The sequence below is a fragment of the Numenius arquata genome, chromosome 6 (assembly GCF_964106895.1).
Source record: "Numenius arquata chromosome 6, bNumArq3.hap1.1, whole genome shotgun sequence".
In the NCBI taxonomy this organism is placed as follows: Eukaryota; Metazoa; Chordata; class Aves; order Charadriiformes; family Scolopacidae; genus Numenius; species Numenius arquata.
The window spans coordinates 1,237,973-1,343,650 of record NC_133581.1 but is presented as its reverse complement, the minus strand read 5'-3'; the positions used below and the strand labels follow the sequence as shown (position 1 = coordinate 1,343,650).

Below are 105,678 nucleotides of genomic sequence, written 5' to 3'. Positions count from 1 at the left end.
CACAGGGCCTTGAAAATTCCCAGCTCATTCCACTAACCACGGTAATTAGCCGATACCCACAGCCTGCAAGAGGTGTGACAGATCACACCCCCTGGCTTTCCAAACGCACGGGTTCAGCTCCAACATGTTGGACCAACACCTTACTCTTGTTCCCGTTTCTCTTTCAGCTGCTCCCAGCTTGAAATTCACCCTCCCATTCTTTTTCCATGTCTCCTGACGCAAAGCCCCAGCGCAACGCACCAAAAGTAAAGTTCCAGGTTCTCTCTGTCTGTGCCCGACGATGCTACAGAACCAAAACCCCCAGCGGGAAGAGAGGAATCTTTAATCCCCTTTGCAACAGTAAAGACCTGCATCGTATCCTTGGTTTTTGCCACAGCAGCTTCAAGCAGTCAAGTTTCCAGGGCAATTTGACAAGAACGAGGGTGCCATATAATTTTGTCACCTTAAAAAACAAACCAACAAGCGAATAATTTGGCTTTACTAAGTTTTGAGCAGCCCTTCTTCAGCCTGGTGCCTTTTCCCAAGTTACTGGTTAGGACCCTTTCGATCGAAATCTTCAAAAGGTGCAATCTCAACTTTCCAGCAAAAAACCAACTCTCTCTAGTGGTAGGTGCAGGTTGTTTACAAACTTGTGGAGAAACTCAAATTGTAGAAAGGGAACTCGAAGGTCAGATTACAGGGGATTTTTTTTTTCTTTTTTTCTTTCAATTTGCTCAGATTTTGTTACTTTTCCAGTGACTGATCCAAAGCCCTCGGAAGTCAGTCGGGAAATGCCTGCTGCTCCCTTGGAAGTCCCAGGCATTTTCCCAAGGACGTCGGTGGGTTTTGAGTCAGCCCCTGAACGTGTTTTCCAAATGATGGTAATTTTCAGAGTGACACCTTGATTTTTTTTTTCCCTGTACAAACAGACCTGCTTGTCACTTACACACATTTACCTGTGTTCAAACATACAGGTTTGGTTTGGGTTTTGTTTTTTTTGGTTTTTTTTTGCTTTCAGAAACAATATGCTGCCAGACACATTTCCTGGAGGGAAATGGACACCTACCTACACACAAAGCTATACAGCTAATTTATACCTTGTTGAATTTATAATCTTGTCTATGCTTCTATGGACACTTTGTATGGGCTGCAGCTCAAATCCTAAAATAGTCAAGAATTTTTCCTTTCCCATATAGTATTCTATTTACTTTGACTTAAAAAAAAAAAAGCGTATAAATGCAATAATGCAGGTAGACTAGAAATACTAGATTGAAAATTAAAGTAGTTTAGCTTGTCCCATTGTGACTGACAGTGTTGTACGACACCCAACGCTGTACCCTAACATTTTCCAGGCTTTCTATGTAGCTGAATCTAGTATTAGCTTTGAAAACCCATTGTATGAGTGGTGGGTGGATGGGTTGGAAACGTGTGCTCTCTACACACTGTATGTTACTCACATCAGAAGCTGTATGGCCACTCCATATGCTGTGAAACTGTAAATGATTCCCAATACACCTGTAACTCTTACCAGGATTGTGAGAAATAAACTATATATAGAGATATATATACACACATAGAGATATTGTATACTTCCTCATGTCAGCATCTTTGTGTATGTGGGTGCGTGAGTGAAAATGGCTATTCTCCCTCTCACTCCTTACTCGTGGCCGTGTTTCCTGCAGGCTGATTATTTGCTAGCATTAACGAGCCCAGGGAGACCTGTACAAAAAGGCAGCCCCTGCCCCAAATAAAGGCCAGCCTGGCCAAGGAAAGCAGGCGAAGGAAAAATATTGTTATTCCCACATAGGAAATAAAGCGTAGAACAATTAAATGATTTACCCAGAGCCACAGAGGAAACTCTGCAGTGATCCCCTGTCCTGCAGGCTGGTCTCCAGGCTTTGCTGCACAAAACTCTCACCTCTCCCGTGTCAAATTAGAGTGTGCTCCCATTTCCCTGGTTTCGGTTTAAAGTTGGCCCGGGAGCATCTGTCCTCACAAGGAGCAAACCACCCCCTGAGCACCATAAGGGTCCCCGCACATCAGCCTGAGCCAGGGATTGATTCCTGCCAGAGGGGAGGAGGGTTTCGGCAGCACACATCACTGCTGTCACGTCACACCAGCTCCGAGCAGGGTCTCTGCTGAAGTCCGCAGCCTTTTGGAAAGGAATCTCTTGAGAACTGGGAAGACAAATATTGTAAACTCCTTGGGGTCAGGAGAAAGGGGCAGCCTTTAGTTGTAAAAGCTTTAATTATCTGACATTTTTGAGCTGAGGACTCACATTTTAGCTTGTCTTTGATATTCCTAAGAGCAGGAGAGCAAATAAATTCTTTTCTGAGTCTGAATCCTGACTCGGAGAAGCTGGGGTGGGTGGATGCCTGGCCCTCCCCACTGTTCCCAGTCAAGGTGTGGGAAATAGGGCATTCATTGGGCCAGTGCGGTGTGGATGAGGTGTCTGGGCAGAGATGGCAGCTCTGCCCGGGCTGTGGGACAGCACAGCTTCAGGGGAACTGAGGTTCTTCTTCCGTTCCTCATCCCTCTTCCAGCGAAAGCCTGGCCCATCTCTTGACAGAAGAAGGTGGGGAGGTGGCAAGGACGGACGGCAGCGGGTGACGCTCCAACTGAGAAGGTTCCCCGGTGATTTGTAATCAGTGGAGGCACCTGCACAAAGTGTCCTCCTCGGCTGCCGTTGGCTGGAGAGAAGGAGGATCGGGCTGGGGAATCTTCCTGTCCTGTCCCCTTCAAACAAAAAAAACGTGTTTCCTTCAAACAAAAAAATAATGTGGCTCCGCTCTCACTGCCAAGGATGGCAGCAGCACAGGCATGTCGGTGCGGTTGTGGTGCCAACTGGGAGAGCCAAGCTCAGGGCTTTCAGACACTGGTTTGGGTATCTTCCACCCACCCCTTCCCTGTTTCGTCTATTTCCCTCCAGATATTTACAGAAATCTAAAAAGTAGGAATAGCAGAGGCTGTGTTTACAATTATCTTAAACTATGCATTGCTTTTCCCTGCTCCCTTCTACTCCAGCCATCATTTAACCACAGAAAACGAGGCAGTGCCAAATCCCCATGCTTTAAACAAGAAAGGCCAGGGTTACGTTTTACCAGGCTGGGTTGGCAGAGAAAGCTCTCAGCTGGTTTAACGTAACCCTAACGCCCAGGCGCTATCAAAACCAGCAGCAGCCAATAATTTATATCATCCTCGTGATCCTGCCCCGGTGCTAATTACTGCTCGCGCTTGCTAACCTCCCCAATTAAGCAGAGAAGGGGCTGCGAAGCGTATCTGGCACTTGCTGGGAGAGAATTCAGCAGAAGAGCATTTGCAAAGGGTGCTCTGGTGACGCAGAGGCGCTGGCACCTACTGAGCAGTGGAGATCAATTATTAAGACATCAATGTATAATTTAATCTCCCAGCAGCTGGGGATGCTCTCACACGCATTGGTTTTTTTTTTTTCTTTTTCTACGTCTTCACTTTAAATCTGAAGGAGCAGGATTTGAGAAAGCAGTTTTCCTTCTGCTCTTGGAGACGGAAAATTAACCACTGGATTCACAAGCGAGGAATAAGGAGCATAAACGTGATGCTCTGTGCCATAAGGGCTCAGGGGGGGCACGACGTCCCTCACGCGGTAGCTAAACTGAATAGCGAAAGATACACTTTGGGTTTGTTTTTTATCTAAAAAATCATTTTCTGGTAGCTAAGCCGGCGCAAAGAGAGAGGAACATCCAGGTATCTCTGCAGTAAACCAGCCTCCGGTGTCAGAACACACTTTTGGAGAGGAAAGGAGACAGACGGACAAATGACTGAAGCGACGGACAAGCAGAGAGCCTGGCGGCATAAGCCCCATTTCCTCTGGGAAACCAGGCTGGAAATAAGTAAATAAATAAATAAACAAAAATAATGGCAGAATTGTACTGTCTTCATTTTATATCTATCATTTTATAATGGCATTTTCTCTTTGTCATACACTAGCCACCATCAAGAGATAAGTCTACTAAATTAACACAGAGACAAAAAAATGCAAAGGCAGAAACTGAACAAGGTTTACAAAAATTAACTTTTCCCCCGGTTGAGCCACAGAGCCAAAAGCAGTGACACCTGCAATAAACGCACATTTTTCTTGAAGAATAATGGCTCATTAAAGAAGAGGCACCCACACAAAGAAGGCGATCTGGGACCAGAGGGATGGGAAGGATAGTTTCAGGAAGGTTTGGATGACTTTATTTAGTCTGCAATTCTGATGCTCATTCCAGCAGCTCCAGGAAATGGCCCAGTTCTTCATCCATGTTTTTCACCCATCTTTTTTTTTTTTTTTTTCCAGCAAACTGCTCTGACAGATCCCGTGTTCATCTTGTACCATCCTGTATAACATAATTTAGTTGTGGCTTCTTCAGGGATGTGAAAGAGTACAACGTCCCTCTGATCCTCCTGCAGCATCTTTGGGGTTATTCATCCCGAGAGGGAGAGGTTTCAAGAGCAAAACCTGAGGGATAACTTAAAAAAACCCTTAAAAACAGCTTAGGCCAGCAATGGCTAAGCCAGTAACTTAAAACCAGCTTGGTCTTATCAACTGAGTTTTATTCCTCCTTATTTCATGTCACAAACACATCACTAGCGCAGTAACACATGATCCATGGTGGCCTGGGCTTCTTGGGAAGGCTCCCGGTGTTTTGTCGGCTGAGGAAGGATGTTGTGTCATTGGAGCAGAGAGGTTTGAAACCCAGCACTGCAGCTGGATGCGGCCTCTCAGCTGGGCATCGAAAATTAGCTGACATTTTGACATTAAGGCCTGCTTTTTCATTTCCAACTCACAACGTGGTGTCAGACTTCCCCTTCTCTGAGGTGGGGTGGTCCCTACTCAGTGTTTCACTCCTATTGGCTAGCAGTATTAATTCGACGAGGAAAAAAATACGAAAAATTAAAAAAAAAAAATAAAATCAAACCCCAGTGTAAAACCTGACAAGGAAAACTGCCATACTGCTGGAGCAGAGCTTGAGGAGAGCCACTAAGGACACCACCACGCTGCCTATGAAGGGGAAATAAAGCAGGGCGGTTGGTGCACGGTGGCGGAGCGGAGGCAGCTGGGACGTGCCACCAGGTGGCCGGCATGACCCGCCGCGGTGCCCCGGAGGGGTTAAAAGGCACGGCGGCCCGTGACGGCCGCTCCCCTCAGCGTTCCCGCCTCAGGCGCCGCCGCGCGCCTCACCCAACGCCCGCCGCCGCCGCCCACTGCGCATGCGCGGCCTCATGCGGAGACGGCCGCCCCCCCCGCCGCCGGGCCCCGCCGCCATGTCGGACCGGCTCGGCAAACCCACCTGCCTCATCGTCGCCAGCGCCGCCGCCGCGGGTGAGACGCTCTCGGGGGATTAAACCCCCCTCCCGTAGGGGAAACCCTCCCCCGTCCTGCCGGGCCCCGGCGCTCCCTTCGTGCGACCTTCTCCGGCCTGCGGGATCCCTGCGGTCCCCGGCTGGGGTGCGGGCGGCCGCGCTGTGAGGCCGGTCCCCGGCCCGCGGGGCCCTTTGAGGGCCGCTGCGGTTCTCTGCTGGGCCCTGCTCCGCACCGGCGGGCAGACGGGCTGCTCCTGCACCTGTGCGGTGCACAGATGTGCTCGCTTCCCGTAATCGCTCATCTGCCCTGCACATGCACATGTGCCCGCCCCTCTGCACAGCTGTGCTTCAAGGGGAAACCGCTGCCCGAGCATCCGCACAGCGGGTGTGGTGTCACACACGCTGTCGGGCACGCTTCCTCCTTCCTCAGGCTCGACCTGAGGTTTCCTGCAGCAGAGTTTCAGGCGTCGGGTTCTATAAAATAATTAATTTAATTGAAAAGTACGGTAGCAAGGACAGCCTGGGCTGGGGTGCATCCAAAGATGGTTTAGTGATGGTTTTTGTCAGTGTTAGGTTGATGATTGGACTCGATCTGGAAGGTCCCTTTCAATTTAGGCAACTCTGTGGAAGAGAGGGACCCCAAACAAATCCCTGGGCAATTATACCCTTGTGATATCTACACCTGCCCCTCATGTGCTGTCTCTGCATCTTTTAGTCCAATGGTGATTTTTAGACTGGGGTCTTTTAACGTCTTACTGGATTCTTCTTCTGTGTCCAGGCATGCTCTTGTTGATTTGCAGTTTCAGATCAGGGTTGCCGCCTCCTAATCTTCTGGTTCATGTTCCTTGTGCACCAGCACTCACTGGCAGAACATGGAGAACTGAAGAGTCCCAGACTTGTGTGGGATACCAACATCTTTTCCATACTAAAAGGCTAAACGCAGTACTGTATCAGCTGCTAGGAAAATTGTTGAGAAAAATAACTTGTGGCCTAAAGGCTTCAGCAAATCTAGCTACTCAACCTAAGTAAAGCTAGGCAAACAACACAAATCATACCGTATTATAATCCTAAATTATTTATCCTAATATTAATGCTTATTTATGCTAAACAGCTAATATCCCTCAACAGTGCTGTTGAATGCCTGCTGGTTTTCCCCTCTGCGCATACCTGCTGCTGAGCACACGCAGCCGAGCTGCGTTTGCATGTATACCTGGAGGAAACTGAGTTCCACCAAATTCCCTTCACTTCTGCTTTCCTTCCTTCTTTTTTCCCCCTGTAACCCTTCAGCCTGGGCAAACAGAATACCTTCATCATGTATTTCTCAATACATAGCTCACCTATAAGGAAGGCTGTGCATTTCTTACATCTTAAAATAACCCTGTGAAATGACTGAGAGATGTAGCACTCAGGGATGTGTTTTAGTGGTAACTTGGCAGTGCTGGGTTAGTGGTTGGACCTGTTGATCTTAAAGGTCTCTTCCAACCAAAATGATTCTATGATTCTAATCTATATGATGAACAAAAATACCAAGCTCCTGTACTTTATTTAATAAAACTAGTGTGGATGGGATTAAAAATATTTCCTTAAATTGTTGGAATCTGTTTTTCAGGTGTGTCAGCCCAGTCCTTCCTTCACTGCTTTACGCTGGCTAGCTCTGCTTTTAATCTGCAAATTGCAACTCCTGGGGTAAGTAAAAGTAGGCAGTTACTGTGATTTCAGTCCGAAACCAATTGATACCTCAATTGATGAGACAGAATTATACTAAACTTTTTTGAGAGGTGTTTTATTGGCTTTACAGATTTTTTTTTTTACAGTTTCTTTAAATTTTGTTTTCTTAATATTAGGTGAATGCATGCTTCTTATAGTATGGTTTTGAACCTTTCTGTTTAGTTCCTGTTATCCACAAAGAGTGGAGGGAGAACTATTAGATGAACTACTTCAGTGGGGAAAATGGAAAACTGCAGGTTTTTGAGAGCTAAAGTCTCTCAAAATACCACATGGTCATCCTTCAAGAAAAGTGGTGGGTGCCTGTGCAGGGATACTAACGACAGTCTTTGAACCCTGGTTTCCCTAGGGAAAGTCCATTGATTTTGTGGATGTGAACGAGAGCAACATGCGCTGGATACAGGACTTTCGTATGAAATCGTACGCGAACCCTGCCAAGTTGGAGTCCATCGATGGTACGGGCTTTGCTGTTGGTCAGTGTGTCATCTCCATTTATCAGGGAAACAAATGCTTCATAGTGTTAGGTCTTTAGGGAAGAACGACACAAAAAAGGCATAAAACTTAGGTTTTAAGGGGAAGCCCTGTCAGCTACAGTTGCTAGTTTTTGTTATTAAGAGGAAGCCCTGGCAACTACAGTTGTTATCTTCTTATCTTGAATGGGTAATTATCTTATTTTTTATATATATATATATATACCTGCTATATATATATTGTTTTTTTCTTAAAATAAATATTTTGCTAAAGTAGAAGCTAGCAGACATAATGGGATTAAGCTTTGTATGTGTAAGAATGTCTCATTAAAAATGGATGTTCTTTGTCCTTAAAAGGAACTTTTTCTCTACTCCACATAGATCTATTAGTTTCTGTAGTTCATTCAGTTGATACAGATTTTGACTGATATTGTCTTAATTTTGTCCAATCTGAAATGGGTTTATGATGAAGCTTTCTGGATGTTACTTGTGTTGCGATTAGTTTATCCTTTCCTCCTCACTAGGCGCTAGATACCACGCGCTGCTGATCCCAAACTGTCCCGGGGCTATGACGGACCTTGCAAACAGCGGGTACCTGGCTAAGATATTGCAGCACTTCAGCGCTGAGAACAGTAGGTGAACATCATTAGATGTTTTCTTAAATAATATAGTACTACCCGACTGTTCGTGTGAGACTGTTACCTTCCAATGACTTAGAAATGTTTACATCATTGAAGAGCATTCAGAACTTGAAAGAGCTGCTTTAGAGAAATGTGTCTTCTCTTAAATGTATCCTCTTTATGTAAATGTATATTAAAAAATATCAGTAGCTTTTCAGTGCTTGTGTCAGAAGAGGGTTCTCTGCCTTACAGGGTACGGAAATGGAATCCCACTGACTTGGAGAGAATAAGGGTCAGAGCCAAACGTGGGATGTACCAGCATCTTCGTTAAGGCTGTAGATACTTAAGACTCACGTGTGCTTCTCATTTACCATTTGACTATGTGTTTTTCTCTTTGACTGGTGCTGTCACTGGACCTGGAGTTAACAGCTGGTAAATCTTTGCAAGACTGGAACAATTCTTATTGTAGTGTGCAGGAAAAACCTTGCAGCGTAAGAGAGTATAAACAGTGCAGTATAACTTAATTGCAGGGGGCAGGCATCATGCTGTAACATGAAGAATCTCATGAACACTCGTGTGTTTTGGCTATTTGAAGATGCTCACAGCGTCTCAAAGATGCTTTGCTTTTTCTGTAGAGCCTATCTGTGCGGTTGGACATGGCGTTGCAGCTTTGTGTTGTGCCACCAATGAGGATAAATCCTGGGTATTTCAGGGATACAGCCTCACGGGGGTAGGTTGAGCTTTTCACCTGACTTCTGCTGTGTGGGTGCCTGTGATTTCAGGTGCTGGGTCTTATCCTAGAACTTTCTACAAACGTAAATCATCAGTTTGGTGCCCTTGGTTTATGTGCAAGATACAGAGAGTTGTCGTTGGCAAGGGGGCCCAACACCAAGTGTGTGAAGGGATTGTCTCACTTAGCTGTCCCGTGGAGAGTGTTTTCCTTCCGATTGCTCAGTAAACTTTAAACTGAATCAATGAAATGCTGGAAATGACTGCTGCAGCTCCTTGGATTCATAGTTGAGGGGCTTTTAAGAATTACTTTTTTTGGTTTAATGAATACTGGAGATATATTTCTCAAGGGGCTTTTTCATTTTAAAAGGTAGAGGAAGTTTTAGGAAAAAAAGCTGTTTGTACAGACTGACTTGTAATTCAAAAAGTAGCTGGATACTGTTGATGTTTCATTTAATGTCCAGTCTCTCACCTCACACACCATTCCTACAGCAGTTGTACCTTTATGCCAAGAGGATACAAACCTCTACAGTACAACTCTGAGGGTTGAAAATTAACATACAAAGTTAAGAAATTAAGTTTATGGGACTCACAAAAGCTATCAATGTCCCGATGTGCTTGTATTTGGCATTACAATCCATGATAAAATATTTAAAGTAAATGGCATGATATGGCCCAGATATAGTCGCTATGGAAACCATGAAATTAAAGTTCTTCCTGTGCCTACAAAAACCAAACTAAGTACTCTTAATTTTTCTCTCTTCATTTAAGCTGTTGCCTGTACTCATTCCAAAGCTGAGTACTGTTATTTGGGCTCTGCAAGTGGCTCGGCATTTGTGTCCAAATGTTTGTGTCCAACAGCCAAACAGGTCTGCGTTTCCGTGAAGTTAATTGTGTTCACTGTTTGGTTGATGTGCAGAAATTGCTTGTTTCGTTCTTTCTCTTTATATATCACATAAGAATTTTCAGTTTGCTCCCTACAGGAAATCCACAGAAGCTGCCTGTGGTCAATTGGTTTTATGCTTTGCTCCTGTTCATTTCCTGTATACAGTTCAGAGAATTGTAGGGGGAACAGAAAAAATAAATTGCAGGTGGAAGTATATGTTGGTTTTGCTTGGCTCTTTTTATAAAAAGCAAGACAGACTAATTTTCTTTTGATCTTTTTCAGCCCTCTGTGTACGAACTAGTAAGGCAGCCTAATTTTGCCAGTTTATCCATTATTGTGGAAGATTTCGTGAAGGATTCTGGAGCTACATTTAGTGGTATGTCGCTTTCTTATTGTCCAGCACTTCACCTTTGGTGGCTGCATTTTGCAAATGACTGTTTGCGTGCCAATTTTACACCAGCTGAACAGGATTCTGACAGGATATCTCATCTTGCATTTCCATTTCGTGGATATAAACAAATACCCTAGTGGATTAGAAACGATGAGCGTTCTAAGAATAAATGCTGCAAAATGCTGTGTGTGGAGAAGTAGGGCAGTACGGCACAGCACACTGATCGCCGTGCTTTTACCCCACGGTAAATGTGGGGTCGTGTGTCCTGCTGTGAAAGCAGAACATGGGGTGTGCATTAATCTGCAGATGCACAGTCCACCCCTGCAGGAGAATGATGTCTGTACGTAGGTGCCGTGCTGCAGCCTCTTCCTCACTGCATGGTGGGGAGCACGTGCTCTGCCAGGAGAGGTTAAGTTCTGGATTTTGGGATTGTCTTCTGTTTGACCAAATGCTGTGTTATTTAAAGCTGGAGGCTCTCTACTGAGTGATTCTGGTTCCTCTGGTAAGTTGTCTTTTACCATCAAGTGTTTCACTCAGATCTGATTTGTAGTATTTTTCTTGTTTTGTTACTAGTAATTTGATTAATTACTATTAGGCAAAATGTAGAAGTTTGACTTTTGAACTGCAAAATCTGAAGTTCTGGCCTGTGTGGGAAACTAAATCCATTAAAGCACAAGAATGTCACTCTTTTTTTCCCTAGGTTATTTCTGGATGTGGAGGGAAAAGTGTCATTTTCCTTTACACACTGCTTTCTTGCAATACTGAAGAGCGACAGGGAGAATTAAATAATAAGCTATAAATGTCTCTCTTCAATTGCAGCTGTCGTTCAGTTTATTTTTTTTTTTTAGGTAATTTTTTAGAATCTGTCCTTAAAGAGAACAATGAGATGCCTGTGATATTTAAGTCACCCTTTTTTCAACAGATTAGTTGCCATCCGTTGAACTGGTACAATTTGAAGTGACCAGATTAGAGATTACACACATGGCATGGACAGGAAACAGAACCGGGATCCTAATGCCATGCATCTATTTTTCGCTAAGAAGAAATGCCACTGTCTTATCAAATTGCTGTCTATTTGCTTAATCCTCTTCCATCCATGCTGCTGTCAGCCTGTTTCTGTGGTTAAATGGGATCTTGATGCTTTTGGAGTGAGCTGCTGCCGCCACCTTCTGTAGAATGGGTTTAGTACTGACAGTTTGAAAGCTGGTGTTGCCGTGGTACCTGTTTTGTCACATGTGCTTGGTTGCAGTGGTACTGACAAAGGAAGCAGGAAGAAGAAAAGCCTGTGGGGTTTGAAGGCACTTAGCCTGTATTTAGACAGTGGCTGGGAGAGGGAGAAGGAAATATGAGTTGTTTGTTACTGACAGAATAATGGTTCTATCTGGAATGATACTGAACCGTTGCTGGTAGATATTAACACATCAGGGTATTATAATTGGCCAGAAAGTATCTCCCCTCAGGCTGTTTGTAGCTTGGTGATTGCAGCTTTGATGTCTTACATAAAGAGTTTATATTGTATTGCAGGGTAATTACAACTTTTAAAATATATACTTTGAGGCTTTTGTTATGAAAATGTCTTGATATATGCACTTTACCCATCTGATGTTCATTGATTCAAGGGACCAGCCCTGCTGTCCTTTCAGAGAGGACTTTCAAGTGACATCGTTTCAGGATCAGGGGCTCAAGATTGTTCATATCTGTGGGAGTTATAGATCAACATAGCAGTCACCCAGCTAATCTGTCTGATCAAAATAGTTACCTTCTGTGTTAGCTCTACCAGAGATGTGATACTGAAACTGAAGTGGTGCCCACTAACACGATGGGTGTTGCTTTTTCTCCTGGGTTTAGCCAGCAGTCCGGATGCTGTGCACGTCGTGCTGGACAGGCACCTGGTGACAGGACAGAATGAGAATTCCACTCTTCCTGCCGTCCAGAATCTTCTTATTCTTTGCAATGTCAGGTGAGGCAATATGGGAGATAAGAACGAGGAACAGACAGTGGGGAGCATCTTCTAGTTCCAGGAGTATTGTCCCCCGAAAGAATCTTTTTTTCCCTTGGTTGACAGCTGAAGTGTGTATCCTCTTTTATCTAGCAATTCAGTCAGTTATGTCTTGCTTGGTAAAAAGCATTTGTGATTATTAAAAAAAAAAAAAAATTAATAGGGTAAAATGGGTTGGGAAATGCATAGCTATCTAAGATTGGTGAAGTAAAATGCAGAATAGGCTCCACGAAACATTTCTGTTAAGAGAAACATCTCTTGTGTGTTGTTCTTTGTGCTTTGGCAAGTTAGCATTTAGTCAGCTGTAGTTTAGAATACTGGGAATGAATGGATTTAATTTCTTTGGTAATGGCTTGGCTGTTTGACTGTCTGTCATCTTATCACGTAGAAGAACACATCTAAATAACCACAAAAAATTTTCTTTTGTTCAGGTGAATGTGTGTTAGAAGTCCTGTCCCGGCTGTGGACTAACAGGTCGTGTCATGTTTGGATGTGTTTCATTCAGCAGGAAATGAAGGAGCGGGTCTCTTTGCAAATGGGATGGATGAAGAGCCAGCAGGGCTAAGGATTTGCTTGGCTGTCAACTGGATAAAACAGTCCTCTCAAATTCATTCTGGACTCTGAAGTGGCTGTGATAGTGAAGCGGCAATGTCAGGTTTTGCATATATAGAGTGGATGAAGGTTATGAATAAGGAAACTTTGAAGTGCATCACGCTTCAGAAGCAACCTTGCCTTTTTGTTGCTACATCTTTTTTCACCGCTTCTCTCTAGACCCTTAATTTACAGATGTGGGAACTGTGGCTTGTTAAAAAAAAATACATATTTGGTGCTATGAATACAAATTGCTGAAGCCGAAGACCCTGCTCGAGGCTGATCATTAGTAACTCTGCCCCAAAGAGGACCTGGAACTCTGTGAACCATCTGGCACTTGTGTTTCAAATATCAAAATCTACACCCAGAACTTCATTGAAATGCAAGATGCGTTCTCACCTTGCTTTTGGTAGGTCACAAAGTTACCGTCTGAACTCTGAAATGTGTCTGGGACACTTGGATGTACTTGGAATAGGATGGAAAATGCTTATCTGAACTCTGAATAAAGCAGAACCAGTTGTTTGAAGGCAGCTCCCTGCGGTGATACTGGCAGCATAATGTGCCCTTGTTTTCTTCCATGTCTGTTCACGTTATTGGACTTGTGTTTAAAAAGTTTGCTCAGCTGTTTTTAAATGGTCTTCTAACTGGTTATCTGTCCTTCTTTGTGGTGCTTATGTTACGGGTTTTGTTCTCTTTGGAATGTTTGAAATATTTCTCTCTGGCAAGTACATTGCGGTTGTCTCTTGCTGGAATTCTGTGGACAAAGGAAGAAAAAAATGGAGGCAGCTACTGTGGATCACGTCTTCTGAGGAACCAGCTGTAAGATGGAATCTGGCCTTTTCTTTCCTTTTGAGCAGCAGATGTGGCTTGCAGTTGAGCATGAAAAGGAATAATGTGACCAAAAATATTTTCTGCTGTTTCAGGCTCAAACATAATAAATCTCTGGGAAAGCAGATTGACATTTTTCCTTCCCACTTGGAACTGAGGGCAACATTTCTGCAGTGCTCTGAGGGAAAGGACCTTTGTGGTTGCATTTTTTTTTCTCTTAACAGGATAATATGATATATTGGTTATAACCAGTCATCAAGCAGGGTAGTCCTGTGTTTTTTCTGTACAAATTCAATTTTTTAGTTCTATCTGAAGAATTTGGTGTGATTTTTAAAAGATAATCTCCTATGGGATTTGTTGGGTCTTCTACTGTTATATTCTGGAGCCCAGCTTACAGATTTTTTGGCTTTGATAGAAATTAAAATTAGGATTTGAAATGAAAATTGGGCTTTGATAGAAATTGAACTATCAAATAGCTTTGATGGCTTAAATCCTCGTTCCTGACAAGTCTTCTTGGGGATTTGTTGACCTCTGTCACCATCAGGGCATACGCTAGTGGGCTGTCTGCTGAAAGGATGTGGCAAGTTTTTGTTTGTGCTGCAGTATTGTGTGGAATTAGGGTCGTTTAGTGTTGAACACTGTATATGTACAGCAAGGAGACACTCTCTCCCACCAAAAGCTTTATTTAAATAGAGGAGGTGAAGCTTCACGCCCTGAACTCCAGTTTTTGCCTGAGCAGGGAATTTAGTGGGGCTGAGGTCAGGAATTTGGGGTCCTGGTGGAGGTGGGTACAATTTATGTGGCTTCTGAGGCGAGGGAGCTCTGCCACCCCTGGCTGCAGCTGCACAACGAAGTCTCCTTCCTGATGTGGGAGGCTGAGAGGCTACAAGTCCATATTACCTTTGAGACTCTGCTTCCATTTGACTTTGTCAAAAATCACTCAACCTTTCATTGCCTGCCTGTAAAAACAGAATATCGCTGTCTACCCTGTGTCCTGTTTTCATTCCTTAATTGTGAAGCTCTCTCTGGGCTCATCCATAAGCTGCCAGGTGAAGAAACATTATTCAGACCATTACAGGCTTTCATCAATTCTCTGTTGTACTATTTTTCCTTAGTTTGGGGCATCCAGGACCTGTTGGAACGGCTCTGTTTGTGCCTGCATCGGGAAATACACCGATGTACAAAGGAGACCGCCTTCAGAGTTTTCTTAAACTTGTTCTTCCCACGTGGGAGCAGGTAAAGAAGAGTAACAGTGTGTACCTTAATTTTTTTCACGTCATGTGTCCATTCCTATCTCCTCAGTAATCAAAACTGTCCCCGGTGTTGGAGCCGCTCTTGTGGAATGGAGTGGGAATTGCGTGATCCAGCAGAGAGGGGCCGGAGAGGTGATGGGTGCAAGTGCGTGTGCCTGCAGTTTGCTGCCGGGGTTGGCGAGAAGGATGGTGGCTGCGTGGATGTGGCCCAGCTTCCAGCGAGGAGGCAAAATGATTTTGGTAAAACATCCCCCTCTCTCACGGGGCTGGCGAGCCAGCACTGTGTCGTCTTTAGAAATCACACTGGCAAATTGTGAGCAATTAGTGATGATAGCTCTTCTAATTTCTCATATGGCATGGACAATTTTAGCCAGGGATTGAAAAAAATTATTCTGAAACTGTGGGAAAAGAAGATTGAATTAAAGTAGAAAACGTGAGGCAGTTTAATGTCTCACCAGTCACCTTCAGGGAAGTTTTATTCTGTTTATTTTGAGGGGGTGTTATGTCAGTGGATTAAAATGTGAAGGCAGTATCCATCATTTTTGCTCGTTACCGTTTGATGTCTTTTCCTTACCATCCGCACACAGAACTAATTAAACTCTTCGTTGAGAAGGATACCTGGAGAGTTTATGACCTTTTGTAGATTTTCATCTAGTTCTTCGTATTGGAAGAGCTTTCAGTGCAGCAGCAAACCTCTTGACTCCACAAAATTTTCAACAGCACATGGAGCTATTTCTGTTACTCCTATTCATTTTGAAACTAAAAGCGCTGGGGTTGAAGTACAGGCTTCAAAGGCAACAGCGTGTGTATAGTTTGGGATGTTGTAGCGTTACTTCCCTGCTTCGGTTCCATGTCAGTTCTGTTCTACAGATGTAACGATGGGTTTGGATTTTTCTTTCAATTTTTTTTTTTTTTTTTTGCTTAGAAGGTATTTACATCAAGTAAAAAAAAAAATGAAGTGACATGATGGAAAGAATAACTTTTAAACTTCCTGTGCGAAGAACTCGAATACCTGGGTCTGTATCCTCTGTACCTCGTGTGCTGTGCTTCCCTCCCGGTCAGACCCAGCAGCAGCTCAGTGAGGTGTCGTATCCCAGGCCTCCCAGCAGCAGCGTTTATCCCGAGTTTGTTTTCCACTACTTGATCTCAAAATGTCATGTTTTAAAATGGCAGGTATTCTCCTCTCCCTGGTTGTAAGGCTAGAGCACACTGAGACTGCTCAGCAGCCCAATTTTAAATACTTTTTTAAACCCAATTATGCGTAACAAGACTGTGACAAGTAGCAGCAGCTGGGTTTTGGGGGAGTATTGGCATAGATGAGAAATGTTGCTGCTTATTGCCCTCTGCCTGTTGAGCTTTATCGCTGTCCTGCCTTGTAGTATAGTTAGTGTGTTCTCTCCTTTGCCACCGTGCGTGCTGAGCTTTAGCTTAAAGTTCATTTAAAAGCTCGATGTTAATGATTCAGCGAGTGATGTGGGTTAGAAATGGCGTGGAACTGACTCGAACTGGTGAGAAATCAGCCAGAGGCGATGTCCCGGGTCCTCCAAGCGCACCAGCTCTCTACGTACTCATTGAGCACGTGTTCTGCAGCGTGATGCTTTTCCCCCTCTACCTGGCTTGAGCGCAGCGATTCCCACGCCGCAGAGAGGACCGGCTTTTGGCAACGCTTGCAAATACTTGGTGTTTCACTGTCTTTGTGATGGGTTGTTTGTAGAGGATTCTGGCATTTAAACCACGTGATGGGCCCTTTTGTCCCGAAGCCAGAAACTGCTTCTCAAACACATCGAAAGCGTCAAATCCCGGAGATTTTTCAACCCACACAAATCCCGATGGTTTCGGTGTTGGACTCTGGAGTGCGGGATGGTCCTAGGGATGTTATCAGCCAGGCTTATTTCCTAGAAATCTCTCTGTTCCTAGTAATGTCCAGTTGCTGAGTTTGTTTATTTGTTTGTTTATTTATTTATTTTATTAGGGACCCCCCCACATGAAGAGTGTTAGATCTTGTCTGGGCTTAATGCATAGGAGCATATTCTGTATTTTCCTCCAATTTTCTTATGGGCAGACATTGGAGTAGCTGCTGGAAGCCTCAGAGTGCCCCTGCAATATGTGGCACAGAAACACTTGCGGAATGAATCCAACGGGACGAGGGCCTTTCTCAGATGATTTATCCCTAGGATAATCTTTACAGCTGTAAAGAAGCATTCCTTTATTGCATCCCCGCAAAGGATTTTTTTTCACCAACAAGAAGACAACCCATGTCACTGCATCCCAGCACCACACCCCCCCACACTAAAGCTGTGTGGTCGGTCCCTGCAGGAAAGAATGTCTCTCTAAGGACTAGTTTTAAAGTGAAATTCTGCGTTGGGAGGCTGAAAATAAATGATTTTACTTCCTGGGTGAGATGTGTGGATCCTAGTGCCTCTTTTCCCAGCAGCTCTGCTCTCCTGCACCCTTGTTTCAAGAGTAGAGGGGGCGCTGGGAGCAGCACCCCCTCTCCCTCTGCACATTGGGTTGTGGAATGCAAGAGGGAGCTGAAAGAGGAAAGAAAAGCGTTTGGGTTGTGGTTTTTTTTTTTTTTCCTTTCCTTTTCCCAAAGCCTTGTATATTTGCATGGAGTTGGAGGATGAAACTGGAGACCTGCCACCAGAGGGGAAGGCTGATAACCCGGCGTTGATTGCTTCCCTGTGAGTCTTGGGATGGTGCCGCCTCCCCACAAGGTGGTGGTAGAGCTCCAGGCAGACCTTCACCTTCCTCCTCAGCCACCAGCGAACTCCATCCCCAAACTCCGAGTGCAAAGCCGTTACTTTCTTCCAAAGGACCTGTTGCTCCTGCAGCTGAAGGAGGGAAAACCTGGGCCGCCACCACCACCCAGGGCTACGGCAGCACAAACGGTGTATTAACAGAGGGTTATATACAGGCAGCCCTGCTGTAAGCAGCAAGCTGCTCCTGTGGCTTCCCAGTAATCTGTGACCAGAGTTTAGAGAACAAATCACATGAGGAGAGGCTGAGGGAACTGGGCATGTTTAGTTTGGAGAAGAGGAGGCTGAGGGGGGACCTCATTGCCCTCTACAACTCCCTGAAAGGAGGTTGTAGAGGGGTGGGTGTTGGCCTCTTCTCCCAAGGGAATAATGACAGGAGCAGAGGAAATGGTCTGAAGTTGGGGCAGGGGAGGTTTAGATTAGATATTAGGAAGAATTGCTTTACTGAGAGGGTGGTCGGGCACTGGAACAGCCTGCCCAGGGAGGTGGTGGAGTCGCCGTCCCTGGAGGTATTTAAGAAACTTGTAGACATGGCACTTCAGGGCATGCTCTAGTGCCCGAGATTGTGGGGTTGTGGGTTTGTTTTCTTTTTTGTGTGTGTGTGTGTGTGTGTGGTTGGACTTGATGATCTCAAAGGTCCCTTCCAACCATGAAGATTCTGTGATCCTGTGAGTGTCTGCTCCCCCATGCTCCTTTTCTCAGGAGGATGAGGACAGCATAGTTAGAAATCACGTCCTGAAAGCCTCAATCCTTTGTCATCTCCTAAAACACCGTGTGTAATGGTTGGATAATGGTTTTAAATTGGAAGAGGGGAGATTGAGATTAGATATGAGGAGGAAATTCTTTCCTGTGAGGGTGGTGAGGCACTGGAACAGGTTGCCCAGGGAAGTTGTGGATGCCCCATCCCTGGAAGTGTTTAAGGCCAGGCTGGATGGGGCTTTGAGTGACCTTCTCTAGTGGAGGTGTCCCTGCCCAGGGCAGGGGGGTTGGAACTGGATGATCTTTAAGGTCCCTTCCAACTCTGACCATTCTATGATTCTGTGTGTTAATGCCACCCTGCGTGATTTCCTTAGAAATCATCCCTCCTCAGCATCACCAAACCCTCTTTCTCCCCAGAGGTCTCCGCTTTGCAGTTTTTCGTTGTGCAAAGCCAAGGGCCAACCCTGAATTGTAGCAGGTTCTTTTTTAATTGTGCATTTTGAATCTCGAACAACCGAGTGAAATTGAAATGGGTGTGCTGGTGCTGACGGGGAGTTGGAGCCTGGGGGGTTGCTCTGGTCGCTTCATCTCCGGCATCAAACACCAGCAATATTCACTGATATTCACCGGAGTCACGTATCCCTGGGAGAAAGAGGCAGGACTTGCACTGCTCGGGTGCTGCAGAGGTGAAGCCGAATTCCTAGTTTCCTAGAAGGAATTTTAGAAGAAATTTCCACCTTGTCTGGGTGGTGGAGGGGTTTTACTTCTTTTCCCAGCAGCAGAGAAATTTTCTCTTCAAAAATAAATGCTGTACAGATAAGGCAAATTCGTGAGCGATGGGAAATGCAATTTGTGCAAAACGTACAAACAGGGAGTGAAAAGAGAAACAAAAGGAAAAAGGAGAGCACTAGTGTTCCCTCAGACAGTCGTTAGCGTTGATCTAAGGAGAAATTATGTAGGAGAAAACCTGGCTGGTTTGGGTGTCCTTGGGGGAAGCCTCTACATCTACGTTGGTTCGAGGAGAGAGAGGAATGGCTGTGCTGCCAAATTGCTCTTATTTTCCAGTACAAAAGTAGTTAAATCCATACAAAATAATTGGGCGGAATCACATAAGGTAAAAAATATATTCCACGGCTCCTCAGAGCTCAGCAGTTTCTTCACGCCTTTTCCCCTGGAACTGGCTGCTTTGCCTGAACTTCCCCATCCTTTTACTTCCCCATCAGCTACGCTAAAGCTAAGTTGATCTGAGCTGCCGGTGAATTAATAATTACTTGTATTGACTTAAACTACTAATTGTACCTATTCCTATTCTAGCAGTTATCACGTGCTATTTCCTATATTACCTCATACTAAATATTATTTCTAGGTCTATTCAGGGTGCCCGGTAGATCTGAAACTCAGCCGTGTGCTTTGATTTTCATCCCCAGTGCCTCAAAGACCTTACAGCGAGGCTCTTCTCTTACTTACGGACCCTTAGGAATGAGTAATAAAACGTGCCGTAGGGAGACCGGAGCTGAGCTTGGGATTCTCTATCTTTTATTTTTCTTAATTAATTTGTGTTGAACCATTTTCTACAACTTTGTACTGAATATGACAAACTTTTTTTAGCCAAGCAGCAGCAAAATCACTGAAATTGGATATTTCATATTTTCTCTTTGAAATATACCTAGTATTTAATTTTAAAGCCTGCATGGAAAACCTAGGAGACAAAATTTGATCCCAAATAAAAGGTATTTCAGCTTTTAACTTCCATTTATTCTTCTCCTTCTAAGTCCCAAATTTATGTTTCATCATTTGCATGTTTTGTGGGTGGGTTTTTTCAGTTCTGTGAGCAAACCAGCAACGCTGTACTCGCCGGCTGTATTCCGTGCTCCTGAGCTACACTGGCTGCCCACTCTGTTAAACACAGTTTGCTTTCTCCGGTGGGTTTGTTTTCTTAATTATATTTCTGCCACTTCCCTGCCTGAGAATTACAGTGAAAAGAAGAGTTTGAAATGTCCACTCACTCGCTTGCTGAGCTCTGAGCACAGTCCGCTGCTGCTGGAGCCTCTAATATTTTCCTGAAAGTTTTTCTCTTGCAGGAATATTCCGGGACTCTGATTTGTGCCAAGATCTCTGCAGGCAGGCACTAATTGCACAGAAATTTGCGGGGTCCTGGTAAGTAGGGAAAGACCCAGAGGTTCGGGGAGATACAGCCTCGGTGCTGGCTCTTCTCCTGGCGTGGGGCCGGGGGAGCCCAGGTGAAGCCCCTCTCCTGGGGAGGGCCTGGAAGTTGGGCTCAGGTGAAGGTGGCGAAGGGAGGCTTTTTACCCCAAGGGGCTGGAAAGATTTAGTTTTTGTGGCTGGGAAGTAGTACTGCCTCTGGTGTTTAATAAAGGGTAAGGGCATTTTAAAATCAAGTTTTAAAGGGTTCTTTGGGATTTTCACCCCCCCTCCCCACATTTTCTTTGCCGCTGCTTGCTGACTCTAAGCTTCTCCTTGCGGCTGTGATAGCTAAAATCCTTTCTGGGGGACAAAAGACACCACCTGCTCCTAATTTCTTAACCTGAGGAGGTGTGGGGGTCTGGGAAACCACTAGGAGGAGATCGTAAACTGGGTTCAGACAGGATCCTGGGAGAGATCTCCTCATCCCCTGAAGAGGGATGGAGTTGAGGAAGCGATGGGGTAAAGGTGCTTTGTGTGACTGGATAAACAGATGTAAGGGCTGAAGGTTTATGTTGGTTGGTTTTCACTCCGTTTCAGAATGGATGTGGACTCCATACATCGGTCACCTCACAGCACCCAGCCTGGACTGAAGAGAAGAAGCCCCTGTGCCGAAGTGGGGAAACTGCAGCTGCCACCAGAGCAGGTAAGGGACGCCCCGACAGTGACCGTTTTATGTGTAACTGGTTCATCTCCTGCCCCCTCAGCTCCAAAGGGGACCATGTGTCTGCAGGCAAGCGGAGTAAGGTTTGACTGTTCCTGAGGCACCTTTTGCTCCTCCTTCCTCTTTCACTGTAGTATTTTGTTGTCTCTTGAGCAACCTTTGGAATGCTTCAGAGTTATGTTTGAACCCCATGGTGTTACTGACGCTGGCCAGCTGTGTCCCAGCTACGTGAGGTGACAGATCCCGTGGCTCTGCTGGTGCAGTGAGGGTGCAGGGCCCTTGCCTTATCCAGGAGGAAGAAGGGGTATTTCTCGCAGAGGCTCAAAGCCTCCGACAGCCCAGCTTCACGGCAGCAAGCCCCAAATTCTGTGCGCCTGAATTCCCACCCTGCCATGGTGCGAGGCTGGTTGCTCACAGAGAGGTGTTGGGTTACCAGCTCAGCAGGGTAATAAAGCTTTTACTGGGATCATAGAATCACAGAATGGTTAGAGTTGGAAGGGACCTTAAAGATCATCGAGTTCCAACCCCCCTGCCCTGGGCAGGGACACCTCCACTAGAGCAGGTTGCTCAAAGCCCCATCCAGCCTGGCCTTAAACACTTCCAGGGATGGGGCAGCCACAACTTCCCTGGGCAACCTGTTCCAGTGCCTCACCACCCTCACAGGAAAGAATTTCCTCCTAAAATCTAATCTAAATCTCCCCTCTTCGTTCCCCAAGTGACCAACTTTGATCTATAAGTATTTTAGGGCTGACTGGGAAATATTTTTAGAAAAATTGTCGGTTTCTTTCTGATTGAGAAAGCTCCAGAACAAAGAGGCTTCGGGGAAAGGGAAAGAGCAGCGATTTGTCAGCCAGACCTTGCCCGGGCACAGATCTTTGGGCTCCGATTGCCACACCTCTGAGAAGCTCGGTGGGGGAAGGAAGGCTCACGGTTTGTCAGGCTTCTGGTGTGAGTGCGCAAAAAGCAAATTTGCTGGTAATGGGGGAAAAAAACCCCCAAGGTTTTCCAGGCAGTCTGAAAGCTACTTGTGGACTGACCCTTTGCCAGTAGCAGCTAAAGCCTAGGGCAGATGCAGGAAGTGATGGTACCTCAGAGGCACAGCCAAGGTGTTTCAATAGACTGGTGTGTAGCTCTCCACGTTCTTCTGGAGAAAAGATGTGTTGGTGCCCCAGGGCTCTCTGACAACACCACATCGCCTTGGAATTAGTGGTTTTTAATGGGAAATAGGTACGAATCTCTGGAGAATGCCTCAGCTAAAGGAATGGACAAAAAGATGCCCGTTGATACCAGCGGGCTGGTAAACGCAAAGCTCAGACAGATGGACCTTCTGTGTTGCTTCTGGAATGAAGCTGGTCTGGGGATGGACCAGCCGGGGTCAGCGCTACCTCGGGCAGCGCAGCTTCTCCGCCGTGTAATCGTGCCTGAACACTTCCACCTGTAAGAATGCAGCAGCAGCCTAAAACACCTCCTACTTCTTTTGCTAAGAAGTCAGGCATTAGGGTGTGCTTGCCTTGGCGTAAGACAAGTCGTGGCAGGCTGAGAATCATCCCGCTGTCCAGGGGGAGTTAAAGCCCCTAGAGAGGCTTATCACCTGCCAGCGAACGGGAGGAAGAAAGAGAGGGAGACCAGCAACAGCCCCAGACCTTCCCCTTCAGAATATGGGAAATGCTTGAGCTCTTTGTCACCGACGTTGTGTTTAAAGTTCACAGTTTGCTAAATTAAGCGGGGTTGTTGCTGTGGGGAAATACTCTTATCTGGCTGAGGATCCCCATCCTACCCCGTCATCTGTTCTGATTATTGTAACAGCAGTTTTGAGAAAACATGCTGAAATGCCTGGTTGTGAGTTGTGTTGTCTTTCCGAAGTCATCTCTGGTTGCTCTGGCTTGTCGTGGCTGTCGCTGCTCTGTCCTCTCTGCAGCTGTGAGTGTCACAGTGGTGCTGTGCAGCGTGATTAAAGCTGTCCCAGGGAAGTGTAGCTCCGGACTGGCCCAAAGCCTCATCCTCTTACCTGAGGAAGTCATGGCTTCACACTTTTGTAACGGCTAACAGTCGGAGCCAAACTTGCCTGTTTGGGAAACTGTGGTCTGCTAAGAACCTCGTATCATATTCTGGAGCAGAAAACATGTTGAGAAAGCTGGATCCAAGGCCCTGCAGCCTCATCCTTGGAATTCAGTTTCCTTTTCAGCAGGATACAAATACTCTGTTAAGGGTTTGTAAGGACTGCAGTCATCTAAATCACAGCACACTCCGACTTGCAGTGGCAGCTCAGATGGCTGCGTGGGACAGCGTGGGTATCATTCGAGCTGGATACAGCGTGTGTGGATAAATATTGTAGCCTTAGTGCTGCCTTTCTTTTATTTTTTTTAATTAGGAGGTTAATTTTGGGCAACTCTATCAGGAAACAGTTAACTGTGTCTAGGTATAAACAGGAACCTCTTGTCTACTCTTGATGGAACTGGACCTATATAAACTAATAAGAGATATTTAATTAGTCTTAATGAAATACAGCATGAAATGTAATCAGATGCATCCCAACTTAATAGAACAGCCCTGTAATTGGCAAGTGCTGCATTAGGATTAGGTCATTCCTGAGGAAGGCTGGAAGCAGCAGCTTCAGAACAATGAGGAGAGGAGGGGGTGACAGAACTTTAAAAAAAAAACCAAACAAAACACCCCCACAAAAACCCCAAAGACAAAACCCCTTCGTTTGCGAGGTAGGGTTGGCAGCAATTCCATGACTGTTGCATAGAGAGAAGCAGTGACGCCTCCAAAGACAATATACCAAGCTCTGAGCAGCTGCCGGGGAGCTGTATCCACACGCTGGCTCTGTAAACTCAGATTAACCAATTGTCGAGTTATTTATTAACTGCTGGAGAGACTTAGTTACTTAATTTTGAAAGCGTAGCCTTCAGTAATATCAGGCGTAGTTGTAGCTTAGGCCTGTGTTGTAATCCCAGGGACATTTTTAGCTTCAATCAATTCCATGTTCTTGCCGTTACCTTGCTTTGGGTACACAAAACCGGTATTTGATAAAATTCCTAAAAATTGCTTATGATACAGCTTTCCCCCCTGTTAAAAAGCCTTGACACACTAATTATGATGACATTCAGCAGGTTTGCCAACCACCAAGTCCCTACTGCTGCCACCTTGGCTGCAGAACGAGGCCAGGAAGAGACTGGAGCCTAGTTGGTTTAATGTATATAATATATATATATATTATATATATGCATCTCAGATAAGAGTATTTGTGGGTTTGTACCAAGGAGGGCTTTTGAAGCCTGCGTCTTCTCTTTAATGACAATAAGACAGTATGAAAGACAAACCTCCTTTCTTAATGTGTTAGGAATGTAAACTTAATTAGGAATTTAATAAAAAAATTAAAATACTACATCAGGTGTCCCCTGCAGCAGGGAAATGAGCACGTTACAAGGAAAGTCTGTGTTAATTTTGCATGTATTGACAAAAGTGCCACAAAAATTTGAAATTCTATTTGTCCCTTTGCAAATTGATAAAAAAGCATCATACAGGAATCTATCCATACACAGCATGAGACTTTGACAGGTACGACATTTGTACATCCACTGAACCTCAGCTGATCCACTCAGCCTGGAGCACTCAGGGGCAGCCTGATTTTTCTACTTTCCATTTTCAGCGCTGAACATTCGCTCCTAGAAAGAGAGAAGTGAACAAAGAGCAGCTGAGTAAAGAGTTTGGGAACTGCGCGGCAGTTCTAGAGCTGCAGTAGAAGAAGCAGAGCTACAGCAAAGCAGGTTTAAGTCACTGTAAAGTAGTTGTCAGTCAGCAAGAACAAGTGCCTCGATCAGGTACACTCCATGTGTATTTTTTCCCCTCCCAAATTCAATTAATCATTTGAAAGACCCTCTAGAAACGAACAGAGGAGTTTCACAGGGCCTGGCTGTACTCAGCACATCTCTCCTTGGTGCCTCCTCGTGCCAAGTACAAGCATGATTTATTTCCATCTCACTCTGAAGATTATTTACGTGTCTTGCACCACTACTGACAGCGAACGAGTTCAGAATTAGACTTAAGGGACCGTTCGCTTTGCCAGTAGCCTTATCTTGATCAGCTGCCAGTCTAAACACTGCCTTGGGCCTCGCACAGCAGGTGTGGCTGTACATCTGGCATGAATTCTTTCTTGAGATGCAGTGAAGTTTACCAAATTCCCTTAATTTATGTGGGCAGTTTGCTACAGCCTCTCCTAGATAAGGCCTGTATAAAAACCTGATGGGACTTGCTCACAGGTTCCTAATCCTCAGCCGTGCCATGAGGAACTGTGCCATAGCTGCGGGACGTGGGGGAACGCGAGGGGTGGCAGGATGATATAACATCTACCTTTAACATCCTCTCCAGCTTAATTGCATCTGCAGCAAACTTTCGGATCCCATCGGACAGTTTCTCCACAGCCATTTGGTCTTCGTTATGGTGCCAGCGGAATGCCTTCTCATCCAGGTGGATCTTCTCAAGCGGACAGGCCTGAGCTGTGCAGGGGGAATTGAAAAAGAATCAAAGCCATATTAATCAGATTATTATCAAACACCACAGGCTTTCCTAAAACAGTCTCAGGGTTCTGACCATTTCCAGCTGTTGAAAAATTTCAACCACCGCTTTTAACACGACTTATTACAGGAGCACACTTCGGGGTGCAAGACTGAAAATGCTCCTGGTCTGGCTTTTTGGGGGGGAAAGTAGCCTGGATGATCAGTTTCTCTGAAAACACGATGTTTTTGTGTCTGCCATTATCTTGTATCTGCTTCCCAATGGCACGGTACTTTCAGGCCTATTCTCAAGACTTATGCAACAGTCCTACTGCAGCGAGACATTCTAAGCAAATATGCCGAACAATTAGGTCTTTGATGATTTGGCAGTACCTAACAAAAGCTCGATTGAGAACAAGCCTCCAAGCAGCAGCCCATGGCTACAGCTGTGCACAAATCTCATTTTCTGAGTTGTAAAGTAGCATTTTAATAAGGCAACAGAAAAGCAAGAGTAGTGCAATGGGAACAGATGTTTAAAACTACGGTGGCACGGGATCACTTAGATCAAGTCACTTAATTTGTGATTGATTTCTAGAGTTTTTGGAGGAAAACACTCCTTTTAGCATGTCTGGAGCTAACTGCATCACTGATACAATATTAACAGAAGATTAAACTAGGATTGGCGTCTTTGCTAATATTCAGTAAAACTTCATTCCAATCATACGAAGTGTAAAGTTCCTCCTTCTGCTCTCCCTCTCCTCTCAGGAGAGGGGGCACCGTATTTATGCACGCTCAAAGCCCATCGTAATTGCAATTAGTGACCTCAGTGAGACCCCAAACACTAACAAAGTGACTGTGTGTGTCAGCAGCTGTAGCTGTACCGTTGTAACGGGGCTCCAGTATTTCCTGTAGAGAGGGGCGAGGAATTCCCCTTAGAGCAGCACGGAAGCAAGAACCCCTGAGCTGAGGGGAACCACACCGTTGAAGAATGGGAGGCTGAGGAAGCCTGTGTCACATGGAAGGAGACTTACCCTCCTTTATACTGAGCGTGGGAGTTAACTTGACGTACTCTTTGCTGAGCTCTGCCAAAAGCTTGGGTGAAATGGTGAGATAGTCACAGCCTGTGAGCGCTTTTATTTCTCCCGTATTTCGAAACGAAGCACCCATCACGATGGTTTTGTAGCCAAACTTTTTGTAATAGTTATAGATCTTAGTGACACTCTTCACTCCTAAAAAGGAGAGATCAGCAGCTTTCAGAAGAATTTGTTTGAAGTACAAATGATTATTTAGAACATGCTCAAAATGAACATTTTTTTCATGAGAGGATTTATTTGAGTAAATGGCAGTTTGAATGAGAGGCTATTGTATTTTTAACAATATGTTAAAAGGAGAGTCTACCTGGATCCTCCGAAGGCTCATAGGTTTTCTTATCTCCATTTGCAACGTACCAATCCAGGATACGTCCTACGAACGGGGAAATCAGAGTGACTCCGGCTTCAGCGCAGGCAACTGCCTGGGCGAAGGAGAACAGCAGGGTCATGTTGCAGTGAATCCCGTACTCCGCTTCCAGCACCCTGCAGACACAGCCTGGCTTGAAACAGCACTTTGCTCACCTACTCAATTCATAGCCTAGTTACGAGCTAGTAAGTTAAAACTACCGCATTTCTTGAGTTAAATTAGGAACGTGGTACAGTTTATAAGCTTTTGCATTTTAAGCTAACAGCGAATGTTTTGCGCTGCCAGACTTTGCTTTATTTAACGCTGTTCCCTGAACAAAACGCAGACAGTTTCGCGTGATATTTCAGGAAACTCTTGTTTGTGGCCTGGCCCTTGTATGAACAAACTTTTCCTGTTTCATCAGAAAGCTGTAGCAGAGCACCCAGCTTGGTAGCTGGAGCCCGAGGAACAGGTCTCCTGGTGCCGTGTTTTCAAAACAGTTCTTTACTGCAAGTGCAGAATGCGTTTGTCAGGTGCCTGCAAACAGGCAGAAGCGTGCTATGAATCAGCAAATCACAAACCAGGGACACAAATACTTACTTGCCAGCCTGGATTCCTTCCCACGTTGACGAGAGCTTTATGAGAATACGGTCTTTACCAATTCCTGCTTCCTTATAAAGGTCGATGAGGCGCCTGGCCCTTTGAATCATCCCTTCCTTATCAAAGGACAACCTTTGAAACAAGAGCAGAACTGCTTAGAACTGACTGGGTTGGTTTTTTTGTTTTGCTTTGTTTTGGGTTTTTTTTGTTTGTTTATTTAAATACTCTATCCCCCCAAACCACATTGAAAAACACTGTTTTATCAGCATTTATATGCCAATGGCAGGTTTTTGTTCTCAGAGATACTTCCTGGATTGCGAGCCCATCAAGCGGGTGTGTGACTGACTCACAGGATCCAGAGCTCAAGACAGCTTTCCTTGAAAAAGTCAGAGATTAAAGTTGTCCTCGAGTTTTTCATAACGAATGCAGAAGCTGAGCACGAGAAGTGAATTGGCAAGGAGCAGATTAACAGCTGACTCCTATGCAGGTCTTGAAATAAACTGCTAAACCAGATTTCTTGGTAAATGGAGAACACAGAAGATTCTCAAACAGAAGAGAACGAGCAAAACTCTTAAGTCTGCTGGAAACGTGAGGTTTCTCTTGCTTAAGGACAAAGAGGAAGATGACAAAAATCCAAGCTCGGTATTACTTGTTTTTATAAAGTTTTGTCACCAAGTTAAGTTATAATCAAGCAAAGTGAAATCCATGCTCTAATTAAACATTAACTCCTGATAGCCCTAAAGCAGTGAGCTGTCTAGTCAAGAGCATCTTCCTCCAACTCCCATCATGTCTCTTTTTGTATGTACAAATATCCAGGGTAACCCAGAAGAAGAGGAGCCAACCTTGCATCTACTTCTGTGGACACGCGGCCAGGTATCCTCTTCAGGATTTCAGCTCCAAATAATACAAAAAGTTTGTCACAAGCGTTTTTGATCTGTTCCTCTTCTGACCTGAAAAACATACAGACCAAAATAGTTTCTATGGGAGGGGAAAAAAAAAAAAAAAAAAAAAGTGCCTTCACACCTTGGCATGGATTTGAAGATCAAATTTCACAGCTCATTTAACATTAAATTCCAGAGTTCAAGTAGCCACTTCTGCTCTGCTCCATGTTTACGTTCTGCCCTCGGTGTTCCACCAGCACTATTAGCCTTTGGATACTGTTTCCTAAAATGCTGTTGACTCACGAGTGTTTTCCTGAGCAGGAAACCAGCAGCAGATGTTTTTCTTTAAGGGTTGAGGCTTTTGGGGGCAGGAGATACACCCACGGATACATGCGGGGAAAACCTCAGTACATTGCTAGTAGTACTAAATGCTATTTATATAAATAAGGCATCTTAAATATAGATCTACCGAGATTAAAAAACCCTCTTTACTTACCCGCCAAGTTTTTTCCCATAGGCAACAGCATCATCCACCAGTTCCTGGTAGGCTGGCATCTGGGCAGCAGCCAGGATCAGAGACGGGTTGGTGGTGGCATCCAGGGGCTTGTACTCATCAATTGCTGGGGAAAGAAAACCAGCCTGTGTAAAACAGCCAGCAGGCCCGAGCGATTGCAAGGATTTTGCTCAAAGAGGCGAGAATGGGAAGGCTTACGGCTGTAGGGTAGCGGTGTTGGTGACAGAGCCGATTGTGCACAGAGATGTTTAAATACCGCCGCCAGAAATACAGAACAAGGGGAACAGAGCTGCTTTTCTTACTGCTTTTTAAAACTTTTTCACACAGTTGCAGACCATTTCTCAGTATCTGTTGTTGTAATTTCCTTGTACAACCAGGCTTCCTTCCCTGCAGGAGGTATTTGACCCTTTGGCTTACCTTAGGCCCTGGACTACACCTATTTGGGGTGATACCGGCTGTTTACAGGCGCAGGCTGTGGCCCTGGCATGCAGAGCCTGACTCAGCACAGGCAGGGGGGGGAGCCTCCGCGGGCCCTCCAGCGATCTCTGCTTCCAGAACACAGCTACACGGCAAAAATGCCAATATTTATTACCAGCTCCGTTTCCTCCGTGTTCTTCTGACAGGGATGGAAACCCAAGATAAAGAGTGCAAGTGTCTTTTCTCCGTAGCTCCCTGCTTGGTGATGATCGTGATGCCGGAGCGAGGCCACTCCAGACAGGCAGCTCCTTCAAAACACACTTTAATTCACGTGGATATCACTTAAAATAAAGCAGTACCCGCTGGAACTCAGTTCTGAAGCAGGCGCACAATTTTAGAGAAGTGTATTTTGACAGAGCTTATTACTCCTCTCCAGCCTTGCAGCATTTGAAGACTCTTACGGGTCTCTGGCAACATGCGTTAATTAATCTCGTTAAGTCTGTCACTGATGTTCCTCCCCCCGTCTTCCTTTAGGCCTGGCAGAGAGCAGAGCAGACCGGGTTCTAGCTGTGCAGCACAAGCTTTCGGTGGGGTCCGTGACCCCTGTGCCACCTTTCCACATGTGAGCACAAAAAGAGCCAGGCAAGAGAGCGAGCGTGTCCTGGTCCGGCTCCGGGAAGAGCCAAACTAGAGCAGCTCCTGGAGAAGCCACCGCTTACTGCAGGAACTCATGTCAGGAGCAATTCAAACCTGAATCTTTCCTGCACAGCACCGTGTGACACGTCTAGTGATAATCACAACTGGGAAGCGGCATTACCAACGCCGACACCGGGGTTTAGCCTGAAGAGGAAGGTGGATGGCGACTGTAGCCCCGTTTGGGCTGTGAGAAGGATCCAGAGGGGACACAAACAGCCAGAGAGCAACTGCAAACTGTTTCAGGAAGCTTGTTAGAACTTCCCAGTGAGCAGCGCTCAGCCTTGTTACTGTCACCCGTACGCAAACACCCTCTGCCTAAAGGGGCTCCAGGAAAGCTGGGGAGGGACCCTTGATGAGGGAGGGGAGCCATAGGATGAGGGGGAAGGGTTTGACACTGAAAGAGGGGAGATTGAGATGAGATCTGGGGAAGAACTTCTTTGCTGTGAGGGTGGTGAGAGCCTGGCCCAGGTTGCCCAGAGAAGCTGTGGCTGCCCCATCCCTGGAGGGATTCAAGGCCAGGTTGGAGGGGGCTTGGAGCAACCTGGTGTGGTGGGAGGTGTCCCTGCCCAGGGCAGGGGGTGGCACTGGGGGGGCTTCAAGGTCTTTTCCAACCCAAACCATTCTGTGATCTATGAAATCCTACAAGGCTAATTACCTGATCGCTTGGTGTTTCCAGCTCTCGATGCAGTGCTGCATCGCTGCTCCCTACCATGGCGGTTGTCACATCAGGCTCTTACAGCCCCAGGAGCAGTTTCTCCCTGACGTTCCGCGCATCCCGACCCTCGGAACCGGACAACCCAAAGCTTTCACAGACACGCGTTACCTCCAGCCAGTGCAAGGACATAAACACAGGCAGCGTCACCAGGGACGTGTCTGAGCTGCTGTCACCTCCCTGCGTTCTTAACCTTAAAAATATTCATTTAGGATATTTGACAGGTGCCGTTTAGGGTCGTTTGCTCATCACCTACGGGGCTGGGCGGGCGGGAGAGGGATCGCTGCGGGCTCGGTGATTAAGAAGCCTTCACCGCTCTGCCACAGGCGGGAGACGGGCCGGGAGAGCCGTCGGTGGGCCAGCGAGGGCTTGGGGACGAGGGACGCCCCTTGGGGACACCCGAAGGGCCCCTCCCGCCTCGGCGGGAGAACAGAAGCGCTCTGGCGTTATGCTCTTTGCTCCCCGGCCGCTTTCCTTCCGCCGTTTAGGAATAAAACCCCCGCAAAACGACAACAAACCGGGAGAGGCTCGACGCCTCCCGCCGGGATCGCGGATCCCGGGGAAGGCACCGGGAAACGGCCTAGACCTCCGGTGTCGTGTCCCCCCCACCACCACCACCCCGGGTCCCTCGTTAGGTAACGGCGCCTTGCCCAACGCCGGCCTTGCGCAACGCACCGGCACCGACCGGCGGCTCTCCGCTCCACACACACCCCCACGCACACCCCACACCCCCCCCGCCGCCGGGGTGGTTCGCTCCCCCCGGACGCTCGTTCCGCCGAACCGGGCGCGCCCACTCTCCACGAAGCGGGGGGGGGGGGGGGGGGAAGTGCGGTAACCAAAGGCCCCCTCCCGCCGCCCCTCACCGTTGAAGTCGCCGGTATCGGCCACCACGGTGGTGTGGTGCTTGAGCTGGTCCAGCGCCGACTCCATCTTCTGCCGTTTAACGGGAGACACCGACATAATCCCTTCTGGGGGGGAGAGGGGGGGGGCCCTCGCGCCGCCTATAAGGAACCCTGCGTGCCCTGAGGGGAGCCGGCCTGCGCGCGCACCCGCCGCTCCCTCGCTCGCGCCCGACACCCGCCGACCGCGGGGAGGGGAGGGGCGCGCACCCGCCCGCCCGCCCGCCGCCAATCCCAGCCCAGCGAGGGGAGGCGGCCAGCCAATCAGAAGCGCGAGAGGGGCAAGACGGACGCGGCCGGGAGGAGCCGGGGCGGGGCCTGGAGGGGAAGAAAGTTTCTGATTGGGTGGTTCGGCGGCTCGTGAGGGTCGGGAGGGGGTGGTCACCATGGCGACGGGGGATGCGGCTGCCCCTGGCCGCCATTGTCCCCGAGGAGGGAGAGCGCAGCGCGGCGCTCGGGGGAGCCGCTCTCCGGGTGGGTTGGGGCCGAGGGGTCCCTCCTGTCTCCGGGAGCTCCCGTGGGGCTTCCCCGCGGCCGGGCACGGCGCCGCCGCTCGGACGTCCCTCCCGCTGGGCCTCGCCGGTGACATAAGATGGCGGTGGGAGGGCTGGTGAGGGTGAGAGGCCTTCGCCCCGTTCGGCAGCCTTGGGGCGAGACTCCAGCCGCGCCGCGCCCGTGTTAACCCGTTGCAGGAGCCGGGCGGCGCGTTTCCTCCCTCGCCCTGCCGTGGCTGCAGCCTGCCCTACCCTGCCCGAGGGAGCCCCGAGGGGCCTGCGGCTGGTCATTCGCCTGCACTTCACTTCAGCTCTGGAGAAGGCGATCCCATTAACGTGGTTGTGCTTCTGGAGTAGGGAATGGGACTTGGCTGGAGATGCTGGAGAATCTGCTGCTTGGCTCTTTGGCTTGTGCTGGTTTTGTTTCATGTTGTTTCAACTGTGGAAGCTGCCACAGTAATTCCCCCTCCTGATATACAGGGATATGCTTTTGTACAACCTTCTCAACCCAAAGAGAAGATAATGGGAAGAGGCGTTACGTTAAAGCCCTGTTTGGATTCCATGAGGGTGTAGGAAACATGTTCTCATTGTCTCCGGAGCCCTTTGCCAAGGAGCAGGGGAGCCTCCCGTGTGTCTCCCTTCCCTTCCCTTTGTTCTCAGCCCTGCGTTAGCTGGCGGTGACCAGCCTTGGGCGGTTCTGGTTTGCCAGTGCATGATGTGGCCTTGGACAGTATCTGTGGAAATGCTGGTGTGTTGCCTGAATTGCATGTTCCAGAGGTAGGAGAGGTTTGTTCTCCAGGCTGATGAGAAAGGGGATGTTTTGGCTTCAGCTGGTAGCTTTCCCGGCATTTGATTACTCTCACATGTGGTATTTGTCACCTACCCCTGTTTTCACACGTGAATGATTACCAAGGCATTAACATCCTTCCTTTTGAACGGCAGCCCCCAGAAACCAAAGGAAATGTGGTTTCAGATGCTCCTGTGTGTCTTAGACTCAGAGCGACCAGTCGTTATGAAAAACAGCCTTTACCCACTGGTTTTGTGCCCTGTTGCTTTCATTTATATCCAAGTGCAAGAGACAGGGATGGAGTTATAAGTATAACTTAACTATTTTAATAAATCTTATACAGTGCATGGTTATATCATTTTATCCTTCGTTCAATTACATGAATGTACAGTACATTATAGCGTTATCTGCAGGCAGTACAAATATAACAGATGCACAGCTCAGTCATATGGAAATTTTTAAAAGTGACTTCTGCAGTAAGGTCTGCTGATACATTTATTTTACGAAATGCTCCCATGGCTCCCGGCTTTACAGAGCTGTCATGTAGGCTTCTATTATGATCCCAAGTAACTGTAATTCTGTGCAATTTGTTTTCCTTTATACCCAAAGACAAGAATGGTGGTGTGTTTCCTACCTCACCACTTGTTTCTATTTGCATTTTAGAAATCATTCAGCCTCCTGTGCTTCTAACACCAACGGTTTGCCAGCGTTCCCACCCTGCTTCCCATCCCCACCCTAATCCAGAGCCAGGGCTTCTCAGGAGGATTGTCCTCTTCATCCCTCCCTGACGAGGTGAGTGCCCTTTGCAAACTCCAGCCGCTGTGACTGAAAACAAGATCCTCCTCTGGAAGTTCCCTGCCAGCACCCTAATGCTGCTGCTGCTGCTAACAGTGTCCTATTTCAAGATTAAGGAAATATATCATCCCTTGGAAATTTTTTTTGGAAGAATAAAGCCAGAGTTGAGAGGTGCATCGGTATTCTCAGATGTAGACACGTGTTCCCCAGCTGCTGCTTCACAGCTTTTGCCATTAAATGTGCAAGGACAGGCCCAAATTGTGCAAAGACTTAGGCACGCGCTTAACATTGCCAGGAGGTGGGACCGGGCGGCACGTAAAGGAAAGCACATGTGTAAGTTTTTGTGGAGTCTGGGCTTGAATTCTCATCTGACCGAGGTGAATAAGAGAAAAAGACAAATTCTTCCCGCTCTGCGAGCAGTTCCTGTAGGTGTGTTTGCTTTACTGCATTCTTATCAAGTTGGTCTGTAAGTAAAATGTAGATCTAAAGCAAAGTTTGGCATGTGCCAAACTTGCTGTGGACAGGAAATCTACTACAGGCTTGCTTGAGCTTTTAAAACTTTCAGTAAATTATCGATGCATAATCAATTATGTCTCTAGGGGTGAGGAAAAAAAAATCCCTTTCCCTATGTGTAGATTGTAAGAGCGAGGGGGTATTTCACTAGATAGATATAAACATATGCACATAACGTTATTAAGAAAAAACAGGAAGTGAAGAACAACCGCCTCTACTAAACTAGATGACTTTTTTTTTTTTCTTGCGGCCATTTATTTTGTATTAAACCAGCCTTTCCAAGTGTGCTTTTGCTTCTCGGATATTTAGGAAGCATTTCAGCTTACTCTTTGCAAGGAAAATGTGAAGGTGGGGACGAGCGGTGAACACCCAGGAAGGGCTTTGGGTGTGACTGGGTTGGGAACAAACGGGCAGGGGTTTATCTTCCCCTTGTTTGAGGCCGGGCTTTGTTAATCCTGCGACTTTCCGAGAGAGGATCAGTGGCCAAGGTGAAGGGCTGCCCTGAGCCCCGGCCTCTGCGTAAGCGGGGATGATCAGGCTGAGCTCACCTATTTGCGGCTTCAAATCACTTGTCACTCGGCTCCTGCTCGTTATTACGCAAGGAAAGCCCCGTTTCCAGCGTTCAATGACAGCACTAACTGGTACATGTGTTTAGCAGCCAGCCTTAGGTAATGTCTGTTGCAATTCAAGCCTCGTCCAACGAGGGGGCACAGGGGGACAGAAGAAGGACAGTGAATTGTCACAAGGCTAGTGGGCTGCGGGCGGTATCTGCCACAGAGAAGGAAGTGAAAAATGGGGGGAAAGACATATTTCTGTGGTCCAGACTCTCTAAACGTTCAGGCCGGCTTGTTCTGGGCCATGTGCCGTGTCCTCTCTTCCCGAGCCCCCCTTGGCCAGGGGGTGGGAGCAGGTACAGCCCTTTGAGAAAAGCTTTGTGGGGTCTTTGTTTTTTTTTTTTTTTTTTTTTGCTTGAATCCAGCCATTGTCATACGTTCAGACACGTGAGACCTCTGATCTGCTCTGATGGCGTGCACATAAAATTTCAGTATAAAATATATAGTTATAAAAACAAAAAAAAAATACTTCATGCAATATTAAAACACCTTTCCCAATGGGACATGGTCTTATTGTCTACCCTTATCAGCAGTGCTCAAGAAATTGTCACTTTGATGGCAATTAGACTGCCAAGTGTGGAGCACTGCTGTCTCTTGCCTGGCCTGGGGATCATCGCTTTCATTCCCTTTTTCTGTACTACTATGACTAATAGCTGAAATAAAGCAGATAGATTTTAATTAGCGGAATCAATCCTTTCCTGGCGACGCTTCATGATTTCTTGGAGCTCCGACTCCCCTCTGCTTTTCTAGAATGGAAACAAAAGAGGAAGTTGGAATTTTAACTTCAAGCTGTAGTTAAATTACAATATTTAACTCATGCTGTAAAAGTAGAGGTAGTTTCACAGGGCTGAGCGATACCGGTAAGCAGGCAGATCTGTTAGAGGAGACGGGGTGATCTGCCTTACAGATTGGGGGCCTTTTACCTTAAAAGGCTTCTCAGCATTTTTAGGTGGTGTGTTTTTTTGGTTGTGTGGGTTTTGGGTGTTCTGTTTTTTAAATTGTATTTCTTAAAATGTCTGTTTAATGGGATATCTGGCCCATTAAGGGCACCCAGTCAGGTAGTTGTGCAGAAAGCTACTTACCTCCAGTTGGTTTTTCTCCACTGTGATTTTACTGTACACTCTGTTCCCCTCATCGCCGCACACTTTCTTCAGCTCCTCTCTGTTGAGGGAGAAGAGCTGAGCTCCAGTGAGGATGCCGAGGTGTTCCACTGTCCTGGGAAGACACAAGGCGAGGAGATGATAATCGTGCTACGCGTGGCCTCTTGCCAGGGGTGAGGAGTCAGGGATAAAAGGGCTGGGAGCAGCTGGAATGCAGGACCGGGACTGTATCGCATGTGCCAAGGTGGCTGCCATTGGGTAACCCAAGCTCTGGGAGGAGTAGGTGAAGCCGGTGTCACCCTGGCATCCCCGGTGTCCCCAGCCCCGTGGGTACTGCAGCGGTTTCACTCCAGTTGCATGGGATTTGGGGGAGCAATGCTCTAACTCCTCTCAGCTCGCTGTGCAGAGGGGGAGCTGTAACTCCTCACCCTCCACCACCTGCAGCTTCTTGCTCCTTCCCTGGTGGCTGGGAAGATTTGCTAGTCCCAGCTCAGCATCTGGCTCTTCCTCAGAGATACTTCAGGAGAGCGTCTCCAGAGACAGGCAGTCACCTGGAGTTTGCCTTTCAGGCCATGGGTTAATTAGTTAATCGGTTATTTTTCTCTAAGTTCAGCACTCTGACCTGGCTCACCGAGGCCGGGGGTAGGACTTTGTGCAGCGTTTGGCTGTGACTTGTATGGATAAGCAAGACCAATCCTTTATACCTACTCCTAGGACTTGTTGCACCATAAGACAAGGTTTATTTGAGTGTATAAGAAAGGGATTAAGTTTGGGCTCTGAACGTACTGGTTATATAGCCTGGGTTTAATATGATTGAAATCTAATTTGCAACACAGGCTCTCTAAGTAAATATGAGTGACTCGTAATCCGGTGGAAATGTTAAGCTGCCTCCCCCACTCCTTTTTAAAGGAAGGGCCAGCATTTCATACGGTGGTAAAGCAGATCTTACTCTTTGCTGAACGACTTTGCCTCCAGCCAAGCTTTGACTTCTTCGGTGCTGGATTCGAAGGTGAGGGGCACGAAAACTTCCTGAGGCTTTTCCACTTTGAAATTCCTCTGGGGAGGCTGGATTTTATTGTTTGTGATCTTCTTTAGCAACTCATCGTTCAGCTCGTCCATTTGGTGAATAAGTTCTGGGGAAACAAGGCAGAAGGTAGAGAGCAGGGAATGAAATCCAGTCTACAGTCACAAATCCGATTAAATTAATGTGTTTGCCGGGAAATTGTAAGGAAGATGAGAATGTGGCTCGGTATTTTTATTAACTCTGAAAATACACCGAAGGAAAGTGCTTACTTTTGTGTTTTAGTTCTAAAGAACAAGCTTAAGTGCTTTGTTAGAGCAATAGGTTGAGCAATGATGTTTTGACTTTCAAACTTCCATCGGGAACAGATGTGTAAAGGGAGATCCCCATGGTTTTGGAGGCTTTGCTGGAGCAGGGTGAGGGACTCTCCCCTTCCCTCCCAGGCCAATACTCTCAATTTCCTTCAGTTTTGGAAACCTCTCTTTCTCTTTGGGAGAAACCCAAAGATTTCTGCAGTTCTCCAGAATGATGGAGAGGAGGAATCACACAATAACAGCCAAATGCTTGCTGTCCACACAGCGATGGCTGGACCTAAAAAGCCGCTTAAGGGTTTCTCGCAGCGTGACTGTCCCCTTGGTACAAGCAACTGCGTCTCTGAGAGTCTGGCCTCATTGCTTCATCAGCGTCCATTAGGCTAATTGGGGAGTCAAAACAACTGCTGCTGTTCCTGGGAGAAAGGAAACCTCTGGTTCTGCTGTTGACCAGCATCAATACAGCTGTTTAATTTCTATAGGGAAGTGTATTCTCTGCCATGGTACGTACCAGCAGCCCAGCCATCTCATTTAACAAGCACACACTCCCCAGTCCCCGTTTAACCCAGTAGAGACTGGTCTGGGGTGGAAGAGGAGAGCTCACATCTCCAGAGGGATTTGCTTTTGGCCAACAGGAGCTAGGCTACCCGTCAGTCTGCCTGGAGCATTCGTGGTCAAAAGCATTTCTTGGGGAAAAAAGGGGGTCATATTTGGCAAAATAATAGGAGAGCACTTAGATAAGAACACATTCCTTTTGTGTGACTGGTGCCTACGGAGGGGGGGGTCACTGGTAAGGACCTCTATTTTCACCTATTTCAGGTACAAATTTATATTGGGATGGATCTTGTTTCTATGTTGCTAACCTATTCTGTTCATCACACCTCATTCAAAGGACATAAAACCCTGCAACACCAACCAGCAGGAGTCTGCTGAAGGGTGTAAAACCTGATCTGGCCGTGTCTTTGCTCCCACCTCTGCTAAGTGGTGACAAGGGACAGGTCCCTTTTCCTTGATGTCTGCTGTTGCTGTTGTGTTTTTCCTTTAGTTTGTCATCTTCCTGTTTTTGAGTTACTTAGTTCCCTTCAGGCTATTGAAATAAGGAAATTGCCCAGCAAACTTAGCAGCAGGGAGGGATGAAAACCCCCAAGCGCATGAGACGGCAGAGGTCAGGGAGGCCTGACCGTTTCTGAGACGAGGTTCCCGTTTTTCTGTGCCTCTGTGTTGCCCTTTATTTTCTTCCCATTGCCCCTTCGCTGTCGCCTGATGTGGGAGGCCAATTCTGTGAGTACCTACAATTTGAGTCCTGGTTTTGAGCTGTAGCCCCTCTCCCTCTGCCTTTCAGCCCTTTCTGCTACTTCTAGTAAGTGATTTGCTGATTCAAGCCCTCGGAGCTCCAGCTTTTGCTGTGCAGCTAAATGGAAGCGGCTAAAAGGAAGCACGAACCGGGGGTGAGCAGCTCACTCACAAAACTCCACTGACACGTCCTCTAGTATCACTTTTTCCATGAAACTCCTGAAGACTGCGGAGAACAACTCAGTGTTATTAATAGATACGTGTCCATGATGGTCGTACTACAGGCCTTCAGCCTTCTGGGGAAGAGAAGACTGAGGGGGGATCTGATCAACACCTATAAATGTTTAAAGGGTGGGTGTCAAGAAGATAGGGCCAGTCTTTTTCCAGTGGTGCCCAGTGACAGGACAAGAAGTAATGGGCACAAACTTGACCATAAGAAGTTCCATCTAAACATGAGGAGGAACTTCTTCCCTTTGAGGGTGGCAGAGCCCTGGAAGAGGTTGCCCAGAGAGGTGGTGGAGTCTCCTTCTCTGGAGACATTCCAAACCCTCCTGGACACGTTCCTGTGGGACCTGGTCTAGGAGGACCTGCTTTGGCAAGGGGTTGGACTAGACGATCTCCAGAGGTCCCTTCCAGCCCCATAGCATTCTGTGACTTTCCATTGTCCCTAAAGGGCTCCTACTCCTTGGAGTCTCCAGTAGCCAAACAGGGGGTGAACCTTGGCTGTGGTCTTGGGGACACAACTTGTTACAGGCATATGCGGGGTGTGATAAGGGGGTGAGGTCTTTCTCATGCTCTGTGACCCCGTGTATCATGCACAGGGCGAGGGAGCGATGTGAATCTCATGTTTGGCAGATCTGCTGACTGGGATTTCTCTGACACCATGGGGAGAAGGAGGCCTGGTGGGCACTGCCTGGGTGGCAGGAGACAAGGGCAAAGGAAGCGAGAGAAAGGGATTGATCTGAACGTGGGTGGTTGCTCAGACCCACTTAAACGTGTTGGTGGGGAAAGGAAACTCTCTCCTTGGGAGGAGGAGGAAGGTCAAGGAGATGAGGAGGGACTCTTTATGAGGGCTTGTAGCAATAGGATGAGGGGTAATGGTTTTAAACTGGTTTTAAACTTTGGGCTCAGTTCAGCTTCCTGCCCACAACTCCATTCAAAATATCCAGGCTGCTGCCAAAAAACACCCCAACCAAGCCCTCTCCTTCCCTACTCCACCAGTGTCCATCGCACACGGTCCCAAAGGGGTGACTCGTCACCCAAACTGGGCACTGCTCTCACTGATGTCCATAGGGGTGGGCGCTGAGTTACACCCAGCGTGGACCTGACATCTCCTACAGTGGAGCCCCTCTGCTGGGAGGACAGGCTGGGAGGGTTGGGGGGCTTCAGCCTGGAGAAGAGAAGGCTCCAGGGAGACCTTGGAGCCCCTTCCAGTCCCTAAAGGAGCTCCAGGAAAGCTGGGGAGGGACTCTGGATCAGGGAGGGGAGCCATAGGAGGAGGGGGAAGGGTTTGACACTGACAGAGGGGAGATTGAGATGAGATGTGGGGAAGAACTTCTTTGCTGTGAGGGTGGTGAGAGCCTGGCCCAGGTTGCCCAGAGAAGCTGTGGCTGAGGCCAGGAACAACCTGGTCTGGTGGGAGGTGTCCCTGCCCAGGGCAGGGGGTTGGAACTGGGTGGTCTTTAATGTCCCTTCTCACCCAAACCATTCTATGAATCTACAAGCTGGAAGGAGGGTTAAGGTGATCGCCTTTTTGCCCTGCTTGTCCCAGGCTGCCTGAGAGCTCCTCGGAGCTGCCCTGTTGACTGTTGTACTATCTGGAATCTCCTCTAGATCTCCTCCAAAGCCACCACTGGTCTAGTGCTTATCGCTACAAGGTGGAGTCACTCCTCGTACAGAGCCTTTTGAGGGGGAACACGCTTGGGCAGGTCTGGTTACGTGCACACACCGACCAAAAACAGTGGTTAGACCATTCCGGTAACAGGAAAGAAAGAAAGAAAACCTCACAGAAGCCTCTCAGTCAAGTCCTGAGATGCAAAGCCGCGGCGCCGAGCTCTCTGGCTGCCCGAGGCTGCTGTGTGTGGTGCAGAAGGTGGGCGGACGTGGGGAGCACGGGGTGGGACACCTACGTTCTTTGGCATCCTGGGGAGAGTTCCGCGATAACATCTCGCTTCCCCATTTATCCCCAGCGTAGCTGGCAGGGAGCTTGTGAGTTGGGCTGGATGGTCCGTATCCCCTGGGGCTCAGGTCTCCTTTGTACCTCTGGTTAGACTAGGTGATAAGAAAGAGAGGAAAAAAAAAAAAAAAAGTGTATAAGGATTATTTTGCCATTTTTCATTTTCTTAAACTTTTTGCCTCCCACCCACAATGGCAAATTGAGGGACAAATTTGCTGATCTGGGGCTGCTCAGCTGAGGCTGGTGAGCCCTCAGGTGGAGCTGCACGGAAGAAGTTCTTTTCTGGGGTCTCAAGAGAACGAGCAGAACCCCAACCAAAGGCCAGAGGTGCCGTGAAGGCGTTTACACCCCTGGAAAACGTGTCACACCACGCAGAGAGGAGGGGTGTTTCACGCTTGCTTACTGCTGCCGTGGGTCACCGCTCTCACCCGCGTGAGGCCCTTTAGCCTTTTTTACTACGCAGAAATTCCTGCTTATAGGGCTTCCTTGGGGATGGAGGGTGAGGGAAGCAAGAGGATTTTTATATGAAAACAACCAGAAATCCCATTTGAAGCTGCTCTGGTAACTGGATGTTAAGGGGGATCACTGCCAAGCGCCTGGAGCAGTCTGGAAAGAGGTTTTTTCCACATTTTGATTAAACTAACAGGGTTTTTATCCAGGGGCCTGCTGGGGCACCTTATGCTTTGCCCAAGCTGTGAAATACCGAAGTGGGGAAGCAGTTCCGCGCTTCCTCGGGGCGTTGAAAGCTCTCCAGCTCCACATTTTCTGCAACGCAAGGTGCTTGAGAGCAATATTCACTTCATACTCCCCGAGATGGTATTTCCATCTGCCCCCGCTCTTGTTCCTGCTGCTGAACTGAACCGCGTGAGGGACCTCTCTGTCTTTAATTTAACCCCCAACAAAAATCTCAGCGTTTTCCTGGCAAAATTTGCCTTTTATGGCTGCGTTAGCTCTTTCAGCCTGTTCCTGGCACGGTCCTGAAAGCGGCAGGGTTTCTCAGCAGCGGAGATGATAAACCGCAGCCCGAGTTTGTCTGCTTGGGAGGCTTCATCCCGACTTGTGCGCAGCATCCTAACAAATCCGGGGAGCTCTAGCAACAAGACTATTCTCAGAGGCTGGTTGTGCCCCGCAGCCGGCTACCGGTTAAATAGCAGACTATAGACAGACCTGTTCGAGCTCTTCCAGTTTCACCACATCCAGGATGTTATAAGGGACGTAACCAGCCTGCCCGCTCCGGTTGAGCAGCTTCCACCACTGCTTATTATCCTCCAACACCTGAGAGAGATGGTGGGGGGGGGGGAAATAAATTTGCTAGTGAGAAGATCGGATTTCTGGTGAGTGGAAATAAAGCACACAGTAATGGGAAGTTGTCAGAATAACACCACCGAGGCCAGGAGCTGACAAACAGATCTATCGTGCTCATTTACAATTCAGGACTGAAGCCTTTCCTGAAAAGCATCGGAATTTATCCTACTGATGAGCAGGAGAGCATCTCGAGGGGGGGAAACAGCGCTGGGGTGCTGAAGAACTCATAGTTCCTACTTAATTTGTCTGTTTCTCCATATTTTTTTAATTTTTTTTTTTTCCAGTGATTGAGTTTGTGTGGTCTTTGTGCAATTAAAAAAGTAATAAATCAGGAGCGCCTCCTGCCAAAGGTGCCGGAGTGTTATCGTACAACTCGACCGCGTCACATCACGACACACACCGTAATCACATCGTGCCCACGACGTGGCAAGAAGATCGCCTGGTGCTGAGATACCTCCCATTGCTCCTTCACAGAATCACAGAATCTTTATGGTTGGAAGGGACCTTTGAGATCATCGAGTCCAACCACCAAAACAGGCTTGTTCAACAGGCTTGGTTTTACCCAGAACTGGGATTTTTTTAATTTAGTTTGAGGTTTGTTTTTTTTAAGTAATCTTCCCAGAATGGATGAGTTTTGCTGGCAAGACCCACACGTTTTTCTCATTTTAGCTACTTTTTTTGAAGAGAAGTCTTTTTCTGGAGTCAGAGACCTGTTACAGTCAGTGCATGGACCAAGTTGTGTCCTTTCTCCAGCTGCCAACAGCGTTGTGCTAGAGAAAGGTTATGAAAAAAGATGTTTTCATAGAAAATAATTCCCTCGGCAGGGGTGGGTGAGTGGTAATAATGACCATAAGACCCAGCAAGTGGGTGAGCAGTGGGCTCCAGTGACTTGTTTTCCTTCCTCCTCATTGCTAATTAAGATGTGACTGATGAGTTTCAGCTGAGCAGATGACCCCATGCATTACAGCCCGCTCCGGCTCACACATCAAGCTTTAGATTTGAGCAAAGCTTCGCGTTACTGCTCAGAAAACACCAAACAAAAATGAGCTGGCACTTGGTGGCACCTCGGGATCTCTCCCGTTCCCGGGAAGGGGAGCAGGGCCCACCTTTTCCCCCAAGCATGGTCACCCACCTCCAGGATTTCGTCCTTAAGCACTGAGAGTTCGTTGGCATTTCGCGCGGTGAAATCGTAGCGGATTTTGGCATATCTCTTGGGCAGAGCCATTCCCTGTGCCTCAAAATTCCTGCAGGAAAAAAAAAAAAAAATAAAAAATGGAGTTTTAATGGAGGCTCGTTCAATAATTAGGGACCTCCTGTGAAAAATAGGTGTGAAACCCTCATGTCCTGATAAGTGGAAACAACTGCCCTGTATGGCAGAGCAGGGGAGAAACAAGAACCAGCAACCAGTGCTGGGGGAAAAGGCTGTGGAAAAATGAGTGTAGGTACAAGTGAGTGGAAACCTGGGGGGTTTCATCAGGCAACGACTGCTGAGCTGCCGAAATGGAAATCTGCGGGCTCTCAGGAAAAGTGAGTTTGAGTGTTTCTATTCTAATATATGTTTTGGAGGGAAAGGGAATGCGTTTAAGTATTTTGCTTGGGAATTTCTGAATATATGGCTTTCAATGTTGAACTGGCTTTTCGGTGTGAGACGAAGCAATTAAGGTAGATCGTCAAAAATGGAAAATTGTGAAAAAGTGGAATGAAAGAAAGATTCCCTTTGACCAAACTGAAATGATTTATTTTTTCATAATTTTTTTTTTGCCTGGCGTAGGAGAATTTTGCAGATCTCATCTTTTTCTTCTCCAGTTAAGATGGGTATAGCGTTATCTATTTTTTTTTAAACTCCAAAAATGTTTGCAGTGTGGAAAAACTGTCCTGCCTTGTTGTGTAGGGGCAGGGAGGAACTATTTTAATGCACCTTCTATGGATCTTTCTGCTTATGACTTGCAACCTGCCCAGCTACACGGTGGGGAAGGCTTCCAGGAGCTGTATTCACAGTGGGGACATCAGCGGGGGTCAGGTTCTCCTCCAGTTCATGCCCAGTTCTGTGTAACTCGGTGAAGCCAGAGCTTCCAGCCACTATGGTTTTTAGCCCCATGTTTTTATGTTGCCGAGTTCTTGGGTTTGGTCAGTGATTTTAAATGTGTGATCTGTGGAAACTCGACTCTTTGTGGGCATTTGTGGACGTCTGGGCTTCTGAGGCATCTGTAAAACTTGACTTTGAAAAGCGAGTTCGTTATGTTTAGTTGCAGTGCATTTTGCCGTCTTCGTTAGATGGCTTTTGGTGGCCTGAGAAATAAAACCACAGTGGTTCAGTGGTTTCGACCTGTCGTACCTATGGCTGTAGTGTTGACTTTAGTTGGCTTGATTTGGGACAACTCTTGGTCTAGTTGCAGCCATGTGCAATATATAAGTTTTATATTATATATTTATATATGTTACATAATATATATTAAAAAATATAAATCTGTAGTGGGGGAAAGCTCAGAGCAGACTCTCAGACAGATTGAATCCACCAGCCCAGAAAGGGAGTGGTGGCCTTACCCGGCAGTGCCCTGAAGGCAGGGAGTGGGGGGAAAGCCAAGTTAGGTAGAAATTACTTCTTTTCTAGCATTCCAGAAGGTAAATGAGTCATGAGGGAAGAGATGAGGGCTGGAGGAGTTCGAAGCTAATGTGTACTTTCCATGCACCTGGATTTTACACAAGTGACCTTTGCTGATAATTGTAATATTGCTTGGGGGGCTTTCGTGATGCTTCTCTGCAGCCCAAAGCCCTGGTGTAAATAACAAAACTGACTCATGAGTGTTTGTGTTAATAAAGCCTCTCTTGGTTAGAAAACTAGGTCGAACTACTCTGAAAAAAGCATGGAAATGTGTCTGTCCTGGGACTGTGATCTTGGCAAACATCTGGGCAGGCTTGGCCGAGGTCTGCTCTGGACTGAGGAAGGCGGCTGAAGCACATTCTCTATTTTAGCATCTGCTTCGGTGCCGTTAACGTCGACGGTTTGTTTATTTTTTTCTTAAATGTTATCCATAAGGCAAACTTCCTGTTGACAGACTGAGAGGTGGGTAAAAAGGTACAACCCCTATCCCAGGAGAAAAGAGATCCTGGTCTACCCTTCCCTGAGCTCATGCTCTAGTTAGACGGGGTGGTCTTTCAGGGAAACGGTCACCTGGGTAAAAAGGCACACTCTTAATTTGTATTCCAGAACTCAATACTATTATTTATAGTTTGCCTGTGCTGAGACTAACGGGTGAAAATATTTTCTTACGTGTGATATCTACCGGTCACTAAAGATGGACTTAAATGTTCTCGTGTAAAAGAAGTTCTCCTTATTTTTCACAACTTCGCTGAGAAAAATGGAATCGGAGAAGAGAATTTGTTATTGTAATTCTTTCCCTACTCAACACCGCGTCTGTACCATCTTATGCCTCCCACCAGGACCTTTGATGGGGTGAATGGGAAGAATAAGTTATTTTGCTGATATAACTGATATTAAGGTATTTTGCTGTGAATTTGAACCTTTTCGTAGTAGTAGTAGAGCTATTACCTCTAATAGTAGAGCTATTTTAGATTAGAACATAAAACCATGAAAAACCAGTCTGGCTTGAAGGGTTTTTTTCCCCAGTCCAGAATTGGCTCCAGCAAAGTGAATGGTTTAGTGCTTTGCTGGGTCTGGACTTCCAGTCTTTAAAGATTTAAAGTTGATAACTTGATGTCAAATCACTGCAAAGCTGAGTATGGCAGAGAATTCATTTGCGATTTGGGGAGAGTTTGTTGAAACTCGGAGATCTCAGGGAAAATTTCAAAGGCGTAAGCCCATGTAAAGAAGCAAGGAGGTGAAAAGCCTCCAAACTCTGAACTTTACTTTCATAAAGATTTTATAGCACTGAGTAACTGGTGATAGAAAACTAGCAGCGGGGCAGAGCGGTTGGTTAAACCGTGAAAGAGCCATCTTTCCCTTGGCGAAAAGCCTGAGGCAAAGGGGTGGCTGGTTCTGGGTCGGGAACTGAACTTTCCAAGACTCCTGAAGAAAGGGGAGGTTTTTCCCCCCCATTTTCTGGATTTATCTCATTAAGAAGAGTTGTGTGAAATCAGCGCCCTGTCTGCTTCCCAATGGAGAGATGGGCCAGACCAGAAACACCATCCTCCTTTTATTCAGCCTTTAATAAATGCTTTTTCCCTTTGGTTGTGCCTAAAAGCCGAAGGAGGAGCTGCTGCCTCCAGAGAAGCAAAGCGTCGCTGCCTCAGTTGAAGAGTTTTCGTGCAGCGCTGCCAAGCTCAGGCTGCTCTTTCCCAGCGTTTTTCCCAGCATTTTTCAGCAGCAGAAAGCTCGCGTGTCCTCATGCCTTAGTTTATATTCCTCCTCTAAGGTCATTTCCATGCCGGCTGTTGGGGTTTTAGAACGAATGGAGAGATGCTAACTTCTCTAAACATATGGAGAACAGAAGTGCAGCGCAGCATCTCTGGCACACGGTCCTCAATATCACCTTGGTGGGCTGATGTTCTGGAACAAGACCTACTGAGTGACTCTATTTTCATCTCTTGTGGTGGAAAACACCTGTAACCCCTTTCCTTGTAGACCTGCTGGTGATTAAAAAGCAGCCAGTGTTTACATGAATAATCCCTCCTCTGATCTTTGAGTTCCCTTGATCTCGTTAACGAGCCTGAATTAATAATGGCAGGGAGTTATCTACCAGGATGCCAAAACATGAGGTGTCGCGGTGGGTGTTTCTCGGGTGACAAGGTGGGAGTTGAGGCGCCGTTGGCCTGGGTGGTGCCGATACGTTACCTATTTACATGCTGAGTTACGTTCTGTTTGAAGGCATCCACAGCTTGTGTCTGGTCGGCAGCCTGGCCACGCTTGAGCGAGGAGTTACGGTAGGGATATCCATTGGCTGAGGAGAGCTGGAAAGGTAAAAACGAAGTCGGTGTTATCAGGAAAGTGGAAGAAAGCTGTATCGGAGAAAAGGAGAGTGAGTGGTAGATGAATCATGGCCTGGGAGCTTCTGGTCACGATGAGGTGGACACCAAAGAAATGTTCTTCAGGCAAACCAGTATCTATGGGGCTCTGTTATGGTATAGCGTCCTATTTCCTGTTGATCAGGAGGTGAGGCTGATTATTGATGCCCCTTTTCTGGCCTTATTTCTTTCTGTATTTAACTGGAGTGACCAGATCCAACCGAGTCTGGAGCCGACTACTTGTTACACATCACCACAAACTCCACAGACCCATCTCTCGGTCTGGAAAAGGGGGAGGGAGAGGGAAAAGGAGAGAGGATGAGCCAGGACTAACCTCTTCTTGCAAATGTCCAATGTCGATCTCCCAGGGAGCTCCACGGAGGATTTCCACGGGTGGTTCCCAGCCATTGCGGAATTTGGGGATGTAGGTGGGGATATTTGCTTCTCGGGGCCATTCAGCTCTAGGATACAAAATGGGAAATACGAGGTGAGACTCACAAGGAACATGTCTCTGAAAGCATTAGGGCATCCTTGACCTTCTGATATGGGTATAAAACCAAGCCTCCTGCCTGCCTTTCTGGGGGAACCTGGTGGGACGGCAGCTCTGTCCTCACCTGGATCTGGTCCATGTCTCTCCCAGCGAGTCCCAGAGGTTTATCTCTTTCGGTGTGAGGTGTCCTCGGAGGAAATCTGTGGCGTCTTTAGAAAGGAGTGGGCTGATAACAGACCTGGCGAGCTCAGGGCCACCGCAGCTATTGACGATCTGGAGTACACACAAACGCACACGAATATGAAGGATTTTGCAGGAAATGTTCAAAATCTCAAAGCAGCACAAGCACACAACGGAACAGAAATCAAAGACGGAAAATCAGTGGCTCTGATCGTTTGAGGTCTGTATGCCTGTCCCCTCCAGAGGAGACCAATGCACCCTCTGTGCTGACCGCCTCTAAAACCAGGCTAATTCACCTTAAACTTGCACTTCCAAAGTTCTCCTCGGTGCCTTCATATGCAGGGCTGAGGTTTCACAACACAGATCAACTCAATTAATGGCTTCCTACCATTTAAAAGGGATGCTGCGTTCCCTCAGCATCCCATTATTATCCTTGCACTGCACCCGTAGTACTCGATTGGCAGATTTTATTAAGAAAAAGCAAATAGACAAGGAAGGGATTTAGTTCCTAAGCTCTCCAAGGTGTAAAATGAAAGGCAGAGGGCAAGCCTTCATGCCAAGGGATGGCCTGACTCCCGCTGGCAGCAGCTAATCCTTAGAGCGGCTCAGTTGTCTCAAGAAACATCAGCCTAAATCTTTGAGGAAGCTAGGACGGTTCAGAGGAACACGGGAATTGTGCTGGAGGCAAAGCAAGGTCTGAGCTAAAAATTAGCCCTCGTTGGAGTCAGGATACATCGCAAGCTGGCTCTTTAAAAAATGGAAAATCACTTGGTGTTTCTGTGTCCTTTCTGGCTTCTTTGTCAAGTTGGGATTTGTGTTTCCTATTTTCAGCACAAATATTGAGCCGTGTTTGCCTGCAGGGGAGATGAGGCAGATTCCCGATGGGAACCACGCCTGGCTTGCACTTCGGTTCATAGAATCTTTCTTCATGGAGTGGAAAGATTCATATTTGCCAGGATTTGTGTATTTACTGCAAACTGGAAACGGGATCAGAGGCCAGAAGCACTGGCCTTGTTGCTTCTAGGCTTTACCGAGAGAGCCGCAGCCAGCTGTGAGCCGCCGTCCAACTCGGAATAACCTGCTGCCTCTATGCGAGAAACAACATTACAAATAAACAGCGAGTTCCCAGGGAAACCTGGGAATAAGACTTACCAGCTCCAGCGGCCCGAATAGGAAATGCACCAACTCTGAAGCGCTGGGGTTCTGGATGTGCTTTCTCAGCTTGGCCTGAAAAGAGAGAGGAAAACCCACTTTAACCCTAACCTGATTTTTTTTTTTTTTTTTTTTTTTTTCCTGCTCTTTTCTGTCACGTGGAGGGATGGCTGCTGACTGAGAGTTGCTGGAGTTAAAGTTTCCTTACTTTTCAGGTTGCGTTATTAAGCAGTGCACCTGGAATCGGGGAAGAAGAGTAAGTGATTGGGGAGTAGGAATCATTCCGTTTTAGATCACTTTTAATTTGTGCCCGTTCCTAAGGGTGTTGAGTTTCAGGACTGTTAAAATCCGTCCCTTTTGAAGCTCTTTTAGGCAGAAGCAGAAAACTTTGGCTTATTCTGAAAGTCTTAGAGGAAGGGCCAGGACTGTTGCTTCTGACTCTCTTGCAGAGCTGAAAATCCCTCTGGTTCCCATGAATAACAACAGAGCAAGTGTTTTGCAGGGTCCCTTGGCGAATTGCTGACAAGGACAAATCCCCATCAAGGTCTTTCCTGCAGCACCTGGGGCTACCCTGGCCGCTGAAATGCTCAGTATTCGGAGTGGACTGGGGTGGGATGGAAAGGCAAACGCTTCGGGTCACTTTGCTGTAAAAATTGCATTTAATTAAGAGCAATCAGCGAAGTGGTGAGCAACCGCTTCAGTCACTGCTTCCTTTCAGCTCTTTCACGTGTCCCGTGCCACCGGCATCGCTGCGACGGAAAACACGCTCCCTCCTCCCTCCCCAAATGCAAAGCATTTTAAACGATGGCGATCAAACATTAGTGTGGAGTGGAAAGCGTGAAATAACTGGTGGCAACAGGGTGACTGAAGGAAATGGCACTTCAGAAGGACTTTGCAGCCACGTGGCACGTGACAGCAGTTCTGCCCCTGAGCAGGCAAAACCGTGCACGTAATTGGCTTCTAAAAGACAAGGCTGGAGCTTGGTGTCCCGCATTCCAGTCGTTTACAATCTCTGTGCTTTCCTTGCTAATGACCTCCCAGGAGGGATCCTGTCAGGCTGTGTTTGCTGGGCACGTTCGGTCAGAACCCACAGAATCTCCTTCTGGCTCCGTACCCTCCTGCTCTCACAGAGGTCAATAAGCGACCGGCAGCACTGGGGACATCTCTGTGCTCCTGCTTTTTGTCCCCTGCTTAAGACAACAGCTCTTCCAGGGGGGAAAGAGGAGCTGGGAAGGTCAGGGTAATGTTATTGTTAACCAGAGACTTCCCACAGCTGCTCTGTAGGCAGAATTGGATGACAACAATTTAATTTTTTTTTTTTTTTTTTTAATATTTGCAGTCCTCCCTCCCAAAGTTTTATACTTTGTAGGGATAACAAGGACTAGAGCTCTCGGGAAAACTACCCAGGCTTCTAAAGGCCACAAGCAGAAGCGAGTATCTGGAGTGGGGATGTCTCTAGAAGCCTTTGTGCTGCTGTCAGGGAGTCCCTGGCTCTCTAAGCTCTCAGCTTCGCAAATGCTTCAACTCAGGACTGTGTCTGGAAGGAGATGCAGGAGTTCTGGGGCTGTTCGGTCCCCTCCTGGGCTTTATGCTTCTTGTTTCAGTTCAACAACTTGGCCCGAGAAACCTGCACGAGCCTGACACAATGTTTGTTCTGGATTCTGAAGAACCGGGAGTTCACACCTTTGTCCCTTGATGGTGTTTTCAGTTCAAATTTCGCTTTAAATGCTTTTTAGTGTGATATATGGGGAAAAGCCCTGTCACTGCGTGGGATCACAGAATCCTAGAATGGTTTGGGTTGGAAGGGACATCAAAGCTCATCTCGTTCCAACCCCCTGCCCTGGGCAGGGACACCTCGCACCAGACCAGGTAAATGAAAATGCCCTCTGTGTCTCACCAAGAGGTTAAAAGCCAGTTTGGTTTTCTGGAAACAGTCGACAAACTCGGCCTCGCTTGGGGGTCTTGCTCGAAGAGTCAGCATGCCCTCTGTTAGGAGAAGGTGGAGAGAAAGACACTTTAGAGCATCCCTTTTCAGGAAAGTTTCATCGTGCTAACATGCAGGAGACACGGCAGTAATGGGTGTTGAGGGTAGAACTACTGAAAATCAAGGGTTCAAGAAAAGCCCAAAGTCTTTCTCTGCTTTGAAAGCTTCACGAGGCTCTTTGTGCTCTAGAAGAGGTTCCCAAAGACCAGCAGCACTTTCCAAACTGGTCTCACTGCTGTTGGGTCCAACCTGGCCTTGCTGGGGTGTAAGCTGAGGTGTCCTCCCACCCTTCGTCCATGCCCCTGTGTCCCCCGTTCTCGCTGCTACACGGTACCTGCTGGCCCTTTCTTCTTGTTCTTCTTCCCTTTCTTCCTTTGGTTGAGCTGTTTGAACGCCTCTGCAGCCTTCTGAAGCCTGGCGACAAACACCTCGATGTCGTCCAGGGTGCAGTTCAGGATTTGCTGTGGGGACAAAGCTTGCAAATCATCATTGCAACACATAATCAGGGTACTATAAGAAACTCCAAACCTCATCACTCTCTACAACTACTTGAAAGGACACTGTAGAGAGGTCGGTGCTGGTCTCTTGGCACAGGTAATTAATGACAGAACAAGAGGGAATGGCTTCAAGCTCCAGCAGGGTAGGTTTAGACTGAACTTTAGGAAAGAATTTTTCACAGAACGAGTGGTCAGACACTGGAACAGGCTGCCCAGGGAGGGGGTTGAGTCACCATCCCTGGATGTGTTTAAGAGCCGTTTAGATGTGGTGTTGGGGGACATGGTGTAGGGGAGAACTTTGTAGAGTAGGGTAGATGGTTGGACTCGATGATCCCAAGGATCTCTTCCAACCTGGATGATTCTATGATTTTATGATTCTATGACAGAAATGCCACAAACCGCAGTGAGAGAGAGAGCCCAAACTGGGCACAGCTGGGAAGCCCCAGTCCCAGAGCTGGCTTAATTTCCTGGAAGAACAGACAGGAATGGGGAATCCAGGCATGAAATGGAGCTGAATTCATCACTTTCCAAACACAAAGCCGTGCCTGGTCGTGTGCGGTATTTATCAATGTGACAAGTGACCCCTAATAATGGACCTATGGAAAAGAACCCCGAGAGGGGACTGGGGGCTGGGGAGGAGCAGATCTTCTGAAACCGGCAGGGCTATCTCAGGTCGAAGGAGGTTGTGACTGACCCAGTGATGAAGCTTTGCTTTTGTTCCCCTTTATGAAGGGTAAATACCAGTTTAACACGATTGGACTATGGATAAAACATCTGCTCATGGAGGAACCTCACTTCCTTCCTCTCTTCTCCCTCTCCTGCCTACGGACTCTGCATTGTTATTATTACCAACCGTTTCTTTTTCAATCTTCTGTGCTAAGACGGCCCGGGACTCTTCGTGGTCGTGAGAGCTGGAGCCTCGTCGCTCATAGTCTGCAAACAAGGGAGGGAGGGAAAAATATCTTTACTATCAGAGGTTGAAAATAAGTTCCATTAAATGCAGGGACCCGTGGGATGGTAACTCCCAGCGTGGTTGTTTATTCCGGGTTAGGAGAGCACCTCGGGAGATCACAAGGAGCGGGAGGTGATCAAAGTTGCTGATTAAATCTTTCAAGGTGTCAATACGCTGCCTGTTTTCAAATACAAGGGGTGAATGAAGGGTGAAGAGCAGCCGGGTGCCAGCTCCGGGCAGAGACCTGCAAGCCCTGGGCTGCAGATGCTCTGAGTCACCAGCTCCTTCGCCTTTGATCCATATGAGCTGATTTACACCCGCGGAGGAGCCAAAGAGCCACCACGGGCATTGCAGAGCCCTCCACATGTATGTAAAGTGCCATCTGAGTGACTCCCACCCTCCTCCTAACCCCCAGGTCGCTGCAGGAGCCCTCCTTCTCCCAGAGGTACCAGTTTAACTGAAGAGTGGTTGAGAAAGTTGCATTCGCTTCCCACTCTCATTTCTTCTATCGCTTGCTAGAAAGCAGCGTGCCAGGAATTCTGCATGACTGATGTTTAGGCAGGGCCATGCACAAATCAGCATTTTTGGGCAGCCTCGTGTGCAGTCTCTCAAGTGTTTTTAATGGGTATTAAAAAAAAAATAAAAATAATAATCCTCCTGCGATAAAACCCCAACAACACGGGCACCTCCCAGCTTCCAGAAGATGGACCCTCAGAGAGGGGGTGATATTTTAGCATCAGAAATTGCTGGGTGGCCTCTTGTGGAAAAGGATGGCACGTCAGCTGGGTGAAATGGGGTTTGGAAGGGCTGGCACAGCGGGATTTATTAAGTGGGAGAACCGGGGAGGCAGTTTTGGCAAAAGAACCGTGAAAAATGTGCGTCACCTTGAAGTGCTAAAACGAGGTGATTAGTTTTGACGGGTTTTGTAGAAAAAAGCAATAAGGCGTGTTTCAAAAGAGAAGGGATCTCGGCAAACACGCATCGTTCGAGGCTGCCTCCTGTCACCTGCTTTCGTGCCAGGCTCCGTGTCCTCAGAGCCTGAAATCCCATCTGGGTAAATGCCCAGCTCCGCTGATGTAAGCACCGGGCTTAAAGCTTTATCCAGGGAAGGGCAGAGCTAAAGGTGGCCGTTTCATTAAAAACTGCTGTGCGTCAGAACAGAGATGTTTATACGTGGTCCAGCTCTGAAATATGGATCTTATTTTCATCGCGCAAAACCGGACCTGGAATAGGTTCTCCCTTCAGGAGGCCAGAGCAGCCGCTCGGCTTCAGATCCCACCTGGGAAATGAGTGTTTGGAGTTTCTTGTAGTACCCTGATTATGTGTTTTCCTCCAACCTAGCAATTCATCCCAAGAGAAGGTGGTACAATAGGCGGTGATAAGAAAAGCTTACAGTTTGCACATCGCTTTAATCAATTTGAGCTTTTGTCAGAGAAAGAGCTTATTTCTGTTACTTCTTTCTCCAAAAAGAAATACAAGTTGTGTGTGTGTTTTGTGTTGTGGTTTTTTTTCTTTTTCAAGCCATCTCAAACGGGCTGAAGTCAGGATGGTTTGGGAAGAAGATTTGAGATTAGCACATGAGAGAGATGAGCTCAGACCTGCATTTCCACGCTCAGCTCTAGGAGAGTTCATGCAAACCACGCGATTTCTGAGGGTGAAATCTTGGCTCCTGTGAAGTCAGTGGAGCCAGGAATTCGCCTTTTTCACCGGGTCTGTCTTGTCTATACGTTTTAAGATTGCTGGTGCCTGATCCAAACTTCATGTGATTGCTCAGTTTTACCAGGGGCTTTCACGTCTTTTGGGAATTTTGGTATCCCCCAAATACAGGTGATGTTACAAGGAGTTTCTGGGAGCTTTGATTTATTGAGCTGCCATTGAGAAGATGCCTATCGCTGGCCCGGTGGGTAGAAATGTTTGCTGCTGCCCAATTTTTAAGCATTTATAAAGCACAGCCAGAGATGCAGCAAATTGTTGTGCCTTTGGTGTGTGTCTGTGTTTCGTTATAACACTGAAAAACCCCTGGGCTTCCCTGTGCTCTAGGGAACGACCACAGGTCATCACAGGAGGGTTGGCCGTCTGGGCTGACGAGTCCCCCGTCCCCAGGCCGGACTTGCTGAGTGTTCCCAGTACCTGGATCGTGCTGGGAAGGGGGTGCCACCCGGTTCTTGTTCATCCCTGAGCCTCGCATGTCGTGCTGGATCGGGATGGGAGCCGGCCCTTGGGGTGGTGGGAGGATGGATTGTCTCTGCCTGATCTTTTCTTGGTTTGCTCTGCAAGGGAAACAGCGCGGAACAACCCCGTCAGTGGCTGCTGGTCCTGTTTCGGAGACTGGTGTGTGAATGCACCATTATAAATTTAATTTTTTAACTCCCGGCTGTGCCCTGCGGTACTTACTTGAGTGTCTGCGGCCGTATCTTCTTCCCATGCTTGTGGTCTGCCAGGGCACTTTCTATGTCCTCGTGAACCATCTCCGCCTCAAAGATAAAACAGCGAATGTTTTTAAGGGCTTCGCTTTGGAAAGGATTAAGGGCTGTTTAAGTGGGCAGAGGAAGAAGGGGCTGGCGGGCAGCGAGGGGCATATTTTGTCCTCCGTTTCACACCAGCAAGGAGGGCTCTGCTCACCTCCACCTCGTCGCAGTTGAAGAAGTGGATGTCGGGTTTGTGCTGCTCCGAATCCTGACACACCAGGAGGAGGATGGAGGAATAGCGCATCTGATTCAGCACCGTTTGGCAGTGCTGGACCGTCGGCAGGGGAAAGTCCTCCAGCTCCTCCTGGAAGAGAAAGAGGAAGGTGTCAGGCCACGGGGAACCATTGAACTGACGGGGAATGGTCCTGTCTGTGAACTCCTGGGATCCCCGTTTGAGGAGAGAGACCTGGCAGAGCTTGTGCTTTGCTGGGCTCTTCAAAGACACAAGGTTTGCGGAGGGGCAGTGGTTTAGGAGAGGGGTGGATGGAAAATAGAGGTGAGCTCTTGCTCTCCTTTGAGCCCTCAATACGGGGCCCAGCGTGAGACTTCAGTAACTTGAGCTCTGTTGCTCTCCATCTTTTTGCTTTGCTCTGCCCGCACCAGTACACTTGTCATGCATCCCAGCAGAGCACTGGGAGGAAAAAATACTTTCTGTGAGGAGCTCACCCTCCTCCTCCTCCTCTCTCCTTGCATGACCTTGGGCTGATATTCTTTAGCTTCTCATTGCTAAAATCAGGGCAGCACCAGCCCTCTCCCCCATCTGGATCCTCCTTCCCCTCCGATTAGGTGCCCTTTGTGCACGTACGTTTATCCCCTGTCAAAATGGGGCACTGTTCTCAGGCAGGCGATCCTGTGTGTTATTGAAATTCAAGTAGTATGTCCTGTCCTCTCTGTTTATGCAGATCTCTGTGGACCTGTTAAGTCTGCATCACTCCCACAGAAAGCAGCTTTACTGCTGGCCTGGAGCACAGCTCGAGGCATCTTTCACCTGGAGTATCTGTGTCTGGGGCTGTGAATAAATCACCCCACACCTACCTGTCTTCTGAATTAGCGTCTGCCAACCCCCGCACACCCGGGAGTGGATTTTGGTAGTGATTTGTCCTTCTTTGGGTTCCTTTTTTGGGCAGAATGGGAAGGGCACACACTGCACCCCAGGGGGGTGGCTCTCGCAGAGCTCAGGGTACCTGGGACTCGCAGTCCAGCAAGCGGATGGACTTGTCATTCACTTGCAGCAGCATCTCCTGCGTCCAGATCTTCTCTTTGGAGTTGAGCAAGATGAGTTTTCGAATGGCATCGTCCACCGTCACGATGGACTCGCTCTTGTCCATCATGAACGTGGCCAAGTGCTGGAGTTGAGAGGAAAAGAGGAGAAAAAGGGTGAAAAAGTTTTGATGGAGGTGTGTGTGTGAGTACCATAAATTGGTGGTGAAACCATCTCTAAAGGCTTGAACTGCTGTTTGTCTGCTCGTTAGAGCACGGGCATGAAAGAGTCGCCGCAGAAAGCGTTCGTTCTGGTTGTTAGTACCAGCTCGTCCATAGTGGTGAAAGATCAGGGTTTCATAACGCAGCAAGGGCTTTCGTAAGGAGTTTCACCGCTTGCATATTTATCTCGTTCTATGTCAGTTCTGGCGGGTCTGGCCCCCGTCCAGCAGCGCCTGTCTGCAAATGCTTTGTACGCACCAGTTAGTCCCCACTGGCTTCTCTAAAACTGGCTTGGGAGCTTCAATACGGTGGTTGAATTGCGCTTTGCTGAGCTAAAAGGACTCGCGTTTTGCTTGGCTCATGTAGCAGATCTCCCTGGCAGAGGGAATTTGTCCCGGGCAAAGAGGTCGCGCAAGCCATGGGCAAATAGTCCTATGTGCTGCGGTGGGATCTACGGGATGTACGGGCTTTGGCCAGGGAGCTTCTGTACAAGTACCTACAAGTACCTAAAGGGTGGGTTGAAGGAGGATGGAGCCGGACTCTTTTCAGTGGTTTCCAGTGACAGGACGAGGGGCAACGGGCACAAGCTGGAACATGGGAAGTTCCATTTAAATATGAGAAAAAACTTCTTTCCGGTGAGGGTGGCAGAGCCCTGGAACAGGCTGCCCAGGGAGGTCGTGGAGTCCCCTTCTCTGGAGATCTTCAAGGCCTGCCTGGATGCCGTCCTGAGTGATGTGCTCTGGGCAACCCTGCTTTGGCAGGGGAGTTGGACTGGGTGATCTCTAGAGGTCCCTTCCAACTCTGACAATTCCGTGATTCTGCACCGCAAATCCAACTGCTCTGCGAGACAGCCCCAGCTCAGCAGCCGACCACACCAGCCCTTCCATCCCCTCCTGTTGCCTTACACCCAAAAGTTCCCAAATCAGCCCTTGTGGTGGTGAAAATTGGTGTTGCTTACTGTGAGAGGATTTTTTGCTACTTGCTCTGTCCCTCAAGTGGCTTTGCTGGATTACCCTGGTTTTTCTCCCATAAATCCAGCCTGGTTTCCATGCTCTCCTCCCCTCCTGTGCATGAACTGGGCTAGGAGCAGCTCGGGTAAGGTGGTGACATCCCAGATGTGACTGTACTCTCCTGCTGTGCCATCCCTGCTCTGACTGTGTCTGACTGTGTCCAACCTTGCTCTCGGCACTCGTATTTACATGGAGTTTCTGTCATTAAACAGCACCCCAGGCTTTGGGCTGCTCCCGGGGCTCCGTGCGAGGGGAAGGCAGCCCCAGGAAGCGTGTGGCATCCGCATGGTGTGTGTATCCCCCCTCCCAGCAGTGGGTGAAGGTGACTTATTTCTCTCCACCCTGCTCTCTGTGGATGGGGAGAACCTGTGTCTGCCGGCAGAGGGGACTGCGGGGCAGGAGGAGCTGGGAGCTTTGCCTGCTCGGAGCAGCCAGGCTGTTTTCCGTGCGGTTGTCCCCGTGCGAGTGACAGCACAGCCAGGCCACGTGTTCGGGTGACAACAGGGGAAGGGAAAAAAATTCAGGAAGTAAAAGGAAATGGTCCCGTTTCACCTCGTTCCCTCTGCTGTCCTCCTGGTGAGGAGAAGGGAAGGAGAACATGCCCGACTGGGAAAGCGGCCAAAGCTTTTCCCTCCCATAACCGCTTTCTTTAGGAGAGAAAGGCAGGAGGTTTTTTTGAATGGGCAAGTTATAGGCCTGGCCAACATGTCTCTGCCACAGCTAGTCCAAGGAGGCTTATCGGGCCAGATCCCAGCTCTTTCTCTCTTCCCTGGAATATCGGTGGCCCATCCACCAGCAGCAGGACCCTCTTGCCCCGCTTCCCCTCAATAGCATCAGGGAAAATACCGTGTTGCTGCTGTATGAGCTGTGGGTCAGCTGAAGAACCATGGAGCAATTAACCCTCCTGGCGGGGAGACCCAGGTGCTATGGGCAGAGCAGATCCATCACATTCACTGTGGGTCTGGGGGCATCAGTGGGGCAACCCCAGAAGCAGTCGTGCTGCGTTGTTTGTGTGGGTGGTGGCACTGGAAACTCCAGCTTGGTTTTGCATAAATCCTCCAGCCTGGTTTTAAAGCAAGAGCTGGAAAAATGGAGTGTATTTAAAGCAAGGCACAAATTGGGATGTGAAATTTGGAGAGGCTCTTTGTTGTCTCCAGGGATGAGTTTTGCCTGTTTTTTCTCTGATCCCTTGTCTTTGTGCCTTGTCCCAGTGATGAGACATCACCTTTTTGGGGTTTAGGAAGTTTTTTTTCTGGGGCTGACCAACCCCCCTGCCAGAGCAGGTCCACCCAGAGCAGGTCCCACAGGAACGTGTCCAGGCAGGTTTGGAATGTCTCCAGAGAAGGAGACTCCACCACCTCTCTGGGCAGCCTCTTCCAGGGCTCTGCCACCCTCAAAGGGAAGAAGTTCCTCCTCATGTTTAGGTGGAACTTCCTATGGTCAAGTTTGTGCCCATTTCCTCTTGTCCTGTCCCTGGGCACCACTGGAAAAAGACTGGCCCCATCCTCCTGACACCCACCCTTGAAGTATTTATAGGCGTTGATCAGATCCCCCCTCAGTCTTCTCTTCTCCAGACTAAAAAGACCCAAGTCCCTCAGCCTTTCCTCGTAAGAGAGATGCTCCAGGCCCCTCATCTTTGTAGCCCTCCGCTGCACCCTCTCCAGCAGTTCCCTGTCCTTCTGGAACTGGGGAGCCCAGAACTGGATGAGGTATGTGCCTCAGAGGACAATGGAGGAGGATGAGACAGTTCCTGGGGAAGGAATTCCTTTTTTTTAACCTATAAAATCCCAGGGAGATGCGAAGCGGGACAGAGACTAAGAGGCAGGAAAAGCTGAGCCTGGTCCAGCAGCAGGCAGGGAACCAGCACTGTCCTGCCGTGGAAATGGGTTACGGAGGGACCTCGGAGAGGCTGTGAGCATTGGGGTCTGATAGAGACCAGATGGACCTGAGGAGGATCCGTGTACTTGTACGTGTGGATGGTGGGAATTAGGAGTGGAGAGGTCTTGTGGTGATCAAACTGTTGATTAAGGTGCCTGTTGGATAATTTGCAAAGGCTGGAAAGAGCAGAGGATAAACACCGCGGGGTGTGAGACCCAGCCCCGACTTCATAAAGCAAAGGTATTGGGTGAGGCACTGTCTAAATAAAACTCCTGGCAGGTATTTGAGCTGAAAGCTGAGATTAGCCACGTGATCAGATATGAAAAACACGCTCGGGTGTATGTTACTGTAATTGTAAAATAGTGCCCGAAAAGGTATTTGCGAAGTCAGTATTATCTGTGCAGATGTCACAAACCCTCTCCTCTGAGTTCTGAGCAGTGAACTGGTTTATCCCTGATGACGGGAATTCTTATCTGTTGGATTATTGTAACTGCCAGGTTTACAATCTTCATAAATTCCTTTATTGTTTACTGTTAAGTAAGTGAATTTTCACAGAGGGGAGAGCTACTTGTCTAACTGGGACTCATTCGGATACTTTTTCTTTTCCGTTTACTTTAGATACTGGTGGGGTGAGACGGAGAGAAGTCTCTGATTTATCTCGTGAAAACCCCTCTTTGTCCAGATGGACGTTCAAATAAGCTTTTGTAAGATGGGAAATGACTCTGCTATTAAACTTTGATCAGTTTATAATTACTTCAAAGGGTATAAAATGCCCCTTGTGAGGAAACCTATTCCTGCCTCCCTGCCTGCCACTGGAGTCCTGTTTGCCGTGGTCAAAGTTCAAGGCAGAGACTCACAAATGGGTGGCATATGCCATAATTAATGAAGAATTCATGTACGTGTCACTGTTTAAAGTCCCTTCTCTGCTTCCGTGAGTGACTTTGTTTGGTAGGAGTCGCTGATGGGGATGGTTGGCAGCGCTACCGATGGGGCAGGGCCACCGGTGGGGCAGCTGCCCCACATCGGGTTAGTTTCCCTGATGGAGATCAGGGCCTCTTTCCAAACAAGCGTTTTTAAAAGTCTAAATGTCTTTTAAAGCAACTGAACAGGCTCCTTTATTTCTCACCGTGTACTTAAGCTCTCTGCTGGACTGGGGTCTTCAATCAGAGAAGAGAGGACCCTCTCTCTACTAAATGTGAACCTCGTAAAATGTTTTTTCTTTCTTGTCTTGCCCAATTTTCAGTGTTGAATGGTCCAGTTGGCCTCGGAGGGCACCTCTGTTCCCGTGGCACGGAGGCCACTGGCCTGGACCAGTGTGTTGTATTCCAGGAATCACCGGGCCTGGCATGGCCAGGCTGCCTCCTCTTTTTTTAAAGTGGATGTCTGGGACTCTGGGAGAAGAATTTGGCTTAATGCCTGTTGTGGTTGAAGGGTTTTGAATTACTTGAGAGGCCACAGTAGCTGAGCGAGAGCTGAAAGACGGTAGTCGGGGTGGGTTGTGTTCTTTGGGCAGATGAATTCCTGTAACCACCACGGGAACCCTGGTTTTAACCCGTCTCTCCATGCTGATGAAGAGGGGTTTAATGGGGTGATGAGAGGAACAACAGCTCCCACCATTCCCCTTCAAATGCAGAGGAGGAACCAAGGACAACAGCTTCTCCGTTTCCTATTTCCTTGTACAGCCGTTCCCTCGTCTTTTTAACATCTGGGTTTTTTCCCCTTATTCTCCTCTCTCCAATTACTCAACACTTTTTAATTTACTGAATCTTGATTATTCAGAAAGGAAATAAACTTTTGATAAATGATGGTTTTGTATGCCATTTTCAATTTAAATTTAAAGTTGAAAAGAACCATCCAAGTCTGGACCTGGCTTTGTTGTGGGATGTAAGCACGATTCGGAGTTGTACCGCGGAAAGTGGTCTGTAGCCCTGTGGGGGGATCTGTGAGCTCTACCTGGGTCTCTTCGCTTGGACTTTCAAATAATGCTGCGCTACAACAGAACAACTGCTGCTCTCCAAAACAAGGGGTTAGAATCATAGAATTGTCTGGGTTGGAAGGAACCCTTAAGATCGTTGAGTCCAACCATCAACCTAACTCTGGTAAAACCCATCACTGAACCATGTCTCTAAGCACTGTGTCAACCCGGCTTTTGAATCCCTCCAACCGCTTCCCTCAGCAGCCCAGTCCAAGGCTTAATAACCCTTTCTGTGTAAACATTTTTCCTAATATCCAATCTGAACCTCCCCTGGTTGGAGAGGAGCAGTGGAAAAATAAAAGATGGCGGGAGAGCTGGTGTTGTCTTTAGACAGAGCAGTCAATATGTAAGAGGAGAGAAAAGAGGGGTCCAGTCCAGCCTGAAACCTCCGACTTGGGAAGGAGTGGGGTCAGTCTTGGGAGAGGGATTGTCTCGGAGATTGTGCTGCTCTTTATCTCCTCAAAGTGTCTGTGGTGAAGAAATTCCTGTGCTCCACCTACATACGCTCTTTATTTTCCTACCCTTTTGTGCTTGAAGGAATCAGATGAGAAGCCCAGATGAGATTTAGATTAGATTTTGGGAAGAAGTTTTTTCACTCTGAGGGTGGTGAGAGCCTGGCCCAGGTTGCCCAGAGAAGCTGTGGCTGCCCCATCCCTGGAGGGGTTCAAGGCCAGGTTGGAGGGGGCTTTGAGCAACCTGGTCTGGTGGGAGGTGTCCGGGGCTGGCACTGGATGATCTTTAAGGTCCCTTCCAACCCAACCCATTCTGTGATTCTATGACTCCAGCTTCAGTAGGGTGTTATATGTGATTGAGAGGACTTGGGTGGTCTCAGCCCCTGGGTCTGGGCTGGCAGGACCATGGTGACCCACAGCTCAATCCCAGTGGATGGCGAAGTCTGAAAGTGTGTGAAGAGCCACACTCGCTTATTGTAAGAAGGTTCCCAGCTCCTCTTTGGCCTAACGAAGGTCCGGGACAAACGAAACACGTTGCGTGACCAGCACCTACCGCTGACGTTGGCCTTTCAGCCCCTTAACGTTTCATCGCACACTCACCTGCACGTGGTACTGTGACGTCTCGTGCATAATGACATTGGAGTTGGAGTATTTTTTCCTTTGTTCTGCAAAAAAAAAAGGAAGAAAACAAGCCTTCATTGTAGCAGCTGTTCATCAGTACATCAGGGGCTGAGAACTACAGCTCTCCTGATGGGGTGCTACAGTCTTTCTCACAGTCTCTGAGCTTCCAGCGTCAATCGGAGTATTGGGAATAATAAGACATATTAACGATATTAACTTTTGTGATAAGGATTGGCAAATCGGGTGTGTAGGGTACGTATTTGAGCTGCGTCCCTTAATGCTGCTGATAATTTGATTGCTGGAGGTCGGCACCGTTTGTGGAGGAAATTAAACCCAGCGTAAAGGAAAGCCCCAACACCATCACAGCAACTGGTTGGGGAAGCTCTGGGCAGGGGGCTGGGGGGCGAGGAGAGCCTTGAGAAGGCTGGGGGAAGGTTATGACATGCACATGGTGAGAAATAAAAAAAAAAAAAATAATCCAACCACAACCCGCCGGTTTGGATATAACAGCCCTTGGAATCATCCCCTGGGAGGAACCTTCTGCACTACTGTGATGTGTTCAGTTTGTTTTCTTGTGTTTCCTGGCCAGCCCCAGTGCAGCGCTGCAGTTACAGATAGGGAGGGCTGCGGGGGTCAAGGTCAGCCCCTCGGAACCCACATCTCTTGTACCGTATTTTTATGAGGCAACAAACGTTCATTGCTTTCCGCGTTTCTTACTGGAAAGCAGCAGTAAAGAGCAATTGGGGAAAAAAATTGCATGGAGTTTCATGAGGCTATTGAATATAATCCTGTAAGAATTTACCCTGCCAGCTCTTAATCGCTGTTTAATTAGTATTTGTCCAGGGATTCCTCGTAAATACTTTTGCTTGACTAGCAGAGGAGTAACTGTCCAGGCCTGGAATGATCTGGGAGCATCCAAACTGAAACCACCTCCCTGACCAGCAGAGGACATTCGAAGCAAAGCAGAGCTCGGAGGAAAGGCAGTGGCAGTTTTCTGTGTTTTCATCCTTCCTACAGCCTGCGTTAGAGTCTCCTGTCCCCAACAGCAACAGGGGGTTTCATAACGCAGCAAACGCTGGGGCTCCTCGTGTTTGAAAGAAGTAGATATTAATGTTAATTTACTTGTGGTTTACTTCAAAGCTCCCTTTAACGCCTTCTCTGGGATGTTGGTTTCTCTCCTGTTTCCCCCTTTTCTTTGAACACGGACCGTGTGGTCCCATTTAACAAATCTCACATGAAAGAGGCTGGCACTTGGAAAATGAATATCCTCTTGGGAACTCGGTTGGTTTCCAGATGTTTTTGGTGAAGTGGTACAAGACCCTGGCAAAACTTTCCAAAAGGTTTTGTTTTGGTGGTTTTTTGGGTTTTTTTGATTATATTTTTAGTAGCAAGTTGCATTTTAATTGAATAACTCTCCCCAAAGACTTAAAAGAAATAGTTGTAATATTTTTGATTGCTGAAGATTGAAGCTTTCCTTGTGATCAAAAGAAGGTGCTTTTTTTTTTAAATAAAAAAGATGGAAAGCTGAAGATAAGTCATTTTTGAAGTGGATATAAAGTGGAGCAAGGGCAGGGCAGTAACTGGAAGGGGCTGGAGGTGGTACTGAGCTCTGGGAAGGAGCAGTGATGCCCCTGGGAGGCCTCTGCCCGCACAGCCGGGCTATGGGCACCCGGGGCACCGTCCGGTCGCTCCTTCGGGTGACCCTTGGAGAGGGGACGGCAGCCTAAGGAAGATGCTGGTGGTGTAGCTCCTCCCTGGGGACACCGTGGTTGGTTTCACTGTTCCTTTTGCTGTCTCCTGAAACTGCAAGTGCTTTTGCATCCTTTTAGCTTGCTCAGCAGGACAGACGCCGGCCTGTGCACCCGGTTCTCCCCCGGTTTCCCTCTGTGCAAATCCCTTCCCTGCGGGGGAAGCAGAGCTCAAGGGGCTGAAGGAGCTCGAGCGGTAGTTCTGGTTGTACTAGTGTCTTGCCTTTTCTTTTCCCCTGTCCCTTGTCTAAAAGGGAAGTGACTATTTCCTACCTGCTGCTGCTCCTGTTGTGCTGTTGAAGTCACTATTGCATTTGTTTCCCCCCGTGAAGTGGCCTCTCGGTGCCCACCATGGCCAGACGCCGTCTCCCTCAGCGTTGCTTTCCCGCTCTTGGTTGTGGGGCACAAGCCACTTTACAGCCAGAGAAGCCACCAAGCCCTAAGCCCCAAGGAGTGGGCAACCTGGGGGCTTGCTTGGAGAAGTCAACCAGGTTCTCCTTGCACCCTGGTCACCACCCTCAGCAGGGCCAGGAGCATCAGGCATTGCCACCAAAGGAGGAGGAGTGATAGTTGATCTCAGGCCAGTTTATCCCTTTTTGAGGAACTACGATCGTTCCTAAACAACCCTTCTCCTCCTCTCCCTTGGTGTTAAACCACAGGGCTGCTCCTGACGGTGCTTGGATGTGGTGTTTCAGCTGGTGCAGGGGGCTGGTGGGGCAGGGACCATCTCGGGTAGCCCAAGGCATGTGCCAGGGACCCTGCCTGCAGCTGGCCAGGAGGGGAATTCTTCAGCCCGTGTCTCAGGAGGGAAGGACGGGGAGCAGGGAGCTGCCCTGACCCCTCGGCAAGAAAAAAAAAAAAACCACCCACAAATAAACTCATTCTCGGAGGATTTATCAGCCCCGGCACAAAGAGGTGAGCCTGAGGAGACCTGTGCCAGGAATGCCTGGAGTGAGTGTGGGTGACAGGAGCAGGGACAGAGGGAACGGCGCCTGGTCTGCTTCCGTGGCGTTTGCACATTTGTTAACAGGCTCCGTACCAGATTCTTCACACGCGTGTCTTATCGCGGTTGCTGGGGGGGGACGGACTCTCGAGGTGCTGGTTGGGGAGAGGAGCCGGGGTGCGTGTGGGAAGAGGGCAGGGCACATTGTCCCCCACCCCGTGGGTCTCCTGCCTTGGCTCTGTGCGTGGGGAGAGGTCCGGCAAGTGGGACGGAGGGGCACAGGGCACCCGCGGGAGGGAACGCTGGCACGGACAATGCAAACGGTGACCGCAGCAGTGCTGCTCCGACAGCTTTCTCCTCCTCTTCCGACTGTATCCCAGCAAAAATAGTCTCTGAGCACTTCACCCCCAAAAAATGCAGTCCCCTGGTTGCTACCAAACAGTGGAGTTGTTTTCTACAAGATCTACTAAGCCTGTCCTTTCCGTCTTCTCCAAAGCTGCCAGGAATCACTGAGACTCCTGCAAATGGACAACGTCTCCAGCAGCTGCTGCTCCACACTAGTTCAGACCGTGTCTGAACGTGCCTCCTGGCCGTCCCCGTCCCTGGGCTCTCCTGAGTGAACCTGTCCCCCAAACAGTTGCCCGGGGACAGCGGAGGGGTCGGTGGGCTGCAGTGATGGGACAGAGAAATGAGGGTTGGGACTGGAAAGGATGGTGGTTCCTGCAGCTGGTGATGGTGACGGAGAAGGTGTGATGCTGAATTACAGCCCGAGTACCGGCTGGGGGGTAATTTGTCAGCTCTGATGCCTGTTCTCCTTTAAGCCTTGCGTGCACAAGAGTGCTGGCAAGGAGTAAATGCAGCGAAGGGAGCATCCTGCTGTGACAAGAGCAGAAAACAAACCCCAAAGCACCAATTTGGAGCTTCAGCTTAGTCCTGGGGGTGTCCTTGTATCCACTTCTCATCTGAAGAGCTGTTATTTAAACCTCCTGCCGGTAGATCCTGCGCAAAGGAAGGAGAACTGGCCTGAATCTGCCGCTTTCCCCGAGAGCGGACAGGAGTTAAGATATCTTATAGGCACGTGCACTGATTGCCAGGACTTCTGCAAATGTCCTTCCTCGCGAGCGTGCGTGTCCCTGCGTGTAACATGCAGCTTCACGCCTGGATTTCTCCTGCTTAGAATGGGATGGGATTTCTGAGCCAACCCATCCAGCCCCTGACAATGCTCCTGTTTCAGGTTACTTTGATTTTTATTTTTTTTTTTAATTATTTTTTTTTTTTAGCTCACACGTAGTGGGAATTTGGGGTTTCTCTGGCTGTCCTAAAATCAGAGAGCTGGCGGGGAGGGCGGTTAAAAGCTGATTATGGCTGAAGAGGCTCAAACCTCTCGGGTATATGAGGCTGCGGGTCTCTCGCAGTGTTTTCTTGCCGAGTGTCTGTCGGGTGCTCTCGCTCCCCTGACCTGCCCTGGTTCGGGCTGCGAAATGCCGCTCAGACACACGGGCTGGAGGAATTGGGATTGGGGCTTGGGGTCGCTTGAAGGTTTGCCACGTGCTTTTGCTTGGGGTTCCACCTCGGTAGCGTGAACCTTTTCCCCTGCGTTCCCCTTGAATCTCCGTTAACGCTTTTAATTCTACTTCACTTCTATGGAAAGGAGGACGAGCGCGTCCCTGAGCTCGGTGGCGTTGCCAGCAGGTGTCTCTGCAGAACAAGCGCTGGCTTTCCTTGGGATTCAGCTTGGGGTTTTCACCCTTCTCCTTGGCCAGCAGAGAAGAGCTTTTAAATGGAGCTCCTCTTAATACTCTTCTAAAGATGCAGGGCTGAGCATTGGCAGCAAACCCGTCTGTGGCCACAGGACGTGCTAAATGTACAGAGATAGCCCAGAGACAGGGAACACGGAAAGAGCTGCTGCTGCTTTCGTTCGGAGCCCGGCAAGGGTTGAAAGAAGCTGATTTCAAGCCGATTTCTAATTTTAACACTTTTCTAACGCTCTTTAAGCCCGAGGTGTACCATCAGCTTGGCACCTGAGTCCTTTGCACCTTGGATCTCTGTGCCTCGGAACACACAGGAGTGCGCTCTGTCTCTGTGGCTAATTCCTGGTAGCCCTGAAGCGGCTGCAGCTCGCAAGTAAAACCGATTTCTTGGTAGCCACGCTCCAGGGGCTTTAGTGGAGAATGCAGGTCTCCCAGCCTGTGCCTTTTCCACCACCAGCACCGAGTCAAAGGTGGAGCGAGGACGGTTGGGGGGGGTGTGTGCGTGCAAAAGACCTCAGACACCCAGCACAGCACCCCGCTCAGCCATTACCTTCCCGAGTGACCTTGAGTAAATTAATTAATATTTCAGCTCGGCCGCCTCCCACCTTAGGCTGGCATTGAAGGGTCAATGGTATTTTCTGTTTGCTGCGTGTTTTAATTGCAGCCCGCCCTACTTCAGATGTGGGGCAAGGTCTGGAATAGGGCACACGGCAACACACCCCGCGGGGATTCGGGATTCGGGGCTGATGTGAGCAACTCTTTTTTTCTTTTTTTTTTTTTTTTTTTTTTTTCCTCTCAGTAACCTCAATTTCCTCACCGAGCACTTCTCGTGTAAATAGATGACACTAATGGAAATGAGAACACCGCGGCTGGGTGGGATGGAGACGAATTTGGATTTTTAAGGCACCCCGTCCCTTCCTTTTTTAAAAAGGGAGTAGAAAAGTGGTTGGTCTGGAAACAAAGAGGTTTCACATTAGGACAGGGAAACGTCTCCAGCCCTGAAAGGAAGGGTGCAGAGCTGTGTCGGGAGCTGGGAGTCCCCGAGGAAGGGAAGTTTATCAGGGGGACGTGGTTTCCAGCAGGAGGCTAGTGAAGGTCTGAGTTTCTGGCAGGAGAACAGCTCACCAGGCTCCAGTAGGAGAACCAGGCTGGCTTTCTGGTAGAACAGCCCAGGGAGCCGCAGCAATGGTCAGGGCAGTGCCCGGTTGCCCGCAGGCCTTCTGGGGTCCCCTCCGATGCCTTTGCCCCATCCTCCGAGCTCAGAGAAGCCACAGGTGTCATGATGAGGGGAGATCTCAGCGTGCACCTCTGAGAAAATGTTTGGGGAAGCCCTTGGAAGTCTCGGGGACCTGTTGACACCTCTGTTTAACCCCTGCGTCCCACCACCTGCGCTTGGGGTTAAGCTCACGGGGAGGACCAAAGGCCCCTTTAGCCGCTCGCAGCCTTTTGGGGCAGGGAGACAACGCCGATGTTCCCCTTCCCTCTCATTCTCTCTGTGGCGTTTCTGCATTATCTTTAAAAGTACCAGAACTAGAACAAAGTGCCTTTATTTTGTCTCGGGATGCCATTCGAGTGACGTCCCGGAGCGAGGAAGGGGGTGTTTCTGCATACTCTCTTTCCTGTCCCTTTCTTTAAGGTGTCTGCTTGTTCCTTCTGAAATCCCGTCTGTCTCCTTGGCTCCTACCTGCCCCCCCCACACCCATGGAAACTTTTATTTTTGTGTTTCCTCCTGGCATCCGCAAATACAACCACGAGGCCTGAGAACAGCCAGGCTTTCCGGGGACAGCGGGGTGCCAGAACGCCGAAATCTCCTTCCCGAGCGCTTAGTTTTGATTTAAACACAGGAAGAATTAAAGCTCCAGGCTGCAGAGCATAAAATAGTGGGTCTTAGGCCACGTCTATCTGAGGAACGTGGGTGCTTTAAAATAAAAAAGAGGGTTTTGGTTTTTTTTTTTGGTTTGTTTGCTTCGAAGCAAAGTGGTGAAACATTGCAGACCTTTCCGTGGATGCATCATTATTTGCCTTGGCTTCAATCTGGCTCTGGCTGCGCTGGGCTGATCCCAACGTGCCACACACACACACACACGGAACGCTCCCCGCAGGGAGATCTGCGGCTGCTTGGCTCTACGGATCCTTCACATCGGACGAGCGGACTCCCTTGGCCAGAAAAGACTTCCGAAGAGGGGTCGCTTGTCCCGGGTGGCTCCCACACTGTCCTTTGGCACAGCCCTGTCCTCGGTCTCCTTAATTTTGTATGAACGATCGCTGGCACGCTAGCAGCAGGAGCTAATTTCCTCCCGCTTTATCTGACACCTCTTGCAGGAGGACACTTTGCATTTCTACAGCGTCTTGCAATGGAGAAGACCCGAGCACCGAAGGCGTTATCCAACCCCAGGAGGCGGAGAACTTGCGTAATCCCCATGCGATAAATTAGCGTTACAGGAATATTGCCATGATTTTTTCCCCTCAATCAGATGGCAGCTGCTGTCAAAGCTTAGACACCCGTCTGTACCTCTGTTTAAGTGAATCATCTTCTGCTGTGAGCTTTAGAGGCCGTAGCGATGGACGGCTCTTTGGTTGGGGCACAGACTGCGCTGCAAAGGGCAAGGAGAGCTCCGGGGTGGTGGCACTAGAACAGCAAACATCTGAAGGTGACAAAAGCTGGTGCGAGCCCACAGTGACCACCACTGTGCTTTTTCCCTCCTGTCTGCCAAGAGAGCCAACAAGATGGGAGAACAATACAGCTCTGTCCCTTGCTTTTGGTGTCCGGCCACAAAAAAAAAAAACCAAACAACCCTCACAGCGCGGGGATCCTGCCTCACGTGGAGGAAGGTGGCTGGTGTCACCCACTGCTGTGGCCTAAAGAGCAATGGTGGGTAGTTCATGGTCGTGCCATTGCTGAGCCCAAACTCTTGCATCAATGTTACGGGTGATCTAGAAAGTTTTGAATGACTCGAGCATGGATTCCACGTGGGACATGCCCACGCTCTGGTAAATCCTCTTATCCCTTGCCTCTAAGGATTTGGCCCAGCGAGTCCTAAGACACCCCTTTCAGGGAAAAAAAAAACCCTATAAATGGTTCTTTAACTGAATTCAGGTCAGTCGTTCAGTCCTTCCCTAACCAGCGGCCTTTAATCTTGTCTCCTACCCAGAAGTGGGGGAAAAAACTGCAAAGCCATTGCCTAAAGAGTGTCGTCTATCACCAATATCTTAGGGATAAACAGTGCTGTGGGAATGATGTTTCCCACGGGCACCAGTGGCCACGTGAACTGGAAAAAGCTCAGACCACTGCAGAGGCAGCAAGGTGGATTTTACCCAAGGGTTCAAAACTGGGTGCTGGGCTGAAATCCCAGTGACGAGGCTAAAACCCTGGCTGGAAGGGAGAGCGTCCTGTTTGGCTTCATGTTAAAGACTGGAAGGGATGAAAGAGGGGGGGATAAATGAGAGGCGAGGGGGGAAAAAAGCAGGATCAACGCGCATCCTGGAGGGTGTCCTGGTTTGAGGGACAGGGATATCAGCTTGGTCCAGGAAGCCAAACCACATCTTTGGAGCCAAATTCCCTCCTCATTTCCATGCAACCCCCATTTTTGCAGGGAGCTGGGACATGGCTGTGAGCAATCCCTTCGGCCCGATGGCTTGTGTGCACATCAGATGGGCTCGTGGCAGAAATTCTGCCTGCTGGGACCCGCTTTGAGTCAACACAGGAAGGACATGGACCTGTTGGAACGGGTCCAGCAGAGGGCCACGAAGATGATCAGAGGGATGGAGCACCTCCCCTATGAAGACAGGCTGAGAGAGCTGGGGTTGTTCAGCCTGGAGAGGAGAAGGCTCCGGGGAGACCTCACAGCAGCCTTCCAATATCTGAAGGGAGCTACAGGAGAGCCGGAGAGGGACTCTTTGTCAGGAAGTGTAGTGACAGGACAAGGGGTAATGGTTTTAAATTGGAAGAGGGGAGATTTAGATTAGATATTAGGAGGAAATTCTTTCCTGTGAGGGTGGTGAGGCACTGGAACAGGTTGCCCAGGGAGGTTGTGGATGCCCCATCCCTGGAAGTGTTTCAGGCCAGGCTGGATGGGGCTTTGAGCAACCTGCTCTAGTGCCCACGGCAGGGGAGTCGGAACTGGATGATCTTTAAGGTCCCTTCCAACTCTAACCATTCTATGATTCTATGAAAATAGCTTGGTTGAAGTCTCTAGGGGTGTAGAGTGGTGCAAAGGAGGGCAGAAGCGGGCTTGTTTCCCCTCATGCCTGGCCTCTGCCAAGCCAGTGGGGGAGAGCATCCCCAGTACAACGTACCAGTTGGGCTCCAGGGTGGGAGAAAGGGTGGTCGTGGGGGTAAGATACCAAATGGGGGGACCTGGGCTTGGGTTCTGCCTCTGCTGCCGGCTTCCGAAATGGGCTGTGATTATTCACAGTGGGGAACATCTGCCTAGGGAGGAGGGAAAGGGGCTCCCCTGGGGTTCAGCCTGCCTGACCCTGAAGCAGGTAGCCAAAAGATGTTTGGTGTGCTGAAAGGATCTGCGGTTGCCAAGGGCTGAGGTATGGCTGTACAGCGCCGCGCAGAAGATGCTTCTGCCTCCGCACATGGGGTAAATTGGAACAGGCTGCCCAGGGAGGGGGTTGAGCCACCATCTCTGAACGTGTGTAAGAGCCGTTTAGATGTGGTGTTGGGGGATATGGTGTAGGGGAGAACGTTGTAGAGTAGGGTTGGTGGTGGGACTCGATGATCCCAAGGGTCTTTTCCAACCTGAATGATTCTGTGACTCTAAATGGGCAGAATGGGGTCTGCTCCCACCACGCTCTGCTTTCCCCAGACTGTTAATGGGTTATAGTGGGGTTTTTTTGCCCTTTTTGCATTTTCTTAAGTGTCTGTGAGGGGGCAGAAGGCCTCGGGATTGCTGTGACACTGCCTATTCTCGGAGTTTCAGGGGAGTGTGAGCCCTTCATTGCTGCTTCTGGCAGGGGGAGCACCCGGATGCCACGCTGGGCTGAACGGGGGTTACAGGCTGGGTCCCAAAGCTCAGTCCCAAGATACCAGCTCTTTCTGTCCATTTATATCCTAAACTGCCCTAAACAAAAACTCGCCTGTGCTCTTGCTGTTCTCCAGGGCCAAAGTCAGTTGTGGTGTAGCCAGTTACACCAGAGCCGCCAAGGCCCCCGCCTCCCCTCCGTGCACATCCTTCTCTGATTAATTAGCGAGTTCTGTCACACAGGATCCTCCCTGATCCTCCCCGTATTTGTTTTCAGCCGTTGCTGGGTGGGAAGCGCAGCAGAAGAAGTGGGGGATGGACAAGTCGTGCGTGAAGCAGCCCGTAAGGAACCCGAAATGTATGGGATTGGGTTTGTTTTCATTGGCAGTACCGGACCAAGGACCTCCCGCATCACGTTAGCGACCTCCCCGGCCTCCGCGCCCATGAGACCAGCTTAAGGAAAGTCCTGGCTGTTGCCTTCTGCAGCTTGCCAGTTCTTTATATTATCTATACATTATCTAGCAGTGCACGTGCTGTTTATAGTAACCTGCCAGCGAAGCGTGAGCTACTCTTTGTGCCAAACCAACAGGTCAGGACACAACCCTCCCGAGGAGAAACAGAGCAGCGAATGCCTCCGTATGCTAATGGCAACGATGCAAATTAGCAGGGCCTGCGTTATAAAGCAGCCTTATGAAACAGCATCCGTTCCCGGGATCCGAGCAGGGGGCCAGATCCCACCTGCAGCGGCACGGCCCTGCCCATCCCACAGGATCCTGCTTCCTCGCCCAGTGGGAGGATGCTCTGGGTCCTGCGGGGTTAGCTGAGGATCTGGTTTCGGGCACTGCGGTGTCTGAGCTCCCGGCAGGGAGGCATCTGCAGGTCTGGACCTTGCTGATGCTGCAGAAGCTTCCCTGCTCAGGGGTCCCCGTGGCCAGCTGGCATGGGGACAGCTCTATTTTGGAAGTATCTTTGCAGCTTCTTATAAAATCACAGAATGGTTTGGGTTGGAAGGGACCTTAAAGCCCATCCAGTGCCACCCCCTGCCCTGGGCTGGGACACCTCCCACCACACCAGGTCACTCCAAGCCCCCTCCAGCCTGGCCTTGAACCCCTCCAGGGATGGGGCAGCCACAGCTTCTCTGGGCAACCTGGGCCAGGCTCTCACCACCCTCACAGCAAAGAAGTTCTTCCCCACATCTCATCTCCATCTCCCCTCTTTCAGTGTCAAACCCTTCCCCCTCCTCCTAGGGCTCTCCTCCCTGATCCAGAGTCCCTCCCCAGCTTTCCTGGAGCCCCTTGAGGGACTGGAAGGGGCTCTAAGGTCTCCCTGGAGCCTTCTCTTCTCCAGGCTGAACCCCCCCAACTCTCTCAGCCTGTCCTCACAGCAGAGGGGCTCCAGCCCTCCCAGCATCTCCGTGGCCTCCTCTGGCCCCGCTCCAACAGGTCTGTGTCCTTCTGCTGTTGGTGGCCCCACAGCTGGAGGCAGCACTGGGGGGGGGTTCTCCCCAGGGACAGAATCCCCCCCCCGACCCTGCTGGCCACGCTTCTTTTGATGCAGCCCAGGATGCATCGAGCTCCCAGTTTTTCCTGTTAGCACCGTGGTACTTTCTGAACTGCCAGAGCTTGTCTGTATCGGCGGCTGCGACGCTGGGAACCTTTGCACGGCGAGGGGAGGGTGGGGGGGGACAGCTATCGCCCATGGGTGGCACGTTAATACGTGACCTGGAAGGTCCTGAAATGAATGAAAAGGCTCTCATTGAGGTTGGGGACAGGCAGAGGTATGAATGGTCTGTGGCACAGGGAGCCACTTTCCCGATAGCGCGTCGGCAGCCGCTCGTAGGTGTCACGGGGCGAAATTCCTCCTCGGCACGCTTAATATTTGCCACCAGCTCAGACCAAAGGGCTCACATTCCTGTTTTATTAGCTGAAGACACAACCCATTCTAGAAGAGCAAATAAAAACCTGACCCAGCTCCCGGGTTGTGCAAGGACCGAGTACATGAAGAAACACTGTGTGTTTGTGCCGGGGAGCGCGGGGCGGGCTGGACCGGGGCGAGCAGTCGGCCGGGCAGGCACCCGGGGGCCGCTCAGCGGAAAATAATCAGGGTATTGAGGAGCTGCAGGGGTAGAGGTGTTCCTTTTTCCCTTTGCAACCAGGGCTGGAAGAAATATACCAGATTTTTTTTTTTTCATCAAACAATCTAAAGTGTTGTTTTCTGACCTTCCCGTAGCGGGTAATAACATTTTTTTAGACAGCAGAATGCATTTGGTAAGATTGGGGGAACTTTGATTTAATCAAACCGGTGAATTTGCTTTACTTGAGGACCAAAAAAAAAACCACCTCATAATGAAAAGTTTCCCCCTTTTTTGTTTTGTTGTTATGAACTAGCGCAGCTTTTGTTCTTGAGATACCTAGGCATATCCAACAACCCATTTCCATTGAAGAAAAAGGGTCGTATAAATAACTTCTGAGCGGTTACTCCACACGAGGAGAGAACTTGTGCTCAGTGGTCCCCAAGTGGCAAAGAAAAAGGGCCACTGGAGATGCCGAGTGGGCGCTGAGGTGGCCAAGGTGGCAGGTCCCTCTCTGCAGCCCCCCTGTCTCTAACTGCTGTCCCAAAGCCCTGCGATGCCCACACGAGGGCTGAGCCCAACCAGCAGCACCCGGAGCACAGCCCAGTCCTCCCAGTAGCTCCAGTCAGGGCTGAGCTGATCCTATGCATCCCTGGGTTTTGGTCTGCAGGAACCAAGAGCGATTCTGGCTTCCCGTTTTCCTTCCAGCTCTGTTTCCAGTGGGATTATTAAATGCCCAGGGCTTTGAATAAAAGGGTGACCCCCAAGGCAGCACGCGAGGGGAGCCAGGGTAATCTGAGGCTGGAATCTGGGGTGGGAGTGTGAAGAAAGAAGCTGAAAAGGCACCGAGGGAGCGGTGGGGGAGGACAAGGGAGTTATTGAGGGCTGGCAGCGGAGGAGGTGGGGAATGAACGTCTCGGGCACTGCTCTGACAGACCTGTGATCACCGCTGCCCAGGGCTTCCTCGCGGTGGGCAAAGAGTGACAGCACGTGGGAAAACTGCGCTGCTTTTCACCCCACCTACTGCAGGAGCACTCGGGCTCCTGTCACTGTCCCGTTGCCCTGGGCAAATGCATCCAGGGACAGTCCCTCCTCCGAGCAGCTTCCAGTCTGTCCTGGCAAAGGGCAGGAGCAGGGGAAAGCGGTGCCCAAAGGGGAAATGTGGTGGCCGTGATGGTCCAGCAGGTTGGGGACACACACAGCTGTGTGTCCCTCTGCCCTGTCCGGGGCTCTGGAGATCTTGGGCAAACAGAGCCTCAGGGGAATGGCGTGTACAGGAAACGCTGGACCCGGTAAATCCCTGTCAGGTCGGTACCACGGCGCTCGGCACCAGCTCCCTCCGTCCCCCTGTCACCTCCTGGCCTTCCCACCGAGCCATCGAACCTCAGTGAATGCCAGTGCTTTCCATTTTTAGCTTTTGCTAAAAGACATCTGAGGGACATGACGGTGAGTGGCACCGTTCAGATGCTGCCCAGATCCCCTTGGGACCATGCGCGTGGTCCCCTCGCCCCAACTGTGTAGCTGGGCGAGCTCGGTCTCTGCCACCGCTCCTGCCAGGGCTGTATCCTGCAGACAATCCCAGTGTGTGTCAAATCCACGCACAAACCCTCGGCTAGAAGGCCGTGGGGAAGGAACAGCATCTCAGTGCTCCATTGACTCTTGTCCAGGGATAGGACAAGAAGAAATGGGCACAAACTTGAATATAAGAAGTTCCACCTAAACATGAGGAGGAACAACTTCTCTTTGAGGGTGGCAGAGCCCTGGAAGAGGCTGCCCAGGGAGGTGGTGGAGTCTCCTTCTCTGGAGACATTCCAAACCCGCCTGGACACGTTCCTGTGGGACCTGCTCTGGGTGGACCTGCTTTGGCAGGGGGTTGGAGGAGATGATCTCCAGAGGTCCCCTCCAACCCCATGTGATTCTGTGATTGGGAACCCTGTGACTTCCTCATGGCCTCCAGCTGAGATAATTAACAAGCTCGTGGTCTGGGCAGGCAATAACTAATAGTAAATAATGAGCCTTTTGTTGGTCATCGTGCGGAGCCGTCAGTAAAATGCCCGTTTACAATGCAGCTTTAGGGAAAGTGAGTCAATGTTTCTGTCTTTCTGCTTTTTGGGGTGACTCTTGTCTGTGGTGGGGGTCTGGTGGGCTCACCCAGGGTGCGAGCCAGGGTGTGGGAGAGGTGGCAGCGAAGAGTGACAGCCTGGGGACCGTGCTGGGGGCTGGCGAGTCTCACCTTGGAGACTTCCCCATACGGCTGGGGGCTGGAGGCCCTCTTGGGAGCCGAGGGAGGTCTGTGGAGACCCCCAGGTGTTGCTTTGTGACCATTAAATGTTTTACTCCTTTGCCATCGGTGTGTTCTGCCGAGCCAGGGCCAGCATCCTCTGCCAAGCAGCTGGCACCGGTGGAGTCTGTCTCGCCGTGGCTCCCCAGGCAGACGATACTCGTCCAGGGCCAGGCTGGGACGGCTCTTCTCTTTGTGTTAGTGCCCCGTGTCCTGTTACAGCGCCGAAGCCCATCTTGGGTTACAGGGAGCGCAGTGTCAAGTGATGCTGACTGCTGCTGCTCAGCGCCACCTCTCTCCAGCCTAACTCATGCTACGGGCAGATTTTCTTCCTCCAAAATCCCTTTTCCAGCCCTGGACCCCGGCAAGTTTTGGTTTTTCTTAGAAATGAGTGTATCCAGGATGAGATGGGCAGGTTAGAGCCAACCGGCTGGGTCTCACAGGTCTGGATGCGAGACAGATGCCCTCCTGGCAGGCTGGTGTCTCACACCTTGCAGTGCCCCTCCACATCCCACCCTGGGACCCAGCTGGGCACTTCTGTGCCCCAGCACTTGAAATGAGAGGCAAAGACACCCGAGGAGTTGGCCAGAGGCGCTGGAAAGCGGCTGAGCACCCTAAGGACAGACACCCAAACCCAAATGGGCTGCTCTGATCGCTGCTGCAGAGCCGTTTCCTTTCTACAGCCCCATGAGAAATCCCTCACAGTCATCAAACTGCCCTCCACTCTCCATCACGAGAGCCAGCGCTGTCTGATCGACCACCAAAGCACCTCAGAGGAACGCCTGGAGAACTCCACCCGGGTTCTCCACCACGGAAAGGGGTGGCAGAAGCCCTCTGTGGAAAGCACTATGCAGAAACGCTTCCTTCCAGCCCTTCCCTTGGCTTCTGCCGGAGCCACACTGGTTTTTCCCCCCCCACCACGGCTTTTCATCTAGGTTCAGAAGAGACGCCAGTAAGCGGAGAAGCGCCTTAATTTATTTATGGTCTGCATTAACATTTATTCAGCTGGCTGCTGTGCATTGAGTAAGGCGGCAACTTGATAGGTGCCAGCCATTCCGCCGGGGCTCGCGCCCCGCGGGCGGCCACAGACTCTTCCAGAACGTGGAGCTGAGCAAATGCGATGCCGTTTTGCTAAGGGGGGAGGAAGGGATGAGTATCCCGCTCCCGTGACAGCCGGGAAACGCCACCAAGAACTGAGCACCGAGGAAGTGTATCCAGCTCTGGTAGGGATAGAGCCTGGGGAAGGTATCTCAGGGCTTTAAGCCAATTTCTTTGCGGAATTCCCTGGTGGCTTTGGTTATCTCCCTGCCTCCCCCTGCGCTCGCCACAGTGAAGAAGACACGGTGGTGCCGTGTACTTGGTGACCAAGGCAATTACAGCAGGCCAAGGGTGACACCAGCGCAGCCACCTTCACCACCACCACCACCACCAGCCGTGAGGCTGTCCCCTGTGCAGACCTATGTGACCAGGCTGTCCCCTGTGCAGACCTACGTGACCCTCTGAGCTTCGCACGGTGTCCTTGAACCCCCCCAGAGCAGATGCCCCCACCTCTGTCACCTTTCTGTGACAGCCTGGAGCTGCTGCTCTGCTACAGCCTCACCACCATGGTTTTAATATCACTCTCCAGGGGCTCACCTGGGGTGGCTTTAATACTGCTAGGAAGTCCCCGTTGGTGCTGGGGACACCTTGGCCCCCAGGTAGCGGTGGTGTCCCTGCGGTTGGGACTTCCATCACGTTAGGTCAGGCTGGGTTAGCATTTAGAACCTGAGCTAATGGTTCGGTCCATGCCCTCCTTCCTCCCGTACTGCGTAGTGGTGAGAGACCCTCTACTGTAGAAAAAACACCCTTGAAGAAAGCTAAAACCAAGGCCTTGTTCCCTTAGGAATAGCATTTTGGCATCTGTGTGCAGCGGAGCCACAGCTGATGGGAAGATGCTGCCCAGCGAGCTTTAAATGCAGCAGATTTCTGTGCGCTCTGAATTTGGGAGGTCTTACACTCGTTTCTCTGGAGGCTGAGGGTCCAGCCTGAATAAACTGCAGAAAAATGAAAATATGAAAAGTCTTGTAAGCTCCGAACGTCCCTCAGCAGCTTCGGAACCGCATAATCAAGGCCAGCTCGGCTTCAGGTGCTTTGTTTCATTATGAAACATAATTCTCTCTGGAATTTTAGTTCTTGCCTGCCCTCCACCCCCAAAATGTGCCAGCTCACAGCAGAAAGGAATGTTAGGAGAGGGAGGATCCGAGTGCGAAGGGGGCCCAGGTATTTAAATATTGGTTTAACACCTGCTGCGTGTCCCGTGCGAGAGGCAGGCTGGAGTAGCGGGGAGGGCTTCAGGTTCTGCCAAGCGAAAACCCAGTGGACGTACTGGGGCAGCGCCGGGCTGGGCCAGCCGCTGGTTTACACAGCAAATTACTGCAGACCCCGTCCCGCGCTTCGGAGGTGGCGGGGGAATAACGAGCAGCTCATTTCCTCCTCTGCTCTGCAGGATTTGGCCCAGGGACTCGGGGTCCTCGTTTCAGGTTTGCTGGAATTTGGTCAGAGAGGTCCCCATCCCCGGTGAAATTTGCTTTCGGGGTGTGTGCGTGCGAAAAAAATGTGAAAGATGTAACTCGGTGTTGAAAACGACTTATTTGAGAAACTGTGTTTGTTTTAGAGGCAGTTTGTCGGCCTTTCCCTCTGCGAGCTTTTGGGGCGGAGGCGGCGCAGGGTGGTCCCTGCTCAGGGACCTTGTGCCCAGGGCTGGATCCCACCCCGAAACCCCGACGGCTCGGAGCCCTGGGCTCCCTCCCGGGGGCTCTGACCTGCGCGCGTCCCGCGTTTCCAGCAGAGCTGTCGGCTCCCGGTTTCGTTTTTACGCGGGTCTATACAGTTCTCTATTTACCTATAACCTTCCTGCCCCCAGTCGGATCTGCGGGGGCTCTCGGTGCCCAGGAAGAGCAGCGATGCTGTTAGAGGCAGGAGGAGCTCCTCCGAACCGGCAAGTCCTGTGTGCACAGCGGAGCAGCACCCAAACATTTCCAACCCTCGTTCTCTTGCTTCTTTCCGGGTTTATCGTGTGTCCCTTCACCTCCAGACACCAACAGACCCCTCAAACCTCCCCTTGGCACCCGCCCGTCACGCAGCATCCCGGCCACAAACGTCCCCAAGCCAGTAAACGCCAAATTCCTCTTCTACCTTTATTCCCGTTTCACTTCTTCGCAGCTGATCCATGTTAACAATGACTATGTCTGACACTAAATGCAGCCCCCGCCTTCCCACCAGCGCCCGCTTCTCCCCAGCCAAGACACGTCCCTCGTGGGACGCTGCTCCCGGGCCACTCCACGCTGAGAAACCTCCAGGCGAAACCGTCCAGCCGCCAAAGTCACAAATAAACCAGGGGACAAATGAACCACCCTCCCCTCGCAGCTGCCAAGGTTGGGGGGGGGGGGTGTTTCTGAGCAAATATGAGACGTTCCAACAAGGGGCACACGCAACCTGTTCACACCCGGTGAGAGCATCAACCAGGTCTTCACCTGGGGTACGATAAGAGAGCCGCTGTGATGAGGAATAACTGTTATTGATACCTAAATGTTCTCTACAGCCCCTCTCCCAGCGACTCACTGGCTCCCCTGGAGCTGGGCTGGTTTATAAGGAAGCTGTGGCTCGGGCTCTGCGCCTCCTGCCCCTTCCCTCCGCTTCCAAAGGGCACTGGCGCTTTCACGGTTCACCGAGTAGTTAAAAGAGGATAATCATTAACCTGCTGAGGACAGTCTTTCTTTTGTTGGGCCCTTTATCGGGTTATCTTGCTCGTATAACTGCAGAGGGTCTGGGTGACGGGTGGGGGCGAGGGGAAGCAGCGCTCGGGGTGGTTTGTGTGTGTCCCCATGAAATCACAGCTGTCCCCAGCCCGGGAGGCGGTGGCACAGAGAGAAGGTGCCTTTTTGCTCCCCGTTCCCTATGGAGGCCTGGGTTCACCTGGCTTTGATTGAGTTCCAGCTTAAAACCCCCCAACAACTGCCTCCGCATCCCCAGAGGTGATTTTTCTGTAGGAAACCTCAGAGGTGTTTGTGGGCACGACTTACCGTACAGGTCCTTGGCGCTCAGCTTGGCGGCTCCGTCCGCTTTCCCCATGCTCCCGCTGTAAAAGAAAGACGGTACAAAGAAACCATCAGCTCCCAGGTCTTCTTTTAATGTCTGCTTTCACATCTGCAGCTCTCCCGAGGGGGACCAGCCCTGTCTCCCCCATCACGTCCGTCAGACATGATTTGATGAGGCCCCATCTGGAGCACTGGGTCCAGTTTTGGGCTCCCCAGTTCCAGAAGGACAGGGAACTGCTGGAGAGGGTCCAGCAGAGGGCTACAAAGATGATGAGGGGCCTGGAGCATCTCTCTGATGAGGAAAGGCTGAGGGACTTGGGTCTTTTTAGTCTGGAGAAGAGAAGACTGAGGGGGGATCTGATCAACACCTATAAATACTTAAAGGGTGGGTGTCAGGAGGATGGGGCCAGTCTTTTTCCAGTGGTGCCCAGTGATAGCACAAGAGGAAATGGGCACAAACTTGACTATAGGAAGTTCCACCTAAACATGAGGAGGAACTTCTTCCCTTTGAGGGTGGCAGAGCCCTGGAAGAGGCTGCCCAGAGAGGTGGTGGAGTGTCTGTCTCTGGAGACATTCCAAACCCCGCCTGGACACGTTCCTGTGGGACCTGCTCTGGGTGGACCTGCTCTGGCAGGGGGTTGAAGGAGATGATCTCCAGAGGTCCCTTCCAACCCCATATCATTCTGGGATTCTGTGATGCCGAATTAACTAGCGTTTGCTGGTCAGACCCTCTGCAACCCTAGCTGTTATCCACACCACGGGCACGTCACCAAACCCAGCAGCAGGAAACAGGAGACAGAGGAGCCCATCTAGGCCTGTCCCCACTAGAGTTACCTTCGCACACAGTGTCCCCTGGCAGGACATGGCTTCTGGAAGGGCTGTTGGAAGGACAGCAGCTCCCAGAGTGCGATAAAGGGTTGTTTCGGTGGGTAGACCCCTCCCTCCACGTTATACCTGAGTCCACCTCACCCTGAGGCACTGGAAGGGCCAAGGTTAAGATCCCTTATTAATGGACCCTTTGGAGACGAACTCCTTGAAGGCAGGTGCTCAGATGTAGAACACGTCCCATGTCAAAATGTGGAAGGGCATAATTGTGTGTAAATACTTGAGTTTTGGGGTGTCAGGTCTCTAAGCGTGGGTTACCCCCTTTCTAGGACCACCCCCCCATGCCTGGGTTGTGCGTAGGAGTGTGCAGCCAGGAGGTGACAGTGATTTCTCCGGCTCAGGACTGGCAGGGGAGGATCAAAGCAGGACCTCGGGGTTTCAGGTGCCGTGGTCGGGCTGTCCTGCACAGTGAAGTGAGCCGGAGGGTGGCTGGTGGCTCCTTTCTGCTCCGTCACCATGTCCTCCTGAGGGCAGGCAGGTGTTCATACACCTACATCCCACTCGGAGATGGAGTGGGATGAGGAGACCAGGAGCGTGGAGGAAGGTGGGAGGGAGCGAGCTGATGGCTCTGGCTCCATCGTGAAGCTGCCATGGGCTGTTGTAGCCTCCAAGCTGCAGGTGGAGAAGCTCCTGGTGTCCTTCTCCTCTCTCTGCACCTAACATGGCATCACCAAGCTGCAGCACGCAGGGCCTGTGAGGTGTGAGGCAGCGATGCTGGCCATGGCTGCGGCTTGTGAGGTGCCCAGGGAGGGTGAAACAAACACCAGGGACTTGGGGAGGGCAAGTGGGACCATTAGGAGCATCCCCCCCCCACCCCGGGTGGTGCCAGCTGCGAGATGGAGGAAGCCCACCATGGAGATCCTTACTTTGAGGAGCCAGGGTTGCTGCTGAGGGATCCTTTGTGACTCATGTCGCTTCGCAGGACAGGCAACTGCAGCAGAAGCAGAGGAGAGAGGGTTAACAGTTAGAAAACACATTCTCGGGTGATTTCTGTGTGTGCGTGCTCTGATTTGGGGTCTCCAGGGAGCAGGGTGGGCAGATGAGAGCAGTCAGGTGAGCACCATGGGCTTTCCTTGCTGCTCTCAGACACCTCGCACAGCTCTGACCGGGGCTGAAGATGACACGTCCCAGGATGTTGTTCCGAAACCTATTTCCACCTCTCCCCTCTCGCCCGTCCCTTCCAGGCACACCCCGAGTTTTGTGGTACTTCAGCACGTCTCTTTCTAGCAAGATGTTCACAGGGACCGAGGTGGCCTTTGCCTTTGTGCCCCGTCAGAGGCCGTTAACAGCCACACGGATCCCCGTGGCCACGCGCTCGTGACTGTAAGTGTCCTGAGTCATTTTTCATGACTATAGTGTCATTATCTTTTGTTATGTGGCAATTTTAAGCTCTATCCCGGCTGCTAAAGTATCCTTACCCTGGGTATAGCCCGCAGAGAGAAAAGTGAGATCACTGTAAATGCTGCTCCACTGGCAGCATTAGGGATGGGGAGAAATTTACTGCGATGGCCGAGTGTTGGTGAGAGGCTGAGAGGATCAGCTCACAGATTTTTCCCTTCCTCTTTCAGATGAGAATTATAAGTAACGTGAGAGAGATCCAGGCACTGCTCCGAGAGCAGAACTGCAAGGGGTGGGGATGGGGAAAGAAGGGAAAAAAAAGGTATAATAACACCTCGGGGAACGCTTTGCATCGATATCCAGGATATTCAGCTCTGCTCTAGTGCGTGAGCTGAAAAAAAGCCAGAAAAAGTCTTTGGGGTTTTTTTTATTCCCTTCTGAAAAGCTCCAGGGGCACCTGCCCGTGGGCTGGGCACTCAGCGCCTCGTTTGCTTCGCCTGGGTCGGACCCGCTCACTTCATTAAAAGGTGGTCAGAATTCCAAGGTATGGCTCTAAAATACTCCTCGCGGGCCTGGAGGAAGAAATTAATCAGTGTCTTTGGTGGGGTTTCCTGCGAGGGGACCTTTGAATGTGCTTGGCCCGTGCCGCGGGGCCGCGGTGACAGCCATCCCTGGCAGCAGCAGAGCTCCCTCGAAGAGGTTTTTGTTAGCTGAGCGTGGGCTAAATTGCGTGTAATCCCTGGGGAATACTTTGGAGTCAGCCCCGGCTCCTGGGATTTCCCCTCTGGAGGCTGGCTATCTGCTGCAGGGCTGGTTGGAGCTGCCCTACGTCCCTTACCTATCGCTTTTTATTTCTCGAGTTGGAAACGCTCGTGGTATTTTGCTCCGTGTGTTTCCCCCCGAGGTGAGAGCAGACGGAGTTTTCTCACCGATCTCCACGAAACTGCCCCGTCTGTCCGAGGGTTGGATGCTGGGGAGATCCAGCTCCCGGGAAAAGGACACGGCTCGTGTCCTCCACCACTGCCCAGCCCCACACAGACCCGCACACACCATTTGTGCAAAGAAAACCAGCATCTTTTGGTCTTTCAGCCTCCTTTGTGTCCCAGTAACGCTCCCCAGCGCCGAGACGCCGTTAGAAATTACTTTGAAGTGCATTTTGTAGCCGGTGTATTAAATTCTGCCTTTTTCATCTCTCTTGTGGTTGATACTAAAGCCCATCCGCACGCGCACACACACGCACACACGAGGATATAAATTCATACACATGTTAGAATAGAAACTTGGTGTTCTGCCAACCCCTCTGAGTGTAATAAAACCCGTCCCTGCGCCCAAGCCTGGGTACCTGTGAATTTTCCCTCTGTTAATGCCTGTCTGCTGGTTTCCTTTTACTGTCCTCAAACCGTCCCTATCTCCCAGATCTCGGTGCGCATTAGCATAAGATACCTGGAAAAGGGACCGTGCTCTAATAAACCCAGCTCTGGGCTGTTTTATACCCTCAGATCACTTTAATCCCACAGCTGATGGCCGTCGCTGGGAATGTTTCATGTATAATGTAATATTTCGGGCTCCCTTTCACTTGCTGCCCCAGGGCCGTGTCCGTAATGGACTGAAATCCGGGTTATTCCAGCGGGTGAGTGGTGCCCAGTTTGGCCCATGGGGTTCGGAGCTCGGTCCCCCCAGTTTGTGTTTGTCCGAAAGACAAACACTGGGGGATCTGTGCTTAGAGGAGCCCATCTGGTCAAACCCTGGGTGGCTGCCCAAGGAGCAGACCCCTGGCCATGGCGATGGCTGCGAAGCTTCAGGGGTGAAGCGGGACCAGCCACAGAACGAGCCAGTTTTTTATCTCACGGTAGAGTCGTAGGAAAGCACCCTCGGGATAAGCTGGATTCCCTAAGGATCAGCCACCATGTACCTCAGTGGGGGAAACGCCACCGGACCCCGCAGGGTCGGGGTGAGCTGCCAAGGCGCTGCTGGAAGGTTTTGTGCCACTTGTGATCCCGTTTATTCCCCAACGCCCCAAAACCCTTCCACCTGGCCAAGCAGGAGCTGTAACCCATTAGCACCCCTGGCATTTCGGCGAGGGGCTGAGTAGAAATTGCTCCTTCTGATGTGTCCTGAGGGATCCCTGATCCCTGTGGGCGTTTCTAAGGCAGTAAACCCCCGTGCCCCCCTCCCTTCACCCAGCACCATGGGGAGATTGTCCTCCCTCCCAGGATACCCGCGTCCCAAAGAGGGCATGGAACTGGAAGCAACGCGTGCGCCTGCCAGGTCAGCAGGTCCTTATCCTGCCGAGCTCCCTCCTTTTTATTTATTCATGCTATTTTCATTATTTAACCTTTGCCTGGCTCTCACCGCTGCGTTAAGGGCCGTGCCTGTGTCCAAACGTGTGTTTATGGCAATGAGGGTGTGGTGTGAGGCTGGCCAAGTTAAACCAGGATGGAGCCTTGCGCCAGAGGTTTGTAATTCAGTTTAAATCGCCTGATATTAATTGAATCCTAGCTGGCAGACTGGGGGGGGGGGGGGGAGGGGCACATTTCTGAGGGGTTGGAGACTTTATAATGGTTTATAAAGGTGGATGAGAAGCTCATGGTGGATGAGAAGCTCAACATGAGCCAGCAACGTGCATTGGTAGCCCAGAAAGCCAACCCCATCCTGGGCTGCATCAGGAGAAGTGTGGCCAGCAGGTCACAGGAGGTGATTCTACCCCTCTACTCTGTGCTCGTGAGACCCCCACCTGGAATACCGTGTCCAGCTTTGGAGTCCTCAACACAGGAAGGACATGGACCTGTTGGAACGGGTCCAGCGGAGGGCCATGAAGATGATCAGAGGGATGGAGCACCTCCCCTGTGAAGACAGGCTGAGAGAGCTGGGGTTGTTCAGCCTGGAGAAGAGAAGGCTCCGGGGAGACCTCACAGCAGCCTTCCAATATCTGAAGGGAGCTACAGGAGAGCCGGAGAGGGACTCTTTGTCAGGAAACATAGTGACAGGACAAGGGGTAATGGTTTTAAATTGGAAGAGGGGAGATTTAGATTAGATATTAGGAGGAAATTCTTTCCTGTGAGGGTGGTGAGGCACTGGAACAGGTTGCCCAGGGAAGCTGTGGATGCCCCATTCCTGGAAGTGTTTAAGGCCAGGCTGGATGGGGCTTGGAGCAACCTGCTCTAGTGGAAGTGTCCCTGCCCAGGGCAGGGGGGTTGGAACTCCATGATCTTTAAGGTCCCTTCCAACTCTAACCGTTCTATGATTCTATGATTTTGCAAAATCGAGAGGCAGCTGGGCTTGAATTAAGATGAAGAAAGGGCTGAGAGTGCTTCACCTCTCAAGGTGGAGGGAGCCAAAGATCAAAGAGCCAGAGAGGAGATGGGGTTATGGCCGAGCTTTCCCCAGGTTCCCCCTTCCCCCTGGGGGCATCCCTACGAGCTCCCGCAGTTCTGCAACCTCTGCCACGCGCGGTGGCTTCTCCCCGCTGTCATTTCAGCGGTGGCTCACGCTTCCCTGCTTTAGAGGGTTTCCTGATCTCCCTCTTATCTCCCCGCAGGGTGCGGCTGCTTTTTGCGCCCTTTCCCAGCAGGCGAGCACGTGGAGGAAGGGAAGCGAGAGGCAAATTTAGCCATGTGATGTGCAGCTGTGCAGCTTGAATCAGGGAATTTTCTGGGCTGGAAGGGACCTTTCAGGTCATCGAGTCCAACCCTCAACCTAACACTGACAAAAAACATTACTAAGCACTACGTCTACCTGTCTTTTAAATCCCTCGGGGGTGGTGACTCCACCACCGCCCTGAGCAGCCTGTTCCAAGGCTCAATAACCCTTTTCTTTGTACAAATTTTTCCTAATATCCAATCTGAACCTGAGATTATGAGGTTGAGACCATCACCTGCTCTTTGGATGGTGCAGGGCAGTGTTTTTCTGTGGGTCACCAAGCAAACCATAGAATCACAGAACGGTTTGGGTTGGAAGGGACCTTAAAGCCCATCCAGCGCCACCCCCTGCCCTGGGCAGGGACACCTCCCACCAGACCAGGTGGCTCCAAGCCCCCTCCAACCTGGCCTTGAACCTCTCCAGGGATGGGGCAGCCACAGCTTCTCTGGGCAACCTAAACCTAAATTCTCTGGGCAACCTAAACCAGCCAAGCCTTGCACATGACCATGGTGTTTAATGGAATACGGGCTCCAGCAGTTAAGCCAGGCTCACATCCTGGCTGTGAGGACAGATGGTAGCACCACGCTTCTCTTGGGGGACTTATAGGGGAAGCTTAACTGCCTGGCTAAAGCCTGGCACCGTGACCTGTCCCAGGGCAGGAGACCTCATGTGCTGAAGCAGAGGGCCTTGGGGAGGCCAGAAGAAGTCATTGCTGAAGGACATCGCGGTGGGTGAAGTCGTATTGTACTTTAAAGCAAAGGAAATCTCACTCCCTGACTTTCCGGACAGTCTTATCCTTGGAGACACAGCGAAGGCACACCGAGTTGTGATGGGAGCCTGGCGTTGTTGTCTGGGCTATGTTTCTGTGCTTTTATAGCGAATGGAAACGGGCCATACATTGTTTTGACTTTCTCTGAGTCTCTTTGAAGAGGGAGCTGCAGCGTTGCAAGGGTGGAGAAGCTCTGAGGGAGGGGAAAGAATAGTAGCGCTCTCTTCTCTTTGGGCCGATCGCTGCTATCGTCGGACATGATTTTTATTCGGTATAATTCTTCCTTGTCTGCTGTGGTTGTACGTTTTTGTTCTTATAGCACGTGGAAAGGGATTGTGAAAAATTCTGGACTTTGGGTGAAGACTGGACAACTTGAAAATGTGGAATACTAGCGGGTTTTTTAGGGCTATTATTATTATCATCGCTATTAATAGCAGCATCTAGTGTCTGTGAGGTTTTTTTCATCATAGGTCTACGAGTACCTTTAAGACTGTGATCAGGTGGACCATGCTGGAGAAGGTTTGTTGGTATCAGAGGCCAGTGGGGTGTATGATTGTAGCGGTGGGGAAATGCTGGTCAAAAAGCAACAGCTTTTGCTGGAACAACAGTAGAAAAATACGGCAAAAAACCCCAAACCTTAAAAATAAGCTACTTAGGAGTAATGGTAAGTTTTTCCTAGCATTCCCTAACCCATTTCTAGCAGACCTTGTCTCTGTTTCCATCAGTCATCCCACTGAAATCTGCCCGTTGTGACGGGACTTCCCAGTTGCCCACAAGATAGGAATGAAAAATCTTTTCCTCCCTGGAGCCACGGGGCCGATACTGATGGTTTAACCGATGTGACACAAAAACGGGTCAAATACAGTTTGATGCCTGTAGCCTAAAGCGTTTCGTGCCCGAGTTGGACCACCTGGAATGAGGCCAACACGCAAAGTGGTCCCTCATGCCCCGTCTGGTCAACCCTAAAGGCGGTGGTGGGGAACGGCTTCGTTCGGCAGCGCGTGTCGAGTTCTTGAGGAGGTGGCAAGGGAGGCATCTACTTTGCACCAAGTAGATGATGGGGCTTGGGCACTGGTGAAATATATGTGATGGAAACACTGCCGGGGGTCCCGCCTGGGGCAGGTATAACGAGGTCTGTGAGCGTAGCCCGTGCCAACTGGACGGGTCAGGCAGAAATGTTAGATTAGCGAAAGCCTCGGCCAGTAACGTAAAGCGTCGGTTAGAAACATTAGCCGGCGACCACATGATGTTATCTCTTAAACTTCCCAGGACAACAAAGCGCTGTCTGTGAGGGCTGCCGAGCGTTTTCGTAAGGGAATGTCACGCCGGTGAAAGCCGTTTGACGGACTGTCCCGCAAAGCACAGTCTGCTGGTACCCACACCAGAGCAAAGGGAGCACGGTGACATGTGTCCCCTGCACTGTCCATGCTCCAGACAGCCTGTCCCGGTCCCTGGAGTATCCTCCCACCTCCCGTGACCTGTCCTGCCCTCTGCGGTCATACTGAAGGACCTGGCAAGGCTACAATCCCACATCAATCCACTAAACAACAGCTTTCGGGTGCTGGTGAGGCACTGGGATCTGTGTGCTCAGTGCTCCTCGTGTGCCACCGAGAGATCTGGATTCACACCACCTGGTTCAGATCTCTAAAAGCGCTTGTGAGATGGACCCTGGGAGCCTGCAGCAAACCTGAGAACTCCACCTGGGTCTCTTGTGTCCTGGTCCAGCCTCCTAATGATGAAACCACCCTTCTCCTGCTTTCAGTTGCTTTTCTGAACCTGCCAGGAAGGGTGACTGGCGGGGCTCGCCAAAAGAAGTCCAGACCTGCTCGGCAGGGTCTGCACCAAGAACATGCACCCGTAAAGAAAATCCTCTTTGGGTTAGTCAGGAAGCAACAGAGGGAAACCCAAATCCCGAGCAAAGAGTCTGACAACCAAACGAATGAACATGTTTGTGTTGCTGCTCCTTTGGAAAAGGAAGGATCTAGTCCCAGCTGAAATTTCCGAACCCCGTTCTTTGCGAATCGTGGTGGTCCAGCGGGACCAAGTCGGAACTTCACAAGCTCTATTTTAACCTGTCGCTGGTGATTCCTGCTTTGAAAAGGGGAACGCATCCAACCGGTATTTCTCAGAGGGTCTGGTCACCCGAGGAGTCCCCTCTCTTTCTGCATTGTTTGAGTTGTCTTTACAGTGCACCCGGTTTGGGAAGGGGCGAGTCCTGTTGTTCTTTCTTTCCTCCCTCCCACCCACGGCACATTTTCAAGTGATTTTTACAGCGACGGAGCCACTCGAGCTCACGGGTCACTTTGGGAAGTTGCTAGCCCCTGTGGAAAAGGTGAACGTGAAGGCGGGTGTAGTTTCAGGGTGTGCGTGGCACGTACCACCTTACAGTAGAGTCACAGGCGGCGGGGACAAGCCGGTAGGTGTCTGGAGGAAACACTCCCTGCTCTCTACACGGGATTTTTCACATTGCGGAGATTCTCCAGAAGACAAGCAGCACCTGAATAAATATAACCCAGCCCAACAGGTCAGCACGGGGCTGAGCAGAGAAGAACCAAGCCTTCTTCAGCCTCTCTGGGAGAAGGGGCAGCAGCTCTTTTAGACCCAGGCACCTCAGATCTACAGCCGCCCCTCGACCAGCTCTCATGGACCCTGGTTGCCACTTTTTGGTTGAGTCCTTCCTTCCTTCCATGCTGCGTCCTGCAGAGCACCAGGGTAAGATTTATACCCGTTGCTGAGGATCACACCCATGTAGACCGTGCCTTGCTCACTCACCTCCTCAGAAACAGCAGTTTGTGCTTAAAAAGTATTTCCTGGGAAAAATGTTTAGGCAGATTTCCCACCGCCGAGAGGGGAACACCCACACGCTTGTCCGGCAGCTGGGCTTGGCCTGAGCGGTCCCTGGGACACCACACCGCCCTGCTGGGTTGCACTGGAGATTTGGAGAAATTTCCAAATCCAAGGTTCCAAAGTTTTGGAGAAAACTTGATTTTAAAGCAAAAAAAAAAAAAAAAAAAAGCCAGCATCTGCTGGTTTTACTACTGATCCCTCTGGGGGCTGAGCTGGAGGCTCGGGAGTTCATGCTCAGAAACACAAACGGAGCAAAAGCGCCAGTATTTATAAATTGATTCACAGACTACCCAGAGAGAGCGTGGGAAGTCCCCCTCCGTGTCCCCCCGCACACACACATACACACACACTCGTGTGAGGCTCTTTCCAGTCCGTCGGTGAGACGCAAATGGACCTTAATTCAGGTCCAGGTCAGGAGTCCCGGCAGCGCCGGAGGCTCCCAGTGCCCGTGGAGGCCGGTGCAGGAGAGGAAGGCTCTGTGGGCTACTTGAACCAAACCAGGAGCTTTTACATTCCTGCCAGAAGGTAAAACCTTCCTTCAAGAAACCAAAAGTGAGTCTAGACAGCGCCTCGCTCCATAAATACCCGGGGAAAAGGCACAAATAGCCACAGTCTCCACGTTCTTGGGGAAAAAAGTGGAAGCCGACTCCACGAGCCCTCTGTTTGCAGAGTCCCCGGGCTGAGTCACAGCTTTTCCTCTCTGTCGGAGGAATCCCGCAGAAGCCGGGTGGAGGAAGAGCAGGGAGCAGGTTGGGGCCTGTCGTGTGTCTCTTGCCGGGGGGAGAGGGGAGGGCTACGCTTGGGCGGCAGTTTAGCAACCTTGAGAACCAGAAATAGCATGAGAAATGTTAACAGATGCTTTGGGAAAGGTGGGAGGAGGCGGGTGAGCGCAACGTGTATAAAAGCGCATGAAATGGTTTAAACTAAAAGACCCCACTTCAAAACTTGCCAGAAGTTTTGAAGAAGGAGGAAGAAAAAACAGCATGAGATGTTCCCTGGGCTTCCCGGGGAGAGAAGAGTGTTGTAAGGAATTTTGTAGCTTTTTTCCTCTGTCCTGTTTTTATTTGTGCCCGCACTGTCTGTGAGCAAAGCCTGTCCCCTCGCCCCGCGACTGGCAGATGGGAGCCCTGGGGAGAAAGGAGCAGAAAGGAGATGTTGGCCATGGGAGGCTGGAGCTGGCTGTGAGAGGCTGATGCTGGCTATGGGAGGCTGGAGTTGGCCGTGGGAGGCTGGAGTTGGCCGTGGGAGGCTGGAGTTGGCCGTGGGAGGCTGGAGCTGGCCGTGGGAGGCTGGAGCTAGCCCTGGGAGGCTGGAGCTGGCCGTGGGAGGCTGGAGTTGGCCATGGGAGGCTGGAGCTAGCCCTGGGAGGCTGGAGCTGGCCGTGGGAGGCTGGAGTTGGCCATGGGAGGCTGGAGCTGGCTGTAAGAGGCTGGAGCTAGCCCTGGGAGGCTGGAGCTGGCCGTGGGAGGCTGGAGTTGTCCATGGGAGGCTGGAGATGGCCATGGGACTGCCTGGGCAGGAGGCAAGGGGAAGGCTGGAGGGCTCCAGCCATCACGCGCCGGTGCTGGCAGGACCCATGGACGTAGCACCCCTGGTACCCAGAAAATTTGCTGAAGAAAGGCACTGGTGGTTGTCACGCTGAAGGTTTCTCTGCCCTGTGTCCTTATTCAATCCCCCCTCCTCCAAACGATCCCTTTTTCCTAACCTGGTGCCAGACTCCGGCAGCAAGGGGGTTATAGCTGTGATTTTTAGAAGGGGGAGGAGGGGAAGGATTTGCCTCCATGGCTCTGTTGATGAAAGGGATCCTTTTTATTTTCTCTGCGTGGAAATCAGACCTCGGACATGGGGCCAGTAAAAATAGGGAGTGACTCTGTGCGTGCGTGTCCTGTTCCCGAGCAGGAGGGATAACGGCCCGAGGCACTGCCCTGCTCCGCTCCAGCCCAGCCTGAAGGAGGGCATTGAGTCGCCTTCAGGCAAAGCACCAAAGCCCTGGGTGTAACTGCCCCTCAGCTCGTGTCTCCTGGCTCCCAGAGCTGCTCCTCACCTGCACCTCGCTGTACGGCCAGAACATCAACCGTTTCTCTTAGGACTTTTCCAGGCTTGAAGGTGTTTGTGAATCATAGAATCATCTAGGTTGGAAGGGACCTTCAAGATCATCTAGTCCAACCATCAACCTAACTCTGACAAAAAAAACCCCAACATCACTAAACCGTGTCCCCCAGCACCACGTCAACCCGTCTTTTGAACACCTCCAGGGATGGTGCCTCAACAACTTCCCTGGGGCAGCCCATTCCAATGTGCAATAACCCTTTCAGTTACGGCTGAAACAGCTGGGAGACTCGGAAAAAAGGCTGGCACTGGTGGGGCAGGGTGGGCTGATGGTGTGAAGGGTTCCTGCTGCGTCCCTGCTGCTTCTCAGAGTGACGTTACGGCTCTGATTGATGGCAAAGTGTTCTTCTTTACGGTAGGGCTTCAAGGAGGCTAGGAGGCTGTCACATCCTTGCCTGGAAGGTGGTCACTTTGCCCAGTGACAGGACAAGAGGAAATGGGCACAAACTTGAATATAAGAAGTTCTACCTAAACATGAGGAGGAACTTCTTCACTTTGAGGGTGGCAGAGCCCTGGGAGAGGCTGCCCAGAGAGGTGATGGAGCCTCTGTCTCTGGAGACATTCAAACCCCACCTGGACAAGTTCCTGTGGGACCTGCTCTGGGTGGACCTGCTTTGGCAGGGGGTTGGAGGAGATGATCTCCAGAGGTCCCTTCCAACCCCATGTGATTCTGTGGTGGTGTGTTTGTGCAAAGCACCCACAGCAAAACTGCTTCTTCCAGAAGGTTTGAAGCTACTGGTGCAACCATCAGCTGCCGTGTCTACATTGCCAACACGCTAATCCTACCTGGGTGCTCCTCCTTAGTCCCCGATGGGTATCAGTCCTTTATTGCCAGCTGTGGACATGTGGGTAGGTAAGGGATTGGCCTTTGCTGTCACCAGATCTTTGAGCTAATCACTCCAGTGCCTTAATTGTTCATTAAGTGATTGCTTTAATGTGTAAGGACACTGTGACCCCACCTCATGTGAATACCTTGCAATCCCTACCAGCCAGCCTCAGCTGGCCGAGTTTGTCACTGCTTTTACATCTTATTATATACGAATAAATAAATAATTTTAAAAAAAAAAATCGGCAGGCCAATTAATTTTCCACGTTAATTCGCAGCAAAGGCCTTGGCCCCAGGAAGACCGTGATCCTTACACCTGAACATCACCTGCCTGGCGACTGCCAGCCCGACCGGGGCTGGGATGCCCCAAGGGAAAGGTGACTGGGTGGCATCGCTGGTCCCTCACCAACCTCCAGGAGGGGCAGAGGGAGGGTTGTTTGTAAATTATCGCCTCCGTGCTGGGTTCGTGAGCAAGACCGAGGCGTTGAGGCCGACGGGATGTTTCCACCCGCCTCCTCCTCCTAAAGGAAAGGCATTCTTGGTCACTCCCTGAAACGCTGATTCACTCGCCTGGCAGGAGCTCAGGCATGCGGCACCACGGTCCTGCCCCAGGAGCTTTTGCTCCCTCGGAGAAAAGCTTGTCATTAGGCTGAGACCCGCTTTGGGGGCCGCCTTTTGCTTCAGTTTGTCTCCGGCAAGGGGTTGCAGCCAGACTGGTAAACCTGAACCCAGAAATCCTTAACCCCCTTGCGTAGGGAGGTCACCCCGAGGTACCACCCCAAAGCAAGGGAGAGGGCTGCAGCCCGTCTCCCTCTGCCCGTTCCAGTGAGTGCCTGTTTCACTCTGCTCCCTGCTCCCTTCCCGAACCTCTGCCGACAGCAGGCTGGGGTTTGGGGAAGCCGATGCATCAATAATTTTCATTTCCTGCTGTAAAACTTGCCCTGGGGTTTTTGCTGGGAGGGTGGGGCAGAGGATTTGAGGGAGGAGACTCATCTCTTGAAAATCACATTTGACGTTTAAGGCTTTTCTAGCCCTCTTTAGGCTAATGGCCACAACATGCGTTGCCACCTCTTCCCACCCCATTTTGTGCTTCCTACTCATATCCTGCCTGTGTATTTTTGGCCACTTGCTAACAATTCGTTTGAGCTAAAACTTGGCACATGGGAGCTCGGCTCTGAGCGTCCCTGCAGGAAAACAAGGTGACATCAGCTTAACCAGCTCAGTGACTTGGTGGCAACCAGGCTCTCAGAGACGTGGTGGGGTTCAGGTCAGCTTGTGGTGTGGCAGGGGATGGGGGTGTTTCTTATAGGGTGTGTTCAGCCCCTCGAAACACACCTGGGGCTCTCACCAGGCATCTTTCCTTCGATGGAGCACAGAGGGGGAGCGGGGTCTTGCTCAGGGGCTGCTGCTGGGTTCACAGAATCATAGAATCATAGACTGGTTTGGGTTGGAAAGGACCTCCAAAACCCCCCCAGTGCCACCCCCTGCCCTGGGCAGGGACACCTCCCACCAGACCAGGTTGCTCCAAGCCCTGTCCAACCTGGCTTTGAACCCCTCCAGGGATGGGACGTCTACAAAGGGATGGGGCATCTACAATGATCTTAAAGGTCCCTTCCAACCCAGACGATTCTCTGATTCTAGGGTCTGACAGAGGTCTCCTGTGTCTCCTTCAGCATGTCCTTGAGACTCTGCAGAGCTCTGCTCCCACCAGTAGAAAAATTGACAACCTCACAAAGAGGAATACACCAATGGCTGGAAGGGGCTGAGCTCCCATGGCTTGGAGGGAGGTGGGATGCAGGTGCCAAAGCTGGAAAGTCTTGGTTCCAGGAGCAGCTTCAGCACTTCCCACCCTCCTGCTGTCCCTGGCCACCACCTCGTCCCCAGCAGCTGTGTGCAGGAGCCACCCCAGAGCAGGAACCGATGGGGCTTGAACCCCATTCTCCCCACGTGTGCAGTTTTTTACCTCGCTGGTTTATTTTCCAGCCAAATCAGCTCCAGAACGCGACTCGCAGCCCTTGTGCTGGCACAACGGAGAGTCACAGGGGGGCGAGGGGCTGGGAATGGCTCGAGCCGGCGTCGCTGCCGGCTGGGGAGCCTGCAGGTAAACCCTGGGCTTTTACAGGGTCATCACCCATCATCCGGGCTGATCTCCCATGTCTGGGCTTTCAGTAAAGCTACCGAGCTCGGTGGGTGAGGCGGCAGGAGGGGGTTTTGTGGCACGAACAGCCAGTTACGCAGCAACTACACGGTCCCAGGAGAGATCCTTCCAAAACAGCAGAATGTGTGTTCCCTTTGCCCTTTGTTTCATTTAGAATAGAAGGATGTGTGAGGCTGGCTTTATCAAAGGAATTGAAATGGCAGTTTCTAATCTTACGGTGCAGAAATGTTTTAACAATCTTGTGGCAAAATTAATCTCCCGCACGGGCAAGGAGGGAAAAAGCAGAATTGGTCCCTGAAGCCGGGACCCGAGTCCGTGAGGGCCAGGAGAGACCGGGGGGGGATTACGGGGCTGGGAAGGGAGGAGAAGACTTTCCTGCAATGTCCCAGAGAGGAAAAGTTTCACTAGCCACTCCTGCTCGCCCACAGGGGCCTGGCACAGGGATTTCCAGTCCCGAAAAGCTAAAGCTTCACCGGGGGACATGAAGGAGATGCTTTCTGCTGCAGGAACCTCAGCGCTGCGGAGCAGGTTGTCCAGAGAGGTTGTGCTGTCTCCATCCTTGGCGGTTTCCGAGAACAGACTGAGTAAAACCCTGTGCAACCTGATTTCAGAGCTGACCCTGCTTTGGGTTGGACTAGAGACCTCCTGAGGTCCCTTCTGGCCTGAGCGACCCCGTGATCCTCGAAGAGGAGAGGGGGAAGGAGCAAGAAGGCCCGTTTATGCCAGGTGGGCAAGCTGGGCTATCAAGGGTTGGGGCTGTTGGAGGATGGCAGACAGTCATGCCAACACAGGCCATGGATTCTCCTGCCTGACTCTCCTTGGGGAATGAGTCACAGGTTTAGGGGTCGCCTCTGGAGCAAGGAGAGGTTTGCAGAAGTGGGGTTGTGTCTAAACATGCACGGTGAAGAACCTGCCAGAGTCATTTTGAGGGAAGGGGCAGGTGGCCCCGAGAGCATGGGAACACACATGGTTTTGAGAGGTTCAGGGAGCTCTGACTGAACGGAGAAACCAAAGTCCTTTATCCTCCACCTCAGCAAATACCAGCTTTCCTGCCAGCAGAGATCCAGCCCTGTTAGATGGCACAGTTCTCCTTCAACTGTAGATAAATATACGTATGTGAGATTTTTAGCCCTCCTGCCCTCAGCCGTCTGCGAGAAGGTGCTGCCAACCTTTGATGAAGATGCTCTTCCAGCCCATAAAGCCCTGGTGCATCTCAGCTGGTGGGGGTCACTTGGGCTACAGCAAAGTGGTCTCCAGCCAGAAGCTCCTCAGCCCTGCTCTGTGTGACTAATGGTTGGCAAGAGGTTAGTGTGGGATGTCATGAGTTAACCAAGTCCTCTTTTAGCTCGAGTTGTTGGGGGACGGGGTTCTGAGACAAGGGGACCCGAGTGCCTGTCACCCACGTGGCGCTGGAGCAGAGCGTGGCCTCTACGAGCAGCATCTTGGCAGCGACACACACTTGTCTTGGCAAGGACCGATGGTGTTGGAGTCAGTGTCACACACCGCACTCCGCGGAAAACACCAGGGACTGCCGGGGATCGCTCCCCGCAGTCTTCTCCGCTGCCTTAGATCCTTCTTCTAACCTTTGACCGTTTGCTCACGAGGTCCTGGCATGCAGGGAGCAGAGAGCAGGAGTGTCTCTGGGCTTGTGCCAGATGTGGAGCAGATGTTCTGGGGACCTGCCTGATCTTGTTTCCTTCTGGGGACCTGTCTGGTCGAGTTTGCATGTGACTGTGGCAGGCGGGTTCTGACCGCTCAGTGTGTTTCTTCCAGCCACCCTCGGTCCTCGCTTCCTGGGACATTTCCTTCCTCTGAGCGGTCCCTGGGGCTGGAGCTCCTCTCCTCCCTTCCAGCCTCCCTTTTTGGCCCAGAGACCACCACCACAGCCTGGCCGCGGGGTGATCCATCACCTCTCCCACCACCCGTGCTCGTTCCTGCTGGGGTGGCAGGTTGGGAGCAGACACACGGCTGTAGCACACGTGGATGCCCAGAGGAGAGGACAAGACCAGGACAGGGAACCTCTCTGCAAAGTTTCCCAGCCTCCAGCGGTGGGATTTAAGAGCTCTGGGTACCCTTTTTCATCCCTGAATTTCTCCAGCTGCATCTGGCCAACCCGGGCAAACTTTTGACATCCTGAATGGCCTGTGGCAAGATGCTCGGCAGCTCTGCGTGCTGTCCTCAGCCCTCTCCTTTTGTTTGTGCCGCACTTGCCAGCTGCCGGTTTCGTGGGATGCCCCCCAGCTCCGTTACCAGTAAACAACCATTCCCGGGTTCCGTCTCCGTGCCACAGGGCAGCATCATGGATCTGGAGGAGAGCAGCACCTCCGCCGTCTCTCTTCCAAGCTGAAGACTATGGGAAGTTTCCTAACTTAAGTCACACATCCAGGGCCACCCCCCCCCCCCCCGTTTTATTTTTCAGCTCGGGGCAGGGGGAAGAGGGTTCTTCCCCATCGGGAGGGTTGCTCAGGCCCAACCACACCTTGGGTGTTACCTGCTGGTGGAGACCAGCAACGAGCACAGCTCTGCCGCATTTCCTCCCAATTTATCCTGCTGAACCTGCTCCTGCCTAGCTCGGTGCAGCAGCTCGTCTGACTCACCTGCAGCTTTTTGGGGGCTTTTTGTTTTTGTTTTTTTTTTCTTTTTCAGCTGGTGAAGCTTTATCGACTTTTTTTTTCAACCGGTAGCAACTCACAGCAACAAACCCGAGAGTCCTCAGGATCTCCAGTCAACCCTCACAGCTTTCACGTCACGTTCACCCTCCTGCCCTGACCCTCCTATTGAAAAAAAAGGGGAGAAAAATCCAGCCCAACGTTTTCCCCATGTTATTCACATCCAGCCTACTCCGGCTTCATCTGAGGGCCTGGTTGGAGTGAGCACACGCCTGGATGCTGGACTGGAGCCTCCCTCCACCAGCTTGGGTCCTCCGCTACTGAAACTCTGCAGGGCCAGCCAGAAAATGCTGATTTACACCCTTTGGGAATCAGCCCTTTGACTTCAGTGGGGCAATTTGCTGTTTCCATCGCTCAGCCGTACTGCTCTCCTCCTGTGATTTAGAAGGGTTTGTGTTCTCAGGTGAATCAGCATCACACCTGCCCGTGTGGTTGGGTACCAAGCCCATCTGGAGATCATCTAGAGATGTTGGCATGGAGGCGCCTGGTGGTACGAGACTCCTTCCCCTGCCCGCCCGAGGGACCTGGCTCTTCCCATGTGGATCTGAGCATGGATCGAGCCTATTGAAGACCATCTAGTTCCAATCAGAGGATTTGCTTGGGTGCAGCCTGGGACACGCTCTCCATCACAGAACTCCTGCCTGTGTAAAAAATTATGGCCGGATTCTCAGCCAGGGAAAACTTGCAAAACTCTTGTTGTGGTCGGTGTACATCGACCGAGGAGCCATCCCCTACGACCCAACCGTACACCAGACGGGCAGCATCCACCCTGCACGGGCTGCCTGGACACACGATATTCCTCTGCCTCCTTCAAGGAGTTCCGAAAGTCTCATATCTCGACCTAGAAGCAACGCCAAGAGCATCGGGTCCCGAAAACAAGACGAACAGCCTCGCTGTGTGAAAGTCAGGGTTACAGGTTAACCGGCGGGAATGGCCAGGGACAAGTCCATTCACTTCTTCCCCAGGGGAAAGCACGAATATCTTGCTAGGGAACACAGAGGTTTTAATTAGTGCTCCCTTCTGCATAAGGCCTGGCTCTCCTGCTCTGTCTCCTCAGCTGAACGCAGCTATAATTAAGAGGCAGCAGTGGCAGGGGTGAGAACAGGCTCCAGCCTGTGATTTATTAAGGGATGTCGTGGGTGCAATTACCTTTCTCTCTTCTCCTCTCCCCGGTGTTTTTATAAAGTGAATTTACTGATGAAAGGAGTGTCTCGGGCTCAGGCAAATGGCCACCTCTGTGTTTATCCACGGCACAGACAGAGTCACTGCCTTTTCCTCCATGCAGTTACCACCAAAAGCCCCAAACCCGACTTGGAGGATTTTGTGTCCACGAGCCACAGTTCTGGCCTAAGCCTGACCCTCTGGGACCACCCCCGAGCGAGACCCGGACCCGGGGCAGCACCCACCAATAAGTTCCATCTCCCGCCAGGGGTGGTGGGACGAGGAGTGACCCCAGAGGAGCCGGGGGATGAGGAGTGAGCGGCAGAGCAGGACAAGCCACTTGCGTCGGCCACAGCGACGAGGTGGGTCGGGGTTCGGGTTCCGCTCGGTATTTGCCGGTGCGGGAAGCGGGGGGAGCCGTGGCTTTGGGTGGCAGCTCCGGTTCTCCCGGCAGCTGCACCTCTAAGGCGTGAAGAGCTGAGAACTGCCTCGGCTCCCGGACAGTCCCCGCTTCTGGTCATCTTCAGGGAGAGGAAAATTGCGTGTAACCAGCCTGGGGGAGGGCGGTGGTGACTCGGGCTCTGCCTGTTCCCTTCATCCTAATCGCCCTCCCGCCAGCACCACGATTTCACTTTCTGAATCACTCGGCGACGGGCAGCGTTACTGCTGGGTGGCTGAACTTTGGTTTATTGCCATTCAGATGGTCTGCACTTTACCTTTGTAGGATATAAATCTGGACAGGTTGAGACTGATAAGACGGGGGGGGGGGGGGGGGGGAAGAAAAAGGAAGCAGGAAGAACAAAATTCAAACAAGTTCGAATTATGAAAAGCTTTTGGGGGTCAGGACCCCAACTGGAAAGCAAAGAAAGGAAAGCTGGCCCTTTCCGAGGTGGTGTTGGAAGACCTCAGCCCACCAAACGTGGAGTGTTAATACTCCAGCAGCCATGGAAGGAGCTGCCTTCACCCAGGGCAAGGCTGGGTCGGAGCCCTGGGGCTCCTGTGAGCCACGAGGGCTCGTTTGTGCCACACCGGCCCATCACGACAGCCAGGGCTGTCACAAAACCCCTTCTGCTGCCCCTTCCTGCCCTGGCTCTTGGTACCCATTGCCCTGGTGGTGCTCAGCTCCTCCATCCCAGCTGAAATGCCTGAGAGGAGCCGTGGCAGCGTATTGGGGAGTGGGAAAGGAGAGGTGAATAGGTGGGCTAATGCCTCGGTGGGTGAAGACCCAGCCGTGGTCTGGATGTAGCACCTGAGGTGAGGGCTTCTGGCACGTGAGAGGTGTCTGCCCATCTCCACAGGGCAAGCAAAACCCTTGTGGGAGATGCTTGTGAGCAGGGTTGATTTGCGACCCTCCTGTGCAGGCAGCGATGGGTGAAAGGGCACGGAGCGCCCTGAGCTGGACCTTGTCCCCGGGTAGAGCAGAGCCTGTGACTCCCCACCTTTGGCTTCCTCCTCCCGTGGGTTGGGAAGGTTTTAGGCTTGTCCCTCGGCAGAACCTCGGTGGCAGCGAGCACGTTGCAGTAATGCCCTTGGGAGCCTCTGGGAACCGGGAACGAGGGCTGGGCTCCCGGGGAATTGCAGTGCAGGTGAACGGGGAAGATCTCCAAACCGGTCCCGCGCTCAGCTACACACCCTTCCCTCCCTCCTTAATTGCGATTCCTCCTGATTTATCTGCATTACCAGGAAATAAATGCACCAGGGCTTTTTTTGGTTAAACCGCCCCCCCCGGCATCGTGCATTTCAACTTTGCGGGTGGCACCGTCCCCAGCCCAGGAGAAAGGAATCCTCTCGCTGCCCAGGGAAGGGACGAGCTCTTGAGGTGGCCTTGTCCATGTGGGAGCACAACAACACCCGCACGTGGGATCAGCTCCCTCTGGGATCCCCCTCTTGGCGGTGATTAGGTGCAGGGGAACTAAATATTTTCGGGATGGGTAACGGCATACTTTTTGCCCGAGTTTTCCATTTCACACCCGCTGGAAGCAGGCAAAATTGCCGCTCACAGCCTCCCCGCTACGTGGTGGGGCACGTGGAATCCCTACGGCTCCTCTCTGCTGCACGGTCCCGTGGGCAGGTGGAGATCCAGGAGCCGAACGATGATCCTGGGTCTCCTTGGATCTCATCTCCCTCGTGAACTCTGTCACTCTTTTTTTTTTTTTTTTTTTTTGATGGTGCAAGGATTCTTCTATAAGACAGTCGGATGAGCAGGGAGGGTTTCTGGAGGTACCACCCTTCCCTCCCTCCGAGTGGGAGGTTTGGACACCTCCTGGGCAGGCAGGTGGGTATTCTTCTGGGCACCCGCCAAACGTTTGGCCAAAGCTGGGTGGTTGAGGAGGCCTTGCTGGCAGGGTCAAGCGCTGCTAGACCTGCCCGGTGCTGTGTGCGTGCCACCGCTCCAGGTGGGACACCCTGCTCCTGATAAAGCTTTACCATGGTGCAGGAAACCATCTCTGTCACTGGGGGAACTCTGTGGGCTTTCCCTGGCATTTCTGCTTGGCTGACACCGGGGAAGGCTCCTAAGACTGGAGTATTTTCAGGGGGTCGTTATTTTATTGCCCATCACATCAAACTCCCAGGCTAAAGGCCGTGCGCTCCATCTGCCCGGAGTTGAGAGCGGAACTGCTGGCTGCTGCTACGTAAAGGAGACGTGAGGCCAGACTTCAGCCCCGCACGAGGAGAAAACCGCTGAGTCTTCATCAAAGCCACAAAGCTGCCCTGAGCCATCACTTGGAGGGGGACCACGGCATGGAAGAGAGAAAGCAGGCAGGGAGTGTGATGGAGACACGGCTCCGAAGCACCGCGGGAGCCAGCACTCTGGGAATAATACTCCGAGGCTCCCCCACGCACGCAGACTTTGCACCCGGACTTATTTTATATGGATGTTTCTCAGCCCACACAAGCCAACACGTATATTCTCCCTCTTTCCCTCCTTTCTTTGTCTGCCACAAGGACTGAAACCTCCCGAGCCCTTTAGCGCGTTACAGCCTCTTCTGAATCTCTTTCGCTCTCAGCCTGAATTATCCTGTGACCCTACAGAAAGCAGCCTGTTTTTTCCAGCACGTTCAAAGCCACCTCGTCAAGGCTGAGATGCTAACGAACACCTGGCAGATTTGGCCCCACGGCCGTCCCCCAGCAGGGTCTGGATGTGCAGCCCGGGTTTTGTCACTCCGACTGATGGCGAGTGGTTTGGAGTCCACAAAGGTGGGCCCTGAAGGAGAGAGTCTGTCCGTGTCCACGATACGGAGCCCATGGCCCAGAAGACGTCTCCTCCTCGGGCCGTGGGGCTGCTCGCCTCGGTCTCCGTGTCTTTCCCCACCCCGATGCTGGGGGGTGACCGGCAGAGGGAAGGAAAGCCATGGATTCAAACCTTCTCTCGGCAAACTGCTTTATCACACCAAGAAAGAATGGTGTGTGCACGCGTGTGTGCACGCAGCAGCCGCGCTCCACCGCCTTCCACAGCTGCTCCCTTCCCTGGGGCTCCACCGACAGCCACCTCAACGGCCACCGACTTTTTCTCAGTTGCCCCAAACCACCCCCGGCCCCTCTCAGCTCTCCCATCGCGTGAGGACCCTGCCTGCCCGTGCCGAGGGCTGGGATCCAGCCGAAGGAGCACCGGCTCCTCATCCAGCCCGGTTTCCCAAGGCTTCAGCGGCAGACACCGGCCGCCGGTAGGACCCGGGCCCGTCCGCAGCGGGGATCGAGCCGTTCCCGTCATCCCAAACACCGGTTTGAGCCTCGGATTTCACCAGGGCGAAGCAGCCACCTCTGCCGCTCACGGGCACGTTCCCACAGCGGATCCCAAGTCCCTCTTCGCGTTCCTGGCTTACAGAGCTCCTTGCCTCAATACCGCTGCCCTTTCTGCCTGGGAAGGACTAATTTTTCCTCCCGATCAACTGAAAACCCCCGTCACTCAACTACACGGAGCCGGGAATGCGCTCCTGGGTGCGGGTGACACCCCGCGTGGGTCTCTGCTTCAGGCAGCCGGGCTGTTGTGTGTCACCTGGGGGCTGACAGCCTGTTGCTCTCATTTCTTTAACCCGGAAAAAAAAAAAAAAAAAGTCCTTTTTAGGGGCAGATCCCACCAAAGCAGCCCAGCGCCGGAGCTCTCGGAGGAGCAACCCCCCCTGGATCCCATCCCTGTTACGGCACTGGCTTCCTGCAGCGTTTCGGAGCAGCCCAGCAGCGCAAGCGTTACACCCCATTGCCCTAATTACAGCAGGGCAGTCACCCTATTTTACTACTGTGTTGTCTCACAGTTATTTCCAGCGTTTAAAAATAACGTCAGTCAAATTGTTTGTCCCTGAGCCTTGTCCTCGGTGGAGTTTGCACTGGCATTTTCCAGGCAAATAAGTGAAAGGGGACAGGAGAGCCACGCTCCAGCTCGTTAATACAGATGAGAGCTCCCGGGAACCGGAGCTGTCAGGGCAGGGAATGCGGTTCCTATTCCGATTCCGTCACCGGGAATAGGGTGACGCATCCTGCCCGGGTGAGGGGCAGGGAGAGCTCGCCCACCCAGAGCAGCGGCTCCCCGAGGTGCCGGCGGGGGGGAACAGCACAAATTCCCTCCCCAGGCGTCCCGGACGGAGCAAACCCTGACAAACAGCTGCTCCAAACCACCGTCTCCAGATTTCATTGGGAACAACAACAAAAAACACCCACCCCGTTCTGTGCCAGACGGACATTTTTGCTGCCAAGAAAGTGCCACCTACTGGACCTGGCCCGGTGAGGAAATGCAAGAACGGGAAACAAACCCCGAAAACGTAATGCTGGAAAAAATCACTTTTTTTTCACCCTTTTAAAAGAAAACCAACAACGAACCAACATAAAACTGCAGCGAGAGTTACCCCAGCCACAGCCCCCTCTGCCGTCACCCTCCCTCCGCAGCAAAATCAGCCCGGGTTTTGAAGCAGACAAATGTTGGGGGGGTGGGGGGGGTGAGATATGAAGTTTTAGGGTTACAAGGAGGGACTCACCGGTGCTGAGAAGCCGCTCGTGTCTCTCGCAGTTCCCTCGGCTCCCGTGCGTCCTCTTCCCAATTAGCCGTGCCCTCCTAATTAGATCCTGCTGCCATTCTCCGGCAGCCAAGCTCCCTCTGCCTCCCTGCCCGGCGCTCAGCCTGCTGCCCCAGGGATGGATGGAGGGATGGATGGATGGAGGGATGGAGGAGAGGGGGAGGCAGAGCCCACCCGGCGCCCCAGCCTGGGGGGGTGTCCCCGTCACCTTCTCTCTGCCCTTTCCTCCCGGTGCCGCTCGCCCCGGTTGTCTGAGAGCAGGTGACAGAGGTTTCTTGGCAGAGGAGAGAGGAGGGGAGGGATGTGGAGGCAGCGAGAGGTGGAGCTGGGACCCGGAGCAACAGGTTACTGTATAACTAGGAGCCGGTGGCCCCGGCCAGCCGGCTGCGTCCCCGCAAGGCGCCGGGGGCAAGCGGGGGCCTTCGCCCGCTCCCGCTGCCAGGGGACCGACAGCCGGGAGGGACGTGTTGAACTGCAGGTTTCTTTCGCCCCAGAACGTTTTGGACCCAAAAGGGGAGGTTGAAGGCGGCCAGGGGTGGCAAAGGAGGGCTTGGAGCCGGGTTTTCCGTGGCTGGTGAGGGAGGGGGACGCGCTGCCCGACTGTCTGGTGGGGGAACAAGGCGGCTTTTGTGCTGCCACCGGGGCTCTCCGCGCTGGCTGGAGGGTTGTTTTCCTCCAGCTTCATTCCTGCCTGCCCTCTCTGCCCTGACGGCGCAGCGGGGAAAGGTGCCGGGAGGTGGAGGGAGAGGGAAAAACCTCTCTCTCCAGGTCCCCCGAAGCAGTCGGGGGTGAGGAGCAGAGCCCATTTTTGGGTAGCCCACACCGTGGCACCGTGCTGCTGGGGGTTACACGGCCATCAAGCCCCTCGCCTTGCCCCAGCTCCGCTGTGAGCCGGCGGGAGGCAGAGCCAAACCTCTCACCCCAGGCTCCTGGTACTGGGGAAAGGTAAAAGAGAGCCGGGGTTACGGTGGGGAGAGGGGAGCGACCGCTAAACCCACCTTTGGGGGGAACCCATCGGTGGTGGCACAGGGCAGGGAGCAAAGGGCTCACTGGCCATGGTGCAGCCCGAGGGCTTGCTCCTCGCAGGAGATGCTCCTTGTCGAGCGGCCCCCGCGTGCAGGATCCCGTTGTTGTTCACACGCGTGTGCCCGCGTGTTCTGGCTGACAGAAACCACACAGGACCCTCTTGGCCATCGCAGGGAGCGTTCCCCTGCCACTGCAGCACCCTGTCAGCCCTCCCCTGTGGCTGTCCAAGCTCTGCCGTCGGTGTTGACGGGAGGGACATCACCGTCCCCTGCTCACCAGGGCCCCGGGGGGGGCACAGAGAAAGCCAGAGCCGCTTCTTGCTGGGGTAGCAGAGGTAGGACTTGAGCTTCAGCCCCCGCGGGGTGGTGGTGAGCGTCGGTCCTGTGCTCTCTGGGAAGGGTTTCTAAAGAAAAACCATGGTCTCATCACATCGTTTCTTGCTGCTCCTCTCTTCAAAAGCCAGAGGGAGATTTTAAAAAGGTGGCGAGGCCGCTCCGGAGTTTCTCCTGCCAGACTGCGGAGAGGCTGTTTGTGCCGTGCTCGGGGTCTGCCCCACTGCCAGCTCAGCCCTGGGTTTGGGGGCCTGGAGGGACCCCGAGCTCTGGGGGCAGACTTAGTACTTTCAGAGAACACCTGGTTTCATTTGTCTCAAGATTTAATGTTTTTTAAAACGATGGGATCAGCTCATGAGCTGAGCATCAAGCTGGAAAATACCAGCTGAATTCGTGGGTCTCACAGACGTGTCCGTGGCAGCGCGGGATCCATCTGGTTAACCAGCTCTTTCCAAAAAATGGGGCTTTTCGGAGCATTTTATTGAAGTGCGTGTGCGTCACCAGCCTCGCACCGTGTGTGGGACCCATGGCATGTGCATGTGAGAGACCCCCATCACCAGCCCCGCCGCAGGAATAGCTGCAGCTCCCACAGGCACCAGAGAAGGAAACAGGAAAACGGTTCCACCACGACCTCTTCCACCACGGGGAAACGTGAGCCGACGCTCGGCGGGAGGCACCCCCCCAGCGCCCCATCATCCTCCTCCCCGCGGTGTCGGTGAGGTCCCCGGGGGGGGGTCTCGGCACAGAATGCACCGTGAAAACACAGCCAGCCCCGGGAGAAGCAGCGTTTAGGGAATGCCAGCAGTAACACCGGGCAGGGGAAGGGATATTGGTTCAGCCAAAGGGAAA

The 105,678-nt window shown here is 50.8% G+C and overlaps 3 protein-coding genes across 3 annotated transcripts; 1 reads left to right on the top strand and 2 right to left on the bottom strand.

Moving 5' to 3' along the window:
* Positions 1–5,208: 5,208 nt before the first annotated feature.
* Positions 5,209–14,524, top strand: GATD1 (glutamine amidotransferase class 1 domain containing 1). The gene is made up of 8 exons (XM_074149072.1): positions 5,209–5,320; positions 6,911–6,987; positions 7,376–7,481; positions 8,021–8,128; positions 8,752–8,846; positions 10,014–10,107; positions 11,971–12,082; positions 12,630–14,524. The coding sequence occupies exons 1-8, from the start codon at positions 5,209–5,211 to the stop codon at positions 12,634–12,636; spliced, it is 711 nt and encodes a 236-aa protein (XP_074005173.1). The 3' UTR covers positions 12,637–14,524.
* Positions 14,525–24,429: 9,905 nt separating this feature from the next.
* TALDO1 (transaldolase 1) lies at positions 24,430–31,952 on the bottom strand. The gene is made up of 8 exons (XM_074149144.1): positions 31,734–31,952; positions 29,028–29,151; positions 28,493–28,600; positions 27,651–27,782; positions 27,012–27,187; positions 26,645–26,842; positions 25,471–25,616; positions 24,430–24,785 (listed from the first exon to the last, which is right to left on the bottom strand). Exons 1-8 carry the CDS (start codon positions 31,828–31,830, stop codon positions 24,753–24,755), a joined length of 1,014 nt encoding a protein of 337 aa, XP_074005245.1. The 5' UTR covers positions 31,831–31,952; the 3' UTR covers positions 24,430–24,752.
* Positions 31,953–35,325: 3,373 nt separating this feature from the next.
* EPS8L2 (EPS8 signaling adaptor L2) lies at positions 35,326–80,095 on the bottom strand. Its single transcript, XM_074148647.1, has 19 exons — positions 80,047–80,095; positions 62,201–62,265; positions 56,048–56,209; positions 55,018–55,167; positions 54,790–54,869; positions 54,526–54,665; positions 52,297–52,376; positions 51,281–51,407; positions 50,860–50,948; positions 48,963–49,037; positions 47,755–47,903; positions 47,475–47,601; positions 46,971–47,086; positions 43,311–43,422; positions 42,041–42,148; positions 40,827–40,968; positions 37,022–37,205; positions 36,055–36,187; positions 35,326–35,718 (listed from the first exon to the last, which is right to left on the bottom strand). Exons 1-19 carry the CDS (start codon positions 80,093–80,095, stop codon positions 35,647–35,649), a joined length of 2,160 nt encoding a protein of 719 aa, XP_074004748.1. The 3' UTR covers positions 35,326–35,646.
* Between the last annotated feature and the right edge of the window lie 25,583 nt (positions 80,096–105,678).

Coding starts and splice junctions, on each gene's coding strand:
- GATD1 (XM_074149072.1), top strand. CDS start 5,209: ATGCGCGGCCTCATGCGGAGACGGCCGCCCCCCCCGCCGCCGGGCCCC. Junction 6,988..7,375: donor TGCAAATTGCAACTCCTGGG/GTAAGTAAAAGT, acceptor TGGTTTCCCTAG/GGAAAGTCCATTGATTTTGT. Junction 10,108..11,970: donor TTCTGGAGCTACATTTAGTG/GTATGTCGCTTT, acceptor TCCTGGGTTTAG/CCAGCAGTCCGGATGCTGTG.
- TALDO1 (XM_074149144.1), bottom strand. CDS start 31,830: ATGTCGGTGTCTCCCGTTAAACGGCAGAAGATGGAGTCGGCGCTGGAC. Junction 25,617..26,644: donor CACGCTCAGTATAAAGGAGG/GTAAGTCTCCTT, acceptor CCCCCTGCACAG/CTCAGGCCTGTCCGCTTGAG. Junction 24,786..25,470: donor AGCTGGAGAGGATGTTAAAG/GTAGATGTTATA, acceptor CTCTCTTTCTAG/GAGCGAATGTTCAGCGCTGA.
- EPS8L2 (XM_074148647.1), bottom strand. CDS start 80,095: ATGGGGAAAGCGGACGGAGCCGCCAAGCTGAGCGCCAAGGACCTGTAC. Junction 49,038..50,859: donor AACTGGCTTTTAACCTCTTG/GTGAGACACAGA, acceptor CTCTCTTTTCAG/GCCAAGCTGAGAAAGCACAT. Junction 36,188..37,021: donor GCAAAGTCGTTCAGCAAAGA/GTAAGATCTGCT, acceptor GTGTCTTCCCAG/GACAGTGGAACACCTCGGCA.